The sequence below is a fragment of the Podarcis tiliguerta genome, assembly GCF_965153285.1.
Source record: "Podarcis tiliguerta genome assembly, chromosome: 9".
In the NCBI taxonomy this organism is placed as follows: Eukaryota; Metazoa; Chordata; class Lepidosauria; order Squamata; family Lacertidae; genus Podarcis; species Podarcis tiliguerta.
In genome coordinates, this window is record NC_139542.1 from 2028260 (window position 1) to 2147462 (window position 119203).

The 119203-nt window shown below is 49.9% G+C and overlaps 2 protein-coding genes and 2 long non-coding RNA genes across 7 annotated transcripts; 1 reads left to right on the forward strand and 3 right to left on the reverse strand.

Annotated features, from left to right (window-relative positions):
- Positions 1-2827: 2827 nt before the first annotated feature.
- PAIP2B (poly(A) binding protein interacting protein 2B) lies at positions 2828-38384 on the forward strand. 3 transcript variants are annotated; one of them, XM_083398843.1, is made up of 4 exons: positions 2828-3078; positions 26218-26381; positions 34665-34850; positions 35941-38384. In XM_083398843.1, the coding sequence occupies exons 2-4, from the start codon at positions 26226-26228 to the stop codon at positions 35995-35997; spliced, it is 399 nt and encodes a 132-aa protein (XP_083254969.1). In that variant the 5' UTR covers positions 2828-3078; positions 26218-26225; the 3' UTR covers positions 35998-38384. The 3 variants fall into 3 exon arrangements, with proteins under 3 accessions (XP_083254969.1, XP_083254968.1, XP_083254970.1); XM_083398842.1 differs by having other exon boundaries at positions 3071-3267; XM_083398844.1 differs by lacking the exon at positions 2828-3078 and adding an exon at positions 24161-24385.
- NAGK (N-acetylglucosamine kinase) lies at positions 37751-67090 on the reverse strand. Of its 2 annotated transcripts, none has more exons than XM_083398601.1 (10): positions 66917-67090; positions 59226-59310; positions 56511-56609; positions 55910-56051; positions 52397-52507; positions 50496-50608; positions 46500-46587; positions 42912-43009; positions 41318-41396; positions 37751-40508 (listed from the first exon to the last, which is right to left on the reverse strand). In XM_083398601.1, exons 1-10 carry the CDS (start codon positions 66943-66945, stop codon positions 40318-40320), a joined length of 1035 nt encoding a protein of 344 aa, XP_083254727.1. In that variant the 5' UTR covers positions 66946-67090; the 3' UTR covers positions 37751-40317. The 2 variants fall into 2 exon arrangements, with proteins under 2 accessions (XP_083254727.1, XP_083254726.1); XM_083398600.1 differs by having other exon boundaries at positions 46479-46587; positions 66917-67062.
- Positions 67091-83129: 16039 nt separating this feature from the next.
- Positions 83130-88418, reverse strand: LOC310657753. The gene is made up of 2 exons (XR_014501898.1): positions 87976-88418; positions 83130-85364 (listed from the first exon to the last, which is right to left on the reverse strand). It is a non-coding gene; the product is annotated as an uncharacterized lncRNA (long non-coding RNA).
- Positions 88419-93343: 4925 nt separating this feature from the next.
- On the reverse strand, positions 93344-94808 carry LOC310657810. Its single transcript, XR_014501958.1, has 2 exons — positions 94533-94808; positions 93344-94058 (listed from the first exon to the last, which is right to left on the reverse strand). It is a non-coding gene; the product is annotated as an uncharacterized lncRNA (long non-coding RNA).
- Between the last annotated feature and the right edge of the window lie 24395 nt (positions 94809-119203).

Sequence of the window (119203 nt, forward strand, 5' to 3'; positions counted from 1 at the left end):
AGCAGAGACATCACCTTGCCAACAAAGGTCTGTATAGTTAAAGCTCTGGTTTTCCCAGTAATGATGCATGGAAGTGAGAGCTGGACCATAAAGAAGGCTGATCGCCGAAGAATGGATGCTTTTGAATTCTGGTGCTGGAGGAGACTCTTGAGAGTCCCATGGACTGCAAGAAGATCAAACCTCTCCATTCTGAAGGAAATCAGCCCTGAGTGCTCGCTGGAAGGACAGATCCTGAAGCTGAGACTCCAATACTTTGGCCACCTCATGAGAAGAGAAGACTCCCTGGAAAAGACCCTGATGTTGGGAAAGATGGAGGGCGCAAGGAGAAGGGGATGACAGAGGACGAGATGGTTGGACAGTGTTCTCGAAGCTACCAGCATGAGTTTGACCAAACTGCGGGAGGCAGTGGAAGACAGGAGTGCCTGGCGTGCTCTGGTCCATGGGGTCACGAAGAGTCGGACACGACTGAACGACTAAACAACAACAACAACAAATTATATATATTTATTTACATCCCTTCTTTTTACCCCGGCAGGGATTCTAGGCAGCTTACAGTTAAAACAAGAGCTGAAAATATAGGGGGGGAACAATAATTAAAAACAATTAAACATTAATGTAATTATGCATGTGTGATATTTATTTAAAAATTTAAATATATTAGTCATTGTCATAATAATAATAATTCATTACTTGTACCCCACCCATCTGACTGGGTTGCCACAGATTACAGTGGAAAGAGCACGGCCTCAGCCCTTTCATTAAAAGCAGTCAGTTCCCAAAAGCTTGTTGGAACAAAAAGTTATTTACCTGCCTGTCTAACCTCTTTAGGCAGGGAGTTCCAAACTCTGGGAGTAGCCACCGAGAAGGCCCCCTCTTAATTAACAAGATTTATAATCTATTTTACTGTCCTGGTATCAGGCACTTGTGCCTTACAACATGATCCAAAAAAAACCCCAGTCATTACACAACAAGTGTTTTTTTTTTTTAATGACTTTCTTTGGAACTGCTTTACTTGTTTTGCCTGATTATGTTGTTGGTACCTGCCTCCAGAGCTTGTGGTGAAGAAAGATATTAGGGTAAGAAATCCTATAAATAAAATTGAGCAACCACCACATTGTTTCCTATATCTGTTTGTTGATTCACTTTGATTTATGACCTAGTCGTTTAGGAATTATAATTCATGACGTTTACACATTACAGAATTTGCATTGAGCTATATGTAACCTGCCCTGGAACCACATGCTAAGGGTGAGCTCTAAATGCCTGTAAATAAACCAACGCGGGAACCTGCAGATAACATAAAAGACTCAGCTACGTAGCTGCAAATGAAACGTTTTAAGTGTGTTGTAAAGTGCAACATGGGACGCGGGTGGCGCTGTGGGCTAAATCACTGAGCCTAGGGATTGCAGATTGGGGTGAGCTCCCTGTTGCTAGGTCCCAGCTCCTGCCCACCTAGCAGTTTGAAAGCATTTCAAAGTGCAAGTAGATAAATAGGTACCACTCCGCTGCTCTGGTTCGCCAGAAGCGGCTTAGTCCTGCTGGCCACATGACCCAGAAACTCTGCAGACAAACGCTGGCTCCCTTGGCCTATAGAGTGAGATGAGTGCGCAACCTCAGACGTCCCCGACTGGACCTAACGGTCAGAGGTACCTTTACCTTTACAGTGCAAGATAAAAATGTGACACTAGATGGCAAAAGTGAGCTATAGCAAATTCAATGTATTTTTCAAAATGTTCTCCAGCCGAAGTTTCCGAACACACCTCAGAAAGTGTGCAGCACATTAAAGTCATCCAGCCTTGATGCAACTCCTATGTGGGGAACCTTTGGCCCTCCAGAGGTGTGGGATAAATCTGCCTCCTAGAACCAACATGCTGTCCTGCCAGGTATGGCTAGGTCATATTACCTCACCTTAGAAGGATGACCAAATTCTTTGTTCTTCCACCATGTGAATGCTACCAAGCAGGAGGGGTGAGCTGAATGCTCCAAGCTTCAACCACATGGCTTAAACAAGCCATTTTTGTGATTCTATAAAATAATCTAGAGATATTTACCCTTTTGAAACTTAAGTTATACCGCCTGCATTTTCTTGCTGCTATATGGAAAATCAGGTGTGCAAAATTCACACAGACAGATTGCATTTTTAGCAGGTTTGCATGTTGTTTTTCCACCACGGTCCTCAAAGCTGCTCGCAGTGTCTGCCACAGTCATCCCACCAGAAACTGGTGTGCATCTCCAGAGCTCTTTCCGGGAGGAAGGACAGGATAAAAACTGAATGAATAAACTGCTGAACGATGAGCAGCTTTTGGCTCGCTCTTGAAATTTTCCTGTTCCAGTTGGTCATTACAGATATTCTGTAGCTGAGAAATACAAAAGTGTTTGCTCTGGCTTCTCCTCTGCCCTCCTTGTTCCCTTTTCCTTTTGTGACATATCAGATTATCAGATGGAGAGGGATAGAGTATTTGTTTGGCTCAGGAGTGGGGTTAAAACAACAGCAGCCCCGTTTTAAATAAAACCTTATAAACACAGCAGACAGAACCCCCCCCCCCAGTGGAGCCAGTGGATGCAGCCGCAGCAAACGAAGAAGGCATTGTTCTCTGCGCTCCCCCCCCCCCTGCGTCCATGGTTCAGTCCGCAGAGGCCTTTCCGGATTGGCTGAGTCCCAACTTTGAGCAGCAGGTACTTCGCCCAATCCACGCCGGCGCCGCTCGTGGTTCGGGTCGGCTGAGAGTCCAATCGCCGTCGCGCGCTGCCTCCCCACGTGGGGGACGCCTCCCGCCCGCCGCCTTTCGGAGCCGAGGGGCGGGGTTGGAGGGCGGGCTTACGAGAAAGAGCCCTCGGCCAATCAGCGCTCGAGTGCTCGACGGGTGCCTCGCCGCCTTTGAGCGGAAAGCGAGCCAAAGCGAGGGTAGGCGGGTGGGAAACGCTCCAAGAGAGATGGACGGGGGCGGCTGGCCAATGGGCGCCTAGAGGAAAGCAGGGAAGGCGCGAGGTCGCGGGGAGCGGCCAATGGGAGCTCGGCTCGGCGGAGCGGCCGTCCCCTTCCCCCGTCGCGGGCCGCCGAGCGTGGGCGGGGCGGAGGTGAGTGGCGGGCGGCGCGGCCAATGGCGGGGGGCAGGCCTCGCGCGCGGCGTGTCTGAGGGAGAGCGAGGAGAAGAGCGAGCGCGGAGAAGCGAGGGCCGGAGGAGGCGGCGGCGACGGCGGCGGCTGAGAAAGCGGCCGGGGCAGGCGGGCAGCGCGCGGAGAGCGGCCCTGCGGGGCCCACGCCAGGTACGGCGGGGGAGGCTGCGCTGCGCCCCCCTCAGGCTCGGGCCTTCGAGGAAGACCCTCCTCAGCCCCGGGGGATCCCGAGGGGTTCCCCTCCCTCTCGGACGGACGCGCACTCAGGGCCGGGGGCGCGCGGGCTGCCGGGGGGGGGGGGAATTTCAGAGGTTGAGTGGGGGCTCCTTTCCATTCTTCTCCTCCTCCTCTGGCCCCGGAGGGGCGACATTACCCGCCCCCCCCCCGCCCGTTGGCCAGCTGACCTGTCAATCTTCACCTCACCCGCCCCCCCCCCGACAAAAGCCCCCCCCGTCCTCTGATGGGATCTCGGGAAAGCGGGGGGGCGCTCTTCTCGCCCACCCGGAGGGGACTCGGCTCGGCTCGGCTGTGGCTTCAGGACTTAGGAGCCAAGGTCCCTTAGGACCCCCCCCCCATATAAAATAGTTGAGGGGCGCCCCCCCTTCCCAGGTTGTCGTGCATTGCCATTCGAATGGTGCGCACGCGCGGCGTCTTGCGATTGATTATGCGGGACAGGTGTCCCCCCCCCCAATGTTTTATTCGAGAGGGGGCCCCGCTGCTTCGGGCGTCCCCCCTCCCCGCCATTACTTCACCCACGCGCTTGGATGCAGAGAAAGACCCAGGGAGATGCTCTGCTCTGCCCACTAGGGATGCTGTCCGTGGGGAGGGGGCGGTTCAGGTCTGGCCCTTCCTTCTGCCGGATGGAGGGGACCCAGGGCTTGGACGCCCCCCCCCCCCCCCAGATGGTGGTCAGGCTTGGAGGAGCCTTTTGGGTCAGGGTTCCCCTTGCTGGGCTTGCGCTTCCCATCAGTTGAATCCTCCCATCTTGGAATATGTGAGCCATAAGGTGGGAATCTCTCCCCTCACCCCCACCCTCTTGTGTGTGATGGCAGCTCTTTGGGCATATGAAAGCACGAGCAGTTGGAAGGTAGTCCCATGCCCCCCCCCCAAAAAAAACAACAACCCTCCAGTCACTTCTCTTGTAAACAATAACCACGGCAAAACTTTCTTTAAGCTGGCCTGGCTTTTGCTGACGGCAGGAAAGCGCCTGGCTGGGAAGGAGTTTTCTCTACGTGTTTTCTGTTGCTTCATTGTGTGTCTTTAAGATGTTGTAATCGCCCCTTGCCACGAGGGTTGGGCTCCGAGGGTGGGGCAGGGGAGCCGACCAAATAAACAGGTATTGGCCGCTTCCCTGGGGCAGGGGAGACTCTGGCGGAGCCCAGGAGAGGTTGAGGCCAGAGACTGCCTGCTTCTCTGACTCCAGCCCCGTCAGCATGAGCGAGGACAAAGAGATGGGTCCCTGTCCCAAATTGCTGAGGCTCAGCTGAACTTGGCTCTGGTGCCCCTTTGTTTGGGCAGAACTTGTGTTGAAAGTTCGGAGAAGCCTTGGCGTGGGAGCCTGGGGTGCTCTGCAGCAGGGCTGGCCTGGAGCCTCTCTTCCGCCATAGGGTGGGTTGTTGCTGCTGCTGCTTGCCCTAGTTTGCGGGAGGGACGGCAGGCAGGCACACCCCAGGCCTTCTCCAATGAGGGGGCCTCTCCTACCTGGCAGGTCAGGCGTTTTTTCTGCCTCAGGGTGCCTTGTCCGGTTTATCCAACCCGACTTTCAGCACTCCGGTTCTGCTTCTAGCCAGCCACTTTGCAGATTAAATTGTTGCCTTTCCACCTGCATTTTGCCTTCCCACCCCCCTCCAGCAGAGAAGAGGAGCTGGGGCTCTTGAACACTGAGTTTGCAAAGGGCACCCCACCCAGAGGGACTAGTGGTTGCTATCTGCTCCTGAAGCATGGCCACACTGTAGGCACAGAGGGATAATTTCAAGAGCCTTGGCGAAGTGAGACTCTTACAGTGGGGGCAGGTCCGCTAGGGGTAACTTTCCAGTCAGTGCTTCCTTGGCTGTGCTGCCCTTTAGGCAGATTGTCAGTGAATGAAGCTACAGCCTCTCTCCAGTCCCTTGCTCTGACACCTGAAAGCCACCTTGGTCCATGCAAACCTGCCCCCTTGCTTACCTTGTTTTCTGGTTTTGCAATAGATAGTTCAGGTTACGTAGTCCCAAAGATAAAGAGCACCATGGGGGGGGGGCGTTGTTGGGATTTGGGTATGCCAGTTTCTGAGTTTTCGTGCACAGAGCTCTTCCTTGGGCATCAATTATCCTGTATAATGAAGAAACATTCCTTTTCCTGTGGCAGCTAAACCTGGAGCATTCTACCCAGCCTTTGTGAACTTTGGCATGGGGGGGGGCAACCATTCAGAGTGGAGTTCAGTGGGATTACTTGGACTTTTCCTTCCATAGCAATTCTCTTTTTGAGACCTGGTGGTTGGGCCTGAAGTGTTTCTTTGGCCATCTCCATATTGAAGTTTGGCACGTTTATGTGAGTCATCCATAGACCACTGTTTGCTTCTGCCTTCTGTGGGTTAGAGGTGGATTTGTGGACTGGAGAGGAGTGAAAGACTAGGTCAGGAGGCCAGATCTGCTGACCTTGGAATCTCTCTCTCAGCTCTAGTTACAGGTAGGTAGCCGTGTTGGTCTGCCGTAGTTGAAACAAAACAAAACAAATAAACAAATTCCTTCCAGTAGCACCTTAGAGACCAACTAAGTTAGTTATTGATATGAGCTTTCGTGTGCATGCATGCTTCTGAAGAAGAAAGCTTATACCAATAACTAACTTAGTGGGTCTCTGCGGATCTGCCATTCTTTCAGGGCAGGGGTGCATTCCACTTCTCCTTGCTGCTGTTGGGTGCAGTTCTTTGCTTCTTCATGAGATGGGTGGATTTGATGGAATCCAGGTTCTCGTTTCCTCTGATATCATGCCCCTCTGGAAGCCAGCACAGATCCTTTGTGAATGAGGACTATAGAAGAGCTGCATGTCTGGAGTCAGCACTGTTCCCTCAGCTCTTGTGACTGGCATGTGTTTCACATGTTGGTGTTTGCCAGCAAGCACCAGTCTGAGGGGTGGGGTAAGGTGCTGTGGCATGAGCTGGGAGAGGCTTAGCCTCTGTTTGGGTGCCTGGCACCAGCTTGGATGCTGCCGCTTCTGGGAGGGGATACCCATATCCAATTAGGAACCAGTGCTGGAAGTCCTTGCGCAGCCCGACACTTGCCAAGCCAGAAAAACTTGTACTTTGTTCAGCACGCGCCAAAGGGGCCACTGAGCAAAGCATGTGCGTCGGACAGGTTTGCAAGGGCAAGCCACAACAGTGTGGGAACGCTGGCGGCTTCTGGGCCTGTCCAGAAATAAGAGGTGGGGAAAGCATTGAAAATTCTGGGCTTCAGAAGTTCTAGAGTGAAGATTATTGGAATAAGCAGTGCTCATCTGACTAGCTTGTGTTAATATCCTTCAGTCACCCGTTTGGATTTTGCAGATTTGACAAGGGCCAGGATAAACACTATATTTTTCTTAGATCAGGGCCTAATGATGGAGTTTCTAGCCTTGATGAAGTCTGAGTGGAGCATTTAACTAACCTAGCTCTTGTCTGTTTCAAGTGGGACAGATGTATGAGACCTTTCTAGTCGTGCCTCTGATGCAGTAGCAGGAGATGGTTTTGCTCCCTAATTATTCTTTTGCGACCTTCATCATGAAATTTCACAGGAGAATTTCGTGTTTTTTAGATTTGCTTTTTATTAGTCCAGAAAAACTTGTTTTTTAAGGGGATGCTGTTTTTACAGAAAAAGTTACGGCAGCAAACTGAATAAATAAAAAAATTGCAGCAAACTGAGCAGCTGCTGAGATGCAAAGGGATTTTAAAATGAAGCAACTTTCGTGCCAGTATACAGTAATGTGACTGACAATCTTTTGGTCATCTGCTGTATCAGACCTGTCAAATAACCTTTTGCTTTGGGGCCACTTCTTGCTACAGTATCTTGGAAGTATATTCAATTCAATTGGAGATTGCCTTCCAGAGAGCATGTTTTAGGTCATAGACTTAATTGTCAGTATATTGTTATAATTTGCCCTGGGACCTTATGATGAACTTTGGGGAGGAGATCATGTAAACATATATCTGTATAAATGTATATGTAGATATATGATGAGCAAGAGAAGAGGCGGCTGTTTGAGCCAGAGCAGCATAGCAGAGGCCATTGAGTTGATTCAGACGTCGCAATAAACCAGGATTATGATGACAGGAAGGAGTTGAGCAAGCCTTGGGATTTGTGTGCTCCTTTTCCTCCTCTGGTGCAGGCACAAGGAGGAAAACAGAGCTCCGTTTTTTCATTAATCACAATTGAGCATTGTGTCCAAATCCTTCACTCTGGTCAATATTAGCCATGGTTTGTTTGAAACAAACTTCAAACCATGGGTTGTGAAGTTCACTTGTTTCAAACAATAGTTAAGTTTAATTACAGTTTTCAGGTTTGGCTGCAACATGAAATTGCAGTTAATTAAGAACAGAAGTACAGTGGTGCCCCGCAAGACGAATGCCTCGCAAGACGGAAAACCCGCAAGATGAAAGGGTTTTCTGTTTGCAGAGGCGCTTCGCAGGACGAATTTCCCTATGGGCTTGCTTCGCAAGACGAAAAATGACGAAAAAATTTGATATTTTTTTTTGCTCCAAAGCCCCTTATTTTGAATCGCTAAGCTGCTAAAAGCATTTTAGCAGCAAAACCGCTAATCCCCCACCCCTTAAAAAGCCGTTTTTAGCCCTTAAATCGCCAATAGCGCTAATAGCACTACTCCGTCAATGGGCTTGCTTCGCAAGACGAAAAAACCGCAAGACGAAAAGACCCGCGGAACGGATTCTTTTCGTCTTGCGAGGCACCACTGTAAAAGCTTTTTCTCAGCTGTGGTGGGGTGGGGGCAGATGGGGGAGCATGCAGTTTGTTACTGCCATAATAAACATTGGTTTCTCCTAGGACTGGGGGAGCATCTGTGCTTCTCCAGATGCTGTTGAATCACCACTCCCATCAGTCCAAACCTGCATGTCTGGCGGTCAGGGGAGATATATTCCAACCACAAATTCCTCATTCCTGATTTATCATGAAGTCTGAATAGAATTGGGTCAAGGGGGTCAGAGTGGAGTAGTGGATTGGGAGATATAAGCAGCAGTAGTCTGGCCAGGCCAGAGGGGTGGTGTCAGAGCCTAGCTGTAGGTAGCCATCAGGTGCAACCCAGGCAGGTGCACTAGGAAGTCTCTTGCTGCCTAGGCAAAGTCCCGACTTGAACAGGGAGCCATTACATCGCTTCCAGTTGGGGAAGGTCTGTGGTCAGGTGGTGGCAGTAGTCACTCCTGTTACCTGACCTGTTTCTAACCAGGGAGACACTCTATGGAGAGTCTGTGGCTCTAGTGGCTCATGGTGTGGGCAGCTCTGCACTGCCCTCTAGGATCGCAGCAACTAAACAGGTAGAAAACGGGAAGATGGGATTCACGGATGAGGAACGTAAGCAGATTGGCAAGAGGAGATGCTGCAAAGGGACAGGCCAGTGTGGCAGAAGGCCTTCCACCCTCCTTCCATCTGCTTGCCCTTGGGGTGGGGATCAGGGTTGGCTCTGCTGCCTCTGCCATCTGCCCTTAGTTTTTCTTCTAGTCAGATGCTTCTCCGACTCTTAGGAGGCTTGGAGTGGCCGTGTTGGAGAAGTCTTGACCTACAACTTTGGTCAGCTTTGCCCAGTCTTTTCAGATGCCTATCTCTTTCCACCTCCATGCCCCCCCCCTTTAGCCCCATTGTTCTACATAGCTGACAAGGAGTGGCTCAAGGCCAGAGGAGGCTGTGCTGATTCACAGTGGCGAATGCAGTCATGCCCCACAGCTGTAGTCCAAGCAGCTGGTGCTCCCAGTGGTGTGCCACAGCTTCTAAGAGAGGAATGCAGGAAAGCTGCTGGTTCTGTGCATGGCTGCACATTTTGCTGACCACGGACGTGGAACTATCTGGAGCCTCCCCTCAATCCCTGGGGAATTGGACCAGTGGGCATGAATCTAATCCCAATGAACTCTTCCCCATTCCATGAGATGTTGGAAATATTCTTGGTCTTTTGCATCCTTCCCTGGACTTCCTTGCTGGGCTGTGGTGATCTGGCACTGTCCAAACATTTGCCATTTTGGACTTTGGCCAAGCAGAGCATTAGAGCTTTTTGAGGAGTGGGGTAGAGCTCTGTTCATGGTAACGAGCCCTCTTTCATTCTAGCCCTTTGTGGGGAGGAAGAAGGCCATATTTAGTTGGTCTCTTATTTGATCCTATAAGTGTAAAATTGGGTTGGTCCAATACTGCAAGAGAACTTTGGTTATACACTTGAAGACTGCCTTTCCTACTTTCCCCCTCAGTCTCTTAAGATGAGTAGCAAAATGGGGCAGTGTCATTTGCTGGGCTTCTTAAAGGAAGGGTGGGCTAGCACTGTAATAATTGAGAAAAGGATGCCATTCCCTGTTGCTTCTGTGCGCCAAGATCAAACAGCAAAGAAGAAGGAATTCATCCCCACATCAGTCAAGCTCTCTCTCTCACCCCCCCCCCGAGACTGTCAGAAGAGAGATCGCTTCAAAAGAACTGCAATATCACTTTTGCTTAAACCACTCTTCCACATGGAGTTACCTGGTGTCAAATTATAGTTTGTTTGGTTTATCAAGCTGCCCCTGACCCCAACTTTTCTGTGAAGCCTCTCGCAGATTTTCTGCATCCTTGAGCTTCCTCTCCTTGGGGTGTGAGCACATTGCTGGCTGGGGCTGATGGGAGTCGCAGTCCAAGATGTTTGGAAGGCACCTGGTTGGAGAAGGCTGCCCCAGAGAGCGATTTGATTCAGCATGCTAATTTTACTTGTTTTTGGTGAAAAAAGCTAAAAACTTTCCTAATGTTGCATTTGCAATTGGCGTCTGTCCAATGACCATGCTGATGACCTAATGATGTGCATCCTGCCCCACTAAATAAACAAATAAACCAGGGGGAATCTTCCACCCCAACTTACGTCTGGTTGCATCTCCTCCACCTGCTGTTTCTCCACTGTGGAAACTTTCAAGCTCTCTCCAGCCGGTCCACTGGTGTCTGTGGACTTCTTGATTTGGTCACCACTGGTGCCTCAGTTCTGTGAGGTTTGATCATGCTGTGCATGTGCACTTTTTATTGAAACAAAATGTAGCCACCAAATAGAAGTAAGATCGGTGGTCCTTGTAGGCGTCCGTGTTCGTTGAAGCGGATGGCTATTTTGCCCTGTTCTGCTTCTCCAGAGTATAGAGGCAGGTGGGAGACTGTTGTGAGTGCCGGGTTGGCTGGCCTGTCAGTTGAGCTCCCTTACCTTCTCCATTGGGGGCAGGTCTTGGGCGCCTCTGCTTGGTGCGTAGCCCCCCACCCCCAACTGAGCCTGTTCTTTTGCATGTCCCCAGGACTCGCTCCCTGCCTCTTCTTCAGGTTTCACAGGAAAACATGTACCAACACGGCTGGATATTGTTACGGGAACATCCCGGCGAGCAGCTGCCTCTTCCTTGGCTGAACTCTGCAAATTCTCTCTCCCAGGCCGAGGAAAGTGATGGAGGCAGCCGGTGCGTTCCAGCCACCTGGCCCTGTTGCTCCTGGGCAGGGGGGGGGGGGCTACCAGCATGCAGAGCCTATTCTCTCGCAGCATTGTGTGGTGCTTCTCAAAGCCCTGGTTCTGGGAGTCATGGGCGGAGGGGAGGCTCGACGCCTGTTCCAAGGCAGTCGGATTGGGAAGTAGTAGCTGAAATGGTCTGGCTTGATACAAGCCCTGCTTCACTTTCTCCTGCTTTCCCACATTAGTACATGTAAATATTGAGCCTGTAATCAGTGGCTGGTGACTTCCTGCGTTTAGCTGTCGTATAGCAAGCCTCATAGCTTAGTGTTGACAACACTGAATGCCAGCAGCTCGCCAGGGTCTCTCCTGAGACGCAGGGGATTGAATTTCGGCCCTTCTGCATGCCAAGCAGATGCTCTGCCAATAAGCTGCTCCTCTTTTCTAAAAGCACGGTTCCCTTTCCCCCTGGCTGAATCTGCTATTTGTTTATACTCTCCATAGGAAGAGGCTTCACGGACTGCTCTCTCAGGCCTGCCTTGGCCACTTCCTAGACATCTCTCTGTTTGGCTTGCCATCTGCTTCTTTTCCTCCTGAGGTGACCTCTTTGCATGTCTCCGGGGGGGGGGGGCACCCACCTAAGCTCCTGCCACAACAGATTTGTTAATCTTTAAGCAGTCACAGGGCTTGGTGTTTTCTTGCCACAAGGGAGTGACGCTGCTTCCCCTCTGGAACTTGTTCCCCATTCTGTGTGGTGCTCTGAATGCAGAGGTGTGCTTGGCTTCACAAGGACCAGAATGATCCATTAAACCGGGTGGAGGACCCTGCGGCCATCAAGATGGTGTTGGACTACAACTCTCATCATCCCTGATGTTTAGTCATGCTGGCTGAAGCTGATGGGAACTGGAGTCCTATAGCATATAGAGCGTGTCAGGGTCTCCTTGCCTCTATTAAATATGCTGCAAGTGACCAGGTCAGCCCCAGGACTTTGACCCTGTGAACATCTGCCTGCCCCATTGACCTCCTGCTTGTATTGGCAGTATTGCTTCTGTGGGGGCTGGATCAAACCTTCCGTCGAGAATGCTGTGTAGTTGCTCCGTCTGGGTCTCTCAGTTGGGTTGCTGTTGATCTTTATTATTTTTCTGCTGGCTGCACAGCCGCACAGCCAGTCCTAGAATGTGGTCTGCCTGTGAATCTCCATAAGAGAGCTCCCTGTGTCTTCTGTCTCTAAGCTAAACTATAGAACTTGCTCCCAGCTTGGATGGCTTTAAAACTTAAGTTAGACAAAATCATGGAGGAGAGGGCTTTTGGTGGTTCCTAGCCAGGACGGCTCTGCTGTGCCTCCACGCTTGGGGGTTGCAATGCTTCTGAATCCCAGTTGCTGGAAACTGCAGGAGGGGAGAGTTGCTCTTGTGCTCAAATCCTGCTTTTGGGTTTCCCATAACTGGCATCTTGGTTGGCCCCTGTGAGAACAGGATGCCGGACTAGATGGGCCCTAAGCCTGATCCAGCAGGCTCTCCTTACGTTCTTAAGAGAATCAGGAGAGCTGGGTTGCTGATCAGGCCCAGGGCCCCCACAGTCTAGCAACCTGTTTTCATAGTGGCCATCCAGATGCTTCTCCTGGGAAGCCCTCAGGCAGGATCTGACCAGAGCAGCCCTCTCGCCTCCTGTGGTTTCTGCAACTGGTCTTCAGGGGCCTGCTGCCTTCGACAGTCGAGGTAGAGCAGAGCCTTCATGGCTTCTTGCCATAACCTATCTCCCCTCCATACTGTCCTGGTTCTTGAGAGAATCCTTTGCATTGTGAAAGGCCTCAAACATTGCAAAGCAGAGAAGCAGATGTGTTGTGCTTCATTAGGCGTGCCTGTCATTCTTTACCCAGTCCCTTGGGAGGGTCACTAATGTCTGTGGCTTCTTTTTTTGTACTTATCCTTTTAAGTAGCGTGGATGAGATTTCTTCCTTTTATATATTCTTTTGAATGAGTCTTTCAGGTCTTTTTTATTACTCTTTTTGTAGCTGGGTTTAGCCCTTATTGTTCCAATTTTTTTACATATGTCATTTTGGGACATCTTGCATAATTATTATGTTTATTTATATGTTGCTATCAATGTTCATGGTTGTTTACTGAGTCAGTAGACACAGATGAGTCCCTGCTCAGGAGTATACAGTCCACTGTAGCATTGCAAGGGCTTAGGCAGTGGGTCACCCCTGTTCCTCAGTGAAGCATACAGAAGAGCACGTTCTGCTCTTTGAGTCATACCGACCTGCCAAGAGGGTTGTAGGTGAGAGGAGTGAGAATTTTGAAGTGCACACAGCCTGAGAAGTACTAGGAGAGTTCAAGCCAGATCCTGACTTTACATCTAGTCTGCCCCAGAAACTGAACCCAAGTGGATGTAGAGGGTGGAAGACTTGGTTGCTCTTGGAAGCTGGTATGACTGCACCCAAATGAGGTCCCAGAATGTTCCCCTTGACTTTTCTTTCATGTAGGAAGAGTATATCTGTCATCTACTCCTCTGGAGAAACTAACGGGCTAGTTGGGGGCACTGCCTGCCCCCCCCCCCCGCAACAGGAAAGGCTGGCCTCCCAAGAAAGTCTGCATGCCTTGGTGTGTTTAGAGGAACCTCATAAATGTCCTTGCAATATATAAATGATTCTCTGCACACATCCCGAACTTCCTATTAATGGGCATATTGTTGATTAATTATGACTTGCAAATTGCAGGGTTTAGTGGGCTGTGCCCTACACTTCAAGGGCATAAATAGGGATTGCTATTTTTTGTCCTGCTTTGCCAGTGACATAACTGCAACCCACCATGACCTACTCTGATCATGGTCTGCCCCATTGATGAACTAGGAACAGGAAGTTTCCGGTGGCAGGCAAGATTTAAGTGTGTGTTCATTTGTGTGTGCTGTCTTCTAGGTCACCAATAACTAAGTGAGGTAAGCAGCGCCAGGTCAGAGTCCCCCTGCAAGACTGCTTAAATAGAATTTTAAAAAGCGAAAATTACCCTTTCATTTGACCTGCGTGTGTCTTCCTGCTGCTTCTCCAGAGTAGATGGCTGCGACCCCAGGTGGTGCTCTGTTTCTTTGTGACAAAAATTGATTGTCTATCAACAATGCTCGTCTTTAGGCACTCATCTGTTTCGGGAATAAGTCCTGAGTGTGTATCCTATTATTAAAGAAGCATTTTGCTTGGAGGCGAGAGGAGTGTCTTTTCCAATGAGATATGCGTAGTCCTTTGGTGATTTAGTTGCCTTTCCTTGGTTCCCAGACTCTCAGTTGGGAGTCGTGGCAACCTGTTTGTCAGGCACAGTAGTGATGGTAGACTTCTTTATCTTGGGGAAGTTACATGACGTTGGTAGTGGCAGAATACAGCAGGAAGTTTCCAGCATCACATAACGTGGAGCAGAAGCCAAGAGGCATTCTCAGCACTGCATGTGAGCAGGCTAGGATCCAGTGCAAGTGGCTTGGCTGTTAGCATCTCGGAGGCTAATATTGCTCTGTGTGTCTTGCGAGAGTGTTGCATTCCAGAGCAAAGGGGAAAGGGGGCATGACCGGGCCTGTTGAAGCCTCTGTTGTGTTTATTGGTTTATATAAATCAGAGTTACATCATGCGCTTCATCCCAAAGGAGTCTAGAGTGGGAAACACATCTGAAATAAATAAATAAAAAGATTTAAAATTTCTTAACAGGAGTGAAACACAGCAAAACATGTAGCCGGTCACGTGTGCCTTCGTAGGCTTGCCTATCCAAAAGTTTTCAGCAGCCATATAAAATAATAAAACAATGGCCAATAGGCAGGGGCTTCCAAAGTACAGGTACTGCCCCACTAAAGGCATAAAACTCCTGACAGACACAGAATGGATGTTGCCTGGCACTTGTTCTGTGGATCAGTTGAGTCAGCATGAATGGGCTAAGGTGATCCCTTAAGTCAACTGTTCCCAAGCAGTTCTGTGTATTATGGGCACTGGGAACACCTTGAACTCAACCCAATGGCAGACTGGTAGCCGACACAGATCTTCAAATGTGGGCATAGTATGCTGGCAGACGTTCAGTCTTGAAAGCAATTGTTTTGCAGCATTCTGCACTAACTGCAGTTTCCAGACCAAGCACAAGGGAAGCCCCAAGCCATGCCCCTTCATCTGTGAGTGGACTGTGGTCATTCTTTCCGCAAGCCAATAAGGCTGCAAGCCAGTAAGGCAGGTCAGCATTATCCAGAGCAGGAGAAAACAAGCTTGCTCGATCTTCCATGTGGCAGCCATTTAGTTCAGAGGTTTCCAACCTTTTTGAGCCCACGGCTCCCTTAAGTTCTGTGGCTCTGCTGTGGGGCTCAGGAGCCCAGTTAGGTCACCCCTTGCCTGCAAAGCTGGCAGCCTCTTACCCTTTTTTGAACACCTTCCTTTGCGGAGTGTGCCCTCCTCTCCCCTCTCCTTGGGAGTCCTCTGGGCAGCCGCTGCTGCTGTCCCTGGTCTCTGAGCTGCCCCCCACCCCGCCCCAAAGAGATGTGCTTCTCACAGGCACCATTCACCTGCAGAGCCTATAGCCAGGGCTGCTGCAGTAAATGTCTGTGCAAGCCTTTGGAAGGCAGAGATGCAAGAGGGCACCAGAGGAGGGAGGGAAGGAAAGAGGGACAGGGGCCAGTGTTGCCCGTGGCACCCCTGACCAGCATTCAAGGCACCCCAGGGGGCCACAGCACACTGGTTGAAAACCACTTCTTTAGATATTTGAAGATAGCTATCCTATCTCCTCTGTCTCTCCTTTACCAGGCTAAACATACCCAATTCCATCAACTTTTCCTCATATGATTTGGTCTCCAGACCTTGATCATCCTGGTTGCCTTCCTCTGTACATATTTCAGTCTTTCAATAGCCTTAAATTGTGGTGCCCAGAACTGGACACAGGACTTCAGGTGTGGTCTGACCAGGGCAGAATAGAGCAGGATTATGACTTCCCTTGTTTGAGACACTAGACTTCGGTTGATGCAGCCTAGTATAGCATTCACTTTTTTTGCTGCTGCATCACACAGTTGAAAGGGGGCAGCGCTGCTAAATCCAAGTGAGTTGGCAGTTCTATCAAAACCACAATAGCTTGGCAGCTTGGTTCAAGTAGTGCTTTCTGTACTCCTCCCCCACCCTAATTATTTCTGTAGGGGAAGTCTGAATGAACTCCGCTGCTCAATCCATACCTTCTCACAAGTGCGTCTCTCATTGGGTTGATCTTTTAGTCAACTGGAAACCATAGCTGTGTTGGGATGGTGACAATTTTGTTAAGAAGAGCATTTTAAACATTCACAATGTATTTAACAGCATTCTTGTTGGAAACATTGAAAAAAATACAATAAACATAGCAAACATTTAAAAAACGCCTCCTTACAAAAAAAAACCCACCTACATATGAACATGGAGAGCAATCTTTTGTGAAGTCATATTTTCCTCCCTCAATATTTATCAGGGGAAAGGAACTCCTGACTGTCAATATAACATGAACAATAATATATTACTGCTATTGACTGCAGCAGGGAAAATACTCCAAATCTATTGATAGGTTTTGCTGAAACTTTGCTGATGTTTTCCAACAAGAAGCGAACTTCTTTTCAGTTTGAGGGTTTGTAGTTTTTCATGGAAAAGACTGATGCAAAGAACTTCCAGAGATTGTGTGGGTTAGGGTTACTATGAAATGATTTACAGTGCTTTCTAAAGTAGTCTTGCTCAACTTTTGTATGTTTTAATTGGCTGTAAGGTGCATTGAGTTTATCTTTGACAAAAGCTTATAAGAATTGTAGCTAATTGACTCAGTGATACAACAGGTTTTCGACACCTATTAAAGACAGTGTGAGTTTGGTCAGGGTTGGTTTTGTACATGGTTGTGTGAGAGCTTGGGGTTCAAATCTAGCACCAGCCACATTCTCACTAAATACAAAGTGTGTGACTGCCCTCTTAGCGTGTGAGTCTGCCCCTTTGTTTTTCTGCTTGAAGATTCCTATCTCTGTTGGTTACTTCTCAAAGCTGATTAAGGAACGGGGATTAACATCTGATTTTGAGACTGAAATGCGATCTAATTGTGTGGCAACCTAAAGATTTTGCAAACCTGGCTGATTTGGCCATCTGGTACGGCTGTGAACCTGCATTTGGCTTTTTCAGGATGCTCTGATGGTCTACCACCTTAAACAGCCGCCATCTTGGGCCAGAAGGCTGAGGAGTCGTCTGGGGGATTCACTGACCCTGTCTTTCAGACATAGTGTTTGAGTAGCACAATGGGCCTAGATGTGGGAAAGCTTGTCGCCATGTTTGAAGGTTGTTAGGTGATTTGCTCTTGTGGTTAAAGTTCTGCCAGATACTTATTGAAAACTGTCTCGAGGTGGGAATGTCAAGGGTGAGGTGAGCGAAGAGGCCACCTGCGATTGGGTTCCCGTTTGAGCTCCTATAAATAGCTTTGAGAATCGTTCAGTTTGTTGACTGGCTGATCATTTACAAAAGGCACCTCAGCTTGGCCCTGCCAAAGGGCAGCTCTTATTCCTCCACAGAGGCTGCAGCAGCAGCAGCAGGATCCCAGGCCTATTCCAGCTGCTCAGGTTTGCACCCGCCACAACCCAGTCAGTTGACGCCAGAATTCTGGCATGTCGGAAATGTCACAAGGGGAGGGTTGGCTCCTGTATGTTTGCCTTCAGAGTGATGAAAACATCTATTTTTGTGGGGTAGAGGGGAGGGGAGGTACAGCTGGAAAAGGAAGCTTGTCCAACTTGGTTGCCTGGGGCGAGTTCAGAATTCGCTCCAGGTAACTAAGCAGAAAAATGCTTTCTCTTTTATTGATTTTTTAAAAAGAACTCTTTTACTGCTTTCACATCAAAATGATACCAAAGCAGCAAACAGTAGTAGTTGTTGGTGTCCATCGAGAGACAGGGAAGTGCACCTCCGGAGATGAAGTCAAACCACTGCATCAGCAGCACCAATGGGACCTCCCTGGGGCACGTGCCTGGGCAGTGTGTCTGGAGGTCCTGGGTTGTCCAGACCCGACCCCCCCTAGCTTTACTGATGTGGTCCAGAGGAAAGCAGAACAATACTTTTGGCACCAGCTTGGCTGCAGGAGTTGCCAGAAGGCACCATCCAACCACCTTAGGGACTCCGCTCCAGATTTGTGTAGGGTTTACTCCTGAGACTTTTCTTCTCTGAAGATATCCCACAAGGAAATGGAGGTTTCGGATCAGATTTTTCCTTCTAGCTGGGCTCCCTTCCCAAGTTGATGAGCCCCATCTGACCCTCACTTCCCTCCACAGCATGTGCAGAAACCACCTTCTTGGACCCACTATTGGTCTTGTCTCCTCAATCCTGTCTTGGCATGCAGGGGAATTTCCTAACCCACTGAGGGTTTGGGACCTATCGGCTACCCTCACCTGCTTTAGCCAGCGAATCAAAGCTGCCCCTGGGTTGTGGCCACTGTCACATGCTGACAGCTTTAGGAGCCATGGGTGAGATCTGAGTGAAGTGCGGGGACTAAAGGTTAACAAACTACCTCAGTAGTAAAACTACAATAACATTGGATCAGTAAGTAACACCTAAAATACCAATAAGTAAACCATAGAAAGTCTAGGTGCCAGTGCACCACAAATGTGTAGCATAGTTCTGTATGGACTAGGAATTTTAGGTTTATTTGCAGAATACTGATTGGGGAGGCAACACAGGAGGAGGAGCTGCCTGGTTTTTGAAATCTTGGTGCAGAAGCCCTGTGTCCTTTAGGTTAAACTGCCCACCTTTGTGTGTCTGGGAGGGGCAAGGGTTAAACTGACTGTCCTTGCCCCATGGCCCGCTTCCCTGCCCGCCTCTGTGTCTGTGCCTCTTGGCTCTCTGTCCAGCAGCCTCGTGCCTTCCAGATCTCTCAAGCGGTGGTTAAGCCTTGCACATCATGCTGTTCACTGAGCAGCCATAAAATGCATGCCTTGCTTCTCTCTTTAATTAGAAGGTTGCATGTGCTGACGCTGGCAGCATTTCAGTCACCGAGGAGTCCTCTGCCTCTCGAGGTTCCTAGGCACCTTATAAAGAGGCTGCGTTTTCTAAGTGCCTTGGTTGCCTGCTGAGAGCTCCCCACCCTGTTGAAGACCCTTATGTGAGATGGCTGTGCTCCTGAGCATGTGGGAAATTCCCTGCCCCTGTGAAAGAGTGTGCTGAGGTCTCTGAATTTGTGTGTGGGCTCTGTGCTGAGATTTTACAAGTAAGTCTGAACCTGTCTAGAGGAGCCACTTCATGAACATTTAACTCACTGTGATTCCATTAGAAGAAGCTTTTGGGTTAGGGCGTACTGAATCCCCACTTTTTGACTGTAGGTAGTCCAGCTTGGCCTTCGCTCTGAGGTTGTCTGGGCACACATTCAGAGTTCTTTTCTGCAGCCATAGAACTAAAATTCTGCTCTTGGGGTGGGGAGCAGGGGAAACCTTTTTTCCTGAGTGCTGAAGACACTGCCGAGTACTGAATTCTGCCTTCATGCAAAACTGTGGAATCCAAGGATCTGGCATCAGGCCTGGGATCCATGGAGAGGCTTTTTATTATGGGCTGTGATCGCATCTTGTGTTGGTAGCAAATAAATGTTTCACTTTCCTCCATGGCAACGAGCATGTAAAGAGCAAGACAGAAGGCCAGGGTAGGATGCCTGGTTGGGATCTTCTGGGTCCAGCTATGGGAAATGGTAGTTTTGTTGGGTGAGCTGTTTCCACGCTTAAAGTTAAAGCTCTGCACATCACATCCTTGGCTGGCAACCCTGCTCCAGTAGCAGTCGCGGTGAAACTGGAGCAACTTTCACAGGCCCACTCCATAGCGGAGCAGCCCAACACCCTGCTTAGCCCTCCATGGAGCCACTCACACATTTCTGAAAGTCTTAGGAAACGAAGCCCTGGTCTCTATGGTTCCTGGATCTGAGCCTCAGACTTGGAAGAAGAGAAACCTCCTCAAGATACTCTGGGAAGCCATCCCACTGGGGGTGGGAGCCCACCAAGTCATTGGGCAAGGCTGGCATTGGTCGTGGTTACCTGACGCTCTGCATCCTCCATTCCTCAAGAGGGCGAAGCGCAATGGGCACAGGGAAGGAGGAGGAGCAACAGGTCACCCTCACAGCCAGATTGACGGTTGCATTTTGCGATTGCCGTTGGTGCTTGTTGGGGTCTGGAAACCACTTTGAGACTCTCCTTCTGCAAAGCAGCATGCAAGCCTTTTTCTCAATCAGTTGGTCTTCTCATGAAGGGTAGAAGGGGCTCCATACGTTCTTCCCTCCTCCCCAGTTTTTCCTTACTTCTCAGCTGGAAGCTTAGGAAGCCTCTCTGCCCTGGTGGGCCAGGGCGGTTCAACTAATCCCGCCTGCACCTATAAAAACAGCCAAGCTGTCTCTTTGGTTTGCTCCTGCTGGCTGCAGATGGCCTTCTGCCAACCCCACCCTGCCCAACTTGCCCTCAGTTGCACAGAAGCTGTGTCTGACGCAGCTCCTTAACTCTGAATGACAACCAACCTCCCCCCCCCCGCAAACTCTTCCATTTCTCACCAGCTGCTGTCCTGTTACCAGGCAGCTGAGTTTGCTACGCTCTGTCTTCTTTTGGTGGTCTGGTGGAGGAAGCCCCCCCCCCTTCCCCTTGTCTTCGGGCTCCTCTGGATTCCCGCCAGGTGCCGACTGAGAAGTCCTTAGGCTGACCTATTTCCCCATGCAAGGCTTGCTAAGCTGCAGTGTTGCTGGAGGGGAGGATTTAGCCCCCTCCCCTGTTGCAGAAGCAGTGTCCTCTTCCTCTCCTTGGCCAAGAGCCAGCCAGCTCCCTCCCGGGGTCCCTCTTGCCATTTATCTCATCGGCGCGTGGTGTTTTTCCACGGCCTCTCCGGGTGACGTGGTTCCTTTTCTCCTGCCAACTCCCGCTCGGTAGGGACTCTCTTCTCCGGGGCCTCGGTGCAGACTGGGCTGATTTACAGCCCATATGGTGGGAGACGCCGCCAGCTCCCAGCTTTTGTTGCTCAGCACCTGGCAAATGGCTGGGAAAGCCTTTTGGCTGCTCAGGAAATGGCTGCGAATCCCGCAGTGGGTGGAGCCCTTCCGAAAGAGCCCCTGGGCCTGGGTGGCTTCTTTGGAGGAGCAGCATCCTAGTCAGCTTGCTCCCCGCCCCCCATCTTAGTCCAAAGGGACAGTCATGAACTCCTAAAAGAACTGGAACTTGGGACCAAGGTTCTTCTGAAATACTGTGCTTTCATCTGACCTGAATATGAGTGGTGCTCTGCCTGTGCTCAGAGGCACGGTGTTTCTCTGGTTTTCAAGACAGGTTCCCTTAGCTAGGCCTTAGCAAGGCACATTCCAGGTGCAGGAGGTTGAAGTCGCCCGCTAGTGCCTTCCTGTTCACACACTTTGAAGCCAGAGGTGCCATTTGAGATTTCTGCGTGCAAAGCAAGTACTGACTACTGGAAGAGAACTGGCTCTTGCCTTGGAAGCAGTAGCAAAAATTTGGGGGAAACCCTGTGGCTCCAACCATTGACCAGTGGCTGAGGAAAACCTGCCACATAACGGCACCAAATGAAATGGCCTGTTACAAAGTATGGAAAGGAAAAACGTGGGCAGTGGAGATCTTTCTAAATAATTGGACGCTGTCTTTGGGAGGGCACTTCTGAAGATGTGTGTGATGCAGTCCCAAAGGCTGTTCATAGGAACCGACATGCACGTGGCCTGCGGAGACTGTTCAAAGCACAAAGTTTTACTTCTGCTCTTTTCCCTGAAATGGATAGGCATCGTTTGCATTGAAACATGCAGCTTGGACCACATTCAGAGGCTGAGACAAGAAGGCCTCCTTCACCCATTGCCCCAGCAGGGCCCCCTCGCCAGCCGGCATTCAGTTGTTGAGACTGGTGCGGCCTCTGCCCATCTTGGGGAGTTCACTCTGGCAGGAGATTTGGCCCGTCTTTGCCAGCGCCTGGAGTTCACCAGCCCAGCCTCCATGAATCTTGTGGCTTTGCTTGATCAACTGCTCATTTACTCAGCGGAGAGGGAGAAATAAGGTGGGGCAGGAGGCAGTAGCCAGTGGTTTTGGCAATCTGCCTCTACGGAAGTACTTTCTGCTCAAGCATCTAGGACTTGGGAAACCGATAAAGGGCTACTTTGGGCAAGTTTTGTTATGAAATGCTTGGTGTATCTGTCAGTTATGTCCTAAGGCCAAGTTTATACAGGAGCAATGGAATTTTTTAGAGATTAGAGATTTCATTTTAGTTTTGGTAATTTCCAAAATCCGACACAGGGCCTTTCCAGTGCATATGGGAAAGACTGTAGCTCAGTGATAAAGCATCTGTCTTGCAAACACAAGGCTGAGACCCCTGCCTGAAATCCCGGAGAGGAACTGCAAGTCTGTGCAGACAGTACTGAAGTAGATGGGCCAGTGGTCTGACTCAACATATAGCAGCTTCTGATGATACGTACGGAGGTGAAGGTGGATGAAAGAGAGAGAGAGAGTCCCATGTGAAGCAGTGGACTTCCTCTTCCTGCCCAGGTCCTGCTAAGCCCCCTGAACCCACAACATCTGAGGCTGCCGGAGGCTCAGGCCAGCACTTTGATTCAGGGCGATGACTCAGCCAAGTCAACTTTGCAACTGGATCTTCAGTGTCAGTCTATGGTTGGTTGCTTGCTTGGTGTCCGTCTGTCTTGGGAAACAATGGAGGAGTGTGCCTTTGAGGGTGAGGTCAAAGGGTTGGAGAGTTACAGCGCCTGCTGTGGCTGTAGAGACATGTTTTGTTGCATCTGGGGCAGAAGAAGGTGTCTGGTTGTGCTGCTGTAGATGGGCCAGGGTGTTTCTTCTCTCTGCACTCCCCCCAGTGGTCATTCTTCCCCTGGTCGCTACTATGGATGCATGACCTGCCTGCCTGCCTCCAGGCACTGTGATCATCTGCAAGGGATTCCCACATGGTGGGGTTGTTTTTGCCAGCCTTCATGTCACATTGGCAGACATCTTTGTAATGCAATCCCCATAGAGCACGTTCTTGGGGATCCTGCCATCTTCCACTCTGTGGACATGACCAAGGCAGTGTAGACATCACTGAGACAGGAGTGCAAACATGCTGGGAATGTGAGCTTGGGAGGAGCACATCTTTGTTTCAAATTCTATCCTGCCATGCGATACCCAAAACCCTCCTTACATGATGCATGTGGAAAGCATTGAAGCGTCATTTCCGACGGTTATACGTTGCCTACGACTCACTTGCATAAAGCCGTGTAGAAGCACGGGCAAAAACAATTCTGGATCTTGCAGAAGGGTCCCTCAGATGAGTAAAATGCATGGAACCAGGGCTTGCTCAGCCTGGACAGTCAAAATACCTTGTCCAAATGTCTTCTTGAAGAAAGCCATGTGGAGTTCATAACGTGCCCTGTGCAGAGGGCTCTGGTGAGAGAATAGGCCTTGTGCAGTTTGGCTAGAAAATAATGATTTTGCATGCAGATCTTTTAAACGCGCAGGCATGGAGCTAGCAGCATGAGGCTGTTGCAACATCCTCTGGGATTGAACCTCCAGCCGCACCCTCCCTCCCTGTCGGAGTAAGCATTTGGTTGGTGGCATGGAAAGGGTTGGGGGTACTGCAAAAAGGGGAGAACCTTTCCACGTATTTTTGTGCGTTTCCCTCTGCTAACTTTGGAGCACACATTTTGTGGTCATTTGTGTGCACCTTTAAAGGCCCCCCTTTTCTATAGGTCTCTGTGTTCCCATTTTACAGAAGGGCAGTTGAAGCTGAAAAGGAGTGAATTTTCTGAGCATGCATAGCAGAGATGGGGTCTTCAATCCAGCTGTCCCAGTTTCAAGTCTAGTTACAGCTATGCATCCCTCCTACCCACTGAGAATACCCCAAATGTTTCTCCAGGGGTGGATGGGGAAGCACTGCAGCTGGGAAGTGTTGGTGCCTAGATGCTGCTCTCCCTCTCAGCCCCCCATGTTGTCATTCTGCTGTCGTTTCCTGTGCCTTGTGTAGTTTTCACTGCCAAACTCTCTCAAGCTCTCACGTCACCCAAGCGGTCCATTGGGAGTTTGATCTTTCTTGCGGCTGCTTAGTATGAATAAATGTTTGTGTTTGGATGGTTTTGTCATGGCCTTTGGCTAGCACAATAAACTTATTGAACGGAATAAACGTTATTAATGAAAAGTATTGTTTGATTTGGAACAGGGCATCTGGTTTTCTCTAGCATGGAAACTAGTTTTGGTGGAATGGGGTGGCCAAATCCAACCCTTGTCCTGCTTTGCATATTATTTTCCACCAGGATAGGGTTTAGGCTCTATGGCCCTGCAATTCGGATTTGTGTAGGACAGTATTATTTGCCGCATGGCATCTTCGCTTGCCTGACAGTGTTGGTGCTGCAGTCCCAATGTGTTCCTAGTAGCTTTGGTGTTTAAGAATTTAGGAAGAGCCTGCAGGATCCGGCCAGTAGCCTCATCTGTTCCATCTTTTCCAGCATTCTGTTCACACAGTGACCAACCAGATCCCTGTGGGAAGCCCTCAGGCATGTTTCTGTACCACGCAGGGTGCCTTGCAGCCATTCCCCCATGAACTGGCACAACAGCTCTGTCGTTGCCCTTGTGAACTGCTGCAAACTCAGAACTTGCCTTCAGGCCCCTCCGAAGACTCCGTCTCCCTCTGATGGTCCCACTGCAGCATGTTGAAGTGCTTGTGTGAATTCTCAAGGTTGGACTTCTTACACATACAAAACTGTCCCCTGCACATAAGAGAACCACCATGCCAGAGAGGGAGACACCAGTACAGCCCTCCTCCCTGGCATGCTATTACATATTAGTATTATTATTTTTTAAATTTGCCTATATTTCCTATATCTGTACTCTAGATCTCAGGGCAGTTCACCAAGTTTTCGTTGTGTGGCAAGAGAGAAAACAAGGAGAGGCAGGCATTTGTCTGAGCTTCCAGTTGCAGTGGTTCACAGGTTGACCCCCTCGGTGGCCTTAAGCGTCACGGCTGATCAAGAGGCTGCAGCTGAAAGCTTTCTAGGCTGCAGTGGGGCTGGGACTCTAGCTTGCTCCTTGGCACTGCATGGTAGACTGTGCTGGATTGTTTGGGCCCAAAATCTCATAGACAGGGCCTTGCAGAGAGACTTTTTTCAGGCTGAGTGAAGTACTTGGAGTGGGCCGGGGTGGCTTTCTTATTCTATCTGGGAGAGAGTCTTAACCCAGTGATCCATCATGCTCTGGTTACCTGTAGATGACTTGAATGCACTGCCCATTGGACTGTCCTTGAAGACAATGCAGAATACAGTTTGAGAACCCAAGCCACTAGTGCTGAGGCAGCTGTGTGGCTCCTAATCTCTTTCCATGCTGTTGGATCCTTTTCAAAGCCCTGTGTCAACTTAGAATCATAGAGTTGGAAGAGACCACAAGGGCCATCGAGTCCAACCCCCTGCCAAGCAGGAAACACCATCAGAGCACTCCTGACATATGGTTGTCAAGCCTCTGCTTAAAGACTTCCAAAGAAGGAGACTCCACCACACTCCCTGGCAGCAAATTCCACTGTCGAACAGCTCTTACTGTTAGGAAGTTCTTCCTAATGTTTAGGTGGAATCTTCTTTCTTGTAGTTTGGATCCATTGCAGGCTTGCCTGTCTCCATGGGATCTCTCTCACTCACGGGCACCATTCTCAGGTGTTTGCAGATGCAGCGAGTGGTAATTAGGGTGGGTAAGAAACTTATCTGTCGTGACTCCCAGTGGTGGGATTCTTAGCAGTTCCCCTCCCCATTATGGATTTCCTTTGCACGTCTTGCCACAAGAGAGGCATAACAGCCCCATCCTGGGCATGTTTAATAGGAAGCAACACTCCCCTGAGTTCAACAGGGCCTTCTCCTTTCTAGTCCTACAGAGTATCACAGCCGGACATTTTGCCTTTCTGCTGCTGCTCTTGCCTCATTCTTCAGGGGTTGCAGCTGCCGTTGGCTGTGCCGGCAACCACTCTCATGGTTTCTGTCACAGAGGCAGACAGCGGACTGCTTCTCTTCCAAGTTCATGGTTGAAGACGGTGATGGATGGGCCAGCATGAGGGCATCTTCTTTTCCACCCTGGGAGGGTGTAACCCTGTATCCCATTTCATGGGAGAGAAACCCCTTGAGTTCAAGTAAACATGTAGAAGACTGGGTAGCTATGGAATCTCCTTCTTTCTCATGTGTTTCCTGTCTCTGGCTCTCATCTCCCAGGCTGATGGATGCTCATTGGATGGACTGCCTATGTGCAGTCTAGTGTATAAGAGAGCCAGGTCAGTACTGTGGATCTCTTTCTCACTTACCCCCACCCCAGTGCCAGCAGAGATTCTCTTCTTTCTGCCCAGGAACAGGAGAAATCTCTTCTTTCCAGACATCCAAGCTCTCAGAAATTCTCAATCCCTAGGCAGTATTTCTGTGAAGCACCATGACCATTATACTGGGGGCTGGGGTGGCATCTGCTGTTGGCTCCTGAGCTGTGAAAGTGTCCCGTATTCTTTTCTCTATTCCTAACGCATTTTTCGTCTTCCCTTCTCAGATTCCGTAATGATGAATGGTTCCAGCGTGGCAAACACGACCACGACTGCCACCACCCCTGCAAAATCCAAGGAGGACCAGGTAGTGAACGGGCATGATGAGAAGGAGAACAACCCCTTTGCCGAGTACATGTGGATGGAGAACGAAGAGGACTTCAACCGGCAGGTGAGGCAGTCGGGGCTTGCTGCAGTTGCTGACTCTCCAGTCTGTTCCTCGGTACGCGGTTTATAGGCCAGTTTTTATGGGGCAGCCTACAGGGATTATGAAAAGCGAAATGCCAGTAGAGTACAGAACACCATTAGAAAATCAGAAATCACTTGAAAATAGATGCTCGGGCTGGCCGCCTGCTTTGTGTCGTCCTCACTCACAGGTTGGGGCAGCCCACACTCTGGATAGGGCAGGGGGTTGGTGTTTATGACTTTCCATAAGAACTAGTCCAGCATCCTGTTCTCAGGGTGGCCAACCGAAATGCCTCTTCTGTGAAACCCACAAGCAGCATTCAAGGACAAGAACACACTCCCCTTCCGTGGCTTCCAGCAACTGGTATTTGGAAATATTACAGCTGTGGAGGCAGAGGAAAGCTGTCATGGCTAGTAGCCATTTCTGGTCCTCTCCTCCACGGATTTGTCTAATCCTCTTTTAAACCCATCTAACTATGGGGCCATCACTGCTTCCTGTGGGAGGGAGTTCTGTAACTCCCATGTTGAGCAAGAGGCTAGCCCTGTCTGGAGAAGTGGCATGGGAGGCAGGAAGTCTGCCATTAGAACCTCGCCTCAGCCTTGGGCAAGTGGCTCTCCTTCACCTGCATTAGTAATAGAAAGAGATTTGCCTACCTTAAAAAAAATAAAACCATGCCACTAAGATGTGGCTTTAATCAAGGGGTGTGTTTAAGCTTCTTTGAAAGAACTTCATCTTTGGGTAAAGACCAGGCTGACAGATGGCGGAAGGAGGGAAGTAAGAAGGAGAAGGCACAGGAGACGTTGGAGGGGAGGAGAAAGGAGATTTTGGGGGCACTAAAATGTCCATTCCTGATCTTTCAGGAAACCCCAGTCTCTCCCTCATCTCTCTGATGGCAAGCCTCCACCTGCCTCTGTGGCTGCACGACAGCTAGGAATTTGGTCTTTATCAATCTATTCATTTTAGATTATCTTCAACCCACTTTTTCTACCCTTGATGTGGCTTCCGATTGCAAACTTTAGAAATGGCAGGACTCAGTAAAATCCAGCAGCATTAAAAACCAGGGGAAGGACCACCCAACAGATGAATGCTTTCTCAAAAACAGAGGAGAAAGGAGTGCTGCCGTGCTTCCTCTAGGACGGCAGCCCAGAGCTTTTGGGCTACTGGCCTCAAGGCCCCTCTCCTGGCAGTCCCAAGTTCTGGCCGCCTCTTGGGCTCGGCCTGTAGCTGCCGTAGGAGCTCCCACAGGAAGAGGCAGCGGTGCCCCCCACCCCACTGGCTCCAAGGCCACAAGGGGCTTGAAAGGTAAGCAGGAGTGCCTTGAATTCCGCCTGGAGAAGGCCCAGCAGCTGCCAGCACAGCAGTTGCCAAACAGGCGAGATGAGCTCCTCGGCATGGAGCATTCGCTGCACTTCTCAATACCTCTTCAAGGGCAGAGCTGCTGCAAAGGCTGGGCTGTAGGAGGTGGCAGGGAGAAGGATCCTGCAGCTTGCCACCACTTCTCTTTAGGATGCATGCTCCTCTTCCCTGCATCTGTTGCCAGAGTCCTTGTGTCCTTGCCTCTCCCCTCCCTGGCTGCTTTTGCTCCCTGGCCACCTTGTCTCCCTTCCCTTGCCCACTCCAGCCCTGCTGAGGAAGCGCCTTGTAGAGGACCATAGCTGAATGGGGCAGGGCAGGCTCTATTTATTTATTGCATTTATGCCCCAAAGGCTCCCTGAGCAGCTTACGTGTAGCCAAGACAGACGCTACCCACAGGCTCATGATCTGAAAAGAAACCTGACACGCAAGGCGAAAGGGACAGGGAGGGAAGAGGAAAATAAAGACCCGGGCACCAATTTCTGAACAGTTGCTCCTCCAGTGACCAGCTTGGCACAGTTCAGGGGCAGGGAGGTGCTTGATGGAGCTGGAGTAGAGCGCATTAAATGAGCCCCGTTGCTTCCCATCTCTCTCCCGCTTAGGCAGTCTGGCGGAATGGGCCTCCAGTGGGTCCCGAGTTCAATCTCTGCCAGCATCTCCAGCAGAAAGGTTCAGCTGGCAGGTGATGGGGAAGCTCATTTCCACCTGAGGCCCAGGAGAACAGTTAGCAGTTGGGGGAGACAGTAAAAGGCTACCTGGGTCAGGGTGGCTGAGCTGCTGCGACGCAGCTCCCTATATTCCTGCCTCTGGACTCTCTTTTGTGCTTGACCATTGAGGTTGAGCTGGGGGGCAATTTTGGTGAGAGCTGAACCCTCAGACCTTACAGCTGAAGCTCCCTGGTTCTTCTCTCAGCTGCTCTCGGCATCTCCCTTCTGCTCTGGGAGGTCTGGAACTGCTTAGCCTGCTGCGCTCCAAGCCTTGGCGGGGCGGTTTTGCTGCTTCCTGTCTTCTCGGGGCCTCTGTCCAGCTGCCAAGCTTGCGATGTGGCAGTGTGCGAGGAAAGCCTCCACAGCAGGAAGGAATCTTGCTCAGGGATGACAGGAGAAGCCCCGCCTGCCTTCCGAGGGTCTCATTGGCAGAGGAGGCGGCTTCAGCCGAAAACAAGAAATCCGAAACCCTTCCTTCTTGGGGGTGAGCAGACCAGCCCTGCTGCTTTCCTGGAGCCAGTTGAATCAGTACTGAGCCTCTTCTGTTTGGGAAGAGGGCAGCCTCTGGGTGGGGCCCAGAAGCAGATAGGAAGGCTTGCAGCAAGACCACTGAGAAGGAGGATGGCAGCTCCTGCAAAATGTTCTCTGTGGGCAGGGCAAGCCACAGAGTCACCCAGGAGACATTCATTCTCCTTCTTTTGAAAGAGTACAAAGGCAGGACATTCTGGGGAAGTGGAGAAGCCCCAGGATGGAGGGCGGAGAGGCCAGGCGTGTCCCTGTGGCATAGCGTCTGGTTGAACTTTAAGCTGAGCTCCTAAACTGAGTGGGTGGGCTGGCTGGCTGGCTGGCTTTGAGCTAGTTGCTCACTCTGTTGCCCATAGGGGAACCTGACCCACAAAGTGGTTGTGAAGGTGGAGGGATTGTCGAGCATTCCGTGTGCAGTGAGAAATGCTGCAACCGTGAGAAGTTGGCCTCTCAAGGGCTTCTTGGCATGCCTGCATTGTGACAGCTGCTGGGATGAACGAAGCGTCCCTGGTCCAGGAGAGGCCGCTCTGTGGCTGGTGCAAATGAAAGCCACAAAAGTCGTGGGATTTGCCGGCTGGGACTTCCCTGCTTGCAAATGCAACTGAGCTTCACAAGCAGAAGGGGAGTTGGGGTCCGGGGTACTGTTTGTTAGGAAGTGTGAAACTACTCCTCCCCAGTCTGAGGCCTTCCCAATGGTTTGGACCGCATCTCCAGCTGTTTGGACTACATCAGCCTTATGCGGATGCAGGATCCCAACCCCTGGAGGACAGTCTCCCCCACATGAACTGACTCAGACCCTGCAGCCTTCATTGGAGGCTTTTCCCCATCTGCCTCATCCGCAGGAAGAGTAAAAAGGGGCAACATGAAAACAGGCCTTTTCATTGGGCAACACACACATCCTTGAGGAATGCTGTCCCTGGGTAATCTTGCCTGGCACCAACATGCTTCATTTTTAGACACTGGCCTAAGACATGTTTATTTAGTCCTTGGGCTCAGTAGGACAGTCATACTTCGGGATAAATGTGCTTCAAGTTAAGTATTTTCGGGTTGCGCTCCGTGGCGACCTGGAAGTAACAGAGTGCGTTACTTCCAGGTTTCGTCGCACACACATGCACACACGGTCAAAATGGCGTCATACGCATGCGGGGAAGTGGCGAAATGTGATGCGCGGACGCAGGTTGTGTTCGCATCCCGGGGTACCACTGTAGAGCATGAGACTCTTAATCTCAGGGTCGTGGGTTCAAGTCCCACGTTGGACAAGATATTCCTGCATTGCAGGGGGTTGGACTAGATGACCCTTGTGGTCCCTTCCAACTCGACAGTATTCTGTTCATCTCTGTTGTGCTGCTCATCTTTTAATAGGGTGGGCCAGGCATTTTCCTTCTTACTGTGCTGTTGGGTGAGCATTTGAGGGGTTTTGCACTGCACGATGCTTTTTAATTTTGCTTTTGCTTGATTTCTGTGCTTCATCATCTCTACTGAGAGGTATTCTTTTCGTCTAAAGCAACTTAGAAATACATCAAATAAGTAACAAATACAAAAGGATGGTCATGCTGCTGGGGCTGATGGGAGTTGTAATCCAAAATGTCTGGTGAGCGCCAGGTTGCTCAAGGCTGTGTTGGGCCCTGCTTGTGTGGAACAGTTGGTGGTGGCCAGGAGGCCTTGACCAGTTGGCCATGGCTGGGGCCTGTGCATTTCACCCACTGTCCAACATACAATCTGAGGTGAGGCTTGAGAAACCATGTTCCTAGTCCTCCTTGGTTTTTAACTGTGTTCCCTGGTTTGGGCTTTGAGGAGGGAGGAAGCACCTGGCATGAGGACGTAAGAGCCATGTGGCTAAGTCAGGCTAAAGGCCTTGCTCACCCGGCATCCTGTTTTCCTCTGTGGCCGGCCAGGTGCCTCTGGAAAGCCCACAAGCAGGACAGGAGCATGATAGCAGCCCCCTTTCCTCCCACCCTTGTTTCCCAGCAACTCACATAAGTGGGCATACTGGGGGGTGCGGCAAGTAGCCATTCACCGCTGGATCTTCCGTGAGTTTATCAGAACCATCCAAGTTAGTGGCCGTTATTATACCTTGCAGTAGCTCATGTCAGAGTTTGGCTTTGTGACGGAGGTATTCCTTTGTGTCATAGAGTTAAGAGAGTTGGAAGGGACCAGAGGGTCATCTCGTTGCATCTCCGGTAATGCAAGAATCACAGCTAGTCTGAGTTTTCCAACATGCGCCTTCACTGGGTGACCACAGGCATTAATTAGTGTTATAAACAGAGGGACAAAAAACACTCCCTAACCACTTGCTTATAGGAAACGGTGTTTGTCATGCCCATTCACCCAACGGAGTGGTATAACAATAAATAAAAGTAGTGGCTGCAGCAATACAGCGGAATTAATAACATTGGAAAACAAGAAACATATTGATTTCTGCAGCAAATTGGCAGTCAAATGGCCGTGCCACTCTGTCTAGGGAGTTTTCCTTCCAAGTCAGTTGGGAAGACTCTCTAGTGCAGGCTTCCTCAACCTCGGCCCTCCAGATGTTTCCGGCCTACAACTCCCATGATCCCTAGCTAGCAGGACTAGTGGTAAGGGATGCTGGGAATTGTGGTTTAAAAACATCTGGAGGGCCAAGATTGAGGAAGCCTGCTCTAGTGTCCAGGGATAATATCCTAAATTAAGGTAGCTGTAGAAGGCAGCAGCTGTTTAACTCACTACTAGTAGCATGTTAGGGGGTGCATCCTGCAGAACAGCCAAATGTCACATAATCCCAGCCAAGAGACCTTCTAGCCTTCAGTAAACAGACACGGCTGTAAAATTGGAGATTAATAGTAATGAAGAGAGGGGAGGGAGGCAGCAGCCCAGTGAATCCACAGCTAAGTCTGCATTTGACTGCTCGTTGTCACCTGCCTGTCTCTGTCTTTCCCCCAGCTGAAGGTCAGGCACATGCATGCATGGTTGTGTTACAATGCCCCCTAATGCAGGATTAGTTCCCGGGTGGGGTGGGGTGTTTAGTGCTCGCTGTGATGTCTGTATTAAGCGCATGTCGGGGAAATTGCAATGTTGTTGGTGCAGCTTCCATTCTCCATCCTCTCAGGGACGAATGCCAGCAGTGAGTCCCAAGTGCCACCGTGCGCCAGCTTGAAGTACAGCACCATCTGCAGTTGGGCTGACGAGACGTGAAATCTGAGCTTGCTCTTGCCCTGGCAGCTTGGTGATTTGAAGGTTGACATAATTGGGAAGGGAAGGGTGTCTCTGGCCTTTTTTCTTGTTTTAATGGGCTCCACTGAGAGGCTAGAGCTCACACACAAGTGTCTGTGAAAACCTTGGCTTGGCAGCCCCGAAGACTTCTGGACTTGGATGAGTGAAACTTAATGAAGAGATGGATTGCCCTGTGCAGAAGGAGGGCTTAGAGAAAGGCATTGTAGATGAAGGGATGGCTGCCAGAACGCCACACAGTGCATCTGTGGAGTAGCCATACTTTAAAACACAATACTGTGTGCGTCTCTGCTCACCCTCCAAATAATATTGAGAATGGCGTGGGAGGAGTGGATGGAAATCTTTTTCTTCCCTCCTAATCCTGGAACAGGGACACGGGTGGCGCTGTGGGTTAAACCACAGAGCCTAGGACTTGCCGATCAGAAGCTTGGCGGTTCAAATCCCCTTGATGGGGTGAGCTCCCATTGCTCGGTCCCTGCTCCTGCCCACCTGCAGTCCGAAAGCACATCAAAGTGCAAGTAGATAAATAGGTACCGCTCTGGCGGGAAGGTAAACTGCGTTTCTGTGCGCTGCTCTGGTTCGCCAGAAGCGGCTTAGTCATGCTGGCCACATGACCCGGAAGCTGTATGCCGGCTCCCTCGGTCAGTAAAGCGAGATGAGCGCCGCAACCTCAGAGTCGGCCACGACTGGACCTAATGGTCATTACCTTTACCTTTACTCCTGGAACAGCCTTCCCCAAGCTGGTGTCGTCCAGCTGTTTGGGGCTTTAGTTCCCATTGATCCCAGTCAGAACAGCCCATGCTATAGTAGAAAACACCTGGAAGGCAATGTAAGTACATAGGAAGAGCCCTGCTGGATCAAGCCCGTGACTCATGTGGTTCAGCATCCCGTTCTCACAGTAGCCTACCAGATGCCCATTATGGGAAATTGGATCCGAGCAACAGAGCCCTCTCCCCTCCTGGGGTTTCTAGCAACTGAGACTCAGAAGCATTGCTGCCCCTCACAGTGAGGCTGAGCGCAGCCCTCTCCTCCTCCATTAATTTCTCTAACCCTCTCTTAAAGCTGTCCAAGTTGGTGGCCCACCCTGCCTCCTGCAGAGCAAGTGCCGTGGTTTAACAATGTGCTCCTGTCTACTGAGAGAGGAGAGTCCCTCAAAGACCCCCTTGATAAAAAAAATCCCGAAGCTTATCTGTTAGGGTTGGTGGGCCACATATGAAAAAAACAATTTTTTATATGCAATAACAGCTGCCAGGGTAGTAATTGCCACTAAATGGAAATCTCAGGACATACCAACGAAGAGTGGATTTGTAAACTAAGTACCGTATTTTTCGCTCTATAAGACGCACCAGACCACAAGACGCACCTAGTTTTTGGAAGAGGAAAACAAGAAAAAAAATATTCTGAATCTCAGAAACCAGCACAGCAAGTGGTGAAAGCAGCAAATCCCTCTTGCTGTTCTGGCTTCTGGGATAGCTGCGCAGCCTGCATTCGCTCCAGAAGACGCGCACAGATTTCCCCTTACTTTTTAGGAGTCTTATAAAGCAAAAAATACGGTATATAGAATTGGCAAAATTAACTTCAATTATAAGATACCACTCAAATCAAAAGTTAAGAAAGAAGTATTTCGAAGATTATATGTCAAAATATTGTTCTAAAAATAACATGCTAATAGGCTTAGAATAAAAAAATGTAAGCAATAACAAAACCAATAAAGAAAGAAGGAAAAATCAGAATGTAACAAAAATAATTTATTATAGAATGCAAGGGAAAAAGGTAGAAAGAAATATAAAGAAGTTGAATTGCTGTGGAGGGAAGTAGAGGGTGGGTGGTGGGTTTTATAATGTATAATTAAGTAGCTGTTGTAATTTAGATATTTTTTTATGTGAGGGAATCTTTGGGAATTCTGGTTATTATGTATATATGTTAAGTTTCAATAAAGATCTTTTTTTTGGGGGGGGGTGGACAAGTTAACCAAAGTTTTGCATTGTAAAAAAAAAAAAAGAGTGCAGAATTAATTCATTGCGAAACGGCAGCCACTCACTTAGGTGGCTTTAGAAGCGGTCAGACAAAGAAGGGGAGAGGCCTGCCATTGGCGATTTGTGACTGACAAGGGAAAAGACAGGTCAGGCTGAGTATCTGGAAGAGCAGGGGCTAGCCAGGAGCTGCCCTCCTTGTTTGCATCAGGTTTCTCCAAGCTGCATACCTCTTTGTGGCACTTCTCAATGTCAGCTGACATTGGCAAGCCGGGGAGGAATCCCAGGCCATGGTCTGAAGGCCGTTGATGCCTCCATGTTGCTGAAGCTAAGCGGCTCTGGATGGCCACCTGTGTTGCTGCCCTGGGTTCCACGATGAAGGAAGGGATTGTATAAATTCATACTGTTTTGGGGTAGGTGCAGTAGCTTTGACAGGATGACAAGCAGTTGGAGGTACATCTTTTCCTATGTGACCCTCCCTTGTGGATCTGCTTCCTGGCCAGGTGGAGGAGGAGCTTCAGGAGCAGGAATTCCTCGACCGCTGTTTCCAGGAGATGCTGGATGAAGAGGACCAGGATTGGTTCATCCCGTCCCGTGACCTGCCCCAGGGCATTGGGCAGCTTCAACAGCAGCTGAACGGGCTCTCGGTCAACGACAACACCCACAGCCACGTATCGGAAGACATTTTGGTAAGCCCTGGGACAGGGGCTGGAAGTTGGCATGGGGACCTGGCTCTGTCGGTCGGTCACAGATAAGGGGCAGGGATGTGAAGCGGGAGCAAAAAGGTGGGCAGAACCTTCCTCGGTGCTCCCACATTTAGAATCCATCCGCAATCAGAGGGGCAGCAACTGCTATCGATAGCTGTCATTTCAATACTGTTTTTATGGACAATTTTATGAGAAAATCTGGCCGGATTAGGCCAGGAAGAAGCTGAGATATCAATACCTCAACATGGGAGGCACGCAGGGAGGAGTAGGCAGGGAGGAAGGGGGTTATCGAGAGGGCGTAGAAATGAGGAACAGCCCAAGAGATGAGAACTTCAGTATTAGAAGAAAGGGCAGGGAGGGGGTGCAAGTGCAATGATGGGGAAGGGAGCAGAAATCCTGGTCTCTCTTCTGCTCCTACTGTGGAAGGTTACATTGGGTTGGGGAGCCCTGCCAGGGTTTGTTGCACCATCATGATCTTGGAGTGGGGACCCCTACCTGTCCTCGTCCCCCAAGTGGTTGCACTGGAGGCAGTGGGCTCCCTTGCTCTCAGGCACACTTTTTTGGCCCAGTGAAAATCAAGGAGGTCCTGAAATCCAGCCATTTCCCCAACTCAGCTTCCCTGAGCTCCCTTGGGCTTAGGTGCTCCTTCTCATCCACCTGTCTGTCTCTATAAACTAGTAATAAATGACCCACCACACGGGGCCCAGTATTCCGAGCCACTTTCCAAAGTAAAATATGTACTGGATTGGAATTGCCACCTCTTTTCTGGCTTAAGCGCATTCTGCTTTTATCATTTTTTGGTCCGTTTGCCTCATTTTGTTACGGCTCTTAACTTCAACAAATAACAGTGATCTAAACTTTTAAGTTATGGATCATTTGATGTGGGCAGGAAGAGAGTGGGCTTTCAGGAGAGGGGAATGGAGGGAAATGGGCCATTTGCATCCCTGAACGGAAGGACAGGTGGGTGAGAGGAGGGAAAGCCAGTTAAAAGCCGAGGAGCAACCTGGGGGGGGGGGGTGTTCTTTCCTGCCTGCAACTAGCTGACCTCTCTTTCCCCCCTTCTCCCTTTCAGAGCAAAAGCACCTTAAACCCCGACGCCAAGGAGTTTGTCCCCGGAGTGAAGTACTGAACCTTCTTGCAAAGACAATTTCTTTTTGCCCTGGATGGGGGTGGGGGGTGGGGGTGGGGCAGCGGGACCCGCAAGCAGCGGTGGGGCAAATAGACTCCTGGTGGGCGAATCGGTGGGACTCTTTACGCTACTTCATCCCTCTTTTTTCTTGCTGCGTCGGGACACTTTGAGACAAACTGACGAGAAGGAATGCCCACCACGGGACTCAGCACAGATCCAGACGGGGCACCTCCCTGGTTTTTCTTGTTTTTCCCCCCTCTCACCTTTTCCTGTTTAACAGCAGCCAGCCTAGCCTGACCGCCAGCAGGGTCTCCTGCCCGCCCATCCGCCTCCTCCTCCTCCCCACTGGGCAGCCCCTTCGCTGGGCATGCTTTGGACACTTTGCAGGCCCTGCTGCGTGGCGGGGAAAGGCCCCCCCGGACGTCTGTCTCTCCTTGGTGGAAGTTCTCAAGCTGGGCAGGCCAGATCTGCCGCCAGCCAGCCAGCACGGTGCTTCTGCTTCTCCTCTTCCGCCTGGCTTTGGAGCACCTCCCTTCCTCTTGCCCTCTCTCGCTCAGGCCGGTTGCTATTCCAGCAGGTGGGGTTGCAGCTCGGTGGGCCTCAGCCTGCAAAGTGACCTCTCCTACCACCAAACCCCTGGGGGTCTTGAAGGCAGGGGAGCCTGAGGGCTTGGGGGAGTTGGCTCAAACCTCATCCCCCTCCATTTGCAAGCACGTGGCCTCCCGCTGAGGAGGCAGGGGGGTCCCAGGACGTCCACAGAGTTGTTGAGGCACGATGAACCATTTCCTGGTCTTCTGCATCACTGTTTTTCTCTCTCAGCTTTCCTATCCTCCTCCTCCTCCTCCTCCTCCTCCTCCTCCTCCCTGCTTCGGCCCCCAACTAAAATAATCAGGAACGACAGGGTACATTTTCTCCACCTGGCAGCTGTTTGATCCAATGCGGACCTCTCTCCCCCTGATGAGGGAGGCTTTGGGCTCAGGAGCCTTTGGCAGAGGGGGTTTCTGATCCCGGCAGGTTTGTCTCTTCTCTGGGCCCAGTTCCCTCAACATCCTAGCTGCTGAGAAGTTTGGGGAGCTGTATTTGGGCTTGTCTGCGGACCAGAAAGAACAGGTGGGCCACACCAGCCGAACAGGCCCTAAACAGCTTGCAAAAATCCAGGCACCTCCAACTGCACAGAAGGAGCTTCTCCCCAACCGCTGGGCTTCTGGGTTGTCCGGTATCTGTCACCGCCTTCAGCAAAAGACCCACGGCAAGACCATGCTCTGCATCTTACCTGGGAGAGCAGGGAAGGAGAGCTAGGCAAGAGCTGTTAAAACTTCCCTATCTCACCCCACCCCTACTTCCAGGGGTCCTTTTATCCAAGTTTTGCCTCTTTCCAGGGCTCCCCCATGGAGGGAAGAATGGGGAGGGGATGTTTTGGAGTTGCTGGGGGGATTTTTACAGCATGAACACACCTAGCTTCAACTGCAAAAAAGGGAGGGGGCAGCAGTTCTCCATCAGCATTGCCAGCTCAGAGCCCCTTTGCTTAGCCCTCTTGCTTTCTTGGGGGCCATGGGAAGAACACCCCTCCCATGGGCTTGTGGGACAGCTGCAGGTCATCCAGTCTGGACCCGGTCCCCAAAGCAAGCTGCCAGGAGACGGCGGGGCAGAGACCTTCACTGCCAAGGAGGGTGGCCAGCTTGCTCCTCTCCTGTTTAAAATCTGGTTCCTGTTGAATGCATAGGGTGCCCCCACCAAGTCTGACTTTTTTGGGGGGGGGTGGGAGACTGACAGAAGGGATCCAGCCGGGAGCCTGTGGTCTTGCAGTGGCAAGTGACAAAGTAGCTTAACCACGGAGCTGTATGTGCGTCAGAATCCCTTCCCCAGATTCTTTCCATGGATTCCCAGTTGCAAAGGCATAACACGTGTCAATCCACTTTGGAGCAGCTTGTCTTGCACAGCTACCTGACTTCTTGGCGCATGTGCAGAGTAAAGAGTTCTCCACCCCAAACTCTTTGAGGGGCAGAGGCCAGCCTGGCTTTCAGTGGTCACCTGTCCATTTGCCCTTGCCTGCCTGCATTTGGCCTTTGTAGAGAGGGGCAGAGGCAGCTGGCTCTGCTCTTGGTCTTAGAGACTTTTTTAAAAAGGAGGAGATGGGCAAGTTCTCCATGATCCAGATTTCTTCAAAGCCACGTTTCAGGCTTGCTTATTTAAATAATCAGCAGTATAATTGGACAGAGCAGACGTGTGGGGCCATATCCACTCTTCCCCATTCCCTCTCCCTTTGCTCTTTTCTCCCCCCCCCTTCCCCTTGCAATCTCTGGTTTCTTTCTGAGGAAGTCTTTGCAATTATGTTCTGTCCATTTTTAAAACAATGCATTCTTAAAATAAATTGGTTTTGAGCTGGGTGTGATGCAGAGTTCTTTCCAATTTCGGAAGAGGGGCTTCCTGGCGGAGCCTACTGCTCCCCGATGGGAGAGGGGAGTAGGTAGCGATGGATAAAACGTGGTGGCGGAAAAGGCTGGTTTCTCCTTTGTACCATCTCATGAAAGAGGGAGTCCAGGCTCCAAGGAATGTGGAGAATGATGGGCATTGGAATAAGGGTTTTTTTGGGGGGGTGTTAAGAGGGCAGGATATAGAGTAGGACTTTTGCACATTTCTCTGTCTACCATAAGGACTACTACCCTGGAACACTTGCACATGAACGTAAGGAGAGCATACTGGATCCGGGCAAGGGCCCATCTAGTCTAGCATCCTGTTCTCACAGTGGCCAAGCAGATGACTCAGTGGGAAACCAGCAGGCAGGATTTCAGCCCAAGAGCAACTCTTCCCCACCTGTGGTTTCCAGCAACTGGGACTCAGAAGCATTGCAGCCCCCAAACATAGAGACAGAGTGCAGCCATTGTGGCTAGGAGCCATCAGTAATAGCCCTCTCCATGAATTTGCCCATTCTTCTTTTCTAATTATTTAATATTAATTAATTGTGCCAGTGTGGTGTAGTGGCTAAGAGCGGTGGACTTGTAATCTGGTGAACCGGGTTCACTTCCCCGCTCCTCCACATGCAGCTGCTGGGTGACCTTGGGCCAGTCACACTTCTCTGAAGTCTCTCAGCCCCACCCACCTCACAGAGTGTTTGTTGTGGGGGAGGAAGGGAAAGGAGAATGTCAGCCGCTTTGAGACTCCCTAGGATAGTGATAAAGCAGGATATCAAATCCAAACTCTCCTTCTTATGCTTGTACCTCACCCACCTGACTGAGTTGTCACAGCTACTTTTGCAGCTTCCAACAAAATTCAAAAGAAAACAGTGAAACATCAAAAGCTTCCCTAAACAGGGCTGCCTTCTAAAAGCCAGCTAGTTTTTTATTTCCTTGACATTTGACGGGCAAGCGTTCCACAGGGCGGGCGCCACTGCCGACAAGGCCCTCTGCCTGGTTCCCAGTAACTTCACTTCTCAAAATGAGGGAACAGCCAGAAGGCCCTCACAGCTGGACCTAATGCTCCTTCAAAGCCATTGGTTGGTGACCATCTTCGGGAGAGAGTCGTGACCTGAAACGTGACAATTATTGACCATCCCCAAACGGCTAAACTGGCTCACGAACTATCCGTCCCACAGTGACAGCATCTTTATGCAGGAGAGCAGTTGGGCTTTTGCAAATATGAAAGCCAAATCTTGGGTCTGAAGCCTGAAACGAGGTGCTGGTACGTGGTTTCTCAGCTTGTTCCTACAGAAACCTGCCCCAGCCTTTTCAAAGCCCAAATCAGTAGGGCAGAGCTTACCAAACTCTGTGTTACGACACATCAGTGTGTTGCGGCTGCTGTGTGTAGGTTTGTCACACAAATGCTCCTTGCTGTCCTGGGGCTGGAAAGGGGTCATTTTAACCTCCGGTTTTTGCTAGTAAAACTGAATTACTGTGTCGTGAAATGATGCAGGTCTAAAGAGAGGTGTCACCAACATGACAGGTTTGGAAAGCTCTGCAGTAGGGGTCTGCTATCCCAACTGCAAGGAAGAGCCCCTGTCTGTGGGCAGCTTGGAGGAGAGGAATTTCATCAGCAACACACTAGGTGAACTTCCTTAACACAGCCGGATGCTTGTTGCCAACAAAACAGGCTGAAAGAGAGTTTCCTGCGACACACAGCCCACCAGACCAAGAACACTGCGGCTTGGCGGTCTTGCTTTTTTTCTTTTTTTAATGAACGTTACGAAACATGCCCCTACAAAAATGTCCTTCCAAAGCAGAACAGGCAGTCTTTGAACATTTAAAAAACGGGTCCATGGCATGGAGAGAAAGTGAGAACGAGAAAGAGCAGGACAGGTCATGGGGTGGGGAGCATCCTGCACCTCTAGGCAAAGGAGTGTGTGTAGAAGACATTCACGTTGGCTGCGTAGTCCAGGGGGACGGCTTGGCCAATGTGCTTGGCCCCCAGGCTAGCCGCTCCCAGCGCCGAGGACTGCTTCAGCTTCAGGAGGCTGAACTTGGAGAAGGCACTGCCGGGCTGCTCTCTGTGCGCCTGGTCGAGGACCTGGATGAAGCCTGGGACAAAGAGGAAAAGAGGCAGGGAACGGTCATTCGGAGGACACCAATTAATTGCTCTATAATCTCCTTTTGAAGGCATCTAAACCCAGTTGGCCAGTCCCTAGTAGGCCACCTATTTGCAGCAACAGACTGAGCCACATTCAAAGAGGAATTAATCTGGGAGGGAGGGAGGGAGGGACGGGCCTTAGTGGAAAGAAACGAAACAGGATTAGGCCAACACGTGGAGGGAAGGTAAAGTAAAAGGTAAAGGGACCCCTGACCATTAGGTCCAGTCGTGACTGACTCTGGGTTTGTGGCGCTCATCTCGCTTTATTGGTCGAGGGAGCCGGCGTAAAGCTTCCGGGTCATGTGGCCAGCATGACTAAGCCGCTTCTGGCGAACCAGAGCAGCGCACGGAAACGCCGTTTACCTTCCCGCCGGAGCAGCACCTATTTATCTACTTGCACTTTGACGTGCTTTCGAACTGCTAGGTTGGCAGGAGCAGGGACCGAGCAACGGGAGCTCACCCCGTCGCGGGGATTCAAACCGCCAACCTTCTGATCAGCAAGCCCAAGAGGCTCTGTGGTTTAGACCACAGTGCCATCCGCCCTATCGGGTGTTAATTCGGTACCCAGATGGGCACTCCGCACAGGCAAATGAGAGGCAGCACAGGAGCTGCGATTCCCATATTGCAGGGGGTTGGACTAGATGACCCTCAGGTCCCTTCCAACTCTGCAATTCCACAACACTCTTTGCAGCACAACATCCCCGGCCTTGCCAAAGAGGTGTGCAACTCTCGTCTGCCTTCATCCCCGACAGCCGCTCACCTCCTTTCATCATTTCCCAGCTGTTCCACACCGATCCGACGCAAACGATGGGCAGCCCCAGGTCTCCTAGGAAGAGGCTCTGGCAGGGAAGATAAAGGACACAAAAGAGCCTCAGAGGATTCATTTCTGACATTTATTTCCTATCCCCTGCTCAGGGATGCAGGAGAGGATATATTGTCTGATTATATCCTTTTCCAACTTGTGTTAACAAGTTCCACAATTTAGCAGAGTAACATTCCCCCTTTTAAACTCACAGCGGATGTGTTTGCTCAGGCTCGCTAAAGCCTCTATAATAACTGTTCTGGTATTTCCCCCTTATTCCCTCATAAAAGGTAAGACACAACACAGTCTTCTTTGAAAGTATAAAAAGAGTTTACTCACATTCTGTTCACAATCGGATCCCAGAAGGCAGACTTATCTTAGAAAAGTAATATATACCTGGAAACTATCTCATAAGAAGACAGTCCCTTTGTCCTCTCTTGGCTGGAGGCCAAGAGAGCATCTTTGGCTAAGCAGATGTTGCTTCTTTGATGCATGTACGGTAATCAAAGAGAGAGAGATGGCTGCCCTACCCTGTGCTTTTGTCATTACCTGCACAGGTGAGGCCACGCCCACCTCTAGTCACATGCAGAGGAAGTCTGTACCAGCCCAGAAGGAAACAGGAAGTTGACCTGCTGGCTGGACAAACATTCCTCTCCATGTGTCAACATGTTCCCTCTAGGAATGTTGTACTTGACTGCTCATGTGTTTCACATCCCATACACGCCCCTTTCCTGCACGCAGGGCCTTTCCCAGGAAGGCTCCCATCCTGGGACTGCCCAAACCTTCCGCAAAGTGGCTGCTCAGCACGCCAGCAGAGTAAGGTGCCTCTGGGAATGTGTGGCAGGCGCCATCTGGAAACCCAGAGAGAAGCACCCCTGACTCTGCATAGCAGGGGGTTGGACTGGATGACCTTCGGGGGTCCCTTCCAATTCTACAATTCCCTCTATGGTTTCAGGTTTCCAGGCGAGATAAGACAAAGGCATCTGTACAAATAACCACACTGGCACCTTTAGGTGTGCATGCCAGTTAACCTGAGATTCCTGCAACCCTAAAATTGCATGATTCTATCCCCTTGGTCAGGACAGAACTGGGATCTTGAAATAAGCCACAAGGCAGGAAGCCTGCTTGGACCCCACCCAGAGAAGCGTGGCACCCCAACCCAACAGGCAGTGGTCATCTTTACCAACCTAGCTGGGGCAGCATTACCTCCAAAGGTATTTTTTTTGGGGGGTGGGGGGAGAATGTCGCCCCACTATTACCATATTAGAAGTAGCTCAGAGTGGCTGGGGCAACCCAGTCATGTGGATGGAGTACTGTTACTACTAATAAGAATAATTAAATAATAATAATTATGGAAGTTTTCATATTATAACTGCTTTTCAGAGCACACCAGGGTAGCAAGATTGCAGCCCACCGAGCGGCTTCTAACTGCATGGACCAAAGTGTTCTCTGGACCAGCCGGCCAGCCTCTTAGTGACCGTGTCCTGGGGAGATCCAGCCCCGACTCCTCTGCTCTGACCTCTGCCCACCGCCCCTTCCTTTCACAGCTTACCTGGTCAACTTTTGGCAGCACAGCTACGATGTGCCGGGCCAGAATTTCTCCAGCCTTGTTGAAAACGTAGCAGCAAAGGGGGTCCCCAGCCTTGGCTCCTGCATGGAGAAAGATTTTGCCCTTGTTTAGAAACGTGGCTTACAAAGCAACTAAAAGAATAACCTTATCAGTACGGAAGATTAAGGAAAGCAGCCCTGGTGCTGCACTGCAGGGGTGGGTTTAGATCATGGGTAGGCAAATTAAGGCCCGGAGGCCGGATCCGGCCCAATCGCCTTCTCAATCCGGCCCACGGATGGTCCGGGAAACAGCTCGTTTTTAAATGAGTAGAATGTGTCCTTTTATTTAAAATGCATCTCTGGGTTATTTGTGGGACCTGCCCGGTGTTTTTACACAAGTAGAATGTGTGCTTTTATTTAAAATGCATCTCTGGGTTATTTGTGGGACCTGCCCGGTGTTTTTACACAAGTAGAATGTGTCCTTTTATTTAAAATGCATCTCTGGGTTATTTGTGGGACCTGCCCGGTGTTTTTACACAAGTAGAATGTGTGCTTTTATTTAAAATGCATCTCTGGGTTATTTGTGGGGCATAGGAATTCGTTCATTTCCCCCCCAAAAAAATATAGTCCGGCCCCCCACAAGGTCTGAGCAACAGTGGACTGGCCCCCTGTTGAAAAAGTTTGCTGACCCCTGGTCTAGATAGGAGTCGGCAAACTTCTGCCGGCGGGCCGGTTTAGCTCCACACGGGGACTGACTGAGTGGGCAGCAAGGGCCGGGAGCTGGTTTAACAGCTCCCGCGGGCCGTAGTTTACCGACCCCTGGTCTAGATGACCACTGGGTCTTTCCCAACTCAGGGCAGGCCTGGCGGCTTCCTAGGGCAGCTGTGAACCCCTCGACATGCCCCAGGGTTGCTTGCTCTGAACCCTCCTGGTGGGCCCAAGCGGGGAAATCGGAGGGCCGCCACTAAAAAGTTCCCACGATGCCTTTGGGGCAGCAGGAAATTTAACTGGCAGCTCCCAGCCTGTCTCCCAGCCAGTTCCCTTTGGCCAAAGGGCAACCAGGGTCAGCATCTGAAAACGATGCCACGGAAGTCACAGGACCAAACGCAGCAGCGGCGTTGCTTGCATTAATTGTTTTCCGGAGGATTTTTCAAACCAAGGGGAACTTGTCCGCAGACATGGGGAGAGTTGATATTTTCTGAATTGAGCGTGGCTTGGGAATTTGGGAAAGGGCTGATCAATGTAGCTGGCTGGTTTCAAGCACGGAAATGATTTGGGAGAGAAGGAAATCGTTGTCGTTATGAACCCTTCGCCAGCAGGTCCCAGGGCGGGTTTGCAGCAATTTGAAATCCAGAATTAAAGACAGCTGAGCCAAATCGCAGGAATGGTGTTGGTCCTGAAAACGGCCCGCCCTCTTTGAAAGCATGAACCATTTGGGTCAAATGAGCGTTATTTCGGGCATCTTCAAGATCCTACAGGAAGATCTGCAAGAAGCCCCAGGCAGACTGAAAGCTGAGAAACGAGTCTCCGGCATCCGGGATGCCATTTCCTTTCCAAACCAATGAGAATTTTTCCTTCATATAATAATAAAAAATAATAAAAATAATAATTTTTTATTTATACCCCGCCCTTCCCGGTTCAAAAACCGGGCTCAGGGCGGCTAACAAGAAATTTAAAACAATTGCAAAAGCAGTATAAAATCATGACTAACAATAAAATTCAAAGTTCAGAAATCAATTTAGGGAAAACTCATCTAATAAGGGCTGGCTGGCTGAATTGGTCCTACTTGGGCCAGTGAGGAGACCAGGGGAGAATTAGCTGTGGGGTCTCAGAGCAGGTAATCTTCATAAAAGGGGAAGGGGAGGGAAGAAAAGGGAAATAAAAGATCAGGCTGAATTCAAATTAAAGGCCAGGTGGAATAGTTCTGTCTTACAGGCCCAGTGGAAGGAGGTTAAACCCTGCAGGGCCCTGGTCTCATGAGGCAAAGCATTCCACCAGGTTGGAGCCAACACTGAGAAGGCCCTGGCCCTGGTGGAGGATAGTCTGGCTTCCTTAGGGCCCGGGGCCTCTAAACTATGGTTATTCATGGACCTTAAGGTCCTCTGTGGGGCAGACCAGGAGAGGCAGTCCCGTAAATACGAGGGCCCTGAGCATAAATTCTGCAGCAGTGCGCAAAAACAATGAGGCCCGGCTTTCCCCAACCTGTTGCCCTCTGGCCAATTTGGACTGCAGCTCCCATCATCCACCTGGCACTTCTCACAGCGCATAGTTAAAATGTGGAACGCCCTGCCACAGGAGGCACAGGAGGCAACCAACCTAGAAGGCTTTGAAAGAGGATGAGGCAAATGCACCGAAGAAAGGGCCAGGGATGGCTGCGAGCCAAGATGGCTCTGCCACAGTCGGAGGCTGGGACGTTCCTGAATACTAGTTGCTGGAAAGAGCAGGAGGGCAGACTTGCTCTGGGGCTAGGATCCTGCTCGCGGGTTTCCCGATAGACGCATCCATTTGGCCACAGGGAGAACAAGACACCAGACTAGAGGGGCCCTGGGTCTAATCTCACAAGGGTCTTCTTATGTTCTGCCACCACAACAGGACCACAGGACCATGGCTCTCCCTGTTGCCTGCGGAACCAATAAGTGAAGCCTTTGAATGTAGCTCCTGCGGTGGCCACCTTACGATACAATATTGTCATTGTCCCATACACAACAACGAAATTGAAAATTCTACATAAGACATTCAAAAACCAACAAGCCTGCTATCCCAGCCTGGTTAACCCCCTAAAAACTCTTACCCCATAACTGAATACAATATACTCCTTTAGAGATTACCTGAAAGGTAAAGGGACCCCTGACCATTAAGTCCAGTCGTGGCCGACTCTGAGGTTGCGGCGCTCATCTCGCTTTACTGGCCGAGGGAGCCGGCGTACAGCTTCTGGGTCATGTGGCCAGCATGACTAAGCTGCTTCTGGCAAACCAGAGCAGCACACGGAAACGCCGTTTACCTTCCCGCCAGAGCAGTACCTATTTATCTATTTGCACTTTGACATGCTTTCGAACTGCTAGGTTGGCAGGAGCAGGGACCGAGAAACGGGAACTCACCCAGTCGCGGAGATTCGAACCGCCGATCTTCTGATCGGCAAGTCCTAGGCTCTGTGGTTTAACCCACAGCGCCACCCGCGTCCCTAGGGCAGTATATAAACTCAATAAATAATAATAATAACCCTGAACGCCACTGAGGTCTCTGGGCAGAGAGGGTTCCGTTTGGTTTTGGTTTTTGTTTAAATTGCTGTTATTTTTCACCTATGTCATTTTAAACTGTGATATTAATGCTTTATTCTTAGTTTTAGAATTTGATTTATGTGGAAATTGTTTCACATTTGGTTGTGTATCTTTTTTAAATGTGATTTATTCATTGTTTATGACCTTTGTAATTATGCAAATCTTGTTGTGCTGTAAGCCGCCTTGAGCATTTTTTTTTTTAACTCTGGAAAGGTAGCATACAAATAAAAAATGATGATGATGATGGGAAGTTCAGAAGCAAGGTACGCCCCAAGCCAGCTCACCGCCCCCACCTGGCGCCCCTCCCCAGATACCTTCAGCCAGCTTCTGGCAAAACCCTGCAAACTTGGACTTCTCGAAGGTTCTGTAGAGGTGAGTCAGGATCCCCATCCTGTCCGTCACCTGCAGGAACAGGAGAAAACAAGTTCAGCTGCATGCAAGTCATCTGTGATTTCTGCCCTGATCTCTGACTCAGAAGGATCCCCCAAAAGGATCCTCATATAAGCTGTGCACCAATACTGATCTGAATCTTCCCCACTTAACGCACCTTTGGCTAAGATTGCAACCAAGGTGGATTTGAATCTCTATTTAAATCACTGGTCAGTAAGACTTGATTCAAATCATTTTTTTTAGAGAAAGACTCATTCTTGCTGGTATAATCTTAATATTTACAACCAAATGAAGGTTTCATTTTTGGAATAATAAATTTTCAGAGTAGTTTTTACAGTTTTATAAAAAATTACCGATTTGGTTATACCATCATCCCTCAGGTTGAATACGCTTCATGTTGAGCGCGTTCAAGTTGCACTCTGCGGCAACCCGGAAGTAACAGAGTGTGTTACTTCCGGGTTTCGCTGCTTGCGCAGACGCTCAAAATGATGTCACGCACATGCGCAGACGTGCCGTCGCGAGATACGTTTACCTCTAGATGCGAACGGGGCTCTGGAACGGATCCCGTTCGTATCTAGAGGTACCACTGTACTATTAGAAATACATAGACAGATAATTATGAAATTATTGTGAGGTTTAATAAGTTAACTGTTGATATTTGGACAACTTTTCTGCTGTACTTTATTGGAAGGAGAAAAATAATCATTTTCTTAAGAACAATTTAAACTATTTATTTAACTAAAACAATAGCAGTATAGCATATGTATCCATGTTTGTTAACTGATGTGGTTAGTCTGAATCATAGAACCATAGAGTTGGAAGAGACCACAAGGGCCATCGAGTCCAACCCCCTGCCAAGCAGGAAACACCATCAGAGCACTCCTGACATATGGTTGTCAAGCCTCTGCTTAAAGACCTCCACAGAAGGAGACTCCACCACACTCCTTGGCAGCAAATTCCACTGTCAAACAGCTCATACTGTCAGGAAGTTCTTCCTAATGTTTAGGTGAGTTTTACCACATATGAAAAAACTTAAAACAAATCCTTATTTCCTGATGAATAGCCTTTGGACTATAATGTAACTCAAATAGAAAACTATCCTTAGAAAGATTTTTCCTCCAAAAGCATTTTATTTTAAAAATCCAATTTAAATTTTTAAAAATCCGAAAAAAATTGATTTTTATCCACGCTGACTGCAACCCTGGTGAATGTTAGAGAAGCACCAGCAAATAAGAGGTGACATCTAGTACAAATCCGAAAGGAAAAGATTATTAAAAGAACTGTGGTGCTTTTAAGATCGATTCACGCAGCTCTGCCCTTGGCAGAGGGAGCCAGAGAAGGTGTTTGCCTGCCTTTGCCTGAGCAAGCTGCCATCCTCCTCACCCCTTCCTCCTGGTCCCTCCCTCCCTGCACAGCCCAGACATCGTGATATATCGCCCTATCACAGCGGTTGGCTGGTGATGCATCACAGTGTTGAAAAACAGATATCGCCCAGCCCTGATGTCATGTGCAAAACAGGGGCGGCTGTGGCCCCTCCCCTTCCGAGGCCAAAAGCAGCAAACTTCAGGAAATGGGAAACGCAGAAGGAAGCCATGAGCCAACAGTGTGACGCGGCAGCTAAAAATGCCAATGCAATTCTGGGCTGCATCAATAGGAGTATAGCATCTAGATCAAGGGAAGTAATAGTGCCACTGTATTCTGCTCTGGTCAGACCTCACCTGGAGTACTGTGTCCAGTTCTGGGCACCACAGTTCAAGAAGGACACTGACAAAGTGGAACGTGTCCAGAGGAGGGCAACCAAAATGGTCAAAGGCCTGGAAACGATGCCTTATGAGGAACGGCTAAGGGAGCTGGGCATGTTTAGCCTGGAGAAGAGGAGGTTAAGGGGTGATATGATAGCCATGTTCAAATATATAAAAGGATGTCACATAGAGGAGGGAGAAAGGTTGTTTTCTGCTGCTCCAGAGAAGCGGACACGGAGCAATGGATCCAAACTACAAGAAAGAAGATTCCACCTCAACATTAGGAAGAACTTCCTGACAGTAAGAGCTGTTCGACAGTGGAATTTGCTGCCAAGGAGTGTGGTGGAGTCTCCTTCTTTGGAGGTCTTTAAGCAGAGGCTTGACAACCATATGTCAGGAGTGCTCTGATGGTGTTTCCTGCTTGGCAGGGGGTTGGACTCGATGGCCCTTGTGGTCTCTTCCAACTCTATGATTCTAAGCACAATGCAGAGGCTCCTTTCACGCCAGGTGAAACAAGCCATAAAAGCTGTCAGATGACATGAGAACCCTAATGGGCCAGGTGGACTTTGGCAGGTGCTTAAAAGGCAGCAAAGAGGCTAATCATTAAACAGCCGGACCCAGCCCCAGCCCGGAGCAAGCGAGGAAGATGGAGGACATACACAGGGCATGTACTCTCTGCACTTACGAAGAAAAATAAATCTGAATTTTGAACAGTTAAAGAGACCGTTGCATTTTTGCCTAGTCGCAAATTTAAGGTCTTATAGATATAATAAATGTTCATAAATGTACCAAGCAAACACGTACATAAATATATAAACCACATGTCTGAAGCAGCACAGGAAAACAGCCCTGAAACCATTTTGACTCCCAAACTGACCAAATGTTTTCTCTGCAAGGTCAAGGAAAATGGAAAAGCCTCCCCATTGTCTTTTCCTTCACAAATCCTGTCTTAAGGGTATGTCTGTGTATGAATAGGGTGAGCCTGTGACCTGGCTCAGGAACTAAGTATTTATCATTACAAAAGACTGGCCAGGCTCCCCAGGGTATACAATCAAGTAAGTATTAATCGGTAACCTGCCAGGCAGGAGGTAAACAACACACTCAGATTTCTGTTGTAGACCGCCTTTTCTGTGATGTAGGCATGATGTTTCTGGGGGGTGGTCTTGAGCTACACCCCTTCTGTGATGTATGTATGATGTTTCTGGGGGTGGTCTTGGACTCCAGGGAGAGAATTTAAGATGTCTACATATGGGCAGGCACACCTAGGTTCGGGGTCCTCCTCCTGTGAGGGGAGCAGCCTGTTGCAACAGTTCAATAAAGATCAGGCTGACAAGCTGCTTTGCTTCTCAATATTCTCTGGTTGGCCTCTGTTATTTTCTCTGAACGATGGAGAACCTACAAAGGACTCTGTAAGGGCTCTTGTGTCCCCCATAAGGGAATAAGGGCAGATTTTCGTTTATTACACCATGATTTATTCTGCTATTGAAATTCTGCTTCTTAAGCACAGAAGTCCTCTGGCACTGGAGATGATTTCCCCCCAAAAATATTCCCCCACCTTGCATCCAAGCCTACCTTTGCAGCCTGGGAAAAGCACCAGTCAAGGATGCTCCATAGAGGAGATAGTTGCACCTGTGAACCTACGTTTGACTATTCCAGAGCAAGTTCCTCTCTGGTTCCAGCAGCCACAAAGAACATTTAAGGCAGCCTTTGCCAAGTCGGTGGCCTCCAGCTGTTATGCGCTATCCGCTCCAGCAGGGCACAACCATGTTGGCTGGGAATTGTAGCACAAAACAGCGGCAGGGTGCCAGGCGGGCGGATGGGGATAAAAGGGGAGGCAGAGCCAGAAAGGGGGGACCATCAGAGAAGGAAGGTCTCCTGGTTATGACCTACCGAGAAATATAGAAAAGGTCTCAGAGCACAAACAAGTCTCTTGAACATCTGAGCTATGATGGCTCTGCTCTGCTGCCACAGATGGAGACAGTAAATGTTCCAGAATCCCAGTTTCTGGAAAATGCAGTCGATACTGGTTTCAATGGGCTGTGTCTGTATTTTGTCCCTTGTCAACAACCCGAGATCTCTCTCCCATGATCCCAGAGCCAGGGACCAGCCTCTCTCGCCATAAGTCAAACAAAAGCACAAATTGGGGTGGACAGGTGGACCACTAGACAGGCAGTTTACCTGGAAGTAGTCAAACATGGCTTGCTTGACGTAGCTGATGTCGTGCGGAGGTGTTTTGAGGTTATCCAAGCTGTCAAAGACCATCTTCACTGCCCGGTGAGAGATCCAATAAGCTACAGACACCAAAAGAGGATATTACGCCCGGCACAAGGGATGTGGGAAGATTCAGGACTGAGAACAGGAAGGGCTATGGAACTCCCTGCCACCACCACACTCCAGAAAAACTCGCAAAGATGTATAAAAATAGATCACCAATTTGCTGGAGGTGTAAAGATGGTACAGGGTTATATATGCACATGTGGTGGGAATTAAAGAATTTTGGAATAACATCTATAATGAATTTTAAAAACTATTTAACTTTTCATTAAAGAAAAAACCTGAAACCTTCCTCCTGGGAATAACGTCACCAGAAATCAAAAAAGAAATTAGACCACTTTTTATGTACACAACAGTAGCAGCCAGGATCTTAACTGCAAGAAAATGGAAAAGTGACAAAACACCCACGATAAATGAGAGGCAGGTCCAAATGATAGAATACCTACAGATGGCCATGATGACAGGGAGAATTAGAGGGTATCCAAAACACAAAGCACAGAATGGAAATGGAATGGAAAATCTTTAAAGAGTATTTGGAAAAGCATTATAATAACAAATACCTCCTGGCAGAAATAGAATCATGCTTGTAAAACAACAAATATATATTTTTTTATATCTGACGAAAACAAAGAAAGAAATGCAGTAACTTGGAACTGTGTGTGAAAAAATTGTAGAAATAATAATACAATGAGTCTAATCGGAAGCTAAATGTGTTTTCTTTGTCTCCCCCCCCCCTTTTCCTTTTTCCCCTCCCCCCCCCTTCTTCCTCCTCTCTGTTCTTTATTGTGCCTCCTTTCTTGGTCTTTCTCTTTTTGATATGTTAAGAAAGAGATAAAGAGATAAAAGCATAATGTGAAAACTTCAGTAAGTTAAAAGTGATGTGTAATTTTTCTATTATTTATATATTGTTAAAGTTGGTTAATTGTAATGAATTGATGTAGCAAGTACTGTGGTTTTTTCCCTTTGTTATTGTTGAATTCTAAATAAAGTACAGTGGTACCTTGGGTTACAGACACTTCAGGTTACAGACTCCATTAACCCAGAAATATTACCTCGGGTTAAGAACTTTGCTTCAGGATGAGAACAGAAATCGTGCTCCGGCGGCGCGGCAGCAGCAGGAGGCCCCATTAGCTAAAGTGGTGCTTCAGGTTAAGTACAGTTTCAGGTTAAGAATGGACCTCCGGAACGAATTAAGTACTTAACCCGAGGTACCACTGTATTATTCTTTTTTTTTAAAAAGGGAACTCCCTGCCACCAACCGGGGTGTCTTTCAAAGAGGATTGGACAAATTCATGGAGGAGGAGAGGGCTATTGGAGGTTCTGTCTCCAAAGTCACAGGCAGCACTGCTTCTGAACCTCAGCTGCTGGAAATCACAGCTTTCAGGCTCAGATTCTGCTTGTGGGTTCCCCAAAATGGGCATCTGGTTGGCCCCCGTTGGGCCCCAGGGCTGATTCAGCAGGATTTTTCTAGGTGCTTATAAAGGAAGCTCTGAGGCCTGTGGAAAATTGCCAGAAGCCTCCCAAGCGTGACCATTGACCTCTGGTGCCAAGCCATGCTCTGAAGATCTCACCGCACCTTTCGATACGCAATGATACCATCCACATGGCAAGGCCTTCCAAGCTTCTGGGCTCCCTATTGGCCACGCGGACTGGATAATGGGGTCCAATCCAGAGGTTCTGGGGAAGATCTGCACCACTCCTGAGATGTCCCTCTGTAAAGCCAAGTGGTTTGCTTCATCCCCAGAGAACCTGAGCCTAGCATCTCCTGAGCAAAGCACCCCACCAACCAGGCGTCCTGTCCTCACCTGACCCCTCGTCGCCTATCATGTGGCCCCATCCCCCGCAGCTGACCTGAGAGCCGTCTGGATTGATGAGTTTGCAGGTGGAGCCTGTCCCAGAGATGAGGACCACACCGCCTGGAGAGGAAGAGGAGCACATGAGCAGGGTGTACACAGCAAGTACAGCCATGAACAAACTTCTTTCTGCCATGGGCGGCCTCTTTCCTAGAAAACAGAAATTCTAAAAATTGTATACCAAGTGAGGGTGGTCGATGGGTCTCGAACCCTCGGTGAGTTAGGGGCCTCCTCTGAAGAGAGGCTTCGATGAATTGAGTGGACAAGACCAAGAGGGGGTCCAATGGTCAAGAAGGCCGTTCCTGCACCTGATGTAGAGCGGTGTTTCTCAACCTTGGGTCCCCAGATGTTGTTGGACTACAACTCCCATCATCCCTGAGCTCTGGCCTTGCTAGCTAGGGGTGATGGGAGTTGTAGGCCAAAATCATCTGGGGACCCACAGGTTGAGAAAGGCTGCTGTAGAGGGAAGAGAGGGGAAATACTATCGGCCCAGAAATGGAAGGAAGAGTCAACCCCAAGAAGAATGGCAAATCAAGAGGACGGACTATGCAAAAATGGCGAGATGAACTGGGAAGCTCAGAAATCAAGAAGACAATAACTTTATAAAAGAATGGGGAAAGTTTTATACGAGACCACTGCAAGCAGGTCAAAACATTGGAGGGTTTTCATGACACTTGTAAAGTAACGGGCACAATGGATAATTCAGAAATAAAAATATTTGGATAAATATGGATATGCAATTGTAAATATTTTCATTAGGACGCATGGAAGGGGTGGGAGAAGTCAGGAGATTCAGAGTAATCTCACTATTTAGATTTTGAATTGCTGTTTGTAGTGTGTTTAAATCTTTACAAATAATAAACATTTTTGCTCCATAAGACACACTTTTTTCTTCATAAAAAGTAAGGGGAAATGTCTGTGCGCCTTATGGAGCGAATGCATGGTCCCTGGAGCCGAATTGCACAGGGGCGAAAAGCAGATCATGCTCTTTTTTTTTGAAAGAGGGAAGTGGGTGTTGAAACAAAGCTGCTGAATGGCAAGCAGCTCAGGATTTTTACATTGGGTCACCCCAAATTCACCATCAGATCACATAGCATGTCCATGGCTACAGCCTGCACCAAAGAAATCACACACCCACTGTTGCGTGGAGCCGTAATGGCACAAAAACGTGGTTACAAAGCATGGATCCAGGATTTTTGCATTGGGCTACCCATAACTCACCGTCAAATCACATGTCTGTGGCCACAGCATGAACCACAAAAATCACACATCCACTGTTTTGTTCAGAATATATTTTTTTTCTTGTTTTCCTCCTCTAAAAACTAGATGCGTCTTATGGTCAGGTGCATCTTATGGAGCGAAAAATACAGTACAGTAGTGCCTCGCAAGACAAAATTAATTCATTCCGCGAGTTCTTTCGTTGAGCGAGTTTTTTTGTCTTGCGAAGCACCACTGCAGTTAAACGCTAACAACGGTGGGGAGGGGCGGGGAGAAGCAGGGCAGCTGCCGCAGCCAGTACCTCGGACTCACCCGCGCCTTGTGGTCACCGCACGACGCGGCTGCTGGAGGGCGGTGGGGCTCAGGAGCACGACTCCGGCTGCAACGCTGGCTGCTGGTGGCAGCGGCTCTCAGAGGAGCGCGCGAGGGCGGTGGGCAGTGGCGCAAGGCAGCCGGAAGGTGGGAGGGAGCCGGAGGAGTCGGCAGCCGGAAGGTGGGAGGGAGCTGGAGGAGCGGGGAAGCGAGCGTGCGTGCGTGCAGTGACCGTCACCATGACAGGAGAAGCAGGGCTGTTTCGTCTAGCGAAGCAAGCCCTTTGGAAAATCCGTCTTGCGAAGCACCTCAGAAAATGAAAAACCCTTTCGTCTAGCGGGTTTTTCGTCTTCCGAGGCATTCGTCTTGCGGGGTACCACTGTATATGAAGAGAGAGAGGCAGATAGGGCTCATCCACCTGGGAAGGTAGCTCATCTAGGAGAAGGAAAATCCTGATCCTAAACCTCCGCTGCCTTGCAGGACATCTTCCAGAGAAGAAAAGGACAAGGGGTAAACTCTGCACAATTCCAGAGTGGAGTCCCTAAGGCTGCTGGCTAGTGTCTTCTGTGCCTCCTTTTGGCAGCTCCTGCCGCCAAGCTGGTGCCACACATCTTGCTCTGCTTTCCTTTGGACCCCATCAATGAGGCCAAGAGGGGGATCTTGTCATCGAGGCAGCCCAGAATCTCCAGATACACCGCCCAGGCTTGCACCCCAGGGAGCTGAATTTGGTGCTGCTCACGCTGCGCTTTGACTTCACCCCTTGTTTCTCAAGACGGATGGAGGCGAAGAACAACAGGGCAGTTTCCTCCTCTTTCTCCAGACCTGCGGCTCTTGAGATGCCTCCCTGGTGGTGCCAAGGGGCAGAGATGCTCAGTTCCCCTCCATCCCCTCCAGCCCAACTGTTTCGTACCCTGCCGGAAGAGTGCTCACATGCTCACCTTCCCACTCAATGCGCATTAGCATGGAACGACAGCACACCCTCTGCTCACCCGAGGCCAGACATTTTGGAAGGCAGTCCCTATCAGCCCCAGCCAAATGCTGGGTTGCAAGTGGGGCAGGGAGGGAGGCTGCCGAGTTCAGCCCCCCTTGGCGCACCTCGTCAGGTTATGGACCAGATAATAATAATAATAATAATAATAATAATAATAATAATAATAATTTATTTATACCCCACCATCCCCGGCCAGAGCCAGGCTCAGGGCGACTAACACCAGTAAAATTACAGTCAGATGGGTGCTGGCTGGATCCAGCCCAGGTTGGGTGGTGACCTGTCCTGGACGCTTTAGCCGAGATTCCTGCATTGCAGGGGGTTGGGCTGGATGACCCTCGGGGTCCCTTCCAGCTTTACAATTCCGTGATTCTATCTTTGCGTGAAGACACAAAACCCGTCCCTCATCGCGAAGTATTGGAAGACACAAGAACTACCCACCCTGGAAGAATGGCAGATGAAGGTAATGGACTATAATGGAATTGGCGGAAATGACCGGCAGAATCTGAGACCAGGGAGAAGAGTCGGTGGAAGAAGATTGGAAGAAATTTAAAGACTATCTACAGAAATATTGTAAAATTAATGAATGTTAGAATGATGTCGGATTGAGGCTAAGGGGTTTTTAGTAATAATATTATGAAGGAATTTGAAAGAATGGATTGTTAACAGGTGAAAATTAAAAGTTATAATATATTAAGACCAAGATAAGGATAAAGGTAAAGAGGGAAAGGATTTCCTGAATAAATAAATTGAACTGGAATACAAAGAGGGGAGGTGTGGGGAGGTCAGGGAAACAAGCGAATGTAAGATATGTCATGAAAGATTGAATTGTTTTTAATTGTTTTTAATTTTTTCATTTTTATTTTTTCTCTTTTTCTTTTTGTAATGCTTTGGAAAAACTTAATAAAATATTATTAAAAAACAAAAACAAAACCTGTCCCTCTTACCGTGGTCGGTGGCTGTGGCCATGGCTCCAATGGCATCCGTGGTGATGTAGTAGTTTTGGCTCAGGCAGGGAAAGCGGGTCTTCATCTCCTCTATGAGCTTGCTGATGGCTTCCTTCTGCTCCCCTCCGCTGAGAGAGAGGCCCTGCGCCAAAACACCCACACCGTCACCAGCCCAACCCTGGCTCAGCCCCAGCCGCCAGCATCTGGGCCAGGGTGGGGGGATTGCTTGTGAGGACGAAGACTGTTTTCGGATAGCCCATAAGACACACCTCAGTTTTCAGAGGAGTTGTGCTCCACCTGAAGCAAATTCTGCAGCTGGTTCTACCTGGGACTCCTCTAGAATTACAACTCTGGGGAGCACGGCAAGGTGTACCCCATAGTTTATTGGGGGGGGTGAGCTGCCAGGCTCCCCAATTCTCTCTGGAAGAAGCTCAGCACTTCTTTGCAGCTAGACGCTACGGGGAAAGATAGACTGCAGGGGAGAAACTTTCTCTCTCAAGAAGCAGCTTGGATCCTGCTTCCTGGCCCCTGGCCTGATCCAGCAGATTCTTATGTCCTAATGGCCAATGGGGACCCGCTCGGCAAAGGAGAAGATACTCACCAGGGAGCGCAGTGGAACCTGTGGATCAGCCCCTGCCTTGCCCTTGGCCTCATTGACCATGGTGTTGATCCTCTCCAGGCATCCGTCTACCCCAACCAGCTGCTCGCCAAGGGGAGAAAGCAAGGAGACCCCAATCAGCGCCGCACCCCAAACTTAAAGGCACAGACAGCCACACACAGACAGGCACCACTTGCTCCCCTATCCTAGCTTTCTGGAAAGGAAGGAGAAACTCATCCCGTCCTCAGTGGGCCCTTCCGGGATATGGGCAGCGAGGCAGCAGTCTCCACCCCCATCATTCTACCCAGACACTGAGGTCCAGCTCTGAGGGCCTTCTGGCGGTTCCCTCACTGCAAGAAGCCAAGTTACAGGGAGCCAGGCAGAGGGCCTTCTCAGTGGTGGCGCCCACCCTGTGGAACTCCCTCCCACCAGATGTCAAAGAGAACAACAACTACCAGACTTTTAGAAGACATCTGAAGGCAGCCCTGTTTAGGGAAGCTTTTAACGTTTGATGTATCACAGTATTTTAATATTTTGTTGGAAGCCACCCAGAGTGGCTGGGGAAGCGCAGCCAGATGTGCGGGGTATAAATTATTATTATTATTATTATTATTATTATTACAGCATTCCACTTGGAGTTAACTGTTCCTTAGCAAATATGGGACCTGCACAGACTTGGCAGGCCAAATGAGCGCAGCCACTCATCTTGGCACACAAAGCTGCTCAGGGTGAACAACGATGTGCGATGCAGGGCTTCAAAAGGAGAGCGAGGCCCCAGCAGTGTGGTGTAGTGGTTAGAGTGGTGGGCGAGGACCTGGGTGGAGGACAGGGTTCGAATCCTCGCTCGGCCATGAAGCTCAGTGGTCCCGACGTCGGGAGCCAGTCAATGTTTTCTCTCGGCCCAGCCAACCTCGCAGGGCTGTTGTGGGGATTAAATGAGATGGGGCAGGAGAACTGCATTTGCCACCACCTGGGAGCCAAAGGTGGGGTCTAAATGCCATGAACAAATCAATCAATAACAGTAAAACACTTGAGCTGGGTTGCTCCCAGGGATGTGAATATCCTGTCTTGCAGGATATGAACAGATTTATTGTGATCCTTACATTACTCTAGGAAATTGTCTCTGTTGCTGCCTGAGATACGGGGGGGGGGGGGGGAGACATTGAATGATTTCAGTTTAAAAAAAGATCAACCCCAACTGCTTCCCTTTCTAAGAAGGACCTTAGTCCCTTGTGACTAAGATATGGTTACCAGAATTTTTTCAATGAATCTGGGGACACTTTTTTTTTTTTTAGATGAGTAGCAACAAGGAGTCAGTAGTGGGGATGGTGAGGCAAAAGACCCTGGGCCCAAGCCATAGCTGTCAATGCTTCCCTTTTTTTAAGGGAGATTCCCTTATTCTGAACAGGATCCTCGCAAGAAAAGGGAAATGTTGACAGCTATGGCCCAAGCACGCATGCATATTGTACAAAGGTGCAAAGCTCCTCTTTCATACACTGTGAAACATAAATGCGCAGAGTTTTTAAAAATCTGGGTAACAGCGCGCTGTCCGCCTGTGACTCCCAATCTAAAGCCTCCTTTCCCCCTTTGTTTTGACAGTTTGGGGGAAGCTCAGGAGTTGCAGGCAGGCGGCCGTTGCCCAGGAGGGGCACAAGACGCGAGGTTTCTCTGCCAGGCAAGGTGCAAAGCCCTTCTTTCCTGCCTTGTGAAATATAAATGCACATAGTTTAATAATAATAATAATAATAATAATAATAATAATTTATTAAATCCTGCCCTCCCCAGCTGAGGCCGGGCTCAGAGTGGCTAACAACAATAAAAGTAACACAGCATTCTAAAATCAATTCATTCTAAAATGAATTAAATATCAAATTAATGGCAACCACTGGGCTAGAGTTCTGTGAGGATTGCCAAAGGAGGGGGTCAGAGTGTGTCTTGGCCAAAGGCCTGGTGGAACAGCTCTGTCTTGCAGGCCCTGTGGAAAGATGTCAAGTCCCGCAGGGCCCTAGTCTCTTGTGGCAGAGCGTTCCACCACATTGGAGCCACAGCTGAAAAAGCCCGGGCTCTGGTTGAGGCCAGCCTAACCTCCCTGTGGCCCGGGACCTCCAAGATGTTTTTGTTTGAAGACCGTAAGATCTTCCGTGGGATGTACCAGGAGAGACGGTCCCGTAGGTACGAGGGTCCTAGGCCGTATAGGGCTTTAAAAAACTGGGCAACAGCCGACCACCTGCAACTCCCAAGCCTCCCCCAATAAGTCAAAACAAAGGGGGAAGTCAGCAGGAGACTGTAGCGCCAGACGTTCCCGGTTCCCCTTTGGAAGCGGCAGCAGCACATCATATGGGGACTTCTGGCGAGGAAAAATGGCGGGCACCACGGCAGCGAGCAGCTCCTGAAGGCAGCCAGAGCCAACTGCGCTACCAAGCTGGCTCCAGGCTGCTGAGGCTGCCGCTGCCACGTTTCCTTGGATCTGCTAATCCGGGGACTGTCCCCGGGCACCGGGGACGTCTGGTAACCCTAGACTAAGAGGCATTTCCAAACATTCATATAGCTCAGTTGGGGGAACATGAGACTCTTAATCTGAGGGTTTGGGGTTCGACACCCACTTTGGGCAAAAGATTCCTGCATTGCAGAGGGTTGGACTGGATGACCTTTGGGATCCCTTCCGACTCTACTATCCTCTGATTTTATGACCCCTGAAGCCACGGTGGGGCTACTTACCCAGTGGTTGGTGCAAGGACCCTCGCCCTCTGCCAGGATCTTGCCATCTTCAGAGATCAGGACCACCTGGGAGTGGGTTCCTCCCCTGCGGTGGGGGGGGAGAAACAAAAGCCAAATAGCCAAGTCAGAAGCCGCACAACAGGGGCTCATAAAATCATGCCTATCATGGAGAAAGTGGAGAGAGACGAGTTCTCCTCCCTCTCTCCTCGCACTTGAACCCGCGGTCGTCCGAGGAAGCCGGACGGTGGAAGATTCGGGACAGAGGAAAGAGAGGACTTTTTGAAACCTTGCCTTCCAGCAAGAGCAACGTGGAGAACATTACAATACACAAGAACAAAGAAAAACACACAAAAAAGAATTTTTACTCCCAAATCCTAAGTTCATTACATTGACAACAGACTTCCTCGAATCCCCTCTAACTGAATTTCATTATATCACCTGTTTAGCAGTTCTCCAAATTCATATTTCTAATAATATTAACTTCTTTCATTTACCAACTTATCCTTTATTAATATTCTAATCCTTAATATTTGTAAACAACATATTCTTATTCTACCCCTAAGGCTATTTATTACTTCCAAGAAATTTCTCTTTATCTTATGTTACAATATCTAGCCAAATATTCTTTAAAATTCTTCCAGTCCTCTTGTGTCTCCTCTTCTTTCTGATCGCGGATTCTTCCAGTCAGGTTGGCCAGCTCCAAAAAATCCATCATCTTCATCTGCCATTCTTCTATTGTTAGTATCTCTTGCAATTTCCAATTTTTGGCTAATAAAAGTCTTGCCGCTGTAGTGGCATACAAAAACAGTCTAATTGGGCAATTCCAATTCTATTATTATAGGGACGCGGGTGGCACTGTGGGTTAAAGCCTCAGCGCCTAGGACTTGCCGATCGAAAGGTCGGCAGTTCGAATCCCCGTGGTGGGGTGCGCTCCCGTTGTTCGGTCCCAGCGCCTGCCAACCTAGCAGTTCGAAAGCACTCTCGGGTGCAAGTAGATAAATAGGGACCGCTTACTAGCGGGAAGGTAAACGGCGTTTCCGTGTGCGGCTCTGGCTCGCCAGATGCAGCTTGTCACGCTGGCCACGTGACCCGGAAGTGTCTCCGGACAGCGCTGGCCCTCGGCCTCTTTGAGTGAGATGGGCGCACAACCCTAGAGTCTGTCAAGACTGGCCCGTACGGGCAGGGGTACCTTTACCTTTACCTTTAATTCTATTATTCCAAGTAGAAAGGCTTCTGGTTTTTCAATAAATGAATTTTTAAACATTTTCTTCAACTCATTATATAACTTTTCCCAGAAGTCTTTCACCTTGGGACACGTCCACCACATATGTTAGGAAGTACCTTCTTTTTCTTTGCATTTCCAATATTATGTATCTGAGTTTCTAACACTGGCACAAGAGGATGCTGGGGAAAGATGCTCACGCCTTGAGCGTCGACAATCTCAAAGCCATCTTTGGGCTCCATTTAAAAGACATCATCATCAACATCATCTTCATTTTATAATTTATACTCCTCTGGCTAGGTTCCTCCAGCCACTCTGGGCGGCTTACAGAACATATAAAACCTAATAAAGCATCAAACTTTTTTATTTTATTTCAAAGAATCAGATTTTCGTCAAGACTTCAACAAAACCTTGGCAGATGAAGATGATGGATTTTTTGGAGCTAGCTGACCTGACGGAAGAGTCCGCGACCAGAAAGAGGAGGAGTACCGGGAAAAATGGACGAAATTTAAAGGCTATTTAGTTAAATATGTTAAGTTAACTTAATTGGAAAAGCTTGCAAATATCAGGTAGGCTTAGGATTTAAATATGTAATGTGATTAACTAATATGTTTAATGCCAAATTTGAATGAAATAAAGATGTGACAAAGTGACTAAGTTAATTTCATAAGAACATTGGTTTTGGAAAACTGTTAAAATGATATACACTGAAATTCAACAAGGGGGATACGGGGAAGTCACAATAATGTTACTAAGATTGGTTTAAATAGGCTGAGAGTTATGTTTGTTTGTGTATTTGTTTGTTTAAAATTTATTGGAAAAGTCATAAAAAAAAATTGGGGGAAAAAGAGACTTTGACATAATCTGCTTCATGCAGAGTTGGCGCGACAGCTGAGCAACACAACCCACTGCGAAGTCTCCACATGCAGCCATAAACACAACTGAGCAATGTTAAGTGGGGAGCTAAATGATGTTCTCTGCAGAGTACAAGCAGGTGGCTGTGCCGTCTTTTGCAAACAGATGCAGCCCAGAATTGCAAAACTGGGCATGACCACTGAGCAACCAAAAGGCACGCTGGGCTGGGCTGCTCCTTTTTGCATCGCTGGGTTTGCAAGAAGCTGCGTCAGGAGAAGTCTGACAATTGTCCCATGCACTGCAGCACTCTCTACGCCATGGGTAGGCAAACTAAGGCCCGGGGGCCAGATCCAGCCCAATCTGGCCAATCTTCCAGCCCAATCTTCTCAATCTGGCCCACGGACGGTTTGGGAATCAGCATGTGTTTACATGAGTAGAATGTGTCCTTTTATTTAAAATGTATCTCTGGGTTATTTGTGGGACACAGGAATTCGTTCATATTTTTTTTTCTAAATATGGTCCAGCCCTCCACAAGGTCTGAGGGACAGTGGACCGGCCCCCTGCTGAAAAAGTTTGCTGACCTCTGCTCTACGCCAACTGTCTGCAGGATTTCAGAGAGGGAAGTCTTTCTCGGCTCTGCCTGCTGTCAAGGACTGAACCCGAGACCTTTTCTGTGCCAAGGAAATGCTCCAGCACTGAATTATGGTCTCGTAAAGCATCGTTTTTCATAAGGCTAGAAACTATTTTTGTTCCCCATGCAAACATCCCAAAAGGAGCTTGGGTGTCCATTTGTGTCACCCAAGTGCATCGATGCACAGCCAAGCCACACATCTGCCTGTGACAGAGGAATCTCGTAGATTTGACAACTTTGCAGCGTATTTAGCGCTGAACAGTTGCAGAGATCCAGGCATCGCTCACATCTACCCCGTCTCCTTGAACACAACTGTAGCTGTGCTGGAAACCCCAAAATAGCAGAGACGCATGCAACTGACAAGCCCTTCTTGCAGCCCAGAACTAAAGCCAGCAACCTGCGTGTTTAAGATCTAGAAGCAAGGAAAGCTCCTTGAAAAAGGAAAGTGGGGTTGTTTTATCATATGTGGTGGGATTGTAAAAAGGTAAAAGCCTATTGGGAAATGATATATAATGAACTGAAGAAAATATTGAAAATAACTTTTGTAAAAAAACCCAGAAGCTTTCTTACTAGGCATTTTTAGCCAAGACATACCAAAAGAAAAGAGGACTTTATTTATGTATGCTACCACAGCAGAAAGAATGTTGATCGCACAAAACTGGAAGACTGGAGAAATACCAATTAAAGAACAATGGCAAGAGAAGTTGATGAACTATGCAGAACTGGCAAAAAATGACAGACTGACTAAGAGAAAAAGACAACAGAGACTTTGAAAAAGAATGGGAACCGTTTCTATTATACTTGCAGAAACAAAGAAAGTCAATAGACTTGATGGCAGGATTTAAATAAACATTCACACTGTTAGTATTAGAAAATGTTTCAAAGATAGAGAAATATTATGGTGTATTTACTTTTATCTTTTTAGGTTTGATATTATGTTATTGATAACTTTTTTCTGTTAGGAGGTAGCAAAGTGGGTGAAAGGAGAAACAAACCAGAAGTGGAAGTTGGGGGAGGGAGGAAGGAAGGAGTACATAATAAACGTTAAGAATCTGAGGCAGGTGCTTTATATTAAAAAGGGTGTTAGAACTCTGTCCTGCCGAAAGACCTATGCACAGCTCCACCCGGGTCTTTCGAAACCCAAGATTTCTCTGCCAAGTCTCATCCCTCGTGATAGCACAGAAATCAATAATAATAAGAAAAAACCCACGAACTCTGTGCAATTTAACTTCCTGCATCCCTCAGCACACCTGGCAGGCAATCATCACCCTCGCCTCTAACCACCTGCCATTTCAAGCCACGTGAGACCTTGGGGTAGAAACAGCACCCCGAAATGGAGGGCAAGAGTCCGTTCCCGTTGGAGATTGGTTCTGCGGATCACGCGGGAGATTTATGAGCCAAGAATACACATGCCCGATTGAAACCCTCCAGCTGACAAGCTGTGCAGGGAGCAAACCTGAGTTGTGCAGCACATCCCACACCCCTCCAGCAACACCCAAGGCCTTAAGAAAGCAGCCAAGATAGACCTTTCAGACAACCTCAGCACTAATTGGAGGAAGCGAAACTCTAACTGGGCAGCAGGCCAGGGTCTCTTGCATTGTTGCCATCATGGGATTTCCCTGTTCCTAAGACATCAGCTTCCCTTTTTTCTCCACCTTTTGCTTCCACTGTTCTCAACCCAGGGTTAGAAAGCGATAGAGAACCCCTCAAAGTAAAAAGAATAAGAACCACATTTTTAAAAAATAATATGTCATAGAACAAGAATAAAGGGATCATAGGCTCTGTTTGGACCAGGGGCAGCCACCCAGTAACAACAACAACCAGAACAACAACAACAGCAACTTTGTTATTGCAATAACAACTTTTGAAGTATACAGTTTTGGGTCGTCGTCCCCCCTTCACTTTCCCTTCTCTTTTTCTTTTTCTCTCTTTTATGTATGTCTCACCATGTTTAAGGTAAAGGTAAAGGGACCCCTGACCATTAGGTCCAGTCGTGGCCGACTCTGGGGTTGCGGCGCTCATCTTGCTTTATTGGCCGAGGGAGCCGGCGTACAGCTTCCGGGTCATGTGGCCAGCAGGACTAAGCCGCTTCTGGCAAACCAGAGCAGCGCACGGAAACGCCGTTTACCTTCCCGCCGGAGCGGTACCTATTTATCTACTTGCACTTTGATGTGCTTTCAAACTGCTAGGTTGGCAGGAGCAGGGACCGAGCAACAGGAGCTCACCCCGTCGCGGGGATTCGAACCGCCAACCTGCTGATCGGCAAGTCCTAGGCTCTGTGGTTTAACCCACAGCGCCACCCGCTTCCCTCTCACCATGTTTAGTGCACGTATAATTATGTACTTTCTAACTTCCAATAAAGATGCCTGGAGATGATAGATAGATAGATTGATAGATAGATAGATGATAGATATTAATGACAACGACAACAAAAGCTGCTTGACAGTGGAACAGATTCCATTATTTATAGAATTATTTATTTGTTTATACCCCACCGATCTAGTTGCTCCAGCCCCTCTGGGCGGCTTCCAAGGCTCTGCATTGGTTGCTGGACGCCAGTACCCATCAGTCCCAGGAAAGGGTGGTCAGGGGTTGATGGGAATCTGTTGCCGCAGGTGTCCCCCCCCCCCCGCTTTGGACCCCTCCCCTGGTGCCCTGCACACTCTCCTTTCAGCAACAGGCAAAGTCCTTTTCATTTGCCTCCCGGATATCTCTGTTTGGATCCCGCTTGCCTGCATATGGCAGGTTTTGCTTTTTAAAATGATTTTGCCGTAGCGTTTCAAACGGTGTCTGCTGCTCTGGGAGAGCAGAGGCGAGAGAAATGGAAAATTCATTAATCTGAGCACCTGTCGCTCTGTGCAAATACAAATCTGTGGTGCGCTTGGAAGAATAGCATGTGTGGTTCTGGGAAAGGAGATAGTAGAGCTGGAAAAAGGGCCACCAAAATATAAAGAATCAGAGAGTTGGAAGGATAATCTATCCAGCCTTTCTCAGCCTTGGGTCCCCAGATGTTTTAGGCCTACAACTCCCATCATCCTGACCGCTGGTCCTGAGCTAGGGATCATGGGAGTTGTAGGCCAAAAAACATCTGGGGACCCACAATTGAGAACCACTGACCCCTGCAAAGCAGGAATATGCAGCAGGATCAAACCTGCAAGGCTGGCGTTTTATCAGCACCAGGCTCTAACCGATGGAGCTCTCCAGGGGAGCAACTCTCCTACCAGGAAAGGTCACAGAGTTTGGGACTTTTTCGTTGATAAAAAAGGCGAGGAAGAGGCAACAGGGCAGAAGCATATAAAAGTATAACATGGTATTGAGAAAGCGGATAGAGGAAAGTTTTCCTCCCTCTCCCAGAAGACTAAGACTTGTGAACATCCCATGAAGCAAAAGGCTGGAAGATTCAGGATGGAGAAAACAAAGTCCTCCTTTGTGCAGAGTTGAACTGTGGAACTCCCTGCCACAGTGATGGCCACCAATTTGGATGACTTTCAGAGCAGGAAATTTGTGGAATAGAGAGCTATCGGCCACAATAGCTATAAATATAAATTATAAATTATAATTGAAAATTATTACTATTACTGTGTTCAGCCTCTAATAATCGGTTGATGGGAACTGTAAGTGGGTACCCCCATCGTGGGCCTGTCCTGGGCGACCCTTTGGCCTGATCCAGCTGCAGAGCTCTTCCTGTGTTCCTAAGGGGGTTGGAGTGTGTGGCTTTAGAGAGGATTCAGCACCGGACCTTTCCCTTGAGTACATCCAAGACGCATTTCACAGGCTGCATTCTAATGCATTTGCGGGGATCGGATGGGAGCCTGTCATGGATGCTTCAGCTGAGATCCCTGCCTTGCAGCGGGTTGGACTAGAGGACCTCCGGGGTTCCCTTCCAGCTCTACAACCCTAGGATTCCCCACATGCGGCGCCTGGCTGCGTTTTTGCCTTCAAGCCTCGCTGTTGGAAAGCCCTGCAAGCCGGGATTGCGAGGGCAGCTGCAGAAAGGATACGTGCAAGCAAGGAAGTCAATGAACAAACGCAAGAGGCAGGGGCAGCGCTGAGAGCCAATAATAATAATAATAATAATAATAATAATATCACCTTGCCAATAAAGGTCCGTATAGTTAAAGCTATGTTTTTCCCAGTACAGTGGTACCTCGGGATACATACGCTTCAGATTACATACGCTTCAGGTTACAGACTCTGCTAACCCAGAAATAGTACCTCGGGTTAAGACCTTTGCTTCAGGATGAGAACAGAAATTGTGCTCCAGCGTCAGGGCAGCAGCAGGAGGCCCCATTAGCTAAAGTGGTGCTTCAGATTAAGAACAGTTTCAGGTTAAGAACAGACCTCCGGAACGAATTAAGTACTTCACCCGAGGTACCACTGTAGTGATGTATGGAAGTGAGAGCTGGACCATAAGGAAGGCTGATCGCTGAAGAATGGAGGCTTTTGAATTCTGGTGCTGGAGGAGACTCTTGAGAGCCCCATTGACTGCAAGAAGACCAAACCTCTCCATTCTGAAGGAAATCAGCCCTGAGTACTCACTGGAAGGAGAGATTGTGAAGCTGAGGCTCCAAGACTTTGGCCACCTCATCAGAAGAGAAGACTCCCTGGAAAAGACCCTGATGTTGGGAAAGATGGAGGGCACAAGGAGAAGGGGACGACAGAGGACGAGATGGTGGGACAGTGTTTTCGAAGCTACCAGCATGACTTTGACCAAACTGCGGGAGGCAGTGGAAGATAGGAGTGTCTGGCGTGCTCTGGTCCAGGGGGTCACGAAGAGTTGGACATGACTAAATGACTCAACAACAACAATAGCAATACCCCGCCCATCTGGCTGGTTTGCCTTTGAGGATCCAGCCCAGGTGAGGGCAAGGCTGGGGGGAAACAGGGACCCATATCATGTGCGCCCAGGTAGGAGGCGGACGCGCCCCATCTCCTCCCCTCTGCCTGGCTGCAGGCTCCCTGGCCGGCTCCGGCCTCACTCACCCCTCCACGCCGCCGAAGATCGCAGCCATGGAGCCTCCGGGAGGGACCTGCCTGCCGACCCGCCCCGGACACCGAGGAGCCCCGGGGAGAGGAAGAGAAAGGAGGGCGAGAGCGCGCCAGGCGCAGCCGGAGAAAGAAGGAAGGAAGGAAGGAAGGCGCCGCCTCTCGCTCCGCCTCCTGCTCCTCCCACGGGGCTATTTTGGGAAGCGGGGGAGGGGCACGAGGAAGAGGAAGAGGACCCCCCCCCCCGCATCGACCTCCCCCCGCTTCTCCGCGCTCCCCGTTGCCCCGGGGCAGGGAGAGACCCCGGCGCAGTTTGGGAAGGGGCTGCGTAAAAGCATCAGGGATTCTGGAGAGCTTTGGGTCCTGGGAACGCCTGGGGAGTTAGATAGGTGTCGCCCTGCAGGGAGATTGTTTTTTAAAAAGCGATTGCCAAGGACCTGCCCAGAAGAGAATAATAATAATAATAATAATAATAATAATAATAATAATAATAACAATAATAATAATAATAATAATTTATGCCCCGCTCTCCCCAGCCAAGACAGGGCTCAGGGCGGCTAACAAGCAATAATAAAAACAAGTTGAATGAATAGAACTTAAAATACAACAATTAAAATATTGAAACATTAAAATATTAAAATGCAGCCTCATCACAGGAGGAGAAAGGAAAAAGAGAGATGGGGAGGGAATCAAATTGGCTCCAAGCCAAAGGCCAGGAGGAACAACTCTGTCTCACAGGCCCTGCGGAAAGAAAGAAGCGGGAAATAGGAAAAAGTCCTGCAGTGCAACCCCCCCCTCCAGCCCAATGTGGGTCTTCAACCCAAAGCCTGAGATTAAGATACTCCACTGACTGAGCTACCCTAGGCCTATATTGCATCATCAGCATCATCCTTATCGTAGTCATTATCATTATTATTGTTATACTGTATTTTATGCTGCTTTTAAATTTGTTGTTAGCCGCCCTGAGCCCGGTTTTTGAACCAGGAAGGGCAGGGTATAAATAAAAATTATTGCTGTTGTTGTTGTTGTTGTTAATTTGTGGGCTTTCCTTCCTTGGAGGTTAATAATACAGTGGTACCTCAGGTTACAGATGCTTCAGGTTACAGACTCCACTAACCCAGAAATATTACCTTGGGTTAAGAACTTAGCTTCAGGATGAGAACAGAAATCGTGCTCTGGCGGCGTGGCAGCAGCAGGAGGCCCCATTAGCTAAAGTGGTGCTTCAGGTTAAGAACAGTTTCGGGTTAAGAACGGACCTCCGGAACGAATTAAGTACTTAACCCGAGGTACCACTGTAATTGTAATAATAATAATAATAATAATAATAATAAATATTTATACCCTGCCCATCTGGCTGGGTTTCCCCAGCCACTCTGGGCGGCTCCCAACAGATTAAAAACAGAGGCTGGAGGATGGCCACCTGTCCTGGATGTTTTAGCTGAGATTCTTGCATCACAAGGGGGACAGACTTGATGACCACCGGGGGTCCCTTCCAGCTCTAGGATTCTTTGGTTTAGCTCGGTATGTCCATGTTTGATGAGGAAGCCCTTGATCGGCCTTCAAAAACCGAAGAATTTTAAGTTTGCCTTCTGAAAATGTCAGGCAATCCAAAATAATGCTAAATAAGAAAAATACTAGACTGAGCTGGGTGGAGCAGAGTGCGGCTTCATTTGGGCCTCATTTGCAGAGCTGTTTGCTTTTTGCAAAATAATAAAGCCTTGCATACCCTGTTTCACTGGCAGCGATGTTGGGGTGAGCACAACATATCGCGCCCCCAACAAGCAAAGGCCATTCTTTCAATCTGCCTGCAGCTTCCTGGGGGGGTAGGGGGATATTTTCCAGTCTTCAGTTTTCTCCCTTGCTTTTGCTGAATGTGGAGATCTGGAGCAGTTTTCCAGGGCCGACATCAGAGGGTGCCAGAGATTAGTAAATAACAGCAGGCAGGATGTTTGGGTTGCATAAGGATATTTTGAGACACTTCTTGTGCCCGTTGAAGGCGGCTGGAAAGGAGAGTGGAGGGCCCTGGCATGATGCCACCCTGAGGGGCTCCCTTGGGGCTGCTCTCTGCCCCCGTGTCCGTGGGCAGAGGAAATCTCCAAATTAAATGGGGAGACCTGCCAACGGTTTGTGCAGCGAATCGAATGCAACGGTTCAAACAACAGACCCTTCGGCATGCTCACCTCCCGCTAAAGCAACTGCTTCTGCAGCAGAGTGCCAATTTTGGGGGGGGGGGGAATTAAAAAAATAAATAAATACACCCCCCACTCAGACATTTCCAATAAAATGCAACCCTTCCCCAGGTGGGAATGTTGGCCCCTACAAAGAGGGCATGTCTGGGAAAACCCAGACACATGGCAATCTTAGTGCCATTCCCCCCTCCAATGGAATTATCACTATCATTATCATTATTATCATTATCATCTGAAGGCAGACCTGCTTAGGGAAGCTTTTAATTTTTAACAGAGTATTGTATTTTAGTATTTTGTTGGAAGCCGCCCGGAGTGGCTGGGGAAACCTAGCCAGATGGGTGGGGTATAAATAAATTATTATTATTATTATTATTATTATTAATCAGTGCTTTTTCTAAAAAATGTTTTGGGGTACTCTCATTTTGACTCAAGAAAATCACCATTTTAAAGTTCAAATCGGGAAAAATAAATACAGGAAATGGACAAAAGTACAAAGATTCACAAAACCTTTAAGGGGTATGCGTTCCCCTTCGCCCCCCCAAAAAAGCACTTATTATTATTATCATCATCATCATTATTTCCATTTCTATACCCCTTTACATTTTAAAGAACAAATCTCAAAGAAGTTTACAACACATTAAAAATCGAATAAAACAATCCCAAATAAAACAAATTCACGCATCAAGGAAAATATTTCAAAGTGGCATTTTGCTTTCACCAACCAGAGATCTCCATGTGGTCGCAAAACGCGCCTGGCACCTGGCTGATTTGAACCCAGCTCTGGACGCTCCTGCCCACGGTGTCCTCATCCAGTAGCTCAGAGTCACTAGGCGACCCGACCCGCTGCCAATCTCCCTCGACGGGCCATGAGCCCATTTCTCTGCATGTTCCGCAGGAGGTGGATAAGGCAAGCAAGAGATCTGCCTCCTTGGGGAGAGCAGGCCACAAATGGGGAGCCAGCACAGAAAAGGCCTCGTTCTCCAGCTCCCACCCTCTAGATCTTCTGCAGAGGGAAAATATAAACCAAGGGGCTTGGATCCCAATTGCAGGGGCCAAGTTGGTTCATGATAATAAGAATTATTATTACTCTTGTTTTGCAGTCTCTCGGCTTGGAGTCCTGGGAGGGGGAACCTCCCGCACTGTCCTAAATCCAGCGCTGATATGGGAAACAGGCTCAGAGCAGGATGACCAAGACGACCAAGGGACTGGAAACCACGCCGGATGAGGAACGGCTGAAGGAGTTGGGTAGGTTTCACCTGGAGAAGAGGAGATAAGAGAGCCATCGTCAAAAAATATCTGAAAGGCTCTCACGTGGAAGAGGGAGCAAGCTTGTTTTCTGCTGCTCCAGAGGGGAGGACTCGAACCCATGGCTTCAAGTTACAGGGAAGGAGATTCCGACTCAACATCAGGAAGAACTCACGGTAAGAGCTGTTCAGTTTTTGGCTACTGTTTTTGTAAAAGAAAATAACAATTTAAAAAGAAAAGAGAGAGATAAAGAAAGAAAAACCTGTTCAAGAGTGGAACAGACCCCTTCAGAAGGTAGTGAACGATACGATACGATACGATAATCTTTATTGTCATTGTCCCATACAGAACAACGAAATTGGAAAAAAACCTTCAAAGAACTCTCCTTCTTTGGAGGTTTTTAAGCAAAAGTTGGGTGACCATCGACCAGGAATTCTTTAACTGTTATTTCCTGCATTGCAGGGGGTTGGACTAGATGACCCCTGGGTCCCTTCCAACTCTCCAGTTCTATGATTTTATGAAATGAATGCAGGAAGTGGCTATTATCAGCTACTAGCCAGGCTGGTAGGCACCAATGCTCCTGGGGGGCAGTTGCTGGAAATTGCAGGAGGACAGAGTGCGAATCCCACTTGCTGGTTTTCCATTGGGGCAGCTGGTTGATCACTGTGAGAACACGATGCTGGACTGGACGGACCATTGGCGGGATTCAGCAGGGCTCCACTTTGGGGTTTCTGTTCTTGTGTTGCTCTTGGGCCGGCAGCCTTGCTCATTGACATCCGAGTGGTCCTGCATTGGCAGCACTGGGAAATATGCTAAATGCTTCTGACTTGGTTGTTCCAGGAATCCCCTCCATTCTGCTGAGCCCCACAGGAAAGCTCAATTCATGGGCCCAGCATGTCTGAAAGAAGAGCTCGATTCAGTTGCCATCAGTATTTCTACATTTGCACCTGCATCTATAATAATAATTTTATTATTTATACCCCGCCCATCTGGCTGGGTTTCCCCAGCCACTCTGGACGGCTTCCAACAGACTATTAAAATACAATAGCCTATTAAACATTAAAAGCTTCCCTAAACAGGGCTGCCTTCAGATGTCTTCTAAAAGTCTGGTAGTTGTTGTTCTCTTTGACATCTGGTGGGAGGGCGTTCCACAGGACGGGTGCCACCACCGAGAAGGCCCTCTGCCTGGTTCCCTGTAACTTGGCTTCTCACAGCGAGGGAACCACCAGAAGGCCCTCTGTGCTGGACCTCAGTGTCCGGGCAGAACGATGGGGATGGAGATGCTCCTTTAGGTATACAGAACCAAGGCCATTTAGGGCTTGAAAGGTGAGCACCAACACTTTGAATTGTGCTCAGAAACGTACCGGGACCCAATGTAGGTCTTTCAAGACCGGTGTTATGTGGTCTCGGCGGCCACTCCCAGTCACCACTCTGGCTGCCACATTCTGGATTAGTTGCAGTTTCCGGGTCACCTTCAAAGGTAGCCCCACCTAGAGTGCATTGCAGTAGTCCAAGCAGGAGATAACTAGAGCAAGACAGACTGCGGGCAAGTAGGGTCTCATCCTGCGTGCCAGATGGAGCTGGTAGACAGCTGCCCTGGACACAGAATTGACCTGCGCCTCCATGGACAGCTGTGAGTCCAGAATGACTCACAGGCTGCGCACCTGGTCCTTCAGAGGCACAGTTACCCCATTCAGGACCAGGGAGTCCCCCACACCTGCCCGCCCCCTGTCCCCCCAAAACAGTACAGTGGCACCTCAGGATGCGAACGAGAATACACTATGCATTTGAAATCAAACGGTAATCATAATCATCGACATTTATAATGCCCTGAACCCTTAGACTTCCCTCCACCCCTCCACGGTTTCCATTCTCAAACTTTTTCTACTGCATCATATATTTTCTTTATTTTTCTTAAAATAATCCATTTATGCATTAGCTTTTAATACATTAAAAGCGTTCCTCAAATCCTGCCAAAGTTTGTAGTTGTTTACAGTGTTTGCTTAAGTAAATTGCAAATTTATTCCATTCCTTATTTAAGTTTCTACCTTCCTGGATTCTGATTTTCCTGGTCATTTTCGCCATTTCGGCATAGTCCATCATCTTCATCAGCCATTCTTCTCTGTTTGGGATTTTATCTTCTTTCCATCTCTGGGCCAGTAATATCCGCACTGCTGTGGTCGCATACATAAATAATCTTTTCTGCTCCTTTGGTATCTCTGTATCTAAAATTCCTAGTAAAAAAGCTGATTTTTCCACAAACATTATTTTAAACAATTTTTTTCAACTCATTGTATATCATTTCCCAGAATTCTTTTGTTATCTTGCACGTCCACCACCAAATGCTTTTTTTAAAAGTGTTTTGAAAAATACATCGAATTTGCCATAAGCTCACCATCGCCATCTATTGTCGCATTTGCATAATGCACTTGAAACACACTTGAAACGTTATATTTGCAGCTGTATAGCTGAGTCCCGGGGACGCGGGTGGCGCTGTGGGTTAAACCACAGAGCCTAGGACTTGCCGATCAGAAGGTCAGCGGTTTGAATCCCTGCGGCGGGGTGAGCTCCCGTTGCTCTGTCCCTGCTCCTGCCAACCTAGCAGTTCTAAAGCACATCAAAGTGCAAGTAGATAAATAGGTACCGCTCCGGTGGGAAGGTAAACGGCGTTTCCGTGCGCTGCTCTGGTTCGCCAGAAGTGGCTTAGTCATGGTGGTCACATGACCCGGAAGCTGTGCGCCGGCTCCCTCAGCCAATAAAGCAAGATGAGCGCTGCAACCCCAGAGTCGGCCACGACTGGACCTAACAGTCAGGGGTCTCCTAGCCACAACGACCATGCTCTGCCCTCCTCAGAGGCCGCAAGGGGCTTCTGAACACCGGTTGCAGGAAAGCGCAGGAGCTGATCTGGCTCAAATCCTGCTTGCTGCTTTCCCACAGAGAACAGGGCACTGAGCTGCAAGGGCTATTGGTGTGACCCAGAGGACTCTTCTATGCTCTTATGAACCTAAGAGTCACAGATGTCGCGACATTCCCACGCAGCCTGGCCTCTCTCTCTCTCTCTCTCTCTCTCTCTTCCATGCGTGCCGGTGAGATCTCTGCCCCTTTCCCATCCCAGCACAGTCCTGCCTTTCTCACTGAGGACTCCAGCTCGGCTTCCTTTCCCCCCACCGCACCCCCCACCGACTTGCACACAGTGGCAGGGCAAGGGTTAAGGCCCCCCAGGAAGAACGGCCAGGCGTGTGCATGGGGGGGGACAGGAGAGTCCAGCCGTCGCCACCCGATTCTCCACCTCATTAACTCCCTGAGTCCTCTGGCACCAGCCTGTCTGTCCCATGTGATGGGAACACTGGGAGGAGGAGGAGGCAGCAGAGAGACCCCCCCCCAGGACGCTCTGCTCCCCCTTTTTCGGTCTGGACTTGGGACAAAGTTTCAGTCCAGCACTGAGCAAGCTGGAGAAGCAACATTCAGGTAAGTCCTCTTATCTCAGACTTCCAGGGTGCTTTGGATAGAAGGGACCCAGAACTAACTGGCTTTCCTCCCCTGTAAGGAGTTTCCTTGGCAGTCAGGGGTGTCAGGACTGGAAGGAAGACCCGGTGGATCTCCTGTTGTACCTCTGTCCTCTGAAGGACAGGATCCCGGATCTCACACAGCCCAGCAGCCTGGCTTGGAGACCTCCAAGGAAGGTGGTCTCATGATCTTGTCCTCCATAGCGGATCCCGGGGGCAAACAGCCCCCAACGCTCAGATGGTCCTCTTGAATCTGCTTCCCTTTGGAGAAGGTCCGTTCATCTTTGTCTTATGCACAGTATTTTGGGGGTGGAAACGGCTCGCCTCTTCTGCCAGAAGAGTTGTCCATGGCTGTGGTGAGAGTGGGTCGTCCAGGAATCCTGCATCTTTCTGTGGTCTGCATTGGATTGGGGCTCACCCGACTGGCATACCTCAGTTTTTCTTATGCATTTGGCCTTCCGTGGGATATAGAGATATATCTGACTCCGCTTTGCGTATCCGATGAAGTAGACTGTTGCCAACGAAAGCTTGCACCACTGCAAATATGTCGGCCTTCAAGGTGTCATGGGTTTTGCTGCAATGAACTAGTGGGGCTGTTTATAAACCCCTCTGGAGGTTTGCCTACAGAAGACCAGGAGTCCCCAACAGCTGGGAGCGGATCTCCCCATAGCAGGCAGGAAGTTTTTTTGAAGCAATACTTATTCCCATCAAACCCGTTTGCCAAGAAGCAAAAAATCGGATGCATGTCCGCTTCAAAAGCACCAATTGCCTCTCTCGACCGCCGTTCAATTCGCTGCAAAAACCACTGTCTGCTTCTCTCCTTGTTAATTTCTTTATTTTATTAATTAAATGTATATCCCGCCTTTCTTCCCAAAGGAACCAGCTATCTCCACTCTCCTCCTCCTCTTAAACTAAACTCATGATGGGATTTCATTCTGGACCCATTACAGTCCTCGCAGCTCCCGACCTCTGAATCCTTTTGCTGTCTGCACTTTGAATTTGCCCTTTGTTTATTGTCTTTAATCGATAAAGCGTTTTTAAAAAGAAAAAAAAGCCTGGCCTTTTAGGAACAACCTCAGACTTTGGTGGAAATAGCAACAGCCCTGAATGTGGTTCAATATAGCGCAGTTGCTGTGGGGAGATGGTTTTGCGTGCTGCTCGGATAAATCGTCTTGGCCCGAGGCCCCAGATTCCTCCCCAGAGATTGTCCCTCCACAAATGGATGTTGTTGTGTTTGCTGTCTGCTGTTTACCAACTGAGAAGGGTCGTTTCCCTCTCCTCTCAGGATTCCCCCACTGGTGCTGACTGTGGCAACCCAGAGGGATCGGTTGCATGCAAAAATACAGGTGTCGATGGCAGGACTTGTATTTTGGGGCCGCCATGCCTAATCCAAGCCAGCCTTTAGTGCAGAAGGGGGAAATGTGGGAGAAACTAGACAAATCAGAAAGATGACCCTGACTTCCATCAGCCTGTTTCATTTACATGACATCATTTAGCTGCGATTCCTGTCTTGCAGCGGGTTAGACTAGATGAGTCTTTGGGTCTCCTCCATCTCTCTGATTCCATGACCTCCTCACAACTGCAGGTGGATTTTCCTGCTTCTTCCTCTGCAATACTTTGACTAATGTTTCATTGAAAAGGTAGACTCCAGTCAGAGGAGGACTGCTCCAGAGAAATGTGAGCAGTGCAAGCTGGGGTTGTGCGCAAACATGCAATGTAAGCATAAACAACTATCGCACGCACGCATGCTAATCACATGCTAGTTGTTCACGGTGCAAATGCACAAACTTTCCAACTCCTGTTCCCCATCAAATCCACTGGGTGGGTTCTCGGCCCTCTGTGAACTGGCAAGCGATGGAGTGGCCTTCCAAGGGGCAGAGTTTCCTGGAGGGTCATTGCTGATGCCGCCAACTCTAAGTGGTGCCGAGTGACCCAAATACTGTGCCTGGCGCCGCCCACCCAGAGCAAGCGGCAAGGAGAGCTTCCAAGGCGCATTTCGTCCGGGTGGAAAGGGAGGGAGGGGGCAGGCGAGCCTGAATAAAGTGAGAGAAATACCTGGACTCGGGTGCAAGGGGGACAGAAGGTGGCTTTGCACTGTTTCGTCGTGACAGTGGCATGTTGTTGTTGTTGTTTGCCTTTTAGCATGGAAAACACGGAGAAGGGAATTGTCTGCGTTTCGACAGGGCTTTGGGCTTTCCCGTTTCGCTCCCTTCTTGTTATGCTTCTGTTGTTGTTTCAGAGCTGACCGGATTCAGGCTACGAAAGCAAAAATATTCAGAGGAAGCCTCAAAGAATACGCTTCCGCACAGTGGGAAAGTATCCTCCACTTTTACGGCGAATCGGCCACGGCTACGAAGGGTGAACGCCACAGGCAACAAAGGATGGGCGGAATGGACCCCGACCTGAAATTCTGAATATGGACCGTTCCGTTGGAGGCAGAGAAATGGGAGGTGCAAAGTTGGATGTGCAGTTTCCTCTCTTTGCCCCAGATGACGGGCCTTGGGAATCCGACGCCTCATTCGAGCATCTTTTAGCCATGATACACAGAGGACTCACAGGCTGCGATCTCTGTGGCGAGAGGAACACTTTTGGGTTGATGCAAGTTTGCTGGATGTTGGGATCAGGGCCCGGCGAGGAGAATGGGATTGGAAGCCTGGAGGACCAACCTGCAGAGGATGAGCTTGGTGCTCAAGGGGCAGAACCGCCGGAAGAGGGTTGAATTGCAGCCCTGCAATGCCAATTTGGGATCAGGGCTGCTGTTGGCTGTTTTCACCTGAATTGGGTGGCGCACTGCACGCTTCCTAAATCACCACCAGCGATTTGAACGTGCCTTTGCCATTGCTCCTGGCACCTGTGGAATACAAGGGCTCAGAGGGTTCGAAATCCCACATGCCTGCAGACCAGGAGACTGGGTTTTGACCTTTCCATAGGGCTCAGCCCCTTCTTGGATGCCAAAAGCTGGGGAGCTGAAATCTCGTGAAAGTTGGACGGGTGGAACGAGGCGCCAGAGCTTCGAAGAAAGAAATCCCGAGGAATGCCGATTTAGGGACGTTTCTCTGTGCATGCAGGACCACCGAGGTGAACTTTCTTCCAGTGAATTGTCTGCTTCTCAGCATCTCTCTTCCCTCTTTGCCTGCCTCCATTTCTTTAACGCTTTTTCTTTAGCCCATGATCTGAGTTTTGTGACCCAACAGGGATCTCTCTGCAACATTACACCTGTTGAATTGCAGGGCGATTCTTTGACTCCTTTAAAACCATCATCATTAGTACTATTACTATTTAATCATTTTTATCATTGCAGTCATGATTATGATTTACCTGCCCTTTACCCTAAGGTCCCGGGGCATGTTAAAGTGTTAAAACCCAAGATTAAAAACAATGTAAACCAAGTTGCAATCCTAAAAGTAAGGCCTGTCCTAAAGTCATGGCAATCTCCGGTGTCCAAAGAGCTGTGTCTTCAGCATCCTGTGCAATAATAATAATAATATTTATACCTCGCCCATCTAACTAGGTTTCCCCAGCCACTCTGGGCAGCTCCCAACAGAATATTAAAAACATAATACAGCATTAAACATTAAAAACTTCCCTAAACAGGGCTGCCTTCAGCTGTCTTCTAAATGTCAGATAGTTGTTTATTTCCTTGACATCTGGTGGGAGGGCGTTCCACAGGGCAGGTGCCACCACCGAGAAGGCCCTCTGCCTGGTTTCCTGTAACTTGCGTTCTCACAGTGAGGGAACCGCCAGAAGGCCTTGGCGCTGGACCTCGGTGTCCGAGCAGAACGATGGGGGTGGAGACGCTCCTTCAGGTATACTGGTGCCAGGTGCACCTCTGTGGAGAAGGAGACCCATAGCTTAGGGGCTGCCCCAGAGAAGACCCTGTCCTCCCGGACAACCATCACCCCAAGCCTCTTAGGGTGGGGGAACTGCCAATTGTCCCCTGCCCCCTCTGCCGATCTCAGCACCCGAGAGGGTCTGTGAAGAAGGAGAGGGCCTTTCAGGGCTTTAAACACCCTTCTTGAATTGAGGCTGGAAATAAGCTGGCAGACAGCGCAGCCGTTTTAAAACAACGGTAATCGATTAATGGCATCAGAAGAGCCCTGCTGATGCATTGGGTTAAAGGTCTCTCCAATCCAGCCTCCTTGGCTAGCCAGATGTTTCCAGGAAGCTCGCAATCCAGGCAGGAAGGCAATAGCCCTGTTTGCAGCCAGGCTCTGATAGCCAAAGGTAGACTACCTCTGAACTTGGAGGCTCCACTGGGCTATCAGGGGGGTTAATCACCGTGGAGGGAAACATTTCATGAACTGGTTTAAATCCCCTTCAGAGCTATGTTCTAGAAACATTTGGGATTGGCTTTTGCTGCCCATCAAGGGGTTCAGGGTCCCCTAAGTTCGATATTGGTCAGAGGAAAACGAATGGAGGCAGAAAGCAGTAGAAGGAAAGCAAGAGAGAATTTTATTTTCCTGTTGCAACAGACTCCGCACACACACCCCTGCCACTTGCAAGGAGGTGAGGACCCCAAACGAAGTATGCAACAACTTTTAAAGACTTTTAAAATTGCCCAACCCCTTAGCCAATGACCGCAGAAACATACAGAGTAAAAAATACAGAATGCATATTATAATGGTTCAGGGAGTCCCTGACATTCTCTGGACCGCAAATGTTCAGGGCTTTGTGAATTAAGACAAGAACCTCAAACCCGGTGCAGCTGTTTTAGCGATGGGGTCACATGTTCTCGGCCGGACCAGCAATCTGGTTGCAGCATTCTGCACCAAACGGGGCCAAGGGCAGCCCCACAGGGGCGGGCGGAAAGGAAGTCCTTTTAAACCGAGAACCAAACCGGGGTTACTTTCCATCAGCCTGGCCTGGGGAAATGCCTTTTGGCGGGCAAACTATTATTATTTATTAAATTTCTGATGCACCCTCCCTTCAAAGAGCACAGGGTGGTTTACAATATTGGCGGTATACATAAATGGCGGTATACAATATCATGGGGCGGTATACAATATTGGTAACTCACAACTTACACACACTTAACTTGTGCACATTCACCTATTATTATTGTTGTTGTTGGTTAGTCGTTTAGTCATTTAGTCGTGTCCGACTCTTCGTGACCCCCTGGACCAGAGCACGCCAGGCCCTCCTGTCTTCCACTGCCTCCCGCAGTTTGGTCAGACTCATGTTTGTGGCTTCGAGAACACTGTCCCACCATCTCATCCTCTGTCGTCCCCTTCTCCTTGTGCCCTCCATCTTTCCCAGCATCAGGGTCTTTATTATTATTATTATTACCCTACCCATATGACTGGGTTGCCCCTTTACATGCTTGGCAAGTGAAAAAAATCAAAAGGGGGCAACCGCCCAGGGAAAAAGGCTTTGGCAATTCTACCCACCATTGCACCCGATGTGTTTTGACTATACAGTGGATGCTTGGGCTGCGAACGTTCACAACCCGCAGCGCCATGTTTGTGCATGCGCGGGTTGCAATTTTGCGCTTCTGCGCATGTGCGACTGCTGAAACCTGGAAGTTACCCGTTCTGGTACTTCCGGGTTTCAGTGCGTCTGTAACCTGAAAAAACGCAACCCGAAGTGTCTGTAACCCAAGGTATGACTGTACACTATTTTATACACCAGGTGGGCAGGGTATAAATCATAAAATTATCATTAATGTTTTTATTCTTTTGGCATTACACGCTATTCCTGGAACGTGTGTTGAGAGTCACCTGCATAAAAGAAGGAAACAGGCTTGCTGTTTTCAAAAAATGTGAAAATCCAGACACGAAAGCTGTTGAAAATCTCAGAATAAAAGAAAAATGAAGCCAAATTGCCCCCAAATTGACACTGAAATGGGCTGCCATTTTTGAAAATTCAGCCCGGGTGCCATTTCCAGTGGGCAAATCCCGGCTGTGTCCAGGAAATTCCGGACTTACGGCAGCTCAGGAAGAAGATCGCTTTGCCAACTTGTGTGCCAACCGCCTTCCACACTGGGATTCCGCATTTCGAACGCAGGCCTGGCACCGGGTGCTGGTGCCCTTCCCATTTGGGGAGAGGACAAGGGATGGGGAAGGAGGGAGGGAGGGAAGGGAGGGGGAAGCAAGGGGGCTTCCTGGGCCCCCTCCCTCCTGCCTGCCCCCCCCCAGCCCTGCCTTTTCTGCCGAAAGGCGCCAGGCTCTGACCTTTGCCGCCTGCTTCCCTGTCGCCTCAGATCAGAAGAGCAGCAATTGAATGTGACTCCCTGGCGTGGGCTAGCCGTGCCCCAGATGCTGCGGCGCCCGCCCCCCACTCCCCCCAGCCCAGGGGGGCATCCGCTCAGCGGGCAAAATCCCCAAACGTTTAGTCAGGATGTCAAGGAAGCTAATGAACTGGCAGGGAAGCGCTTGTGGGTTGGGGGGGTTGGCGAAGGGAAAAGCGAGGGGGGAGAGAGACAGAGAACAGCACAGGGGTCTACAGGTGCTTCCAGATGGTTGTCGTTTTGTGTTTTTTGGGGGGTGGGATTCAATCACAGAGTCAGGTTGCAGAATTAAAATGGGATGGAGAGGGGGGGAAATATGTCACCTGGCGTCAGCGGCTCACCAGATGATTGACAGGTGGGCAGCTGAGCAGGGAGGGATCTGTTGGTTATGACTCTCCTCTTTTTTATTTTCTGTTCGGTCCACTTTTTCAGGCTTCCTCTCATCTCCCCTCCTCCTTTTATTTATTTATAAAAAATTTATTAGCTTTTCGACATATCATTTTCAACAGTAGTTAAACTTACTTTCATATCATATACCTTTTTTTTACTTCCACCAATCGCATCTGAAAATTTTCCAATCCCTTCACTAAATATACATTTCATTACTTCCACAATTACATTTAACTCATAACTGATATCTCTATTCTTCCTCTACTTTTGCAATGTTTCATACATTTCTCCTTACAAAACTTCTTGCGGTCCTACTAGCGTCATTTGTTGATTACAGTTGCTCTTCAAATAATTCATATATTTCTACCAATTTTCTGTGAATCTCCGGTCCGGCAGGTTTTGAATCCTTCCTGTCATTTAATCTAATTCTGTGCCCCCCTTCCTCCTTTTAAAGACTCACCGTCTTCTCCTTGGCCTGGAATGCCCTCTCAGAGTCTCTTTTACTCCCCTTGGCCAACCTGGTGCCCTCCGGATCGAGGGGCTGCAGTGGCTCCCCCAGGAAGACAGGCTGCAGCATTTGGGACTTCTAAGTTTAGGGACGCAGGTGGCTCTGTGGCTTAAACCACAGAGCCTAGGACTTGCCAATCAGAAGGTTGGCAGTTCAAATCCCCTTGATGGGGTGAGCTCCCGTTGCTCGGTCCCTGCTCCTGCCCACCTAGCAGTTCGAAAGCACGTCAAAGTGCAAGTAGATAAATAGGTATCGCTCCAGCGGGAAGGTAAATGGCGTTTCCGTGCGCTGCTCTGGTTCGCCAAAAGCGGCTTAGTCCTGCTGGCCACATGACCCGGAAGCTGTACGCCGGCTCCCTCAGCCAATAAAGCGAGATGAGCACCGCAACCCCAGAGCTGGCCACGACTGGACCTAATGGTCAGGGGTCCCTTTACCTTAATTTTAGTGAAAGGGAAAGGCGACAGGATAGAGCAGGGGTCCCCAAACTAAGGCCCGTGGGCTGGATAAGGCCCAAGGGACTCATTTATCCGGTCCACGGTGACGCCCCGCTGCCCGCTGCCATTGCCCGCTCTTACTGGCACTGCACTGTGTGGCTGCCGACTTCCGGGTCGGAGGAGCACCAGAAATAGCTTGTGCGCATGCGCAAGCATTATTTGTGCATGCACAAGTGTTATTTCTAGTGCTCATTCAGGTCGGAGGAGGCCTGTGCACATGCGCACAAGCTATTTTCGGTGCTCCTCCGACCCAGAAGTGTGCCGGAAATAGTGTGTGCGCACACGTATGGGCACACGCTCTCCTGCCCTAGGGCCCACCGCGCAATCAGCGCTGGAGACACTGGCCCGAGGTGCGGTAAGTTGCTGACCCCTAGGATAGAGCATGGGTAGGCAAACTAAGGCCCAGGGGCCGGACCCGGCCCAATCACCTTCTAAATCCGGCCCGCGGACAGTCTGGGAAGCTGCGTGTTTTTTCTTGAGTAGAATGTGTGCTCTTATTTAAAATGCATCTCTGGGTTATTTGTGGGGCACAGGAATTCGTTCTCCCCCCCCAAAAAAAAATATAGCCCAGCCCCCCCACAAGGTCTGAGGGACAGTGGACCGGCCCCCTGCTGAAAAAGTTTGCTAAGCCCTGAGATAAAGGTTTCCCAGACTGTGCACAGCATGGAGAAAAGTTTTCCTCCCTCTCCTAACAGGCAAACTGCTGGACGTCCAAAGGTGAGGTTGGAAGATTCAGGACAGAGAAAAGAAAGGATTTCTTGCACAGGCTATGGAACTCATTGCCACAAGAGGCAGGGATGGGCACCAACCTGGGTGGCTTTTTAAAAAGATTGTATAAATTCATGGAGGAGCAATGGTTGCTATCCAGGCATGGCTCTGCCCTGCCTCCACAGTCAATGCTTCTGAAGACCAATGGCAGGAAACCTCAGAAAGAGAGATGGCTCCTGGGTTCAAATCCTGCTTGTTGGTTTCCCACAGGCGTAGGGTTGGCCGCTTTGAGAACAGGATGCTGGGCTAGGTGGGCCATTGGCGTGACCTAGCAGCCAGCTCTTCTTACGTTCTTATGATGATTTGAACTACAACTCCCATCAGTCCCAGCTGTGCTGATGGGCACTGTAATCCAAAACATTTGGATGGGCACCCAGATGGGTATAGGGCAGTATATTAATAATAATATTGGACTTCCGGCCTGCGTGCAAAACTCTGGTTCTTATGTTCTTATGATGGTTTGGACTACAACTCCCATCAGTCTCAGCTGTGCTGATGGGCATTGTAGTCCAAAACATTTGGATGGGCACCTAGCATTGGACTTCCGGCCTGCGTGCAAAACTCTGATTCAGCTGTTTCTGTTATTTTGGGGGCCATGAGCATGCAGGCCGTGGTGCTGCATGGACTTTGCATCTGATAGCTGAAGCCAACTTACCAACTCCGTTTCGCCCGGGGAATGTGCTCTCTGAAAGATTTGGCATCTCTGCAGCTCGCTCACTTTGGGAGCTTGATTTTGAGATGCTGAGCATTTTAGTCTTCAGAGAGGGCGAGATACCTGCTGCTGCTGCTGCTGCTGCTCCTTTAAGTGTAGCCTTTTTAATCCACGGGTAGGAATAATTGTTGCACCCGAGCAGAGACAAAAGGAGCCAAACGACACCAAGGGGTTAATCCAGAGAAAGAGCGTTTTATTCTGCCATCCGGAAGGGCAGAGGCACCTGTGTGATTCAGTTCACAAAAGACAGGCCGCACCGAAAACATTTTACAAGCAGGTTTTATCCTTTTTTCAAACCCCTTTTTCCCTGTCCCCCTTCACACATTCTTACATAGAATGTTGCTTTTTTCGTTCCCTGGTTCTGTTCCCGGAAGTATGTTGCAAATCAATGTACCAGGACAAGGTTGCTTAGATCTGGGAACCGAAAGGTTTTCTGTTCTCAGCTCTAGGTTTGTTACAGCGTTTTTGTTACAAAGAGGACTGCTTAGCTTGTGCTTTTTGTCTTAGAGGAAATTGCAGTTTTTAAAATGCGTACGCCGAGGCCTGGCTGGGGGGGGGGAATTCGCAAACCGTTTTTAGGGCTTTCTGGGGTAACCCTAACTGTACCCCTTCATTCCATACCTCTCAATTTTGGACAGCCTTTTTCTCAAAAAGGCTCGTCCCAGGAAGGCACAGGCTGATATTCTCGGGTCAGAGCTATAATCTGGGGGCGAAGCATGCGAGAAATCATATTGCGTGTCATTGTATGCAAGCATTGCAGCAAGCAAGGTACAGAAAAGCAAAAAAATTAGCAAAATGAAAAGTGGGCCAAGCAGCAGCAAAAACAGGCCTTTTACCCATCCTAGTTTTGGCAACCAGTCAAGCCATGACATGTCCCATCCCTCCCAGGTTTGGGTAGGAATATGGGCCACTGTTTCAAGTCCTGCTGCCAAATTGCGAATGGCCTCACCATGATCAGAGATGTTAAAGCAACAGGCCCCATCTGTGAGATTTAATGCTGCACAAAAGCCTCCATGTTGCGCCAGGAGAAAGTCCAACGCTAATCGGACTGAGAGAAACGCATTGCGTGTCTCATCCAATTGCGTGGCAATTAGCCTAAGGGCCGTGGCTGTCGTGTTAGCAACAATCTCTACCACTGCCTGGAGTCTGATTATGCGGTTCAAGTTATAGATTGGCCCCCTTGCCCCAGAGATTTTCTCTCCCCGATTCCAGGAGGCTGGCGCATAATGGGCCAGTATCCTTTCCGGAGGCCACTGATTTTGGCCCCAATCCTGGGAGCTGCCACCTGCAAGTGTTGCCAGGTCAGCCGAACGCCTCCTTCTAGGGGGTGCAGAGGATATCTGGTCAGGAATCCACATGGGGGGTATTAAGTAGGCTGGAAAACAGACCCCATACCATCCTCTTGGGAGGGCATGATAGGCCTTTCTGCCACACACCCAGTAAACGTCCTGACCATGGGCAGATATGGTGCCTGTCAGCAAGCGGGCTAGGCATGCAGTCAATTTGGAACCAAAAAAAGTTCCTGTCTTGGATTCAGGCATGTCAGTTGGGGCTGGGAAGGTAGGATCACAGTGGGAAGTGCCCACATAGGTCTGAGCGTCACTGGCGTCATTTGATTTGTTGACACAAAGGCAGCCAGTGATCCTGTGAACCTGGAAAGGGACGGAATGATTCCATAAAGAAGAATGGTTGCCCAGAGGCTGGAAGGCAACAAGTGGAGTTGTAACCAAGGATTCATTCCAAGGCACAGGGAGGAGTGGCATTCCTCCCAGAGCATCTACAGGGGCCAGAGTGCAAACGGCACAATTGGTCCGATTTGCAGAGAACGCAACCATCTCAGCAACCTGAATCCACTTATTATATGTGTGGTGGCCCCCCACGATTGCAGCAGTTGTCTGGTCACTGTGAGTGGTATTGGCATTTCAAAGGTCAAAGGCAGCAGAAATACCAGCACGGGGACCCACAGTCGTATTTGAGCCATTGTATGCACGTGGAGGGGCTTAGGTAAGTGCTAGAGAGTGGGCTGGGGTGTAATTACGCTGAAAGAAAAGACCCACTAGGCACCCTCCTCTGCAGGGGTGGCGTAAAGCAAATCAGGCCCAGGTACCTTCAGTAAAGTTCAGTTATGCAAAAGGAAAGGAAAGAAAATGTGAAAATGTCCTCTTTCAATCCATGCTGGATTCTTGAGCCGTGCAAAACGTCAGCTTCCAGAGTGACGTGAGCAGGGCTGTAGTGTGGTGGGCGTTCAGTCGTCTGGTGGGCTTTGGACGTCTTGGGTCTCTTCCAACAAGGCTGGAGCGATGTCTGGGCGTCTGGGTCCAGTCTGGTGGGCGGTGTAGATCAGGTGTCACAGATGCTGGTGACTTTAACAGCTGTAGAGAAACAGGACAGCCTCTAGCCGGTTTACCTGTCAAGAGAAGAGAAAAAGAAACACACGGCAGAACGACTGTACATTGACAGATAGCATTTGCACCTAAGGTATAGGCCTAGCAAACATTAATTCAAAAGGGTATGCTTGGCAGGAAACTTCGCAAGGGGTTAACAGTTCTGTTCCTTGGGTTTAGTTTTGCCAGCTGAGATTTTTTTTAAAAGTCTCATTCGTGTGCTCTAAAATTTCAGAGCTCCCGTGGCCTGTAAGCCATGTTGCAAATTTCAGTTGATTTGCCAAAGACTGCCAGTCTCTGTAAAAAGAACAATGCGCTCCTTGCTTCTGGCAAAGTTTCAAAGTTTCAAAATTCCTATGTTATGCTGCAGCTTGTTTTTCAGAACAAAATTGCACCTTAAAAAGTAAAACTTGACAAAGTTCACAGAAAGCATTCACTTGCTTTTAAGAAAGTCACTTTCCAGGTTAGTGCTTGGGGCAAGGGGGGTGGGTAACCCTTGGCCTTCTGGGTTTTTTTTGGATGAACCATAAATCCAGACAGTGTGGGGTTCAGGGTAGCTGGTTGGTGAGAATGCAGCATTTTCCTCTTGGGATAGCAGCCAAGAGATAACGCTCTGAAGCTACCTCCAAGTGCCTGGCACAAGGGGGGGGGGGGGAAAGCTGATGTCCTGTTACTTGCATGAATGAACGTTAGAAACAGTTAGTTCACTTGCTTCTAGCTGCAACAGTCTTTTAGCAAGAACAGAGATGAGAAGAAATCATTTTTGAGAAATCTTATTGTTCCCAGCCTGTGGGGGTGGGGTGTGTCGGGCGTGGGGCCTATGGGCATTCCATTTCCCAATGACCCTCTTGCCTGCAGATAGCGCACTGGCTTCTTCCCTAGGCGTCTTCTGTCCCTCCCGTGGACACCCTCTTGCATTTTTGGCTTTCTGGCTGCTTGAAGACAAACCCCTAATTATTTTGGCTGGGTCCTCTTCGAAAGAAGGGTCTGTGGTCCTGTACATCGGATGACTCCAGGGGGTCGTACAGTCAGTGGGTGGGCCATCAAAGTGGAGTTTTAGCTGCCTCAATTGCAACATCAGTATTGTCTGCTGCCCTGAGGGCATGTATCTTGCGGATTTCCTCAATGGTCAGTATTGTAATCCTAGGGTTTTCAATCCCTTGGGTTTAATTGTCTCTTTTTTAACAGTTCTGTCCCATGCGGCTCTCAAAGCCTTCTGCTCTGTTTCTTTCTGTCTGCCAATTCACAACCTTGCATTGTGCTGCTTCTAGAACCAAGAAGCCACATCCAGCTCACTCTTTTAAACGGTTCTACATACTGGAACACTCTGTCAGACTGCTTACTAGTCCATCTTATCTCTTTATCTAGAGTTTTTCTGAAGTCATCATCATCACAAACATCATCATCACCTTCCTCTTCACCTTCCTTGCTTGCATCAAAAGGGGGTTGGGTAGGGGAACCTCTTTTAGCCCTGGTGCAGTTGCTGCATAGGGTGGAGGGCGCAAATTATTATTCCTCCTTCCTCTTCTTCTGGGACTGTTCTTCTGGGACTGGCAAAACTGGTGGCTTTTTAACTTGTAATTGTACTGAACATAGTTTGACTTGGGCAGTCACAATTCTATTTTTCCGAAGCCATGAGGGATTTTGATCCACATTGGCTTTCCAGATAGAAATATAGGGAATCTGATCTGTGTGGGCCTTGAAAATGTTACCCCATAAAATGTTGACCAAGTTTGGATCCAAGGATCCTCCAGGAGGCTATTCTGGTAAATAGGAAGGCCAGTCAACTTCACATAAATGTTGGAGTCTGCTTTTTTTGAGTTTACATCCCCACTCTTCTGCTTTCATGGCACTTTTCCAGTTTTCCAGAAAGCTCTGTAGTGGTGTCTCAAGAATTGTTTTACTGCTTTTATTTCCCATGACTCTGGGATCCTGGGGACACTGGGACACTCAGCCCTCCTAACGTTATTTTCTCTCACTCAGTCACAGGCCGGACGTTGCTTTCAACGTCTCACACACTCAAAACATTCACTGGAGTGTCCCCACACGCACATTCAGAAAACAAAAACAAAAACCCATGCACCTCCCCCAATCCCCTTTCCCCCCAAAAAATAACCACAACCGGCAGCGTTTAGACTTCGACCGGGGCCCAAGAGCACGCTACTGCTTCTTTTGGACACAAAAAGAACCATAACCGGCAGCGCTTAGACTTCGACCGGGGCCCAAGAGCACTCTACTGCTTCTTTTGGACACAAAAAGAACCATAACCGGCAGCGCTTAGACTTCGACCGGGGCCCAGGAGCACTCTACTGCTTCTTTTGGACACAAAAAGAACCATAACCGGCAGCGCTTAGACTTCGACCGGGGCCCAAGAGCACTCTACTGCTTCTTTTGGACACAAAAAGAACCATAACCGGCAGCGCTTAGACTTCGACCGGGGCCCAAGAGCACTCTACTGCTTCTTTTGGACACAAAAAGAACCATAACCGGCAGCGCTTAGACTTCGACCGGCGCCCTGCAGCACCCTTTTTGCTGCTTTTCTGGGCAATACCAAAACCAGTGGCACTTCTTCTACCCTGCTGGCGGAGTTGATCAGACTCTCTTATTGCTCCCACCTATCCCTGTGGAGCTTACCTTGTTCCTCGAGGTACCTTCTTTCTGCACGGCCGTTGCTCTTTCTCTCCGTCACTTGTCGCGTGTCCACTCAGGAACGGGTGGCCAGTCCCTCCCACGAAGTTGGCAGGATGCGCGCTGGAACTGTTGACCCAGGATCCTGAGCTGCTCGCCTTGCAGTGACGCCCTGGACCTCTTTGTCCCTCGATCTCGGGGAACGTGGTTATTCCCGGCCGATGCACCAGAAATATGTAGCCTTTTTAATCCATGGGTAGGAATAATTGTTGCACCCGAGCAGAGACAAAAGGAGCCAAACGACACCAAGGGGTTAATCCAGAGAAAGAGCGTTTTATTCTGCCATCCGGAAGGGCAGAGGCACCTGTGTGATTCAGTTCACAAAAGACAGGCCGCACCGAAAACATTTTACAAGCAGGTTTTATCCTTTTTTCAAACCCCTTTTTCCCTGTCCCCCTTCACACATTCTTACATAGAATGTTGCTTTTTTCGTTCCCTGGTTCTGTTCCCGGAAGTATGTTGCAAATCAATGTACCAGGACAAGGTTGCTTAGATCTGGGAACCGAAAGGTTTTCTGTTCTCAGCTCTAGGTTTGTTACAGCGTTTTTGTTACAAAGAGGACTGCTTAGCTTGTGCTTTTTGTCTTAGAGGAAATTGCAGTTTTTAAAATGCGTACGCCGAGGCCTGGCTGGGGGGGGGGAATTCGCAAACCGTTTTTAGGGCTTTCTGGGGTAACCCTAACTGTACCCCTTCATAAGAACGGATAGATTTCTTTCACTGATGCATCCCAGTACATCCCAGTGCATGGAAAGAGAGACTATGCACAGCTTCTGTTCAGGGAAGTTTTTAATGCGTGACATTTTAATGTATTTTTAATCTTTGTTTGAAGCCGCCCAGAGTGGCTGGGGAAACTCAGCCAGATGGGCGGGGTACAAATAATAAATTATATTATTATTATTATTATTATTTCTAGCCAAGATGGCTTTGCTCTGCCCCCACAGCTGGAGGCAGCAAGGCTACCAGATTGCTAAAAAAAACCGCTGGAGGGGAGAATTGCTCTTGTGCCCAGATCCTGCGCCTGCAGGTTGTGAAGACATAATGCTGGGCAATGCTGGCCGGATCCAACAAAACCGATGTGCAATGGAGTTTGCAGGAAATGCATGCATGGAAGCCGGTTTCAATGATTCCTTGGAACAGAACGCGCTTTTAAAATGTGGCTCTTTTGGATCTGGGTGTTATTGGGTTGTTGTTTTTATTTTGATTATATGTATTGTGGTTTTATACGTTGATCTTGTTCTGTGAACCGCCCTGAGACCTCCTGGTATAGGGCGGTATAATAATAATAATAATAATAATAATAATAATAATAATAATAATAATGGTTTGACTTACTTGCTGTTCCATTACCAGCTCAGCTTGTCGTCTGCTTAAGGTTGAAAAAAATTAATCAAAGCCTTGTTATTTTTTTCTCCGTGGAAATGTTAGCGGCGAGGGGAACCTTCTTGTAGACCAGTGGCTCTGCCATTGAGTCAGCTTGCAAATGCAAGGCAATTAACTAATTGGAGCTGGCAGGGAGGCCTATCATCTTTGCCGCAGCAAAGGAAACAAGTCATTAAAAATGATCCGTGCTCCCATAATTGAGATTATTTCAGGGCGGGGGTTCTGTTTGGGGGACCCTGGGAAAACAACCCCCTCCTTTTATGCAAAGCTATAGCGCTCAGATTGCGGCGCAGCTGTGCCTTTATTCATTATTAACAACACCATCCATTTGTTTAATGATGATTTCCTTAGGACTCCCTGCCCCGGCCCCCAAAGTCTTTGCCCATTGCAGCGGGGCCTTTTAAAATCAAAGAACGCAGTTGGAGATTGGTGGTTTGGCTTCATCCTGCAGGCTTGTTTGGGTAGCTTTAAAAATATCCCTAAGAAGGATTGGAGACGACGGTAGCAGCGAGGACAAGGCGAAAGGGACCAAGTGTGTTGCAGGTTTTGAAAAAGTGGCCTTTGGGGTGGGGGAAAGGCCCAGGGGCTGATGGGAGTTGTAGTCCAAAACATCTGGAAGGGACTCACTTGCCAAAAGCTGTCGATTGCCACCTAAGACACACACACACACACACTCCTTTTTTAAGCTCTTGCAGCAATTACAGCCTCCTGCAGAGTGGAAAATCCAGCTCTGTTTATTTTGAACATTTGCCAGCTAGCCCCAGGCAGGGAGGGAAAATGAGTTAATAAACTCACATTGAAATTCCCCCACCTACAGGCTACGGAAGAGTCCAGGGTTTGCTCTGAAAGCCGACGTCCCGCTTTCGATGTAGGACAGTCGCCTTGTGCTCCTGTCCCACCGCAGAAGGCTTGTCATGTCTGGATGCTTCCGCGTGCCGGAGAAATCGTCCCGCTTATGGAAATCTAACGTGCTTTTACCCAGAGGTTTCCAGAACAGAAGTCGTGGAAAGTCATAGAATGGTAGGGATCCCCAAAGTTCATTGAACTCCAAGCCAGGGAGCCCCCAATTGTTGTTGGACTACAACTCCCATCATCCATGGCCACAGGTCCTGCTAGCTAGGGACGATGGGAGTTGTAGTCTAGCAACACCTGGCACTCCAAGGTGGAGAAAGGCTGTTTAAAAGTGTGGGGGGGGGTTGTTTCCACAATTATTATTTTTAATTGGGATTTCAGTGCCCCACAAATACGTTGTACATGCAAAGACAACTTAAAATACAAAAAAAGTATAACGGAAAGCAAATTCAAAATCAGCAAAATGCAGGATACGTACGAAACCCACTTCAGATTTGAATCGGGTGCGTGATAACACACCGCTTTCCTATTATTGCAGCTGTTTCGTTATTAATTATTTCTCTGCTCTCTTTATTACAGGAATCGGATGGTAGTGGGTTTGAAATAAGAATAAGAATAAAAAGATGGATTTCTGCAAGCCAGACCATACTATGTGCTGGAGGCATATACCTTCCATATATTTTAGGTGCTTTACGATCACTGGGAGGAGGGCCTGCGAAGAGTGACTGACAGGCATGTGAGAATCTCCCCTTCCTTTCGTGGGGCTGGAAAATGTAGGATAACGTCTTGGCGCTTTCCCTTCATGTGTAAGATTCTGCTAAGGTGCCGTCCAGACTGTCTGCCAGCGTCTGTTTTCCTGCCCTCCCTCCTTCCTCCTCTTCCAAAGGAATGGTTTTTTAGATTTTTATTTTTTGCTAAAGTGCTTTTGCAGCATCCAGGGTGTGATGCATTATTAATACCCTGAATGATCCTAAGAACTGCATCTGGGAATCCATTTAGGTCATACAGCTACGTGCCGGCGGCTCTCTAGAGACGCTGGAAACGAGAATATCTGCCTTGTTGTTTCACACTGGGGGGGGAGCCAGCCATGACCCCCCTCCGCCGCACCCCTGTTTGACTCTCCACCCCCTATTGTTTTATCACATGGAATCATAGGGTTCCCCAAGGGTCATCCATACCAACCCCCTGCGATGCAGGAATAGGCAGGTCTCCTAGAATGCCAGAGGTGGTGTGAAGCCAGCTGTGCCTGGGCTCAGGTTAACCCTTCAGCTCGCTTGTATGTCATCTTCAATTAATATAAGAGCATCAGGAGATTCTGCTTGGTCAAGCCAAAGGCCCCTCTATCCCAGAATCCTCTTCTCAAGGGCTGCAGGCTGGCTACGGGTGCAAAGTGCTTTACGGAAACAATCAAAGGCATTTCAGTTTTGACAGATTTCTTCCAGCTGGGCGGAAAGGCCTTGGGTGTTTATTCTGCTTCGGTTTTTTACAGCTATTTCTAGCTGTCGGGGTTTTGCGTACGACTTTCGAAGCTATTTTAGGCCACCGTTACGCAAATCGCCTCGGGGCTCACATGGAAGGGGATTCGTAAATCAATAAAATGAAAAATAAGGGATCTGCCCCTCTTTTTCCATATCTCCTTTCTCTCTCCCTCTCTCCCTCTTGCTCTTATCAGAGGCTGGAACTAATGGTTGATTTTGTTGGTGTCTTTTAATATTTTGTTTATTGTTGTTGTTGTTGTTGTTATTGCAGAGAGATCTTGCAGGTTGCCCACCTGTGCTTCAGAACTTGACCTGGCCTGCAAAAGGTTTAGTCCTTCACCCCCCAAAAAACTCATAATAGCTATTCTTTTCGGAGTAGTTCCTGCAAAGTTGCGGCTGTTGTCCATTTTAGGGTCGTGCTCGGATCACGTCATCCCTCCAGATGTGGAATCACCTGCTGCTGACTCGAAAGAGGCCAGCCTGGAGCCTTAGAGGAGCTGTTTCTTATGGGTTGGGTGTTCATTTCCCTCCTGTGAGTCTCTCGATCCACAAGAGCATGGGTAGGCAAACTAAGGCCCAGGGGCCGGATCCGGCCCAATCGCCTTCTAAATCCAGCCCGCAGACAGTCCGGGAATCAGTGTGTTTTTACAAGAATAGAATGTGTGCTTTTATTTAAAATGCATCTCTGGGTTATTTGTGGGGTATAGGAATTCGTTCATTCCCCCCCAAAAAAATATAGTCCGGCCCCCACAAGGTCTGAGGGACAGTGGACCGGCCCCCTGCTGAAAAAGTTTGCTCAAGGCTGCATCCCACTTTCTCAAGGCTGCATCCGTCCTTCCAGGCTTAACTCTGGGCTCATCTCCCCTTTCTCTTGACCTGCATTTTGAATGTGTCACGTCCCGATTAATTCCCCTGGGTGCGAGAGCTTTTCTTTTCGTTCCACAGCTGCACCTCGCGAAAATCCGATCTTCCTCAATGAATCAAAGCTCGATTATGCAAAACCTCCCCTCTGATTTTCCTCGCCTCTGATAAGGTCCGATAGAGTGGCTGAGATCGGATATTCGACAGGCACAGCCATGGAACAAAGTTGGGGGGCTTTAGATGATTGGTGTGGATTCAAATTCCAAGAAAGGAGATTCCAACTAAACGTTAGAAAGAACTTTCTGGCAGCAACCGCTAACGGACGACTCCTGAAGATGGTAGACTATCCTTCCTGGGAGATTCTTAAGCAGAGGTTGGATGGGAAACCGTCAGGGATTCTCTAGCTGTCATTCCTGAAGGGGGTCGGACTGGATGACCTTTGGGGGTCCCTTTCCACACTGATGTGTATATTCAGCCTTGACAAATGCTGAACTTTCTGGTTTCACTTGTAGTGCGATAATTACCATGGATAATATGGACTGATATAAAAGTTGGAACGAGATGCAGTTTCAAATGTTTAAATGTTCAAATCTTTAAAATGGGACTCCAGTGAGGGGGGTGGGGAGTCCTGAGATACGGAGAAATCTTTGTATATGGATATATATTAGGGTTTTTTAATAATCTAGTATTGGTAAAATGAAATGAAAACGATTTCCAAAAAAAGAAAAGAAACAAATGCTGAACTTTCTTTCTTTCTTTCTTTCTTTCTTTCTTTCTTTCTTTCTTCTCACCTCTATCCCAGAACATGCCAAGTGCTGTAGGAAATTCTGCCGCGTCTGCAGCCCCCTCCCGGCTGTGGGGTCTGAGCTGTCGCCTATAAAGGGAATAGGAAATGTCGCAGAGCATTCTGGAGGGTCCCGTTAACATTTCAGCACCTCGGACGTCAAAATCTCAAGCGACAAGTGCCGGGCGAAGCGCCTGTCTGCCCCCCTCCCCGCCAAACTCCTCGCAAGGCCTTGGAAGGGTCTTCCGAGGAAAAGTGACCCGGTGGCAGCCACCGGCTCTCTCCTGAGCCACACTTTGGGTTCCCAGAAGCTCACATGCTGCGCGCAGACTTCCTAATGGCGCTGGGATTCAGGGAGTCTCATCTATCCGGAGGTGAGAGGATGGGGGACGAGACCGGGGGGAGACGGCCTACATGTTGCCTCCCTGAACTGCATTAGTGGCTCCTGGAGGCCCACGAAGGGACGGCGCCCCTGGCTCTGCAGTGCAAAGCTGCAATCCAGGGAGCCAAGGTGTTTGGAACTTTTCAGTTGAAAGAACAAGAGGAAGCAAAACAAAAGTTAGACACGGCATGCCGAGAGCAGCAATGCTCATCCAGTGCTGAGTGAATGCTGAGTGTGTGGGAATGTTCAGGGAGGCAGGAGAGGATATATTGTTTATTAATATCCTTCCTAACTTGCACATCTTAAAAAGCAAAGACATCACCTTGCCAACAAAGGTCCGTATAGTTAAAGCTATGGTTTTCCCAGTAGTGATGTATGGAAGTGAGAGCTGGACCATAAAGAAGGCTGATCGCCGAAGAATGGATGCTTTTGAATTCTGGCGCTGGAGGAGACTCTTGAGAGTCCCATGGCCTGCAAGAAGATCCAACCTCTCCATTCTGAAGGAAATCAGCCCTGAGTGCTCACTGGAAGGACAGATTGTGAAGCTGAAGCTCCAGTGCTTTGGCCACCTCATGAGAAGAGAAGACTCCCTGGAAAAGACCCTGATGCTGGGAAAGATGGAGGGCACAAGGAGAACGAGATGGTTGGACAGTGTTCTACCAGCACGGGTTTGACCAAACTGCGGGAGGCAGTGGAAGACAGGAGTGCCTGGCGTGCTCTGGACCAGGGGGTCACGAAGAGGCAGACACAACTAAACAACAACAACTTGCGCTAGCAAGTTCTATAACTTATCAGAGTTTTACATTCCCCTTTTAAACGCACAGCGGGTAGCTGGTTGCAGGCTTGTTTAAGCCTCTCAATATCAGATTCCTGGTAAGTCGCCTTATATCCCTCCTAAAAGAATAAGCACTCCACAATCTTGTGCAAAGTAGATATTTTCGCTCCATAAGACGCACTGCTTTCCTTCTAAAAAGTAAGGGGAAATGTCTGTGCATCTTATGGAGCGAATGTGTGGTCGATCACTGGCTCCGTTTCCGCCCCCTTTCCCAGGCCTCCATTGTTGAATGTTCTGCAGACGGAGGCTGTTTGTTTCCCCAGCGACATATGACTGGCTGATTAGATTACAGTGGTACCTCAGGTTACATACGCTTCAGGTTACATACACTTCAGGTTACAGACTCCTCTAACCCAGAAATAGTACCTCAGGTTAAGAACTTTGCTTCAGGATGAGAACAGAAATCGTGCTCCAGCGGCACAGCAGCAGCAGGAGGCCCCATTAGCTAAAGTGGTGCTTCAGGTTAAGAACAGTTTCAGGTTAAGAACGGACCTCCAGAACGAATTAAGCACTTAGCCCGAGGTACCACTGTATCTGTCTGGAAACTGTAGAAATGGCTCCCTTTCCTTTCCTAAAGAAGCTGCAGAACTGAGTTGAACCCCATAAAAACAGGATTTTTTCCCTTTGCAAAGTAAGCTCAACAACTTTGAGCTGATCCTCAAAAAAGGGGGCTTTTCCCCTTTGCAAAAGAAGCTGCACAACTTGCGCTAGCAAGTTCTATAACTTAGCAGAGTTTTATATCCCCCTGTTAAACACACAGCGGGAAGCTGGTTGCAGGCTTGTTTAAGCCTCTCAGATTCCTGGTAAGTCCCCTTATATCCCTCCTAAAAGAATAAACACGCCACAATATTGTGTAAAGTATATAAAAAAAGTTTACTCACACATTCAGTTCACAGATGGATCCCTGAAGGCAGACTTAGTTACAAAGTATATACATGTGGATCTCAGCCCAGTGACCACAGACTGGCAGTCACTGCTGTTCACACGCCAAAAGGAAGATGGAAAAGAGGGAGGAGGGCTGCGTGCCTTGTGGTTTTGTTACCTGCACAGGTAAGGTCATGCCCACCTCTAGCCACATGCAAGAGGAAGTATGTCCCAGTCAGGAGGAAACAGGAAGTTTTCAACTGACTGGACCAAACATCCCCCTGCATGTCCACTCTAGGAAAATTGGGAATGTTGAACTTGACTGCTACTTGTGCATCACATCCCACAGAGTGAAGCTGGATGCTGCGGGATTCAGGATGAAGAAAGTCCTTCTCCACATAGCACAGAGTTAAGCGGTGGAACTCCTTGCCACAGCAGGCAGCGATGGCCACCAACTTGGGTGGCTTTTAAGGAGGATTGGAGAAATTTGTGGAGGAGAAGGAGAAGGCTAGCAATGGTGACCAGCTGGCGTGGCTCTGCTGTGGCCATCACAGTCGGAGGCAGCAACGCTTATGAGTCCCGGGTGCTGGAAACCACAGAAGAGGATAGTTGCCCTATAGAAAGCATCCTTCTCATGCCTGGGTGCTGCTTGGAGGTTTCCCATAAAGAGCACCTGGTTGGCCACTGCGAGAAAAGGGCTCTCCCGGTGTTGCAGGGTGCATGGCGGACCACTGCCCAAGGCAGAATACGGGCCCCTTCTAGAGGTGGTCGGAGGATGGATGGCGGCTAACAGATTGAGATTGAAACCTGACAAGACAGAAGTACTGTTTTGGGGGGAACAGGGGATGGGCAGGTGGGGGGGGGCTCCCTGGTCCTTAATAGGGTAACTGTGCCTCTGAAGGACCAGGTGCGCAGCCTGGGAGTCATTTTTGACTCGCAGCTGTCCATGGAGGCGCAGGTCAATTCTGTGTCCTGGGCAGCTGTCTACCAGCTCCATCTGGTACGCAGGATGAGACCCTCCCTGCCCTCAGACTGTCTCGCCAGAGTGGTGCATGCTCTGGTTATCTCCCGCTTGGACTACTACAATGCGCTCTACTTGGGGCTACCTTTGAAGGTGACCCGGAAACTACAACTTATCCAGAATGCGGCAGCCAGAGTGGTGACTGGGAGTGGCTGCCGGGACCATATAACACCGGTCTTGAAAGACCTACATTGGCTCCCAGTACGTTTCAGAGCACAATTCAAAGTGTTGCTGCTGACCTTTAAAGCTGTAAATGGCCTCCGTCCTGTATATCTGGAGGAGCATCTCCACCCCCATCATCCATCCCAGACACTGAGGTCCAACTCCGAGGGCCTTCTGGCAGTTCCCTCATTGCGAGAAGTGAGGTTACAGGAAACCAGATAGAGGGCCTTCTCAGTAGTGGCGCCCGCCCTGTGGAACGCCTTCCCACCAGATGTCATGGAAATAGGCAGCTATCCTATTTTTAAAAGACATCTGAAGGCAGCCCTGTTTAGGGAAGCTTTTAATATTTAATGCTGTATTGTTTTTAGCACTCAATTGGGAGCCGCCCAGAGTGGCTGGGGAAACTCAGCCAGATTGGAGGGGTATAAATAATAAATTATTATTATTCACTACCATTTGGGGCCAGCACCCTGCACATGGAGCATGCACCCTTTGCTAGTTTCATCTGCACAGTCCCCAGATTTATCCTCAGTCGTGTTGGTAGGCAAGGGTTTACTGCCTGCTCCTATTGCAACCCCCAACCCTGGGGCCTCGCACTCAGCTCCCTCATCCTTTGATGCAGGGGTCAGCAAGGTTTATCTGGCCTGTGCTGGACTGGTCCCACAGAGATCCCTCCGTGGTCCGGATTGCACATGCACGACCACAATTTCCGGTGTCTGCCCATGCACAGATGCGATTTCCAGGACCGCAGAAGTGAGTCCCTGCGCCGCATTGTGCCGGTTTAGTGCAGCTCACGAGTGGGCAGCTCGATTCTGGAGCAGCTCGTAGGCCGGTCAAATGACCTCCATGGGCTGCTTCCGGCCCATGGGCCTTAGGTTGCTGACCCCTGCTGACGTATCTGGCTTGCAGGTTTCCCACCCTGGTTAGCCACTGTTGGGTGCTAGACTAGATAAAGGTAAAAGGCCTCTGACCATTAGGTCCAGTCGTGGCCGACTCTGGGGTTGTGGCGCTCATCTCGCTTTATTGGCCGAGGGAGCCGGCAGACAGCTTCCGGGTCATGTGGCCAGCATGGAAAAGCTGCTTCTGGCAAACCAGGGCAGCGCACAGAAACGCGGTTTACCTTCCCGCCAGAGTGGTACCTATTTATCTACTTGCATTTTGACATGCTTTCGAACTGCTAGGTTGGCAGGAGCTGGGATCGAGCAACGGGAGCTCACCCCGTCACGGGGATTTGAACCGCCAACCTTCTGATCGGCAAGTCCTAGGCTCTGTGGTTTAACCCACAGCACCACCCGCATCCCCAGAGGCTGAGGCACCTCTTGGCATAATGGCACTTTATGGAATGGCAAGACGTGCTTTGCACAGGGCCATTTTCCCTCATGGAGAAAATGAATATTTCTAGTTCGGGGGCAGGAGAAGCCTGACTCTGAGATTCTGGGTGCAATTTCCAGCATGCAGGAGCGAAGAGTTGCTCTTATGCTTGGATACTGTTTGCGAGTTTCTTCTTCCCCACCGTCCCCAGTCTTCTCCTCAATGGTGGTGCTTGCCATGGGTTCAGTGCCCACTCCTATGGCCGTGCCCCTGTGCCCCCTGCTTGGCTGGCTCCTGGTTTTCCTCTCCTCTGCCCCCGCCAGTCCGGCTTGTTCCCATCTGCGGCAAGCTCACGTGTCCCGATCCCCAGTCGCGGTGCATTCACGGTTCATCAAGCCCGTCGAGGCTGAGTCGAGCTGACAGCGAAACCTTTAGTGGAACAAACGGGAATATAGTATCAGGCAAGGCTGACCGAGCCATGAACTGCACGCAAACACGGAGCAAATTATCGTCAACGAAAATAGCAGGCAGTTCAGATCACTTATGTGCGAGGTACCAAATGCAGCTTCCATGTCAGGCCGCATCAGGGCACGCATGCATAAAGAATGGCGACCCGGCCTTGGCCCGGCACATATCCTGGGAGGCGCATGGCAAACTTTGCCCAGTCGGTGGGCCGGCCGGATGGAGCTCGTCCCGTTGACAAGGGCACAGGTGATCTCCCACACCTGTCCCTGGAGAGGACAGGTGGTCTGCAGGCTCTGTGTGGGTCCCCTGGCATCTTTGCTTGTGCCAGGGAGCATCCTCAGGGTGCTATCCAGCCCAAACTGCTCCCTCGCCTCTCCTGTGGAAATGGAGGCATCTGAGCTGGATAAAGGTCTCTCCTATCAACATTATCAAACAACATCACTGTGTCTCCCCTTTGTAAATTGTAAAAGGGCAAGACTAGCCCTGCTGGCGCATCTCCTCCAGCCTCTCACAGGGGCCAACCAGATGCCCATTGTGGGAAACCCACGAGCAGGATCCAAGCACAAGAGCAACTCTCCCCTCCTGTGGTCTCCGGAAACTGGCATTCAGAATCATGGCTGCCTCCAACTGGGAAGGGCAGAGCACAGCCATTGTGGCTACTAGCCAACAACACCCTTTTCTTCCTCTGTGAATTTAATAGAGTTGGCAGGGACCCCGAGGGTCATCCAGTCCAACCCCCTGCAATGCAGGAATCTCAGCTCAAGCATCCATGGCAGATGGCCATCCAACCTCTGCTTAAAAATCTCCAAGGAAGAAGAGTCCACCACCTCCCAAGGGAGACCATTCCATGGCCAAACAGCTCTGGTCTAATCTTCTTATAAAACCATCACTGCCTCCTGTGGGAAGGAGTTCTACAGGTTAACTATGTGCTGCGTAAATCAGTACTTTTTCTTGGCTTTGCTGCGACAGACTGTCGGGGTTGGTGTGTGTGTGTGTTTTCATTGCACTCATTGCCCAGAGGTGTGTGTGTGTGTGTCCTTATTCCTGCATCCCTCTCTCAGAAGAAAGATGCTCAGCATCCAATGTAGGCAGTTCCTGCTTCTCCAAGCCAAGATATCTCCCTTTGCTGCCCATCTCTCCCTCTCCCTTCCATATATTTGGCAAATGGGTTTTTATCCTCTCCTCTGGCAGGCAGATCCTGCTGGGCAGAGAATGGCAGAGGGAGGCCCCCCAACATAAGAACAGGAGAGGAGGCTGCCAGGTCAGGCCAAGGGTTCCTTCAGCGCACCATCCTCTTCTCACCATGTCCTTCATGGGAAACCCACAAGCAGGATGTGCAGGATCCCAGGAGCTGCTTTCTGGGAGCTTTGCTGCCTCTGTGGAGGCAGAGCAGAGAACCACCATGCCCGGCCACCGTGCTGTTTCCGAGTCCAGGGGAGGCAGAAGGCAGGTCTGCAGATGGGGAGGTGCTGCTCCCCTTCAATGTCACCCTTTCCTGACTGGCACGTGCCTCCCAGGGCTGCTCTCAGCTCTGCAGCCGTCTGTCAGGGGATCCCAAAGACTGACAGCTGTTTTTCCTCCTGCACGGAGTCTTGGTTTTTCCGTCTGTTTTGTTCTCTTCTGCCATCCGGAAGTCCAGGAGGGATTTGATTCGCCGGAGACATTCCAAATATCTGCGCTGGTTTGCGCCACCCGTTCTCGCAGAAGCCTCTCTGGAGGGGCCTTGCTCCACGCACACCCCCCATCCAAACTGTACTGCCAGAAGGGTAGCCCAGAGGTCACCTGCAGCCCAACTTTTGCGTATCTGGAAAGAGCTCCGTCTGAAATTGAAGGAAGTGGTGGGGTGGGCAGTGAGGGTCCGAGGCCCTGGCACATTTTGGGGAGGGGGCACATCTCAGGGACCCTGCAGCCTCACAGGGTCAGGGCCCATGAGGCTCGTTCCTTCGTGCTCCGGTGACATTGTTTGCCGTGGCCAACGGAGCTCGTTTCTCCCTCGGTCTGCCAAGCCCACAGGGCTCCTTCACCCTCTGCCCCCCAACTCCCAGCATGGGCCCTCCCCAGGTGCTGTGACCTCACACAACGCCCCTGTCCCTAGGAGAGGAAGCTCATGGGAACCATCCTATGTGTGTTTACTCAGAAGTAAGCCTTGCTGAGGTCAAAAGGGGGCCATTCCAATATAAGTCTCGTAGATATGCTTTAAAAGGGCCCATTGAATTTGGTTAGATATCTGATGTGAGCCCCTGCATAGCTTAGGGGGCAGGACCTATAGCTGTGGTGGTGTTCATCCTCACCTGTCAGGAGTAGGTCAGCAGCAAATCTGCTGGTGTGAGTGAAATTAACTCTTCAGTCAATCAATCTTTATTATGGTCCAGAGACCCAACAAATTGTTACAAAGCAATGCACAATTCAGACAGCCTACCTCCAGGTTAAACAAGCATTTTTTCAGACTTAAAGATAGGAATCATTGGTTCTTGCAACCACCGATAAAAACTTCACCACTGCTAATGTTCTAGCGTTTGTCCGGTCTTCCAATAGGAACCTGACATAGTGAGCCTCTGATTTTCCCGGGAAAGGTACCAGCAAGGGTAATATCAGTTCAGCCCTGGCTTGCTCATATCTGCACAGTGCAGCAAAATCTGTCTTATAGAATCGATGTCTTGGGCACACGAGCAAAGTCTGTCCTGGTAGGGAACTCCTCTCCACCTGCCATCCAACACTGCAGAAGGAAAGACGTTTAGTCTGGCTTTGGTGAATAATCTGAAGTTAACTCCTTATTCAAAGAAACCCAAACAGCACAGGGCGAATGCTCCCAGCAGCTCTTCCTCCTTGCCCCAAGAAGCCAGTTGCAAAAGCTGAAGGTGCCTGCCTTTCCCCCCTCTCAACTAGTCCTCCCCCAGCAACCTGAGACTACGTCACCTTGTTTCTCTCTGCGCTCTTCATCCCTCTCCTTGTTCTGGGAGAGCAGGCGGAAGGGCAGCTGGTTGCAGCAGGAGGGGGAGACTTGCTGGATTCTTCAGCAGCCAGCCTCACCTCTATCTCCTGCCCCCCCTTCCTTTGGGCCTAGACTGCTCTCTGCCACAGACTCTCCCTGCTCACTTCGCCCTGTTGTCTCTTCCACTTCAGACACCTCTTCCCCCAGTCTTCTCCCTATTCTCTCTCTGACCACTCACTGCCGTCCCACCACCGACCCCCGGGCTCTGGGTCTTCTTCCCCTGGGGGTTGCCTTGGGGGTTCCCCAGCTCCCACCATTCTTCTGCATCCAGCCAGTCCGTGACATCAGCCCCCCTCTGTGGGGCATTAAGTGTATTCCTCTGCAAAGTGGGGGAGAGTTGGCACCTTAGGTTCTTTGGGCTCAACGGCCTTATCCTTTCACTTTAGAGATGGCTCCAGGTTCTACCACAAAGTTAATTTAATTCACATTCTGTTTACCTGGCAATCGAGGGAACTACTTCTAGGTGTGCTTAAGAACTTTCTGGATGTCCTCTGTGAATTTCCGTAGACAAAACAGGTTCGTTCCAAGTCCTAGGCCAAACCCGCCTCTTCAAGGGGGACAGACCACCTGCAAGAGACCTCTCTCGCTGGTTCTGCTCTGGGCAACCTGTTAGGGCACCCCGTCAATTTGGGTCTTTGGCAGCCTGAGCCTCTCATGCATGCACAGTGAGGGCAAAGGAAGTCAGGAAGCATAGAGAGTCGGACCATAGGGAGACAGCGGTGGTGTAGTGGTTAGAGTCCTGGAATGGACCTGGGAGAGAGAAGTGTTCAAATCCTCCCACTTGGCCATGGAACTAACTGGGTGACCTTGGGGACCAGTCATTGCCTCTCAGCCTAACCTACCTCACAGGGTTGTTGTGGGGATTAAGAGAAGAATCATGGGAAAGTGGAATAATGATGGAATGAACAAAGAGGGGCTTATCTAGCTCAGCACATTGTACTCTGGCCAGCGGTGCCTCTCCAGGGTGTCAAACGGTGAGCGTTCTCAGCCCTACCCTACCTGGAGATGCCCCACGATTGAACCCGGGACTTTATTTTGGTTGGAAGAGACTCCACTGGCTCAGCAGCCTTCCTGAGATGCAAGCTGCCCTCGGGGAGATCAGGGCAGCTCACAGTTTGCGTGACCCTCCAAAATGAGGACACAGATGCGGTCATCATGTTTTATGCAGCAGCCCAAATTGAAGACAGGATGCGGGGGGGGGGGGGGAGAGGGAGAGAGGGAAGGAGTGCTCAGGTGTGTGTGTGTGCGCGCGCAAAGAAAATCAGAAACAACATTGCAATCAAATGACCAGACAGGAGATGCTGACTAAACATTAGGAAGACCTTGCTGGCAGGAAGAGCCATTTGGAATGGACTCTCTGGACTCTCCTCCGCTGGAGGTTCCCAGGCGTAGAGATGCCAATCTGCCAGATATTCTTTAGCTGCAATTCCTGCATTGCAGGGGGTTGCATTAGACGGTGCTTGGTATCCCTTCCAGGTGTGCGATTCTATGAAAATAAGAGGTCATCAAGAAACCACTCGGCCTACATTGCCGGAGACAGCACTGCCTCTGAATACCACAGCAGTAGATAAATAGGTACCACTCTGGTGGGACAGTAAAGGCATTTCCGTGCGCTGCTCTGGTTTGCCAGAGGCGGCTTAGGCATGCTGGCCACATGACTCAGAAGCTGTACGTTGGCTCCCTCAGCCAGTAAAGTGAAATGAGCGCCGCAACCCCAGAGTCGGGCATGACTGGACCTAATAGGGGTCCCTTTACTTTTACCTTTTTACTGGCATTCAGAAGCATTAGAGGGCTCCAGCTGTGGAGGCAGAGCAATAGCCCACTCCTCTATATCTTAGGGTTGCCATTGTTGTAAACAAAAATCTGCCCTTTTTCCCTCATGGGGTATCCAAGAGCCCATATAGAGTCCTTACGTAGGTTTCCTATTGGTAGGAGAAAACAACAGAGGCCAACCAGAGAATATTGAGAAGCAAAGCAGCTACTAAGCTTGATCTGTATTGATCTGTTGCAACAGGGTGCTCCCCTCACACGCAGGAAAGGAGGAGGACCCAGAAAAATGGCATGCAAGGCCTTATATAGACATTTTAAATTGCCCACCCAGGAGTCCAAGACCACCCCCAGACACATCATACCTACATCACAGAAAAGGTGGTCTAAAACAGAAATTTGAATGTTATTTTTCCTGTCTGCCAGGTTATCTGATTGCCTCTCCTGATAGTCTGTCACCCATTAAAGTGCCGATTACTCAATTCCTGAGACCCCACTCTCTCCTTGCAGAGAAAACATTTGGTCAGTTTGGGAATCAAAAATGGTTTCAGGTGGGTCTTCCTGTGCTGACCTATGTCCATGCTTGGTTGATACATTTATGAACATTTAATATATATCTAAGACCTTAAAATTCTCACCACAGGCCTGATCCCAGCAGAGTCTGTTTGGCTGAGCACAGACCGTTTCCTGGGGATACACCGCATGTGTGAAGGAGGGTGTTTTTCCACAAGTGCTGGGAGAGAGTGAGCAAGGCTGACAGGGCCTGAGTGAGGTGTGCCACCTTTCGCTTCGCTTTTCTTCGCTGCTCTTCCCGATGGCCTGGAGCTGCCCGGAGGGCGCGGGGTGGGGGAAGAGGGGGCTGAGCTGCCCTGGGGCTGCCGCACAGGGGCGTTGGCGTTCAGAGCACGGTCAGCGAGCAACAGCACCGCCAGGTCAGCGCGCGGCCGGGTGACTTTGTGTCAGGGACACAAGTGCCACCCGGTGTTATCTCCTCCAAGTCTCTGCATCTCTCACAAGCAGACATGTCGTGGCCTCTGCCACCCATATGAGAGCACCAGCCCCCTGTGCCCCACCTCAGGAGGAACGTAACAGGACTCTGTTGGATCAGGCCACTGGCCCTTCTAGCCCAGCATCCTGTTCTCACAGGGGCAAGCCAGATGCCCATTTGTGGGTTAAACTACTGAGCCTAGGACTTGCTGATTGGAAGGTCGGCGGTTTGAATCCCCGCAATGACGGGGTGAGCTCCCATTGCTCGGTCCCTGTTCCTGCCAACCAAGCAGTTCGAAAGCACGTCAAAGTGCAAGTAGATAAATAGGTACCGCTCTAGCGGGAAGGTAAATGGCATTTCCGTGCGCTGCTCTGGTTCGCCAGAAGCGGCTTAGTCATCCTGGCCATGTGACCCAGAAGCTGTAAGCCAGCTCCCTCGGCCAGTAAAGCGAGATGAGGGCTGCAACTCCAGAGTCGGCCACGACTGGACCTAACGGTCAGGGGTCCCTTTACCTTTACCTTTTTACTGGCATTCAGAAGCATTAGGGGGCTCCAGCTGTGGAGGCAGAGCAATAGCCCACTCCTCTATATCTTAGGGTTGCCATTGTTGTAAACAAAAATCTGCCCTTTTCCCCTTATGGGGTATCCAAGAGCCCATATAGAGTCCTTGTGTAGGTTCCCTGTTGGTAGGATAAAACAACAGAGGCCAACCAGAGAATATTGAGAAGCAAAGCAGCTAGTAAGCCTGATCTTTATTGATCTGTTGCAATAGGGTACTCCCCTCACACGCAGGAAAGGAGGAGGAACCCAGAACCAAGGTGTGCCTGCCCTTATATAGACATTTTAAATTCCCTGCCCTGGAGCTCAAGACATCACAGAAGGGGTGTAACCCCAGATACATTAAACCTACATCACAGAAAAGGCAATTTACAGTAGAAATTTGAGTGTGTTGTTTATCTCGTCTGACAGGTTACCTATTAATGCTCACTTGATTGGATACCCTGGGGAGCCTGGCCAGTCTTTTGTAATGATAAATACTTAGTTTCTGAGCCAGGTCACAGGCTCACCCTATTCATACACAGACATATCCTTAAGACAGGATTTGTGAAGAAAAAGACAATGGGGAGGTTTCCCACTTTGACCTTGCAGAGAAATATTTGAGGTCAATTTGTTCAGACTTTTCTGTGGGGTTTCAGACATGTGGTTTATATATTTATGTACGTGTTTTCTTGGTACATTTATGAACATTTATTACATATTTAACACCTTAAAATTCTTATAACACCATATTTCAAAAAGTAATAGGGACGCGGGTGGCGCTGTGGGTTAAACCATTGAGCCTAGGGCTTGCCAATCGAAAGGTCGCGGTTCGAATCTCCATGACGGGGTGATCTCCCGTTGCTCGGTCCCAGCTCCTGCCAACCTAGCAGTTTGAAAGCACGCGAGTGCAAGTAGATAAATAGGTACAGCTCTGGTGGGAAGGTAAACGGCGTTTCCGTGCGCTGCTCTGGTTCGCCAGAAGCGGCTTAGTCATGCTGGCCACATGACCCGGAAGCTGTCTGCGGACGAACACCAGCTCCCTCGGCAGAGACACCCCCTGTCTGGGTTGCCAAGTGCACAGAGAAATAGATGGCAGGGTGCTGGGTATGCAGAAGGAGGGGACTCTGTCCCTTTAAGTCCGGGGGGCAGGGGAGTTCATTAGGTCGCTGTGGCTTTGGATTGATCCCAGAAGGTTCCTGTTTGGAGGCTCTGGCGCCATCTGCCATGCACGGCTGCTCTGCTCCGCAGGCGTGCTCCACACGAGGCCGGCTGGTGCGCTCCCTCCCTGGCGCACTCTGTCTTCGCCGAGCATCAATGGAGCCACAGAAGGCAGAGAGCAAGCGACACTAATGGAGAGAGTGCGTGGCACTGTCTTCCCTTGAGCGGGGTGTGTGTGTGTGTGTCTTTCAGGGCACGCAAAGTCCCGCCAGCAGCCGGCGCATCCCAAAGACCTGGCGCATGCAGAAAGACCCCCTCCTTTGCCACAGGCTAGGGGCACAAGCCCAATGGCCGGTGAACAATGGCGTTAGTGCCATGCGGTTAGCTAAGTAAGCAGACAGGCCTGGCATCTAGGGCTGCATCACCTCTTCCCCCGCAGCCCCACAGCCGATTCCTTCTTCCACCAGAGCGCATGGCGCCACTTCTCTGTTAGTCATGTTGTAAGAAAAATACTGCTCCTTTTCCCCTTATGGGGTACCCAAGAGCCCATATAGAGTCCTTATGTAGGTTCTCTATGAGTCTGCTCATTTTGGTCTTTATCCGTTTATCTCCCCGCCCACAGTCATCATCATTATCATTATCATTATCATCATCATCATCATCATCATCCCCCCACCCCGACTGGGTTGCCCCAGCTGCTCTGGGCAGCTTCCAAAAAATTATAAAACCACAGTAAAGCATCAATTATGTTGGCTAATCATATGCTCTTAGTAAGTCAAACCTGTCTTTTCCAACTTCCATCTTTGAAACAATAAATAAACAAACAAATTAGTGTACCTAACGGACACATCTTGCAAGCAATCTCCTCTAACAGAATGCATTTTTGTACTGTCATTTTCACAAATGCACGCCCATTTTATTGGTTTCTACATCCTCCTCCCCAGCACATGCATGTTTGGCTGGAGAGCTGCATTGAAACATTTGGGGCAGCGGAAGAGCATAGGAAAAGCCGTCTGGATTGAGCCAATGGCCTATCAAGGTCAGCATCCTGTTTCCACCCAGATGCCCTAAAGTTGCAGTAGTTTTAATCCGTTTTAGTATTTTAACTTTTGCGTGTTTTAAAGTAGGGCTGTAAATCTTGATTTTATTGCTCTATCTTTTTGCAAACTGCTCTCAGAGGTTTGTTTTTTTTAAAAACCCACAGTCAAGCAGTGTGTAAATCTTATGAAATAAATAAATGAAACCATGCGCACTCTAGACACCACGGTCCCTGCTGACTTTCATTCTGAGGAAACCAAACCCTGGGGAAGTATCTGGAACCCTTGCGATCTCTCACCGCTTGGAGATTGCGGATGGGCGCATGTAACCATCTTCCATGCCAAGGCAGTTCAGGTTCTGCACACACAGAGAGATGGATTATGCAACGTGTATAAATAATGCATTTTTGCACATCTCATATGCTGCATTCAGAATGCAGTTTTCTCCTTCTGCTAATCATGGGATGGAGGAAAGGATAAGTTCTTCAGCGCATGAAAGGTGCCTTATAGTGAGTCAGACTGTCGCTCCACCCAGCTCAGTATTGCATACCCTGACTGACAGCAGCCCTCCAAAATTGCAGAGCAGGTGTGTGTCTCTCTCTCCCAGGCCTTCCCAGTGATCACGGGGGTTGAGCTACAGACCTTCTGCATGCAACACAGATGTCCCACCCCTGAACTGTAGGCCTTCCCCTAAGGTATGATTCTGTGGGAATGTTAAGGATCGTAGGAAAGGATATACAGTGGTGCCCCGCAAGACGAATGCCTTGCAAGACGGAAAACCCGCAAGACGAAAGGGTTTTCCGTTTTCAGAGGCGCTTCGCAAGACGAATTTCCCTATGGGCTTGCTTCGCAAGACGAAAATTGACGAAATTTTTTGAGTTTTCCCCCCGCTCCAAAACCCCTTTTTCTGAAGCATTTTAGCAGCTAAACCACTAATCCCTTAAGCCTTTAATAGGCGTTAATAGCCCTTAAACTGCCAATAGCGCTAATAGCGCTAATCCGCTAATGGGCTTGCTTCGCAAGACGAAAAAACCGCAAGACGAAAAGACTCGCGGAACGGGTTCTTTTCGTCTTGCGAGGCACCACTGTATTGAATAAGTATTATACTTCCTTCACTCACACTAGTGAGTGATGTAGCAGAGCAAATTCCCCTCAATATAGCTAGAAGCTAGTTTGCAGATTTGTTTGAATGTCTTAAAGGTAAAGGGACCCCTGACCATTAGGTGCAGTCGTGGCCGACTCTGGGGTTGCGTCGCTCCTCTCGCCTTATTGGCCGAGGGAGCCAGCGTACAGCTTCTGGGTCATGTGGCCAGCATGACTGAGCCGCTTTTGGCGAACCAGAGCAGCGCACGGAAACGCCGTTTACCTTCCCGCCGGAGCGGTACCTATTTATCTACTTGTACTTTGACATGCTTTCGAACTGCTAGGTTGGCAGGAGCAGGGACTGAGCAATGGGAGCTCACCCCGTCGCGGGGATGTGAACCGCCAACCTTCTGATCGGCAAGGCCTAGGCTCTGTGGTTTAACACACAGCACCACCCGCGTCCCTACTTATTTCCTGGGGCTCCCTTTAATTCCTCTTAAAAGAATAAAGACACCAGAGTCTTTCTGAGTAAAGTAACTGTCAGAGCTGGCTCCTGGTCCCAGCTCACAGAGGACCAACGCTAGCCGGTAGTAATGTAACAAAGTCTTTATTGAAGTATAGTTTCCATTTCCAAGCCTCAGCGCCCCAGCTCTACGTCTAGAGTCTAGACCGGCGAAGCTCCGTCTGAATCTCCGCCCCCTGTACACCAGTTTAAGACTCTAGCCTTACTCCACCTCTTCCGTCTCTCCTTTCTCCTCTGGGTCCTGCTACCCCCCGGGGTTCCTTCCTTCCTGGACTCTTCCGACGCAGACGTTGACCCCCCCGAGTCCTCCCTCTCTCTTCGTCGGGCTTTAGGACCTGGCTCCCTATCCGGGCTGCCAACAGTGCCGCCCTCCTGTACATTTGAACTTGGCGCGCGCGCGCAGCCTTCAACCTTCCTCTCGACCGTTTCCTCGCTCCCCGACGGAGGCGTGGTCAATCCTCCCTCATGTTCTCCCGCTGGCAGCGCGCTGCCTGATCCCGATGTCTGGGACTCCTCCCCCCTACTGCGCTCTGGTGTGGACGCTGGTCCGGATTTCCAACTGCTGTTCTCTGAGTCCCCTCTGGCCCCTTCTTCCTGGGGTGTCCCCCTAGGCACCCCCCTTGCCCTGACCATGGGAGCCCCTTTCTGTGAATCATCCGATTCACTGGAAAGACTCAGAGACCTCGGACCGTTGTCATCGCTGACATTTCCTTCAGACTCCTCCCCCTCGCTCTCCATTTCCTCTCTTCCCTGTGCCTCTACTTCTGAACCCCTGACATCCATCCCCCCCTCGAAGCCCCCCCTTCCCCCCTCCCCTCCTTCAGGTGTGGGTGCTGGGTGCTCCGTCGTTGTGGGGGTGAATGGCGGATACAGTTCGTCCCCCTTGGCGTGCCTCCAACCGGATAAGTCCGGCTCGTCCTCCGTGCTCTCGTCGACCTCGGTTTCCTCTGCTTCCATCTCTGTGCCGCCATGCTCGAACCCAAGGTCCTCCCCCAACACGTCCATGTCCGTCTCTCCCCCGGTCACCTCTGGGGCCGTTGCTTGCCAAGGACCCCCCAGCCACTGCCTGTTCCACCGCTCCTCTGGCCGATAGTCCCACCAATAAGAACGGTCTGAGGCAAACCCCGAGGGCGATCCCTCCGGGGAACGTGTGTCTAGTGCCGGTTCTTCGTCCGAGGTGAACCCCTGGAACGTGCTGGTTGAAAGCGTGGGTGTGAAAAGCCAGTCGTCGAAATACTCGGCTGGCATGGGCCTGTGCGGGAACAAGGCATGAAACTCTTCCTTGAGAAGAGGCTCGTCCAAGGCATAGTCCGGCACCCAACGGTTGGCGCTGGCCGGGGTACCTTCGCTGGCTAGAAAATATTCTACTCCCTCTTCCCCCCATCTCGAGTCTAAAATCTCTGTGACCTCGTTGATGGGTTCCCCTCTTGGCGACCCCCGCCTTGTGGACTTCTCCCTGAGCTGGTCTGGTGCCATGCCCGGCTCCTGAAATCTGTGAGGTGCTTTGTAGGGCGTGAGTACTGATCTATGGAACACTGGGTGCATTCTGGATCCCTCCGGAAGTGTCAACCGGAAGGCCACTGGATTGACCTGAGCCTCGACTTGGTAAGGTCCTAGCTGTTTATGTCCGAGCTTCTTCTTCGCTAACGATCTGGTCGGCACTGCCTGGGCTGCTAACCAAACCCAGTCTCCCACCTGTATGTCTTCCCCAACCCTTCTGTGCTTGTCAGCCTGCAGTTTGTATGCGTGCTTAGCTAGTTCTAACTGCCTCCGAAGCAATTCTGACGCTAAGGCTTCCGCTGCCTGTGGCTCCCCCTCCCCCAGTCTCTCTAATCCAGGGAAGGTTCTGGGATGCCTCCCGTTGTTGGCGAAGAACGGTGTCACCCCCGTGGACACGTGCTTCATGTTGTTGTAGGCGAACTCAGCGAGCGGCAGGTAGTCCACCCATGTTGCCGGTTGCTGATTTGCATAGCATCTCAGGTACTGCTGCATGACTGCGTTGACTCGCTCCGCTTGTCCGTTGGTCTGCGGGTGTCTTGCGGACGCTAGGTTGATCTTGACGTTCAGGAAACCCATCAGCTTCTGCCAGAAGTTCGAGATGAACTGCCGCCCTCGGTCGGACAGGATAGACCGTGGCAGACCGTGAACCTTGAACACGTGGTCTATGAACAGTTTGGCGGTCTGTTCCGCCGTGGCCACCTTCGCGCACGGAATGAAGTGGGCCATTTTGGTGAACATGTCCACCACCACTAGCACTGCCGTCTTGCCCCTTGAGCTGGGTAAATCCGTGACAAAATCCAGGGCCACCCTCTCCCACGGTTCGCTCGGTGTCTGCAGCGGTTCGAGCAGTCCCGCCGGTGGTTTGTGCACTGACTTGGCCCTTTGGCAGGTGTCGCACCTCGAGACGTAATCCGCGACTTCCCCCCGCATCTTGGGCCACCAAAAATCTCTGGCTACTAATTCTGCCGTCTTCTCTTTGCCAAAGTGCCCGGCGGTGGGTGCGTCGTGCAACTGCTGCAGCACTTTCGCGCGGAGGTCGTCTCCCGGTACGTAGAGGGCCCCTCTGCGGATGAGCAATCCGTCGCGTATCTGGAACTTGTCGTCCTTCACCGTGCCCTTGTGCACCTCCTCCATCTTGGCTTGTGCGAAGGGGTCCTCCTGCAGCGCTCGACGGACAGCATCCAGGTCCACGGTTGCTGAAGCGCACGCCCACGCTTTCGGTGCGAAAATGTGCTTGGCCGCTGCTGGTGCCGCCTCTTCGAGGTATTGCGGCTTTCTGGACAGTGCATCTGCCATGATGTTGTTGTCGCCTGGGATGTACTCTATCCGGAAGTCGAAATCCGCAAAGAACTCCGCCCATCGGATGTGCCGCTGGTTCAGGAACCTTGCCGTACGCCAGTACTCCAGGTTCTTATGGTCCGTGCGAACCTGCACTGTGTGTTTGGCTCCGATGAGGAAGTGCCGCCACGCCTTGAATGCTGCATGAATGCCCAGCAACTCCCTGTCCCAGATGGTGTAGTTCTGCTCTGACTTGCTGAGCTTTCTAGAGTAGAATGCACACGGTCTCCAGTCCCCGTGCGGGTCCTGCTGCAACAGTACTGCGCCCACGGCTCTGTCTGAGGCGTCCGTTTCAACTCTCATCGGTCTGCTGGGATTCACATGCAGTAGCTGCTCTTCGGACGAGAAGAGACGCTTAAGGTTCTGAAAGGACTGCTCCGCTTGCTCCGTCCAGATGAACTTCTTCTTCTTGGAGCTGAGTGTGTCGGTAATGGCCGCTGTCTGCATCGCGAACCCCTTGATGAACTTGCGGAAAAAGTTGGCGAAACCCACAAACCGCTGGACCTCCTTCCGATTGCGCGGGCTCTTCCAGTCCAACACTGCGCGAACCTTGGCGCTGTCCATGGCGAGCCCCTTGTCCGACAACTTGTAACCCAGGAAATCCACCTCCTTCCTGTCGAACTGGCACTTTTCCAGCTTGGCGTACAGCCGATGCTCCTGCAGTCTCTGCAGAACTTCCTTGACGTCTCCCTCGTGGGTCTCCTCTGATTCTGAGAATATCAGGATGTCGTCCAAGAAGCAGACGCATTTCTTGTAGAGGAGACCCGCCAGGACGTGATGCATGAAGGCTTGAAAACAGTGAGAGCCATTTTGTAAACCAAAGGGCATAACTCTGTATTCATAGGTGCCCAGGGGCGTGAACATGGCAGTCTTCCACTCGTCGCCCTCCCGTATGCGAATCAGGTTGTACGCCCCTCGCAGATTCAACTTTGTGAAAATGCGTCCTTTCCGCACCGTTGCGAGCAGGTCATCTATTTTGGGCATGGGAAAGGCCGTGGGCTTGGTCTTGGAATTTAAGAGCCTGAAATCCACTACAAGCCTCTTTTGGGGCGTGTCCTTTTTCTTCACAAAGAATACAGGACTGCCCCCCACTGCCTTCGACTCCCGGATGAAACCGCGCTTCAAGTTGAGGTCTATGAACTCCCTGAGCTCCTGCAGCTCGTCTTCAGACATTGAATACAGTTTCCCGGTTGGCAGCGTCGCCCCTGGCAGGAGGTCAATCTTGCAGTCATAGGGCCTGTGGGGAGGCAGCTTGTCTGCTTCTTTCTCGCAGAAAACCTCCAAGAACGCTGCGTACTTGCGTGGCACTGCTTGCAGCGTGCCTAATTGTAGTTGCGCGTCATCCTCTCCCTCTTCCGGGCCAGGTAGGATGCAATGTTCCGCGCAATAGGATGAGCCGAAGGTCAGTTGGCGCTGGTACCACGCCAATGCTGGGCTGTGCCTGTGCAGCCAACTCATGCCCAAGACTACAGGCGTGTCCGACAGGTGGGTGACATTGAAGCTGATGACTTCTCGGTGATTTCCAATTCGCATCACCATTGGAGGCGTTTGTTGCACCACTTGCCCCCCCAACAAGTCTCTGCCATCCACCGTGACAACCTTCAGAGGCAGCGTGGCTGGCAGTAGTGCTATATTGTGCTGCTGAATGAAATCCAGTCCTATAAAGTCTGCGTTGCTGCCAGAGTCAATGGTGATTGGCACTTCCAGAGTGCGTCCATTGGGCAGTTGGAGTGACGCTGTAAGCTGCACCACTGGTTTGGGTGGGAGGGGGTCTGTGGGCTGCAAAATTGCTGGGGATTGCTTCATTGACTTGTCTGGCTGGACCCCAGTGCCTCTTCCTCCAGCCAGACTCCGTCGTTTCCCTGCTGTGGTGCCCTCTGTTGACTTGCGTCTGTGACTGTTGCCGAGGCTGCAGTGTGCTTATGGAGCCTCTGGGGACACTCTTTCGCCATGTGCTGAGCACTGTCGCAGATGTAGCACTTCCTGTTCCCTCTAGGAGGCTTCGTTTTGACTGCTCCCGGTGTTAGGGCTCTGGTAGCAGACTGAGCCCTAGCACCTCCGATCTCCATCGGTTCTTCTCCCCCTCCCTGCGAGGGTGTGGATTGCGCACGCGCTGCATCTTTGGGAGAGAGGGGAGGTGCTCTGGCTGGCGCCCTTCCCCAACGTCCTTCTTCTCTGTTCCAAGGACGTTCCTCCAGACGCACCCCAATTTCCAGCGCCCTCTGGACCACTTGCTGGGTGTTCTTTGGTCTCTCCCCCCTTGCAATCTCAGCTTTTACATCTGCATTCAAGCCTTCCCAAAAGAGGTCTCTCACTGGAGCAGAATCTTTCTCCCATCCAAGCACATGGACTAATCCAAAAAAGCGTGCATGGTACTGCCTCACACTGGCTCTGCCCTGTTTAAGCCCGTGTATGTCTCTTCTGGCAATATCGATGTCTATCTTTGATAAAAAACACGAATCCATCGCTTTAATGAAAGCCTTCGCATCTTGGAGCGCCGGATCATTATCTCTCCATAAATTCCTCAGCCACGTCTTGGCCTCCCCATGCAAATGGGACAAGATAAACCCCACTTTCTCTCTCTCATCTCTAAAGTCTTTTTCTAGCAGATCCAGCGCAAACAGCAGGTCGGCTCTGAAGTTAGGGTACTGCTGTAAACTCCCGTCGAAATGAGATACCAGACTGCCTCCCCTTCTCCCCAGTCCAATGCCCTCTGATTTGGGTCCCTGTTGCCCCAGTGTAGAAAGCATTTCCAACCTGGCTCGGAGATCTCTGCAAGCGGCATCCATTTCCTCTTCCCTTTTTTTGGAGGCCCGTACCTCTGCGTTGAGTTGAGTCACTGCATTTCGCAGTTCTGTCAGTTGCTGTTCTGCACTCATCTTGCCTGATTTGTGTGAGCTCTCGAAGCACACTCCTCTGCCCTCGCTGCGTCAACTCACGCTGCGAGGTTCTTGGTGCCAAAACTTTCAGTCAAGAGACGGAGCTTACTGTCAGAGCTGGCTCCTGGTCCCAGCTCACAGAGGACCAACGCTAGCCGGTAGTAATGTAACAAAGTCTTTATTGAAGTATAGTTTCCATTTCCAAGCCTCAGCGCCCCAGCTCTACGTCTAGAGTCTAGACCGGCGAAGCTCCGTCTGAATCTCCGCCCCCTGTACACCAGTTTAAGACTCTAGCCTTACTCCACCTCTTCCGTCTCTCCTTTCTCCTCTGGGTCCTGCTACCCCCCGGGGTTCCTTCCTTCCTGGACTCTTCCGACGCAGACGTTGACCCCCCCGAGTCCTCCCTCTCTCTTCGTCGGGCTTTAGGACCTGGCTCCCTATCCGGGCTGCCAACAGTGCCGCCCTCCTGTACATTTGAACTTGGCGCGCGCGCGCAGCCTTCAACCTTCCTCTCGACCGTTTCCTCGCTCCCCGACGGAGGCGTGGTCAATCCTCCCTCATGTTCTCCCGCTGGCAGCGCGCTGCCTGATCCCGATGTCTGGGACTCCTCCCCCCTACTGCGCTCTGGTGTGGACGCTGGTCCGGATTTCCAACTGCTGTTCTCTGAGTCCCCTCTGGCCCCTTCTTCCTGGGGTGTCCCCCTAGGCACCCCCCTTGCCCTGACCATGGGAGCCCCTTTCTGTGAATCATCCGATTCACTGGAAAGACTCAGAGACCTCGGACCGTTGTCATCGCTGACATTTCCTTCAGACTCCTCCCCCTCGCTCTCCATTTCCTCTCTTCCCTGTGCCTCTGCTCCTGAACCCCTGATAGTAACAAAAAGTTTACTCACATTTCAGTTCACGGTATGATCCCTGAAAGGCAGGCTTTACTTGGTGGTGACATAAACAAAAGTCAGAGTTTATCTCATTTGGAGACTGAATTCACGTGCTGCTGGCTGAGAGCCAGCAGACAGCAAAATTACATTAAGATAACAAAAGGGCTGCAGGAGAGCAGCATGGCAGCAAAAGATAGAACAAGAGAGCAAGCAAGAATAGATGGAACTAGACTGAGAAAATGGTTGCTTGACTCGGTTCTTTTATGGAGTCAGCCAGGGCCATGCCCATCTCCCAGGTCACATGCAGGGGGAAGGATGCTCCAGACTAGCGGAACAGGAAGTTACACTGACTGGATGTCCCCCTGCCTGTGCCCACGCTAGGGAAATACTGTGTTTTTCGCTCTATAAGACGCATCTGACCATAAGACGCACCTAGTTTTAGAGGAGAACAAGAAAACAAAATATTCTGTCCCTCTCTGTGCAGAGCCTCTCCAGCGAAGCGAAGTCAAAACAGCAAGAGGGATCGTTGCGCAGCAAAAGCAGTGACCCCTCTTGCCGTTCTGGCTTCTGGGATAGCTGTGCCAAGCCTCTTCAGGGCAGGGGGAGCGTTCCTCCCATTGCCCTGAAGAGGCTTCGCGCGGCTATCGCTGAAGCCAGGAGAGCGAGAGGGATTGGTGAGCACCGATCCCTCTCCCTCTCCTGGCTTCAGCGATAGCTGCGCAGCCTGCATTCGCTCCATAAGAGGCACACATATTTCCCCTTACTTTTTAGGAGGGGAAAAGTGCGTCTTATAGAGCAAAAAATATGGTAAGGAATGTTGCATTTGACTGCACCAATGGATTACATCCCACTGATTCTAGTCCTCATGGTTGCTAAGACTGTTTTGCCCAATGACTTCATGTCAGGGAATGCATGGTAACCGGCCTGGTGCTTCATGAGGGTCTCTGCCTGTATCCCTCCAGGGCGACTCACCTGCACCTGACACCTGAGCTCCATCCCTCCTGTTTCATCGCTGATGGGAATCCGTGGCACATTCCCCCACCTTCCTGTGTGCCAGCTTTGCCTGGCACAAATCCTCCTCAGCGCCCTTGATCTCTGTGCCACGCGAGGCCTCTCTGTCCACAAGCATTAGGGCCAGGCGAGACAGGTGCCGAAGAGACAGACCCCTTTTGAAGATGGGTCAAGGGAGATCAGAGGCATGTGCAAACGTCCCTCTGCGTTAGCCTCTCTGGTGGGGTCAGATGGAGTGCCACTCGCAAGCGTGGTGCTCCTCGCCACTGCCACCCCCCCAGCCTCCCCCCCCCCCAAGAGTGGAGTTGGTGCATGAAAGCAAGTCTGGGTGCGAGCGCCTGGAAATGGCACCAGCAGCATCAAGGCCAGGGAGCGGAAGGGAAGGTGCTCTGGGTGCGAGGGGTGTGCAAGGTGCAAGGGGAAGGTGGGTGCACGGGAAAGGAAGGCAAGCCCAGGGCAGGATTGTGCCCAGGCAAACTGAAGTAGGGTTGCCTTGTTCCAAACAGTGAAAATCAGGACAGAAAAGTTGGCAAAATTGCAAAAAATATATATGACGTTTTCGAGCTATTTTTATGGAAAATTGACACCCTATGTCTGGATTATCCTGGACATTTCCCCTGTTTCCACCTGGATACTGCTGCTGACCCAGTATTCTGGATATGTCGAGGAAATTCCAGGCATATGGCAACCGTAGTTGAAGGCAGGAAGTCAGGGCATTTGTTTATTTATTGCATTTGTGTGGGTGGCGCTGTGGGTTAAAGCACAGAGCCTAGGACTTGCCGATCAGAAGGTTGGCGGTTCGAATCCCCGCGATGGGGTGAGCTCCTGTTGCTCGGTCCCTGCTCCTGCCAACCTAGCAGTTCGGAAGCACATCACAGTGCAAGTAGATAAATAGGTACCGCTCTGGCGGGAAGGTAAATGGCATTTCCGTGCGCTGCTCTGGTGCGCCAGAAGCAGCTTAGTCATGCTGGCCACATGACCCGGAAGCTGTACGCCGGCTCCCTCGGCCAGTAAAGCGAGATGAGCACCGCAACCCCAGAGTCGGCCACGACTGGACCTAATGGTCAGGGGTCCCTTTGACTTTTGATGGGGTGTTAGGGGAAGGATGGTACTTCTGGTGGGGGACATGTCCTGCTCCTTCTGGAATAGTTTGTGCACCTATGGTCCCTGCTCTGCACTGTTATAAGAATTCTTAGGTCTCAGATATAGAATAAATGTTCATAAATGTACACGGCAAACACATATGTTAAGTATAGTACTGCTGCTCATGCAGTGTTTTGCCCCAGAGGCACGCTCCGTTTTCTCTCGAGATAGACGGGTGCCGACAGATCCCTTTTCCTCCGAGGAGCTCCAGGCGGCGTACATGGCTCCCCCATTCCTCATTTAACGTTGACAACAACCCTGCGAGGTAGATTAGGCTGCGGGGCAGTGAGTGGCCCAGGGGCAAGGGTTTAAACCTCAGTCTCCCAGGGATTAATCAGATACTCACCACTATGCCACACTGGGTCTCACTGACCCATCTAGCATAGTATTGCCTGCACTGACTGGCAGCAGCTCTCCAGGGTTTATGGGAGGAGAAAGCTATTTCCCGGTCCTGCCTGGGGATGCTGAGGCCTTCTGAAAGCAGATGCTCTGTTTCAGAACTACGGCCCAGCAAACCCTCAAGCAGCGGACATGAGCCCAAGTTCCTTCCCTTGAATAAGCCATTCTTTCAAGTAAAGGTTCTAGCCTTCATTTCAAGATGAAGTGATTGATTGGTGTTCCACCTGGCTCCGGCTTCAGCAACCTACGACCACTTGACCTCTTGGATCTGCAGAACTGGTGCCCCATAAGACCCATTCGACATTTCTTGGAATTGCAGAGTTGGAAGGGACCCCGAGGGTCATCTAGTCCAACCCCCTGCAATGCAGGAATCTCAGCTCAAGAAATCTCCAGCCTCTGCTTCAAAAGCTCCAAGGAAGAAGAGCCCACCACCTTCCATCCCACTGTTGAACAGCTCTTACTGTCAGAAAGTTTTTCCTGATGTTGAGTCGGAATCTCCTTTCTTGTAACTTGAAGCCATGAGTTTGAGTCCTGCCCTCCAGAGCAGGAGTAAACAAACACGCTCCATCTTCAGCATGACAGCCCTTGAGATATTTGAAGGTGGCTCTTGTATCGCCTCTCAGTCTCCTAACTCAATGTTCTAGCGTGGCAGCACCTGCACTTTGGAACTCCCTGCCTATTGACATTAGGCACTGGTGCCTTCGCTGTACTCTTTTTGGCGCCTGCTAAAAATATTTTTGTTCAGACAGGCCCAGCCAGATGTTTAGAAAACTGCTGCAGATTTGAATCTGTTTCTAAACGATTGTTGGCTTCACTTTTCCAAAGTCTTAAATTATTGTGGTTAATTTTTCTTGTGGATAATTTTCTTGTTCCACCTTTTTGGTAAACCGCTTTGAGGTTGGTTGGTTTTTGCAATCAAGAAGTGCATATGTTTAATGAAAATAAATGAAAGGGCCTGGAAGGCGGCCTTCCCCAACTTGGACCACTGGCAGATGTTTTCGCCTACATCTCCAAGCAGCCCCTGCCTGCGCAGCCAGCTGTGGAAATAGCTGCTGTCGGGCTTCAGGATGAGGCCAATGTGGAGCTGAGTCTGCTGCTGCTGCTCCTCTCCAGCCTTCCTGATCCCAGCCGTAAACCTTGGGGAAGCAGATCCGCCTCGACGTCCGTGACATTGCAATTGCCAAACGTCTCTAATTACGTGCATTTTATGTCCTTTACCTTTTCTAAAGGACTTTTCCTGGCTTGTGCCTCCAATGTTCTCCGGCTCTTCTTTCCCGAAGGCGAAATGCTGCGATTGTCGCAGGTCGGAGCAGGGAGGGAAGGAGACGGAACGCCTGCCTCCCAGCTTCTCACCCAGAGCCTCCGTGACATTTAAGGGGCTCTGATCCGATGCAGAAGGTCATCTCCTGGGCTCCCATGTCTGCTGGAGACCCAGAAAGGAGCCGATTGGGGTGACGGCTTGGGGCTGGACCAAGAAGTACGCTAAGAATCAGCCGTTCCACATGCCAGGCAGCTGGAGACGGCACCCCAAGCTGCTTCCTGGGT

Bases quoted from the DNA above. Each gene is read 5' to 3' on its own strand.
- PAIP2B (XM_083398843.1), top strand. From the start codon at position 26,226: ATGATGAATGGTTCCAGCGTGGCAAACACGACCACGACTGCCACCACC. The intron at 26,382-34,664 runs GTGAGGCAGTCG...CTTCCTGGCCAG, and splicing joins AAGAGGACTTCAACCGGCAG to GTGGAGGAGGAGCTTCAGGA. The intron at 34,851-35,940 runs GTAAGCCCTGGG...TCTCCCTTTCAG, and splicing joins ACGTATCGGAAGACATTTTG to AGCAAAAGCACCTTAAACCC.
- NAGK (XM_083398600.1), bottom strand. From the start codon at position 66,945: ATGGCTGCGATCTTCGGCGGCGTGGAGGG. The intron at 59,311-66,916 runs GTGAGTGAGGCC...CCCCCACCGCAG, and splicing joins ATCTTCGGCGGCGTGGAGGG to GGGAGGAACCCACTCCCAGG. The intron at 56,610-59,225 runs GTAAGTAGCCCC...CTTGGCGAGCAG, and splicing joins GTCCTTGCACCAACCACTGG to CTGGTTGGGGTAGACGGATG.